The 127455-nt window shown below is 38.7% G+C and overlaps 11 protein-coding genes, 2 long non-coding RNA genes and 2 other non-coding genes across 20 annotated transcripts; 8 read left to right on the top strand and 7 right to left on the bottom strand.

Moving 5' to 3' along the window:
- Window positions 1-2482: 2482 nt before the first annotated feature.
- LOC116334478 (tetraspanin-5) lies at window positions 2483-13698 on the bottom strand. Its single transcript, XM_031757906.2, has 10 exons — window positions 13261-13698; window positions 10659-10709; window positions 8584-8730; window positions 8317-8487; window positions 8077-8202; window positions 6627-6674; window positions 5891-6007; window positions 5734-5795; window positions 4135-4183; window positions 2483-4048 (listed from the first exon to the last, which is right to left on the bottom strand). The coding sequence occupies exons 1-9, from the start codon at window positions 13342-13344 to the stop codon at window positions 4171-4173; spliced, it is 819 nt and encodes a 272-aa protein (XP_031613766.1). The 5' UTR covers window positions 13345-13698; the 3' UTR covers window positions 2483-4048; window positions 4135-4170.
- Window positions 13699-15914: 2216 nt separating this feature from the next.
- On the bottom strand, window positions 15915-31949 carry acer2 (alkaline ceramidase 2). Its single transcript, XM_031757912.2, has 6 exons — window positions 31539-31949; window positions 31030-31144; window positions 28159-28300; window positions 26870-27007; window positions 19269-19406; window positions 15915-18104 (listed from the first exon to the last, which is right to left on the bottom strand). Exons 1-6 carry the CDS (start codon window positions 31650-31652, stop codon window positions 17921-17923), a joined length of 831 nt encoding a protein of 276 aa, XP_031613772.1. The 5' UTR covers window positions 31653-31949; the 3' UTR covers window positions 15915-17920.
- A 2482-nt stretch (window positions 31950-34431) lies between these two features.
- rps6 (ribosomal protein S6) lies at window positions 34432-38867 on the top strand. The gene is made up of 6 exons (XM_031757915.2): window positions 34432-34517; window positions 35135-35266; window positions 35638-35848; window positions 36781-36927; window positions 38108-38265; window positions 38739-38867. Exons 1-6 carry the CDS (start codon window positions 34512-34514, stop codon window positions 38832-38834), a joined length of 750 nt encoding a protein of 249 aa, XP_031613775.1. The 5' UTR covers window positions 34432-34511; the 3' UTR covers window positions 38835-38867.
- A 1213-nt stretch (window positions 38868-40080) lies between these two features.
- Window positions 40081-41992, top strand: LOC120440793. The gene is made up of 3 exons (XR_005613514.1): window positions 40081-40443; window positions 40539-40789; window positions 40899-41992. It is a non-coding gene; the product is annotated as an uncharacterized LOC120440793 (long non-coding RNA).
- A 1527-nt stretch (window positions 41993-43519) lies between these two features.
- LOC116334493 (perilipin-2-like) lies at window positions 43520-46259 on the bottom strand. Of its 2 annotated transcripts, none has more exons than XM_031757924.2 (6): window positions 46098-46259; window positions 45722-45926; window positions 44739-44821; window positions 44428-44641; window positions 44158-44291; window positions 43520-43897 (listed from the first exon to the last, which is right to left on the bottom strand). In XM_031757924.2, the coding sequence occupies exons 1-6, from the start codon at window positions 46116-46118 to the stop codon at window positions 43625-43627; spliced, it is 930 nt and encodes a 309-aa protein (XP_031613784.1). In that variant the 5' UTR covers window positions 46119-46259; the 3' UTR covers window positions 43520-43624. The 2 variants fall into 2 exon arrangements, with proteins under 2 accessions (XP_031613784.1, XP_031613783.1); XM_031757923.2 differs by having other exon boundaries at window positions 43520-43900.
- A 244-nt stretch (window positions 46260-46503) lies between these two features.
- Window positions 46504-46585, bottom strand: trnas-cga. The gene has a single exon. It is a non-coding gene; the product is annotated as a tRNA-Ser (tRNA).
- A 330-nt stretch (window positions 46586-46915) lies between these two features.
- On the top strand, window positions 46916-59870 carry LOC116334490 (WD40 repeat-containing protein SMU1-like). The gene is made up of 12 exons (XM_039613155.1): window positions 46916-47651; window positions 48717-48927; window positions 49006-49158; window positions 49239-49355; window positions 50403-50525; window positions 51841-51960; window positions 52084-52200; window positions 52343-52470; window positions 53785-53911; window positions 54058-54219; window positions 55452-55601; window positions 56442-59870. The coding sequence occupies exons 1-12, from the start codon at window positions 47590-47592 to the stop codon at window positions 56538-56540; spliced, it is 1569 nt and encodes a 522-aa protein (XP_039469089.1). The 5' UTR covers window positions 46916-47589; the 3' UTR covers window positions 56541-59870.
- dnaja1 (DnaJ heat shock protein family (Hsp40) member A1) lies at window positions 58576-67571 on the bottom strand. Of its 2 annotated transcripts, none has more exons than XM_031757927.2 (9): window positions 67441-67571; window positions 65767-65913; window positions 65485-65674; window positions 63594-63698; window positions 63258-63485; window positions 63048-63162; window positions 62474-62589; window positions 61681-61781; window positions 58576-61455 (listed from the first exon to the last, which is right to left on the bottom strand). In XM_031757927.2, exons 2-9 carry the CDS (start codon window positions 65896-65898, stop codon window positions 61222-61224), a joined length of 1221 nt encoding a protein of 406 aa, XP_031613787.1. In that variant the 5' UTR covers window positions 65899-65913; window positions 67441-67571; the 3' UTR covers window positions 58576-61221. The 2 variants fall into 2 exon arrangements, with proteins under 2 accessions (XP_031613787.1, XP_031613786.1); XM_031757926.2 differs by having other exon boundaries at window positions 67417-67509.
- On the top strand, window positions 67419-71505 carry aptx (aprataxin). The gene is made up of 7 exons (XM_031757928.2): window positions 67419-67749; window positions 68642-68688; window positions 68809-69087; window positions 69181-69240; window positions 69354-69580; window positions 70782-70885; window positions 70994-71505. Exons 1-7 carry the CDS (start codon window positions 67422-67424, stop codon window positions 71146-71148), a joined length of 1200 nt encoding a protein of 399 aa, XP_031613788.1. The 5' UTR covers window positions 67419-67421; the 3' UTR covers window positions 71149-71505.
- Window positions 71506-73000: 1495 nt separating this feature from the next.
- trnai-aau lies at window positions 73001-73074 on the bottom strand. Its single transcript has one exon. It is a non-coding gene; the product is annotated as a tRNA-Ile (tRNA).
- An 811-nt stretch (window positions 73075-73885) lies between these two features.
- Window positions 73886-76847, bottom strand: scpp1 (secretory calcium-binding phosphoprotein 1). 2 transcript variants are annotated; one of them, XM_039613953.1, is made up of 9 exons: window positions 76664-76847; window positions 76342-76396; window positions 75946-75993; window positions 75326-75379; window positions 75184-75210; window positions 74983-75081; window positions 74775-74807; window positions 74627-74686; window positions 73886-74527 (listed from the first exon to the last, which is right to left on the bottom strand). In XM_039613953.1, exons 2-9 carry the CDS (start codon window positions 76393-76395, stop codon window positions 74105-74107), a joined length of 798 nt encoding a protein of 265 aa, XP_039469887.1. In that variant the 5' UTR covers window position 76396; window positions 76664-76847; the 3' UTR covers window positions 73886-74104. The 2 variants fall into 2 exon arrangements, with proteins under 2 accessions (XP_039469887.1, XP_039469886.1); XM_039613952.1 differs by having other exon boundaries at window positions 76659-76845.
- A 3247-nt stretch (window positions 76848-80094) lies between these two features.
- sparcl1 (SPARC-like 1) lies at window positions 80095-87298 on the top strand. Its single transcript, XM_031757905.2, has 11 exons — window positions 80095-80243; window positions 81278-81333; window positions 81462-81527; window positions 81630-82667; window positions 83613-83715; window positions 84320-84441; window positions 84922-85042; window positions 85144-85280; window positions 85368-85516; window positions 86260-86408; window positions 86668-87298. The coding sequence occupies exons 2-11, from the start codon at window positions 81280-81282 to the stop codon at window positions 86694-86696; spliced, it is 1968 nt and encodes a 655-aa protein (XP_031613765.1). The 5' UTR covers window positions 80095-80243; window positions 81278-81279; the 3' UTR covers window positions 86697-87298.
- A 2721-nt stretch (window positions 87299-90019) lies between these two features.
- Window positions 90020-91424, top strand: scpp9 (secretory calcium-binding phosphoprotein 9). Its single transcript, XM_039612952.1, has 8 exons — window positions 90020-90139; window positions 90226-90240; window positions 90333-90497; window positions 90590-90673; window positions 90755-90820; window positions 90894-90959; window positions 91046-91096; window positions 91210-91424. Exons 1-8 carry the CDS (start codon window positions 90095-90097, stop codon window positions 91267-91269), a joined length of 552 nt encoding a protein of 183 aa, XP_039468886.1. The 5' UTR covers window positions 90020-90094; the 3' UTR covers window positions 91270-91424.
- A 1318-nt stretch (window positions 91425-92742) lies between these two features.
- On the top strand, window positions 92743-95369 carry odam (odontogenic, ameloblast associated). Of its 3 annotated transcripts, none has more exons than XM_039613987.1 (10): window positions 92743-92842; window positions 92956-93021; window positions 93109-93144; window positions 93232-93279; window positions 93406-93654; window positions 93774-93830; window positions 93922-94044; window positions 94818-94847; window positions 94953-95036; window positions 95196-95369. In XM_039613987.1, exons 2-10 carry the CDS (start codon window positions 92962-92964, stop codon window positions 95229-95231), a joined length of 723 nt encoding a protein of 240 aa, XP_039469921.1. In that variant the 5' UTR covers window positions 92743-92842; window positions 92956-92961; the 3' UTR covers window positions 95232-95369. The 3 variants fall into 3 exon arrangements, with proteins under 3 accessions (XP_039469921.1, XP_039469922.1, XP_039469920.1); XM_039613988.1 differs by having other exon boundaries at window positions 92746-92842; window positions 93786-93830; window positions 94815-94847; XM_039613986.1 differs by having other exon boundaries at window positions 92749-92842; window positions 94815-94847.
- Window positions 95370-115041: 19672 nt separating this feature from the next.
- On the top strand, window positions 115042-116485 carry LOC116327241. Its single transcript, XR_004199991.2, has 4 exons — window positions 115042-115778; window positions 115890-115963; window positions 116122-116169; window positions 116306-116485. It is a non-coding gene; the product is annotated as an uncharacterized LOC116327241 (long non-coding RNA).
- The last annotated feature ends 10970 nt before the right edge of the window (window positions 116486-127455 follow it).

Below are 127455 nucleotides of genomic sequence, written 5' to 3' on the forward strand. Positions count from 1 at the left end.
TTGGTGGAGGTTTGCTTTCTCAGTGTGCTTCTTGGAAATCTGGATTTAAAAAAACAAGAAACAAACTCCAAACAATGCCATTAGATTGGCACTCATAATCAAAGTACAGAAGAGTGAACACGTTTGAGAGGAAAACTGATTACTATTACCTGATTAGTGGGCACGTGTCAACCTTTTTTTCTCTTTACAGCCTGAAAAGGATCAAAAATCACACTGAGGCAGATAACACCCAATATATGCCAAAGGTCAGTTCCTGATAACTCAGAAAACAGATACTGCATGCTGGTTATCTGCGATATGTTGATAGAAAAATAAGTGTATGTGTGTGTGGTTCTAATCTAATTAACACATGTACCATTGCTCTCACTAACTATTCTGAAGGCTAACTTCATTATTGAATACACACCTAATTTGAGCATTTGTAAAAGCTAAAATTTAATCATAAATAATTACTGAGTAGCACAACTGAGAACACATAATGTACTGGTTACCGCTGGCTAGTGAACAACAATGACAGCAGCTAAGCAACATTGCAGTGTATGTGCATATTTTATGACAGTTAAATCAAGTTACATCAAACAAGTTTTACAGGATCCAAGAATTTTATTTTTAAAAGCCATATCTCATAGTTAAACTTTATTTTTGAGATATTATCCAAAATCAAACTTTATATTGAATTTTAAATGGTATGTTGTTACCTCCATGTGTTGACTTAATGGATTACAGGACATAATCAATAGTTTCAACTACATGTTGAACTGAGTGAGCTAAAACACTGAAAGGATCTCTTCTACCATGAACTCAAATTTTCTTTAAGGTCATTTAAAAGATGACTACTTAACTGTTTAATTCCAGCAGAACCTGAAACATGTCATGCTGTGTTGTCATACTCACCAGCTACCTTATTAGGTACCCCTTTTCAGCTTCTTGTTAATACAAATGTCTAATCAGCCAATCACACGGCAGCTTTTAGGCATGTTGACATTGGTCAAGATGACCTGCTGAAGTTCAAACTGAGCATCAGAATGGGGAACCAAAAGTGAAATTTCTGGCACGACTTCACCTACTTCAAAGCTGTGTGAAAAAGATCAATATTCTAACGAGGCTGAAGCTACAGCAACACATTAATACTTTATGATGCATTTTTTAAGCTTCAACATCATCAGAATGGGGACAAAGAAGCAATTTAAGTGACTCTGAACGTGGCATGGTTGATGGTGTCAGACAGGCTGATCTGAGTATTTCAGAAACTGTTGATACACTGGAATTTCTCCACACAACCATCTCTGGGAGTTTACAGAGAACGGTCTGAAACAGAGAAAATGAGCAGCAGTTCTCTGCATGAAGATGCCTTGTTGGAGGAGAATCACCCAACTGCTTCTAGCTGATAGGAAGGTAACAGTAGCTCAAATAACCACTTGTTGCAACCAAGGTCTGCAGAAGAACATCTCTGAACACACAACCTTTTAAATCTTGAAGCAGCTACAGCAGCAGAAGACCACACCAGGTGCCACTCCTGTCAGCAAACATCAGAAAACTGAGGCTACAATTCACAGATTCACCAAAATTGAACAACAGATGACTTGAAAAGCAGTTTTGATTCGGATCAGAATTTCTTGACAAACGTTTGTCCTTTTAGTATCAGCTAAACATATGTTGTTGCTGACCATGTCTATCCCTTTATGACCACAGTGTTTCTATCTTCTGATGGCTGCTTCCAGCAGGATAACACACATTATCACAAAGCTCAGATCATCTCAAACTGGTTTGCTGAACATGACAATGAGTTCATTGTACTCAAACGGCCTCCATAGTCAACAGAGCTCAATCCGAAAAAGTACCTTTGGAAGGTGGTGGGACAGGAACTTTACATCATGTATACAGCTGACAAATCTGCATCAACTGTGTGATACTATCATGTTAATATGGACTAAAACCTCTGAGGACCTGAGCACCTTACTGATTCTGTGCCACAAAGAATTAAAGCAGCTGAAGGTCCAACCTGGTACAAGCAAGGTGTAACTAATAAAGTAACTGGTGAGTCATTTTCTTGACACAAGCCACAGCAGTGCTTTTCCTATTTTTTCTTTCCCACCCATATCAGGCTCACTTCTCTGCTAACATTATGACCTCAGTGAGGTAATAATCCTGTGGTTGTCAACCCCAGCATATGTTTTAATATCATTATTATTATTATTGCTTGAGTGTACCGCGCCTTTAGTCTCAGTATATGAAAAGCGTACGGAAATTAAACCTAAAACATGTGAAACTCACAGTTGGAGACCAGTTGGAGGGTTACAGTGAAAAAAAGGTCCAGCATAACATTTTGTTTTAAACACAAGATGGAGGTAGTGAGTTGTCAGTCACCCAGTCACACTGGAGTACAATTCCTCTGCAGCGCTACCATTAATTTTAGTCTGAGGTAAGTGTGGTATCAGTGTAACATATAATCCAGACAAAGTATACACAGAAATAGACAAAATAATACAAAGAACAACATTTATTCAGATGTATTTACATCTCATCACAATCCAGTCATTTACAAGAATCAGGAGTACATGTGAAAGAAAAGTGTGGTTATAATCGGGAGTATGTAGAAATTGCAAATATGGCACTAAGTGGTAAGTAGACAGATATCTGACACCATTTTGGCATTCTAACATTTTCTCAGTATAAGATTATACATTTGGTAGAAACCAGAAATACATTGATTAATATCATTTTGTCATCAACTGCAGAGGAAAAGTTCACAGGTTCACATTTCCTTTACATTAAATGGCGTTTTTTACTCTGTTAAGAGAAAACTTTGTGTTATTGTTTGATATCGCTGAATTTTAAAAAAAATGCTGATGACAGAGCTTGCGCGCTCTACTTTCAAGTACTTTGCGTCTGTAGATTAAATCATTTATTTCTACGTTCAATTAAGTGCCAACAAGCAGTAAAAAAAAGCTTATGCCTATTTTCCAGTGAACATTTCTGTATAAAGTCAGAAATTTAAAAAAAAAAAGAAAAGATCTAACAAATGAGGGTTTTCACGATTTCAACACACTGGCCACAACTAAAAGTAAAGGAAAATTAATGACGGTATGACAGAAAACTAATGGACAAAAAGATTATGTGCAAAGAAGATAACTACACTAAAAATGTCCCCAAACCCATTTTCAAGGTGACACTTATGAAGTACCATGGTTACATAAGCATTTCATGGAAAGTGCCCCCTCCAGTGGCTGCTGCTTGACCAGATAACAGTCTGTCATGACAAAAAGCCGAACAGCTGAAATGAGCTTCATTATCTTCTGTCCTCTGTGAAGATTAAAGTGCTTAAGGCTGAGTTTTGATTAGATGCCACATTGTTGGGTTTCTCTCAGTATATGTATTACATTATTTTGTCACTCTTTCCAAGAAAAGCAAGTTTACAAAGCCGAACACATCCATCACGTCTCTTCGTGACACTACACGGTGACTACATCCCCCATAAGTCAAACTGCAATCTGTAACAGTGTCCACATCTAAAGTTCGTTCTCTTAAGTAGACTCCATCAAACATTCAACAAAGTGCTAACCAGCCGATTCACTCGAAATTACTATTTTACAAATACTTTAAAATACTTAACACAGTTAGAAGCCGATGTCCTATCAGGAGACAAAAGGCATGCAGTGCATTTCCAGAATCACTTTTATCTTCGTACACACCCTTTACATGCAGCTGTTAAAAAACTGCAGCTGTGAGACATATAAAACCACAGACCATATTCTAAATGAAGCACTACCTCAGAGAAACGCCATCTCCGTTGTTTATCCGAGCAAAACACATTTCCTTCCTGGCTTCCTCAACACAGCCTTTACTGTAACTGTAGCTTATACTGAAATATTGCATTGTTTTTGTATGTATAGTAGTACATTTCAGAGGGGGAGTGCTTCATTTAAAATACAGCAACTCTAAAAATAATTCTAAATTTACTATTTACATATGAGCAAGACTCTTCATACTGCACATTTTAGCTGATTAAAGTACTTCCCTTCAACGCTGGCATCCGAGCTGCAGAGTCCTGTAAAAATTTAAAAAAATAAAATAATAAAAAACATCGGAGGGGATCGATAATTTATACTGCTATATTGACCTGAAAGCGCTTACCTTGTACATCTTGCCTTTGAAAACTGTCTGGAGGTCTTAGGTAAACAAACTGCACAAAAACAGGAAGCAGATATATGAATCGGAACAATAAAAACACCAAGACAATAAAAAGCACAAGCAAAATAAGCTTTGTTTGCAACACTAAGAAGCAGAGGGTTAGTTAATACCAGATGCTCATTTTGTGAATTATGATCCCATATAGAATGAAAGAAATAAACAAGATGGCGACAGTGAAAACGCTGACTAAATAGTCAACCTTCGAAACAGGAGTTTGCGAAGCAGCGGGTGATGGTGGTATCTAAAGGTTTGTGTGGGCTGCAGCACATTTTCAAGTTTCCAATTAAGTGGATGTTTTTTAAGTTTTAGAATAACTGGTGCAGCTCGTTTCCTTACATTACACTTGCCGTTAGCAATAACGATGTAATACAGATGAGGCTGTTTGTGATTCTTTTTGTTTTTAAGTTTAAGATGTTTGCAACAACCTTTAATTTTTTCATCAGGGCACCTTTCTAGCCTGATGGTGGTGCTTTGCAGAAAGTCCCTGAATAACCAAAGTTACCACAAAGCAACTCAGTATGTGACAATTCACACAGTAATCTCACTTAGAAGCAAAGAAATCAACCTGCTTGTGTTAAAACAGGCAATTACAACTTCAGGATTTCATTTGTGGACCTGGAATGTGTTTTCAAAACTTTGTTACATTTATTATTTTATTACATAATTATTTCATTCTGAACCATAATACACCCAAAGCCAACTCTACAGCTGCCATCTATTGATGATTATAAGTTATTGATGTGGCACACATACTTGACATGACACACATAATGCATTTTAGATTAAAATAATTCATGACAGCAGGAGTTATTCTGTTAAACCTTTTTTTAGTTCGAAAACATTTTCGGTGCATAACAATATGTAGTAAAAACGGATACGGAAAGCTTTTGCAAGGCTTGCTACAATTTGTGCGATTCATCTTTCCATATTTAGTGGTGACTAAATAAAATTTCGTTGCAGATACAAATTATTGTGACCACTGAGTTGCGTATGTTAAACATGACACATAAAAGCAAAGATACGCTACGATCATTATAGTCATACAACTGTCATTTTAAAGAGGACTAAAAAAAATTTCAATGATAATAAACAAAAGAATTATAGTTTAAAGCAAAATACTCTGTTGTGCTTTTTTTATTTTTAAGTGTTAATATAGTCCAAATTTGTAAATACCAATAGCTATAAAGCTTTTCAAATAATTAAAGCTATTGTGCAACTGTCCAATAATTTGTATGTTCTTCCATGTCAGGGTGTTGCAACTATAATCATGAGACTTATATTGTGACGGTTTACATACAAAAGTAATAACAGTGAAAAGGATATTTCATAATACAGAAGCAGGCCTGCCCATGGGGTCTTTATGGCTGTCTGAAGAGGTTTTTAGTGCTCTCTTAAATATGGAACCGCTAAATTTAACTCATGTAGGTTAATATGTTAAGTTGAATTACAAAATAAACCCCTACAAGCCGTGAACTGATTTACAAAAATTATGCACTCAGACACAAAATTTTACACGTCACCCTGATGACCCTTGCTACCTACCAACTCTCTCTCACAGCCTCGATGTCACTCACGAGATTTTGCGCTAAACAGATGCCAAAAATCTGAAAAAAACAAAAACAAAAAAGGAAAACAAATTGTTAGGTAATGGAAAAAATAATTACAAAAGCTCAGATGTTTAGGACAAACTGATCCCCACCTGCAGTAATGCAATCCCAATAAATATGCCTGCCACCACTGTCAGGTTATCTTGAAGCCACTTCTCAAACTGTGGTACGCAGCCTTTGATGTAGATGAATGACCTCTGGTCAGAGTCCTGTCAAAACAATTACAAGTCAAACCAATACAACAGCATGATAATCAAGTTCATCTGAAATATATTTGGTTTTATTCTGCTCCGCGACACTTAACAACACAGTTATTTTTAATAGCACATGATTCCCCTTTTCATTTTGCGGTTTCCCCTAAAGCCCTCCACAGCGAAATGCCTCTGATCCAGTGTTACGTAGTCGTTAACACACACTCGGCTCACTGTTTTCCTCCTCTGACTCTTGTTAAAACTGCTTCACTCTGGCTCACATTTAAAGCCAAGAAAACAAACAGAGCCTTTTTTCCTTACATTACGCTGGCCGCGCAGTAAGGCCAAAGCTAATGACGGGCGGGGGAGGGGATTTCAATTCCCATTGCATTGCTGCTGCATGAGTAATGCCACAAGGCCCAAAGTGTTGATGGAGAGCCAGCTGCTGTATTTTCACTAGTGAGGAGTTGAGAAACATACTGAAAGAGGAATATTGTGTCCAGGGTGGAGCAACTGATGACCTCATATAGCCATATAAACCTGTCTGAGGCAAAATAAGCTAGAGAAATTCATAGGTTCTACTCTTTTCTATTCCTCTAGTCTCGGTGATAAATTTAAGTTTCCGTTTGTAGCTCACCGGTTTTGCTCGGATGTCGTATCCACACTGAGTGTTAATGACATCCTCCTGTGAAGAGAAGATACACATGCATTTTTAGATTAGCTAGAGATTCTAGACTGGCCTTTACTGTGAAAAACAATAAAACATCCATACACATTAAAAACTGTAAAACTAGATGATCGTGAAGAAAACTCGCCAGTCCATGGTTATACAGTTACTGTGAAGATTTTTGCATATAAACCAAGGATTTGTTTATGTTTGCTTGCCTATTATATTCTACTTGTGAAGACTAAACGACTCCAAGTTTGGTGTGCAAGGATGCGTCTGCCTTTCTGGTCAGGTTAACCTTTAAAAGACTGTGTGGGACCACAGCTGCAGAAACTTGGACTACAGTAACATTTAACTCCCAGAAGTCAAATTTTGTTCTCTTAAACTTCTGAAAACAACAAATAAAAACTTTAGCGGGCAGATCATTAAGATAAAATGTGTAAAACACCGCTGACAAAGGGAAATGTTTGAGAGTAAACTCTGGTGGAAATCTTTTCCTTAATGGTCAGCCAAAATGAAAGGACTTTGCTGGGTCTGACGTCACAAACAGAGGGGGAAAAACGGATTGCTTAACAGAGGTTTCTGGTAAACCTTTGCCTTTTCCCTAGATCCACAGAGCAGAGGAAAAAGTCTAAAAGTCAAACTTCCGGCAGCACTTGTAGAAATGTAAAAAAACACTAAAAGCATTTCAGCTTTTGGACACCATTTTTTATGGCATTTAAAGATATTAACAAAAATATTTTTTAAAATTCACCTTTTATTTTAAATTAATACTTTTTGATGGAAAGCTAGCAGTAAAAAAACTTTCAACTGATTTGAAACTGGCTGATAAAGACCTGACCTGAAATATAACCACAAAAGACACCTGCTGCACAACCCAACAAACGCAATTAAAATTAAAAAACTGAAAGTGTTTTGATATGGTAGACACATTAAGAGCACACGGTGCCTTTGGAAAAAAACAACTTTTTTAAATCCAAGTGTTTCCTTTTTTTCCCCTTCTAGAGAATGACCTTGGTGGGACAGCGTGTCCTTGGATTGTCAAATAAAACCCTTCCTGAGTCTGTTTTGCTGAAGCAAAGTGCTGTCACTGCTGTGCACAGTAAGCAGCAGTTAAGAGTATTTTTCTGCCAAAAAATGCCTCAGTCTAGATTCCCACCCATCCGCTTTCAGACTCTGACTTGCCGTCAGGGCCTGATATGACTAAACACAGCGTCCTGAGCGTCCTGTTGGATGCGAGCCATCGTCGCTGATAGCGTCACCCCTTCTTCTGGAGGACACAGATAACGAGCTGTCTGTGACAAGAAAGCCCTTTACAACTTCCCCTCAAGTCTTGGAGTTTCAGCATGTTAAAAATTATTTTAAACTCTAACACAAGACACAAAATCACCCACAGACTTCTTGTGATAGAGAGACATACCGCTGGATCTTTGGTGCAGCAGGAAAAGGGCACTCCACATTTCTCACGACTCGGGTTTGAATCAGTACAGTTGAAGTAGATGTTCAAATTCCAGTCATCAGCTCCAAAAGCTCCACAACACTCCCACTACAATAACATATATCACACATACAAGGTCACACGAAAGTAAACAGATATCTCTAACACAAGGTAAAAATACTAGAAGGAAATCGGTGACACAAATAAAGAAACGTTGCTTACATATTCCTGGGTGAAGTCGATCAGGTTCTGCAGATCAATGTCGTCTCTGTAGGCCCGAATGTTGTTATTAATGAAAAAATTGAGCTGGTCCTTGATCCAGTCTTTGAAGACAAAAGCCAGGACTCCAGCAGTCAGCTCAAGAAAGAAAATGATGCCCAGGAACACGGAGAACTGTAAAACATGAGAATTTTCTGAATCTAATAACTGTTATGAAACCAAGAAATATAAAGAATTATAGATATCTGAGTAAGCCTCTAACAAACATACAAACTTGAGCAGGAAAGAGTTTTCCCGCAGCGCTCCGATGCAACCAGCAAACCCGAGAATGAACATCACACCACCCACCACAAGGAAGAGCCAGACAGGGTCAAAGCCCCCCAGGTCAGTGATGGATGAGATGTTGGACAGAACACCCTGGGAGCAAAGCACATGAGGTCAAAATCAACTGAAAAAACACTGAAATATCACCACGTTCCTAACACTATTCCTAAGTAAAGTAATAATTTTGTAACCATGTTTAAAACCCAAAATTCATAATGTACAATCTAAACCAATGTAAGCAGTTATTTAAAAGAATGTAATAATAAAACTGTCAATTGTTTTTGATTTTTGGGAACAAGCTAATTTACTCTTGCTCAGAGCCAGCGAATGTAAATATGTTTTACTTAGCTTAGCTTATCTTAGATTATCATAGCTTCCTGGATCTGTACAAAGCTAACCAACCTAACCTAACCTTTCTGCAGTGACGAAACAAACAAGCTCTAACATGTAAACCAGTGAACTATAGATATGCTATTACAGTTGTGTCAGAAGTTTACATGCACCCATCATTAGCATGAATTGGTAGTGTTGGTCTTTTATTGCTTTCTTTGAACTGCTCTTTTACCAGGGTAGAATGATTGTATAGCAAAGTCGAGGCCTATTAACTCGGTAGTAATCATGATTGACCACAACTAGATCACAACTTTATCAGCATAAAAATGATTTGTTTGACAGCACTCACTGAATTCTCCAATACAACAACGTAAAAATCGAAGGAATTTAAATTGGGTAGAACTCTTGAAGTCATTTCTAAACAACTTCGCATTTCAAGACTATCAATTCAAACAATTCTATGTAAGTATAAGTTATTTGAATGTGTCACCACATCCACAGGTTCCAGCTAAAGTCTGGAAGAAGATCCAAACTGTCACACTCGGATGAAAGGTAATTGGTTAGGATGTTCAAAAATTAAGGTTCAAGCCTGCTATGAACTGGAAACTGCTGAAACACCAGCATCACTGTCTACAGTCAAGCGAGTGTTTCATCACAGAAAGAAGCCCCTAGTCCAAAATCAACACTTTCAAGCTTGGCTGAAACAAGTCAACAGGGTAATGATCCCAAACACATCAAAACTGGTTTTATGATAGATAAAGCAGGCTAACATTAAGCTTCTGGAGTGGCCTTCCCAAAGCCCGACCTCAACCCTTTAGGTATTTATGGACTAAGCTTAAAATCCAGGTCCGTGCCAGGAGAAAAAAAAACCAATTTAAATGAACTTTACCAATTCTGCCAAGGTCAAATATTCAGCCAGAATTATGACAGAAGCTTGTTGATGGCTACTAAGGGACATTTGACCAGATATTATTAATATGTATATATTTGACCCTGCATGTATACTTTTGACCCTGTGTGGATTAGAGAAAATCCAAATAAAATTTAAACCTTTGCCATTAATTTTGTTTTCTGAAGATTAAAGCTAAATACTGTACAATAATTCTGTGCTGGAAAAAGAACACATTCAAGCCCGTGATGCGTGTATAAATACCTCTCACCACAGCTGTATGTAGATTTTCTTACCTCTAGATAGAGCCTGGCTAGCTGTTTCTTTGTTTTTGTCTAAAGCTAACAGTCTAATTTAACCTACACTTTTTTCACCATACATTTGACATTATATTAATCTTAAAGTTAATTAACTCATTATAATAATTTAGCAGTTAACAAATAATTAAATAATATTAGTTGTAGTCACGTATATAGGATGAAGGAACAATCAAGATCTTCAAATGTACTTTGGTGAAACTGCTCTCAGTAGACTGTCTGCTTTTTGCACTTTCAGTACACAATGAACAAATCTGTGAAATGCATCAGATCAATTCATAGCCCATTGTTCATGAGTCCCACAGGAAAGCACAGCATTCCTTTCTGATTCAGTAAAGCCACTGTGACCATTCTTTGCACACAGTCGAGTATAAACCACAACGGTATTCCGGGTTTATGGAATATTTGCAGATACCTGTAAGTGAAAAGCTTCACAGAAATAAGTCCTGCAACTTGTTATTACACATTATTACACGACTAACCTTTTCACTCCATGCCCACAAACCAATGGCAAGAAACGCCACTCCAAGGAACTGACAGAGGCGGAAAAGAGAGAAACAAGAGAACAGGATTATTTTGCTGTGACTGCGACATGTAGTCATCACACAGACGCACACTGACAGAAACCACAGAGAGATTTTCCTGGCAGTGGTCCATTACTAAATATTTCTCATCCCAGTCTGCAGGATCAGCAGGAGACTTCCACATTAGAAAGCATCTTTAAACAGCTTGACTGTACATAACTGTACGCCGCAGTGTAGGAGCAGTAATCGGGATTATTATTACTATGACAATATTATGATTTAATATTTTTTGGTATTTGGTGTTTACAAGACTTTTTAAATCTTTTGCTGATTACTTTAATATGTTTTTAATAAACACCTTATTTAATTGTCATATTTCCATGCCTTTTGTTACTTTCAAATTCACTTGCAATGAGTTTTGGTTTCTATTTGAAATAACTTTTTTACATCCTACTCAGCACAATGCACTTTTAAAAAAAAGCTTAGAGACAAACTCGGTAAAAAATATTTACACTTCAGTGTCTACTGTGATACATATTCACTGACAAACCATGACAAGAGAAACTTGAGAAAAACAGTACACTTTATAAGCCACTTTATTTGTGAGGATTTCAACAACAATCATTTTGTTGTTGGTCCAAAATGTTATCCAGGAACACCTTCAGTAATACAATAAAAACCCCACTAACCTACCAGGACTTTAACAAGCACTAAAATAAAGGTGAGAAAATTAGGTTTTTAAATAACTGCTTTTAACTGAAGTCTTTTGTTGAATTAGACCCATTTATTCACCAGATAGAAGCACTAAGGACTTTTTTTCAGATTAAAGATAATGAACTTTACAGACCATCTCAAGTATTTGTTTGTGAGACAGCTGTTAAGGCAGGGGCCAGTTGTTTGTGACATAAGTAGCTTCTACTGATGATTCCTGAATGGCACAAAGCTCAAAGGGGCCGATTGCTGTACAGTTGGCTGAGAGCTTTTCCACAGCCCAAAAGGCCTTTGTCTCTATCAGTCCACGATATGTGAAGAACCACTGTGCACACCAATGCCATTCATGGCTTAAGTAGCATGTGATGAATTTAGTGTAATTTTTAGCTTCTTTGTTTTATTTAATTTTTTTATGTCAGCAAGCAGAAGTCAAAATTGGGCCGAAAGTCCCACACTCCCACACTGCAATGACTTACCAGGACACTTGAATTGTTACTAATATCATCAGAGATGTTGTCAGCATCTGTGCTTTCCCCACAATAACAAAACAAAATCCCTGCTGTTAAAAAGGCCTTATATGGCCAACGGTGCATATCAGTAGGACTGCTGCAATTTACTGTATCAGACAAAAACAGACATCCCCATCTGGTTATTTAATCCATCCAAAGAACATGCCGTATATGATGCTGTGGAGCAAGCAGTTCATTTGTTGGCACCAAATATGATAATGAACAAATGTATCAGGCAGCACCGGGGCTCAGTGGTTAGCACTAATGCCTTGAGGCCGGACGGTCCTGGGTTCAAACGCAGGTATGGCCCTTCTGAGTGGTCTGTGCATGTTTTAGCCAGGAGCTCCTGTTATCCAAAAAGGTTAATGCTGCATAGCTCTGCCCGATACACCCTCAAAAACAAAATTCTTACTCTCAAAGTTTTCTTGAGCGTTTAGCATCACTACATTATGTGAAGTTTTATTCTACTATTTGGACCGAACTGTTACTGTTACTGTGACTGACAGTTAAAAAAATATGATAGAACAATCAGTGATGAGCATAATGTCCCTGCTGTCCCTTATTCGAACCAGGCCACACTATTTCATACATCACTTATAAGTTAGGCATTGTTTTCTGCGACCAGACCCCTAAATCCACTGATTATTCTGCTTACTTTAATGCAAGTACTGAAGAGGCAGCCAATATCAAACAATTAACACTTGGACTCACTGACAGCGTTTTTGCTTTAAATTAGCTAAAACAATGAATCGATCAAAACAGTCACTGGTTAAATCGATTAATCGCTGCGGTTCTACGAGAGCAATGCTCTGTTAATAACTTAACTAAGCAATAGTAAAGCCTACCCCACCTTCTCTCATCAACAACCTGTGAAAAAGCACCCATGCAGGTTATTGTTTCAAGCCAGGAACTGGCGGCCCACGGTGACTGTGGGTTTAAAAGACGGAATGTTTGTTTTTTTCCCTGCGGTTTCACTCACGCATAGAAAAGGTGACTGCTGTTTTCTCAACCTAAACATCACCACAAAAAAGAAGAAAAAAAAGCCCCAGCTGAAGGCTACGGTCACGTAAACACGCGATGATGCCGAGAGAGAGCTGCCCTCACTGATATGGAGGACACACGAAAACAAAGCGGGCTGATGGGTGACAGGGAGCAAGTGCACAGGAGCAAGAAAGAGAAAGTGGAAGCGAATCGAAACGCAGGAAAACACAAAACACCACAACAAACGCATACGCACACATAAATGCACCTCACAGCTACTGATTGGGAACAAAGACGTGTCAGCGTGTTAAACTGACGATGGCAGGCCTGAAGTCGCAAACAGCAGACGGGGGACTTACCCAGAATATAATGTTGAATCCGAAAATGAAATACTTGATGCAGCAGCTCACTTCGTGAGCCTTGAAATGCTTTCCTGACATCATCTGGATAGATTTTTTTTTTCTTCACCGCCTCTGCAACGAGCAGGAATCACATCTGCAGCTGTTCTATGTTTGGCAGCCGGGATCCTCTGGAAACACCCTTTAATTATTTTTTTACGGGCTCAACACATGCCGCCGTTTCTAGCGTATAATTATTAACACCATCCTTGATTTTTTGCGGATAAAAGTCGCAGATGAAGCCGTCGGGGAGCGTTCTTCTGTCGGCGACCCTCTACAGATCTCAGCTTTTACCTTGTGTGGATCCTCAGAGGTGTAACGCTGAAATAAATCACACTGAAGTCAACCAGATTAAAACCGACGGTCTCCTATCTGACCCGTAATCTAGACATGGCTGTTATTTGATTGCCGTGTCTGGGAACCAATGGTTTCCTTTAGTGATCTGAGAAGGCGGGACTTCCTCCATGAGAGGGTCTCTAGCCCCATTACAGTGGCAGATAGTACTGGTTACGAGGTGGTTAATCATTTATAGCGTAATTTATTACCCATTAACTAAATACGTGTATGATATACGACAGGAATACATAAGTAAACTTCATCACAGCCATTAGGCTATTAGGCAATAATAAGGCTATAAATAGTAATTCAAGTTGACGTGGAATAAATAATAATCCATCCATTTATGCAGTTTTTTGAGGCTGCAGGGTATTAAATCAATCACTAAGTCAAAGACTAATAAATATGGACATCTCAGCTGATGTTAAATATTAAAATTAATCTATTTTTGAGACAGGATTGAGTTGCTTCACAACACTTTATTACAGGTCGTTTTGTAATGCAAACTTCATGCTTTTACTAACAAGAACTGAAATTGACATTGTAAAGAGTATAATTACAATTGTAGTTACATAAAATATAAATTAGGGGTGTTTCATAGCCTTCCTTTAGTTACTTGAAGGTTTTTAATGAATATTTAAGATTTCATGTTTTTAACACCTTACCTCACAGTGTCTTTTCCAAAGACTTGTTTAGTCCTGATGAAGAAAGAACTCCAGAGAACACCCAAAATAAAGCAGGCTGGATCTCATGTTTCACTCTTGTGTTTAAATGTCAGCAAAGAAAAACAAAAAAAAGATCCAGTTTAATGAGACGCAAACTGCCTAGATGAGATGCTTCTTTATTGTTTATTTTAAAAACACACTGAAATTTTCTGCTTTCTTAGGCTTAATCTTTATAAGGTGGATGTGATGTTTATGCCTTTTGGAGGGTGTAATTGTCCCTGCTTTATATTTTATTTACAGTGTTCTTTTGAACTTGTTATTTTGCTGTTGTAAACATCAGTACCTTCTTAGAAATTACATTTAACTTTACAGTTGATCAGTGTGGCATACTGTTAAAATACGTTAGGCCTTTATTAAAATGTACATGTGGATTAGGGCAAATATGCATGGGGCCATGTGAAAAAATAAGCATCCTCATGATTCAGTAGCTTGTACAACCACCTGTAGCAGTAATAAATGTGACTTTATCAGTCTCTCACAGCATTGTGGAGGAATTGTGTCCCACTCTTCTTTACAGCGTTGCTTCAGTTCATGGAAACTTGCAGGTATCGACTTGTGCACCACTCACTTAAGGTCCCACCTCACTGTTACAGTCAGGCTCAGGTCTGGGCTTTGACTGGGCCATTGCAGTGCCTGGATTCTTTTCTTTTTCAGCTATTGTGTTATAGATTTGCTGCTGTGCTCAGGATCATTGTCCTGTTGCGTGGCACAATTTGGGCCAAGCTTTAACTAGCTAGTCTCCTCTATCCAAAGGAGAAGTCTTTCTCAGATGAAACTTGCAAAACCGTAAATCTAATCTTTAGATTTATGTTCAATCATCCAGGTAAGGAAATCCCAGAAAGCTGTTCATCTGAACATTTTGTTTTCAGCTGGAGAAATGTCTCATCACTCATCCAAGTGAATTCTTCAGTTTGAAGAAGACTTGAAGAAGTCACCTGGATTAGTGACAAAATGTTTCTTTCACAGAGAAAGGGACATCCAGATGAACAGAATCGGCATTCTTGAATTTGCAAACCTAAACCATTCTACCATATTATAGAGAAGAGGCAACCCTTTCAAACAATGCCAGACCCCTCCACCCCCTTTTTACTATAATTTAACATGCTAAATGAGCTTTTATAGAGGCGCTCGCAATTGTTAATTCATTTAATCAAGTGCATTTGATTAGCAGCAACTGGCTAATGTTGTTGAACAAGTAAGAATGCACTTAGTCGTTCACATGACTTTATATTGCCATGCATATTATTGGATTTGTCATTTAAAAAAGAAAATCTGTTCACATGTACTACTTTTGGTATGAAATTGAAGAAATATTTGATTAATTCAATAACAATTTTAATTTTTTTTATTCACTTGCATTGAAAAGTGACAGTTCTGTAGATTTATTCAATTAGATGTGGGAAAATTTCGCCCCCTAGTGACTATAATTGTGTTTTGCGTCACTGTGAGTCAGCCTGCTGAAAACCTACAAGAGTGGCAAAAGTGTAGAGTGAAACAAGCACTTCTGATAAAGTATTCATTCCAAGATAAACACGGAATAGACACAAACAGTCATTTGGGGGATTTATTGAGTTTTATTGCTTAAAATAATATATTAATTATCTAATCTATTACACATATTCATTTACAAAAAAAGGATCATTAATGAAAATAAATATTTCTGTGCAGTTCATTTGCACTGTCAAAGCAGGCAGAGAAATGCTGAGATCTATATACATGTAGGTTAATAAAAACACATTAAGTCATAGCCAAGACAACCTTCATGGTGCAGACAGAAAGAGGCTGCTGCTTTGAAATTCCTTGATCTGATACTAATTCACTGACTTACTTCGCAAGTATCATCACTCAACAAACCCACCATCATTGGTTCCCTGTATAATTTGCAGCACAGTTTTATGTACTCATTGCATTGTTCACATTTTCCATTGTCAGTTATCCCAAAAGGCTTCTCATGAAGATACATTAAAAATGTTTATCAACAAAGTTAGTAATAATGCAATATGAAAATTATTCACCTTCAGCTTTGGCTGCACTTCACGTAGAAAAATAGAAATGGTTTATAATAAGAAAATACATCATGTTGTTACAAAACTATTGCTTGGGAATATCATGTAAAACATGATTCATTTGACCTATCATGAGTCCACAAGTTATTTTGGCTGTTTGACTTCCCAGAGTCCTCTGCGGGAGGACAGGAGTAAAATGATATTAGTTAAAAGGCTAGAGGCAGATTTCAGGAACATGTCCAACAAAGTAAAACAGAAAAAAATGCTTTGGAGAGCTTTGTCTTTCAGGGATTTGGTCTGCAGCATTCAAAAGACATCCCTTTTGTATCCTACATGCATATTTTTTTTTCCTTTTTTGCTAAATAAAAAGTAAATTAAAGTTTTAGCTTTTGGTCGGAGGAATTAAAAAAATCATACCTCCAAAGACTACAACTGCTAGCAGATACCAGATGGTTTGCATCTTCTTTCCAAACGTTTTCTAAAACTGCAAAGCACAATCAACTTCATTCTCCTTTGGAATCCATTACATAGTGTTTAAGGCCAAACAAAGTTTGAAATAATAATATCCCTGAAGGGCAGTTGAGAAGTCTGGGTTGAAAGTAAAAACCTTCGTAATTAGAGGCTAAACATAAGCAAGCTAATTGTTTGATTAAATAAATGCAGATATTATATTTTAAAATGCTACGCGCACGTCACATTCAGATTTTTGGGTTTCTACATTGGGTGCCAATATTAAAAAGGTACCTGGTCATTCACTAATATATGAATGGTATTATTTTCTTGAGAGTATTATTGCCTATTAAATAAAGAAATATATACAGATATATATTAAACACTTTCCTCATTTAGTATTCTAAAAAAAGAAAAATTACAGTAGCATGCTTAAAGTAAAACTGAACAGATCTGTAGCAGAAATTTCCCATGTGTTTCTGACGTTTTTCATCAAAAAGCCTGTCAGCACGGGCGGGCAGGCGTACAGCACGAGGCTTTGCATAAATGACCTTCGTGTAACGCTTTAGTAACATTTTATGAACCAATAAAGCTTGCTGTTGATTTGCTGAGTGTATTAGGAACGTGATGCTTTAATGCACGAGGCATTAATCACAGTTAATAAATCCAGTGCTTTATTGTTTCTAAACATGGTTTCATGAGTGCACTCATGAGGTGTTATTTTTTTACTCTTGTAAAGGCAACATAAGTCTTTACAGTGAGGTTTTCTCAGTTACCAGAAACTGTAGAAAATCTTCTCTTTAAAGTATCAAATGCAAAATACTAATACTTACACTCTTAAGAGATTTTAATAACCTCTTATGCAAAGCCTGAGATAGGTTTGTAACACTGTAAAGGTTTCTTGGCTTTGATATTAAAGAGTAGTTGTGTGTCGTGTAAAACAACCTGTTGTTCTTTGACCGAGTTGCATAAACATGTGCCAAATGCAAAATCCTTTCGGTCAGCCAAAACGTGCATCATGTACATCCTCAAGTCGCAAGAGCACACGTTGATGCGAGATGAATCACAGATGGTGTGTCTCGGTGTGAAAGCATCAGCGTTGCTTTAAGTCACCTTTATAGTAGACTTATGGACGCAGAGTAGGGAAACATATGGCACACCAATGAAGGCCCATTTCTCACTGGGCCAGAACATGATGACGGGACCTCGCTCCGGTGCCTCGGTAGCAACATCAAAGTAGGCGAAGCAAACGCAACCCAAATAGGAAGCCAGACAGATGAGGATGTGCCTGTAAGAGCAAAATGATCATGAATAAGCCTAAGCTGTGAAATGATTTACAGGCACAGCTGTAAAAGTTTAACAGTGTCTTGTTTTCCCTAAAACAAATCTGGGGAAACCTGCAGTCAGCTGAGACTGAAGAAGTCACTTGGATGAGTGACAGTGGGGTTTCTCCCACTGAAAACACTATATCCAGATGAACAGAATCAACTTTTTGGGATTTGTCCAACTACTTCTACAGTCATGTGAGAAAAGAAAGTTTTCACAGGACTCTATGCAGTTTGAAGAATAAAAAATCAAAATAAGCAGACTTTCATAGGAATTAAGAGGGTAAGTAACAGTCAGGTTCTGCTAAACAATTGCACTTGATTAACTAATTACCAGTGTGAACACTTCTATGAAACCAGAAGTTTTGAAAGTTTGCTGGTCTAAAACATTCAGGTATTGGTTCTCACAATGACAGCCAATTCACCTGAGACCATGCAGAGAAATTGCAAAAAAACAAACAAAAAAACCAAACCCCAACAGCTACATCTCAGAACCACATTTAGCATGTCACATGTTAAAGTTTAAGACATTATAATAATAATAATGATAATAATAACAATAATAATTCCTCTCTGCATTTAACCCATTCACTCTGTGAAGCAGAAAGCCCCTTATCTCAAAAAAGACTATGACAGCATGCTGTGGCAGGACCATACCCACAAACCTCAATTAAATAAAGCAACACTGTAAAGAACGCAAGGCCAAATTTTCCCCACAATGATGTGAGAGGCTGATACAGTCATATGGAAAACAAGTTATTCAAGTTAATGCTGAAAGGTGGTTCTACAAATTTCTAATTCACATGACTTAATTTCTCAAATCCCTCTTTTCTGTTTAATTTACCTTCAGTCTATTGAAGCTACTGCCTAGTTGCCCCCACCCTCCTTCCTCCTCATATAAAACACATAAATCACCTGAAATGAAAACTGGTTGACATTTTGAAACAACACTGCTAATTTATTCATTTGTTTTAAGAAAAAAAAGTATACAGTGCAACTGTAACTGTAACAGTGTAAATAAAATTATTTTGCCTTTTAGTCTCACAGGATAAAATACACATTGTGAATAAATGACACCATTGACACCTTATACAGCACTGAGTTTTCAGAGTCGACTTTGAGCTTACCAAGCACAGTGTAGGTAGGGAAAGTTGACAGATGACCACACTTCGCAGAATATCCTGTCACTGATCCAGCAAAGCAGAGCCAGCGCCCACCAGATCCCTGAGATCAGGCCCAGCTTGAACACACGTGGGTTTTCACACCTGCGATGACACAGTGAAGAACAATGTGAGCTGTGAAAATACAAATGCACCCATCTTGATGATTTATTCAGCATATAAATAGAAACAGTTCAATTTGTTAAAATAGCAATAGATTTCCTAGAATTACAGATTAAACTGATTTTCTTGAAACAATCTGAAATTTTTAAAAATAAATGAAATTAATCATATATGTAAAGTATATTGCTGCTAAACCCACTTAGGCCACTTGTGGGCAGCATACCTATGCATCATTTATTCCTCTTCCTCTTTCACATCCAGACGACACAGACAAACATTAACATTTATTTGACAACATTTATTTTGAGGCACACGTTCGCATTTTTGTCTTAAAATAACTCCATTATCTAATATCTAGCTCGTCAGCTGCCAACTCTCCCAATGACATTCACTTACATAATCATTTAATCCACTATAAAAAATACTCATCATAGTGGAAATTTTCTCAGTTTTAGCAAACTAACATTAAAATATTGATCCTCACTTTCAGGTTTACATTTCTTTTTATGAAAAAAATATTTCTGAAAATCTTATTTCTTGCCGAAAGCATCTTAAGCCTCTGAGCCTCCTCATCATCATACGCGGTTGCTTCCAGGACTTACTGGCATTTTTGCCCAATTTTGGTGCTCTAAAAGTAGGAGGATTTTCAGCAATTTTAATGGCAACGATGATTTCTCCAGCTAGATTTATCTGCACAAATATCCTCATGGATACACCTCTGACCTAGAGAGATGTGCTAATCCAGAGTGCCACTGCCAAACTATTCTTAGTCTTGCCCTCCTTAGGCACACCAGTCAGAGCCAGGCCAAACACTGAGTGCAGAGACAGAGACGGGGACACAGAAGCCTGACTGTGACTAAACGGTGCTGACGATACAGGACTGGCAGTTTGTCACCTGCCCTTAAGTCAGTGCATTTGATGAAGTCAAACCATTTAAGAAGCCTCTGGCTTTGAGTCACCATTGTTTCAAGGTGACACGAATCCCTGGATGACACAGAACCTTTCCAGCTCAACAACATAACCTGATTGAGCTGAACGGCAAACATCACTGTCACGCAGAGGCTCAGGAATCTTTTTAAGCAGAGGTGAATGAGTTTACACTGACAGTGAAAGCAGAGATTAGATTAATTAGCAGTCAGTTGCGATCACACTGACTGATAAAGGCGGTCTGGTCTCTGGGAATGTGGGAGTCATTCAGGCGAAAAATCTCCGAAAGCTCTGACACCATTTGTCACTGACCTTCAGAGCCCAACCAAAACCATGTGAAGAACACTCAGACTTATTTTTATTTAAACAAAAAGACACTTTTCCTATTTAATTAATTTAATATAATTCGCACTATAATCATAAGACTGTGGAAATGTGGAATTTGGCCAGTAAGGAATACTAAGCTTGCCAGCATTGCATTATATGGACAAAAGTATTAGACCACACATCGTAACCTTTGAATTCAGGCATTTCATTCAGTCCCACTGTCATAGGTGCATAAAATCAAGCACCTGGCCATTCAATCTGCCTTTGCACTTTGTAAACATTGGTGAAAGAATGGTTTATTATAAAGAGCTCACAGAATTTCAGCATGAAACTGTAATAGGATGCCACCGGTGGATTAAATCAACTCAGTCACTGAGCACGCCGACGAGTGCTAGGGGACAGAGTGTAAAAAGTCGCAAATGCTCTGCTGACTCATTAACTGCAGAGCTCCAAACTTTCTCTGGCATTAACATCAGCACAAAAACTGCATGCTGGGAGCTTCATGGCCGAGCAATTCCTGTAGATGTAACATATCAGTGGACCCGTACATTTATCTGCATACTATATGTTCGGAAGTGGATGACTCTCTGGAAGCAGTGAGAAATGGTGCTGCATCTTTATTTTCTACATCTTTTATTTAAAAATAATAACAGCTGCAGAAATTGCAAAATTTACCCATCACACCAGAATTAAAGATTTCATATTTTAAAGTAAGTGTGCTGGTGAACTGAACTGGTAAACTGCCTCTATTACATAACTTGCCCAGAGAGAAGCAGGAAAAAAGGGTGTCACAGCTATGAAACCGCAACAGGAAGTACAAAAATAGATGGCCAGTGATGCATCTTCCCACTGGGAAGTGGGTCATTAAATTGTCATCAATACTGTAAAATACTGATTGTTCCAATTAATCATAGAATAGAACAAGAGTAGCAAAATCTCTTTATATTACAATTTAAGTGTCAAAGTGTTAAAAAAAATATATAAACTAATCAATAACTGGGAAGCTGTGAAGACAAGATATGTGAAAGCAAGAAAAGAAAGTTTAATATGGGGCTTATGCATTAAAAATGAACAGACCTCAAAACAGAAAGTCAATGAAACAAACTTTAAAAACAGATGTGAGCACTGCTGGCAAAGATAGAAAAAAATCCTTCCAATTCATTGAATCAAAACTGGGGAAAAATGATTATTTCTCCTTAGTTGCATGAATGTGTTCATAAAATGACCTTAGAACGGGAGTTTCTATCTGTATGTCTGCACGATTCAGTTAGCTACAGGAAGATCAGTAACCGACTAAAACTTAGAAGAAGCACAGATGGGCTAGTAATCAGGAAGTACAGGGGGAGACACAACACTGCTATTAGAGCCACTGTGACGTCCTTATAGACATTATGCTGTTCATAGTGCTTTAGCTGAACAACAAGCCTCTGAAAAAACAGACAGGCGTGCCCTTCAGACTTGGCAGATTAGAGATTATGACATGCAGTGCAAAAAAACAACAAAAACCAACAAAAACAAACCAACAACAACCTCTGTGGATAGCGTCATTTAAAAAAAAAAAAAAAAAAAAACTTGCTTGCTGTCTGGCAAGATAAAAAAAAACAAACAAAAACACAAGAAGAACTGTACTGAATGATGGGGAAAGCGCTTTCAAACAACATACATTCTTAACACAATCCCTTGACAAATAACTGAAATTAAAATGTTTATTTCTAATACTTGGTTGAAAACCCTTTGCTGGCAATGACAGCCTGAAGTCTTCAAACATTGGCAGATGCTGAGTTCCCTCCTTTATAATGCTCTGGCAGGCCTTTACTGCAGCGACTTTCAGTATCTGTTTGTTTGTGGGCCTTTCTGTCCGAAGTTTAGTCTTCAACAAGTGAAATGCATGCTCAACTGGGTTAAGATCAGGTGACTGACTTGGCTCTTCAAAAATATTCCACTTCTTTGCTTGAATAACCTTCTGGGTTGGTTTGGCTATATGTTTTGAGTCATTGGTCGGTGTTTCTGTATTATGAAACACCAACCAACCAGTTTAACTGCATTTAGCTGGATGCGTGTCAATTGCCTGCTTCTGTCTTGTGTCACATTGTCAATAAACACTAGTGTCCCAGTGCGGCTGGCAGCCATGCACACCAATGCCATCACACTGCCTCCGCTGTGTTTTACAGATGATGATGTATGCTTTGGATCATGAGCTGTTCCACGCCTTGTCCACACTTTTTTCTTGCCATCATTCTCACCACTCTATTCTCATCTTGGTTTCATCTGTCCGAAGAATGTTTTTCCAGAACTCTGCTGGCTTTTTAGATGATTTTTAGCAAAGTCCAATCTGGCCTTTCTGGGGGTGATGAGTGGCACAGTCACATAGTCTTCTCTGTATGCTATACTTGGATATCAAAAGGCTAATCTCCTGAAGGGTGTTGTTCACCTGGTTGGCTGTGGTGAAGGGGTTTCTCTTCACCATGGAAATGACTCTGTGATCATTCACCAATGTTCTACTATTGTAGTAATTTTTGGGATGTTTTTTTTTTCCTGTTTTTCCAGCTTAAGGATGGCTTGTTTCATCTGCATGGAGAGCTCCTTTGAACACAAAAGCCAAGGAGCTCTCCAATGTCTACTGTCTGGTCACAGCAAAATCTTCTAAATGAAAGAACTACACCTCAAATCAACTCCAGGAACTGCCCACACCTGTCGATGAAATTGAATCAATTGTCCAATTACTTCTGGCCCCTTTAAAAAAAAAAAGGCGGTTCATGTTGAGGAGGAGAAACTCCTAAACCCTTCATCCAATCTGAATGTGGATACACTCAAATGAAAGCTGTGAGTCGACACATTATGTCTATGTCAATTATATAACTGTACTTGGAATATGTTTCAGTAAACAGGTAAAAAAAATGTGACATTTTAATCATAAACGTGGAGCAATAATGCAACAGCAAGGAGCCGCTGTGAGTATCATCTCAAAGAAATTCCCAATAAACACTTTTTTGATAAAAAAAAAAAGAAGAAAAAAAAGAGTAAATATTGAACTGCTAACTTCATCATATGGACAGAACTATGCTCACTTCTGTTGTAAACATTATACATCAAGTCAGTTGGCCTGAAATATTTTACATAAGTTACTCTTATCGAGCCAACTCCCCTTTCCTGCCAGCAAATATATGTTGACAAAAACTTCCCCACATAGCCGGATATCTGGAAAACTGCGCCCATCAGCCAGGAGATTATAGAAGGATGTGAGATAAGATACATGACATTAGATTAGTGCTTCTGCTTTGAGAGAAAGTGCTGGGGGATCTGAGGAGTATAAATTGTGGGAGGCAAAGATATGTGACTCTCCTTGCACTCGACTGTACAAAACAGAGGTCTGTGGCATACGTGACACAAAGCTGGACAATAATTAAATTTATCACTCACGTTTCAGCAACTCCCATTCCTGTGGATCGTTTCAAAGCTGATGAACAGCTATTTTTTTCCCCTAAATATGGACCAAAATTTCTTGGTTGAACTTTGTTGAATCTTTGCCACAAATAAAATGGGTCTTTCTTGTAAATGAGACATTCAGTCTCAATGGGACTAAAGGTTAAATAAATAAAAATTAAACCTCTCTAGTACACGGCTGAGTCTCCACTGGAAAGAAAACGGTTATTAGAAACATATACCTAATACAGTGGCCATAAATAACACTGAAGCTTCAATATGTGGAGTCAAAACACCAGTGGGTGACTTCACTGTGCCTACATCCATCTTTTAACAGAAACAGGATGCTTTTATTTCCTTCCCCAATCATGTTACTATTTAACCTTATTATCTGTGATATGTTCCATGAGCTGTTTCACATACATCAAATTCATAATAAGATCTTAAAACTTACTATGACACTAACAACGTTCTCCATTTGCGTTGGTTTCACGCGTCACGCCCAGTGTACATTGCCCATACGTAACTTTGCAGTCACTAAACATTGTGTCCGTAATGGAATTTTCTTCTACACACCACTTTGAAAAAATGCTGCAGGCTAGTTATAATAATATTAAAGTATTCCAGGTTTGTAATTTTATATAGTTTTTATTTCAGAAACCCTCTGCATGCTCACAATTGACTCACAGAACATGTTGTTCTTGCTGGCCTGAAAGCTGACTTGGATTGAAACCAACAACTAAGTTTTCTGTCCTTTCTGAGGGCAAAAGTCCATCAGTCGGGGCAACAGGAACTCTCTCACACTTGGAACAACAAAAACAAGCAGTTTCAATGGATGACTGGCACTGGCAGTAATGTGAAGAATTACTAACAGGTTGAACAATAGATGACTTTTGGGGACTGATGGTGGTGAGTAAGGGTTGGGAAACGGAAGCAACGGAACATGCGTCCACGTTACTGTGACGGCTAGGAAGCATTAAGGATGCAAACACACAGAAAAACAGACTGAAAGGATTGTTGTGCTTTCAGGAACTTTCTTCCACATAATAAGTTTGGAACAGACATACCAGACAGTACAAAAAGGTGAAAGGTGGCATGTTAACAATGCACCGACTTCACTATTTGACTTCTGTTATTTAAACAGTTCAAGACTTAAAGAGGTGATAAAGCACATTGTTGATAAGTCAGGTTATCATACTTCCCATGCATCAACTCTGGAACACATTTCCCTGCCTATAAAGGCATAAATGAAACAAAGCCGGAGACTTCATAGAGGACTGTTGGTTTACATTATTTGGGGCTGATAAAAATTCATTCTTTGTGATTTATGCTACATCCTTTGATGCTGCAGTCGCTTCTTATTTACAGCCAATGTTATTTCCAGTTGGGCGCATGCCAGACGTTTCTGCCAAACAAACCTCTGTCAATACCCCTGATCTACAGCCATCCTGTGAGTCACTATAGAAGATGACAACATTTAGGTGGGTGCTAAGTAACGTGATCGCATAAAACCAAAACATATAAAACAATCCAAAGTTTCAGCACTGCTGGACTTTCTCACTTCTAAGTGAGACTCAATTATGTTGGTGAACGAGAACTACATCATTGACTTCACATGGTTTGCATTAACTTTCATGGAAAAAGAGTCTTCATCACCACAGAAAGCTGCCTTAGAGTCGAGCCACTCATATTTCTGTTAGTGAAAGTTACAGTTTTATTCTAACAGAGCAGGCTGTCAGAGGGGAACAATAACTGCCCAGTACAAGACGAATACAGTGCATCCCACAGGGAGTTACTTTTTCCGCAACGCAGAGCAGTTTTCAGCTTTAAACACACATATTTTAGAAAGCCTGTATAGTGAAATTTCACCTGTATAGTGAAATTCTATCAAGTGCAGCTGAATTAGTGCACTTGAAGCCACCCAAACAGAAGAGTTATCAGAATCAGAATACTTTAATAATCTCTAAGGAAATTCTGTTGGTTACGAGAAGAATAAAAGAATAATAACAATAAGAATAAAATACAAATAAAATAAAATACCTAACAAGCTGGAAGACAATCAGAGTGAGTAAATTTCGTGAGGTTTTGAGATTGAGACAGGATTTGAAAGTGGAAAGAGAGAGAGCAAAGGTTTCCACTTCCAGGGATTTGTTTTTGTGATACTATCCCCACTGAGCAAATGTGGCCCTTAGTGACAAAAAACACTGTCTTACCATGGTGTCCGTTGTGGCAGTGATCCTTTGTGTGTGAGTGCGTGTTTTTAAGTGTTTTTCAACTGGACGTGACTATTAAGGGTTAGATTTGACTGAGAATATACCTGTGACATTGCACACATAACTAGGCCCTCAGAAATACTCTGCTTTATCATCAGTGACACTCAGGAAGGCACCATAATTTGCTAAATAAACATCAAGCTGTGTTAAAGACCATAAACCCATTAGGAACATGTTTACTGAGGTCATAAATTGCGTGAGCAGTAAGATCATTTTCTCACAGACTTCTGCACAATTACACATCTTTTTATAAATCACCCAACAAAGTCAACACCTACTTCCTGTAAGAAAGAATGCGGATTTATATAAATAAACTTTTACTTTACTTACTTTAGGATCGTCTTCCCTCTTTTGATGCTCAGAGCATGTCCACATTTGATACATAGTCCATTTAGTTTACTCAGTGTGCCACTTCTGGCTCAGACCTACTCGGCTACTTACACTCATCTATGCTGTTTAAACAAACACACACACAGTCTTACGCTTCTGCCTTACCTTTTCAGCTCAGTAATGAGCAGCACGGTACATGGGATTCCCAGAGTCATGAGTGACAGTGAGTTGACAACAGGTTTCACAAAGGCCAGCCCCGTGGTGATCCCTGATAAGATGCCGATGACCACTTTGAATCTTGACCTAGATGGATTAATGAACAAAACAGACAGATATTGCTGCAATACACCATGAAAACAATTGTGAAATACAGAGGGAATGTTTGGATGACTCAGATGTGTTACAGAAATTATTATGACCCACTTAAGGTGCACATAACAAACACGCTCAGCTCTAATCAAAAGGCTGGGCAAAACAAGTCGCAGCTTGAAGTGAGAGCAAGCAGCCGTGACAGCTTGGTGACAATGCAAGGAGAAGTAAAGACATGTGATGCAGCTTTTACTGGTGTCAGCTATCTTAGAAAGGCCTATTATTAAACAGGAGTGTCACAGCAGCTGAGATATCATGTGACAACAGTGAGCTCTAATACAGTAATGTACTAAATGCACATGTTACATATTTGACCATGTGAAGAAAAAAAATGCTTGCCTTGCCTTGCACAGGACAAACCTACACTGTGTCTGCTTTAGTGTTTATTTTTAATTATTGCATTATAAGTATGTGTAACATAGCCACTACCATCAGATCCCACCAGCTGTGAATAATTCCAGTCAGAGCTAAACACTTTTCTTCTCAGCTGCTTGAATGATAATTAAGAGTTAAGAGCATGAAGGATAGGCCTCGGGCCTGATTACTGGTAGAGCTTCTGAATTAAGAAATCACTTAAACACAACCTGTCTAACAAAATGAAGTAGGCTAAATGATCTCAAAAGCAGTAGGACAAGAATCTAAAACACACCAGCAAGTTGTCTCAAACAACCCCAAAATGAAGGTTTTGGAATGGCCTAGTCAAAGTTTGCACCTTAAATCTGATTGAGTTGCTTTGACATGACCTTAAACCATGCTCCAAAATCTTTCAGTGTGGCTGAACTAAAACAATTCTGCAAAGAAGAGAGGGCCAAAATTCCTCCACAGTGATGTAAAAGACTGTAAATTTGTTTGATGATGGGAAACATTTTATTGTGCCAAATATGCAGTAAAAGAAAAAACAATTACGAAAGGGGTAAATACTTTTTCACTGGACTACATATCTACACATGAACATATTTTAAGCTTTTTTTTTTTTATAATAATACTAATAATAATGATAATAATAATAATAATAATAACAATAATAATAACAACAATAATAATAATAATAATAATAATAATAATAACAGTTGTTATCAACATACCGATCCCTCCTGAATATCCTGGGTAAATACCTCTTTGGAAACCACATGGCTATGGCACACATGAGCACCCATAATATGGCTAGCTCGTCCAGCATTTGGCCAAGAAAGCTGAGAGTCGCATGAAAATAAGTCGATCCAATACCTGGGAGAAGAAAGAGACGCAGAAGCACACCGATAGATGTTTAAGTTTTGTATTCAAAGGGCAGGATAAATGAGACAGTCTGTGTTTTGTTAGGTGCTCCCTCTCTCTTTTATAAAATCAGAACATAACTGAGAATAGCAAACGTAGAGTTAAAATGTTCCCCCTCTAAAACGACGAGTTCAAAACGATAATCGAAAAACAGAGCACAGTTGGAACGCCACAATCATCACACATCGAACAGGACCGGCTGTTATCTACGATGGAAACTTTGGAAGCTGTTTTCAAGCTGCTAAACATGAATGTGGGTTTCAAGTTATTGTGCAAATGTTTGCCAAATGTTTTATTACGAAAGGCAGCCATTGTGTTACAGTGATTGTAAAGGCCTCTTTTGTTGGCCTTTAATTTGCAAACAGTTATTTAGAAATGAAGCTTTGAAATGCTGCAGAGAGATGCAGCAGTCACTCTCCCCTCCTTGTTTATCATGGTAGAACAGACTTTTTAGTATCAGGTGCAACATTTCAGCAGACTTCTTATCAAATCCTGCTCCCACTCAGTTGTTACTAATCATGAAAACCTGTCATGGTTCTCAACCCAGGCATGAGAATGAGCCATTCAAGAAAAGACATAAAGAGGCAGCTACTTCATAATCAGTCAGGCAAAGAAAAAATGGCTAACTAAGGAGTGTTAGTTGGATATAACAGATATTTGAATAGAAGTGAAATGGTTAAAAAAGCAAAACTGGATCTTTTTTTTAAGACTGGTCCTTTTTTCTATTAAAACTAAAAGTAGAATCCAGCTTCTTTGTGACTTGACAGGATATGAATATGTTGCCTTCAGGTCAGTGAGGGGTGTAATTTCTTAATTTAAAGCCTTAATTTACACGTTTTTATTTTTGATCTGCTGCCAGATCAAAATATGGATGCAAAGTAGCCAAACTATATGTGCACACAGGCGAAATAAAAAGAAGCTGGATGTTGTTTTTGTACTAGAAACCATAGGCTTGCTTTTCTATTCGAGTCAAAGTTCACCACAACTGCTGAAACAGAGGAAGGGACATGAAACCATGTGACCCGCTGCTGGCACTGGCTTTGTTTTAAAAAGCCTTCAGAGTCAAAGAAAAGAAAATGGATGCAGTCCAAGATACACAGATAAGGATTTATGGTATGGACCAAGAATGTTCAACTGTCTGAGAGGCTCCAACAAAGCAAGGAGACTGTGTTTATTCCCCTTTACATTGGACCACACATGGACCACAGAGGAAAACACCCAGCTCAAGTTCTTTAAATCTGACCCATAGATCCTGCTACTCAGTCAGTTATGCAAATCTTGTTCAACTACTTTTTTTTTCCTGACACCAAGGTCACCGCCTTGGAACAGAGGTGGGGTCGCTCTCGGGTTATCTTTGCTGACAGGGCAACCCGAGCATCTGCAAAACAGCATCGATGGGAAAAGCCTCTCAATTGAACTGCCTACATGGAGAAGCACCATTAAAGGCCTAAATATTGAATGAGACATAATGAATTCAAAATCAATCTAAACAGAGGCCCCAACAGTGCCACTGCAGTACAAACGTATACAGATCACTCCTTTGGTCTAAAACCTGGAAACTAGTTCAAATTAAATGTCCATCGTAACTGCCTAGAGACCAAGTCGGCATACTTTAACCTTCTGGTTTGTACTAGTTAACAGTCCAAACCCCTCAGATACTTTGCTTACTCTCATGGAAAAATAAAGGAGAAAAAAATAATAATTTTTCTTTACTGTGAATAAAGTCCTACAGGAATACACTATTTTTTAAGTTGGTTTGTGTAAGGACTATTTACTCAGTCCCTTAACCCTTACTTACACATTCATTTAACCAGCTTTGACCAGTAAAAATACCTCAAATGGCCTTTTTTAGCTTCAAATTTGATCACTTTTGGCATGTGCACAATGACAGTAACGATGATCAACTCAGTTCAAATATATTTAGATGCATATGGCTGTTATGTTTCGTGGGTAAAACTTGACATGAGAGTGTGAGACATTAGATATTTTTCTCCATAAACAAACATTGTAAAACCTAAACCAAAAAAATTAATAAAAAAAAAACAAAAAAAACACTGTCTTCTCTCTGATACACAAAGTAAGGTTTAGTCATACATTTATTAATGCCAAATACTATATTTATGCTCTGAAGACAGTGAATATGAACAGTATGTTAGGGTTAACATCTTAACACTTAACCTAATGCAATCTGACGCAGCAGCCCAGTTATAAAGGCCTCCTTTATAAATTCTATAATGCTCCGTTTCTTTTTACAGTCATAGCAGTGTTAGTGGCGCTTATGTACTAGACTGAATTATGCTGATGTGGTTTTCTAGTGAGTCTCCTTATGTATGTAAAAAGTGCAGTGCACTACCTCTATCAACAAACCCACATATAAAGCCCAAAAATGACAAAAATCAAACAAGGAGCCCTGCAACAGATGGTCAGGTCCCCACGCAGATCTCAACATCTCAGAGTTAGTCTGAGATTAAAGGAAGAGACAGACTAAACAACAGAAAACTGGCAAATCTTCCCAAGATGCCTGACAAATGGTGATCTGAATGACATCTACTATATTTATTTATTTATTTAAAGCCTTCCTATCTGACGCTTGCTTTATGTACCACGTGTACAGATGAGAAATGAAAAATAAATAAATAAATAAAAAATGAAGGGTTAAGAGAGGTCAGCAGCCAACTTACCGACCACAACTAGCAGTATCCATATGAGGTAAATCCCACTGTTGAAATGTTTTGCATATTGGCGGAACAAGCACATTAATATCGGCGGCAAAACAAAAAACAAAATGTTGCTGATCTGAAATGATAAACAACAGAAAAGTCTTTGTCACTGATCCCGCAGCAAAGAGCCAGCAATGCCCGTCAAAAGTTGATCAGTGTGCGGGCCTCGGTGGCTGTTCAGAAACTGGCATGCAAAACCTGTAAACGGCTACTAACAATAAATATCATGATGCTGAAGCTGAAAAGCAGCCAGACTGCTCAGCTAAGCAGTCGTTAACCTGGGAAGTAAAGCAAAAGAGCCATTAAACTACAAAAGAAAGAAAGGAAAGGGGAGTAAAACAAAACAAGCAGTGCAACGGAGACAACAGCGAGAAGAGGAAATGCAGAAAGGCTATGACTGTAAACAAAACTGTAATATGTAAAACAGCGAGAACAACAACAATAAAAAGCCGCGAGTCCTCAAAACCGACCGTGTTGTAAAACTCAGCGATGCTGGGGTAAATAAGGTAATTGCCTTCACACCAGTCCACATCGGAGCTGCCAGCCTGCAACTGGTCCCAAAACATCACGTTAACGTTACTCATGTCTGGACTAGTTCTGTCGGATGGACAGCGCCGAGCAGACAGCACATAAAAACAACCGAGGAGGGGAAAGTCGCTATCCGTCGGCTCCCTGGCAGCACGCTAGATCCTAACGTCTGAGTCCTGGCACGTATCGGCCACCCGAGCCTGTGACACACTGGGGAAATCGTTATGGAGCTGCATTTTGAGCATGTCCTTCTTCCACAAAGCCTCCTGCTCGTCGTGACGCTCTGCCTCGACCACTGACAGCTGCTTGGTCTGCGACTCAAAGAGTGCTCGGCTGCAAGAGAATTCGCTCCCGCCTGCTTCCTTCTTCGGTCAAACGTAGGTCTTCTTCTTCTTCTTCAGTCAAGTTTAACGGCAGCTTGCATCCAAAACTGTTGCATTACTGCCATCTCCTGGCTGTTAATCGTCCGTCACTCCTGAATCCTTAGATCCTCTTGATGAGACCAGTATTTCTCAAAAAACGAAAAACCACCACTTTCCCTTCACCATGACTTAACTCATTAACCACTTGTTCAAACGTAAGTTCCCTTCCACCACTCATTTCACCCCACATCACCCTCCTGTGCCTTGCATACTTCCTACAACTAAGGAGTACATGCTCAACCGTCTCCATATCAGTGCACCCATCACACAACCCAGTCGGATGTTTACCTATCCTAAAAAGAGTACCATTTAAAAAGCAGTGGCCCGTTCGTATTCTACTAATAACAACCTCCTCTTGTCTCTTTAATCCGCTACTCCTCTTTGCTTCTATTGTGTGTTGTACCCTCTCCCTTTTGTGTCAGTATCCCATGCCATTTGCCAGAAGTTCTTACTTTCTGTCCAAACTATACTTTTCCCTTCAGATTTTGACAATGGTATCTGTACATCTATGTCGACTCTCAAACGTAGGTCAGGAAGGGAGAGCTTAGTTATGTTTGTCACGGTAATTTAAAAAAAAAAAAAAAGAGTGGTGGGGGGGTGCTGAGATACTTAAAGTTTGTATGTTCAAGTTAGCAGTAGTCAAAGAATACTGGTAATTTATATTTTCTAGCAGACTTTTATATAAAGTGAGCCACATGTTGCCCAGTGTTCAGCAGCTTTTTTCTTTCTTTTTCTTTTCTTTCTTTCTTTCTTTCTTTCTTTCTTTCTTTCTTGCTGTCTCTAAAACAGAATTACGGTTAATATCTCCAAATTTCGATTTTCTCGAGAATAATGAATAACAACAATAAATGTCTGCCTTTTTCCCTTCCATAAACTAATCGAGCTTTCTTTTTTTATATCACTTTCTTGAAAAAAGACTTAGTTGTAGCTGTTTTGTTTTTATCAGCAACAAGCTTCAACACAAAACTGAACTAAATCCACTGTTTTATTGTTCTTTAAAAGTAGACCCAAGTAAGAAAAACAAAAAGAAACTAAAAAATACAATAAAATAACTAGTGTCTTCATGATTTGCTATTTGTTTTTGTTTATTTTCTATATCAGTATGTTTTTTGTTTTGTGTAAATTTTATGTAATGTGCCTGGAAATTAGACGTTTTGCTAACATGTAATGTTTTCATCTACTAGTGTCCATTCATATGCGTTGTCCCTGTTAAATAAATAAAATAACAGAAAACTAACAAAAATGACATATCTGTTACTTACCGCCTTTGGTGTAAAAGGTGGGTTTGTAAGACTTTAAAACTGATCTAAATACAGTTACAAATCCAAAATGTATGTCCTTCCTCTTCACATTTTTTACATTTTAAAAAGCTATGAGTGGGACAGACTGAGTAAATTAGCAGGCCTTGTCCAACCTCTGTACAATATGTTTGACACTTCTGGTCTACTCTTTCCACTCAGTTTTGTGTGGGACAGCCCCGCTATTGTGCACACTCACATGGATTGATGCTGGTCGATACATGTGAAAGAAAGCTGTCTTTTACATTGTAGTGATAATATTTAGTTAAACTCACTATTCCAGAAATAGGAACAATTAACAGCTTTAATTTACCTTATTTTCTTGACTTCTTGACTTGCCTTTAGATTGCACCTCTTTAAAACACACACACATTTGTTGTATTAATTGATAATATCAAGTTTTCAGTAGAGGGTAAAAAAGGCCTGTCATCTCACAATAAAAACGGAGGAACTTTGTTCAGAAGCTGCATCTTCAGCTAACATAGCTGCATGGCTATTTTTTATCAGTGTTTTTCTAAGGGTGTTGTACAAGTGAGCAGTTAATTATGGTAGCCTTTATCAAACTGGCTAAGTGTTTTTCAAAGAGACGGTTTGTTTATTTTGAAGCTGATTAGGCCAGTATTCAAAGAAGGTATCTCCTGCCCAACTGGGATGGGAATTATCTTAACATCTCACCCCCTTATGCACTCTCTGGCACCCTCTGGCCGACGCATGCTCCGTGGCTCAATAATAATCCCCTCAATATGCAGATTTTTGTAAATCCACAATACGTCCACTGTCACAAGGATTAATACAGTTTGAAAAAATCTCAACGAAAGACACAGAATTTACAAAGAATACAATATTCATTAATCCTTGTGACAGACAGGCTCATAATATCATATATATTCATATATTCATATCTATATATCTCTCTCTATATAAATATAAATATATATCTATATATATCTATATACATATATATATATTCTTCTGTTAAATTAATTTATTTGATTAGGTAATGAACACGGTTAAACAACACTTAATAGTATAACATATATTCTTGTATAACATAAATTATTAGTATAACATTTTAATAACCCTAAATTTTTCAGCGAACCAGTTATCGCGATAGCATTTCAGGTCTATGTGAGACCACGAGGCGGATATCCGGTCTCTTTTCCGTGGCGGACCGTCGGAGGGTCGGTTTGGCAAAATGAAGGTATCGTATTTCTTTAACTGTGTTTCTCTTCGTGTTGTCGCTTTTTGTTAAATATTACGATATGATGATAGCTGACAATGTGAACTTTAAAGCGGGCTGGTTTAAAGCAGGAATGGTGGCTCGGCCGCTCAGGATGAGCTTTGATTATGATTATGAGAGCTAGCTGACGAGCCTGTTGGATAACGCTGTGGAAACATGGCCGCACTCTGAGCGAAATGTGGGTCCAGTTTAAGTCTAGTTTTACTCAAATGAAACGTTATTATACCTTTATGTCCTCTCCCCTGCACTGTGATAATGTTAGCCACTGATCCGGCTGTGTCAAAAGCTAAAGCCGGAGTTTTCTGAGCTTTGAACCGGCAGAGAAGCTAACAGGCCCCCGAGCCATCTTCTCACCCCCTGATTCAAACATTAGCTCACGTCAGACAAGCTTACGATGTCGGTAACCGCTGCTTCGCGTTAGCAATGTTGGTGGGTTTTTTGGGTTTTTTGCGGGGGGGGTTAACGACATCAAAATCATTGAACGCTTTAGCAGCTCATTTAGCAACATTCAAATGCACCTTGACTCGCGGTGACCTGTACGCACATCCAGTAACATGGTAATTGCGCCTCTTTTTCAGCTGAACATCTCATTTCCCGCTACTGGCTGCCAGAAGCTGTTTGAAGTTGATGATGAGCGAAAGCTGCGTACCTTCTATGAGAAGCGAATGGCCACTGAGGTGGCTGCTGACCCTCTGGGAGATGAGTGGAAGGTGAGTTTTTGTGTGATGTTTGGTAAATGTGTGGCGTGGCACACCAGCAGACCCTTTCTGACTGACCCATAGTCGTTAAGGGGGGACAGCGTGTTGCCAGAGGAACAGTGGAGCTGCTTTCAAATGCAACCAGCCCATATAACAATGGCTGATTGAAACAGCTTTGCTCCCTCAATTTTTAGCGCAGTTAACTTGGAATATGTTAGGCTAGATTATATGTGGGTGATTATGTGGAAAGAAAAGCTAGATATGACCCTGCCAAAAGTCTAGTTGTATTTGCTGCTGAGTAGTCAGTGAGAATTTGACCTTAATCGGCTTGGCATATTTGCTAGAAAGGATGTGAAGCAACACACTGCTCTATGCTTTTGCAGGGCTATGTAGTGCGCATCAGCGGAGGCAACGACAAGCAGGGTTTCCCCATGAAGCAAGGTGTGCTGACCACCGGTCGTGTGCGCCTGCTCCTCAGCAAGGGCCACTCCTGCTACCGTCCCCGCAGGACTGGTGAGCGCAAGCGCAAGTCTGTGCGTGGCTGCATCGTTGATGCCAACCTCAGCGTTCTCAATTTGGTCATCGTCAAGAAAGGTAATGTGCTTTATATGTCACATTATCTTGATTACCTCTTTGGAGTCACGTGTAAAGGATGCATGATGGCACGCCAGCAGACCCTTTTGGATTTTCCTGTATTCCTTAAGGGGGGACAGTGTGTGTTGCCAGAGTAACTGTGGAGCTGCTCACCAGATGCGACCAGTCCTAGTAACAGTGGATGGTTGAACTGCAATGCTCTCCCATTGTTTTAACTGGTGCCATAATAATATGGTAAAAATGAAACTAGTATTTTTAAAGGTTAGGAAGCTTGGAAAGAAAGCAACTTGACTTAAAGAGGTTTCTTGAAATGAAGAACTAGAAGCCTCTTGGATGAGAGGTGAAACATAAAGAAGTCCTGTCACTTCCTTTCCAAGCTCCTGAGATATAAGAGATATAGTATTGTAAGCTTTCTCCATTTGAGTCTCTTTAACTGTCCATAAGTTAACTTTTGGTTTGGTGTGATGCTCAGAAGACAAAAATAAACAAATGCATAAACTACAATGCTCATTTTAAAGTAACTCAATTGAGTGGGTTGTTTCTTCACCAATGCTACACTAAGCTTCATTAAATTTGGCTAGGAAGGTTTTCCATAATCTGACTGATGGGGTTTGCTGTCTCTGTTCTTCTGCGTTGGTGGACAAATCATTTGTAATTTATTTAGATAAAACCTCATATCTTCCTGTAACTGCTAAGACACTCAAGTCCTGGTACATGGTGGGAAAATAAGACTGACGTGTATACTTTGAGCATTTTATGCCTCAACACTGCCCGAACTGGTGAGGCTTTCTCTTCAGTTCACTGAAGAGTAAGCTCAGCCATTTGACACTTGTAGTATTTAGTACTGTTACAATCCTCTGTTGGTGCTAGGAATACTTTTAAGAATTCTTTAGACCTGATTGATTGATCATCCTTATCTTTGTAACTCACAGGTGAGAAGGACATTCCCGGGCTGACCGACAGCACTGTCCCTCGCCGCCTTGGTCCCAAGAGGGCCAGCAAGATCCGCAAGCTCTTCAACTTGTCCAAGGAGGATGATGTTAGGCAGTATGTTGTGAGGAGACCCCTGACTAAAGAAGGTAAGACACTTTTTCATTTTGAGAAATGTTTCCCTCCATGTGGAAACAAAATTATGATGTAAACTGCTGTCAGAAGCATGCCAGAGCAGCAGGTGGCACTATAACGCTGACTGTATATGTAAATGTTGACCAGTCTAATGATAGCATGGAGCACATGTTTAATGTTGCAAGTTTTCCAGAAAATCCAAACGACACATCTATATCTGCGATTACTGTAGCATTCAAAATAAACTAAAAGTGAGCTTAAGGTCCTACATAAATGTCTTTTGACTAAAATTGGTGGGAGTAGGGTTTAGCTGAGGTGGTCAGTACAATGCTTAATTTTCCGGGATGTAGGGAGGTGTAAGTGCTTTCTTTTCCAAGTTTGGCTCTTGTAGAGTTGGTTTAACTCTGGACAAACTCGACAGAGGTCCTTTTTAATTCTTTCCTTTTTTGAAGTGTAAGAGCAGGTAACAGTTACAAAAACAGGTCTTCGACGCTCGTCTGCCAGTGAGTGCATCTGTAGACGTTTTTTAGGACTGCATTATGTAAACACAACCTTAGTGAGATGAAGAAGATAGATGTGTTGTATGTAACAAGTGTGAGGCGGACTAAAACTGAGTTGTAGAAGTTTCTGCATGAATTCTGACCAGTGCATGTAAAGAAGTAATAAACATTTATTTCCTTGTTTAAGCATTTGTTTGTTCTGCAGTTTGTGTGATGTCTGTGCTTGTAAGATGTTTGTAGTAAAGCCAATTTAAACTCATCACTAAAGAGAGTGCCGTTAAATATAGTCGTGTTGATGAGCTCCCATGGTTACTCAAATTTGGGGTAAAGAGCTGGGATCAGGAACAAGCTGAAAAATGAATTTTATGATAATAAACTTGATTCAGCAGAAGTGAAGACTGCAGGTAACTCCCAGGTGTGCTGTGTTGAAAACATTCAGTTAGTGTGAATTGTGTTCTGCCTAGTAATGAGTCATCAGCAAGGCTTTGATTAATGCAGGGTGCCGGCATGCAGACAAATCAAAGTTACTGTTTTTTGTAGAATTGGAAAGTAAGGAATGTGCTTCCTTAGAGGTACTACAGTACGAGTTGTGTGTACAGACTTAGAAACTAGGTACATTAAGCTGCTTTCTCATTACCACATTTGACCTTGAACTGTGTCAGTACTGACTCTATCAATCCTCTCGCTTTGGTAGGTAAGAAGCCCAGAACTAAGGCTCCCAAGATCCAGAGACTGGTGACTCCTCGTGTGCTGCAGCACAAGCGCCGCCGCATCGCACTGAAGAGACAGCGCACCCAGAAGAACAAGGAGGAGGCCTCAGAGTACGCCAAGCTGCTGGCCAAGAGGATGAAGGTATGTGTTAATCTAGGCCTTTATTATCCTTAACCAGCATCAAAGATCACACGACTCTGCTTTTGTCGTGTGACTGCACACTAAAAAAATTTTCTAGTGGTTTAGATCAATGAAGATAATGTGACAAATAATTTCTGGCAGGTGCGATATTTCCACTAGTGTTGGAGCAGCTGTATTACATCAACTACATTGTGTCTAACAACATATTGTAATTAATTTCCTTAAATATACTTTAAGTTATGATTTAATCTTTATTCAGTTGAAATTTAAAGTATAGGATTGTGTGTTTTAGCAGTATAGTTTTGACTTGCCTTGCATGATTCAGCTGTAATGGCATTCAGCTTATGGTTAATTCAGATTATGGTTTGCCTCTGAAAAACATTCAAGGAGCAAATGATGGTGAAAGGTTAAAGAGACATAAAGTAGGACATGTGGCAACTGTTGGACTGACACGCATTTGTTCTTGTAAACAGGAGGCCAAGGAGAAGCGCCAGGAACAGATTGCCAAGAGGCGCCGCCTTTCTTCTCTGAGGGCATCCACATCCAAGTCAGAGTCCAGCCAGAAGTAAAATGGAGTCAAATAAAGTCATGTTTTGCTGAAACAGTGTTGTGCAGTTGTCATTTATTTTCTCTTCTAGATATCCGCCCATGAAGTAATGCATTAGATGATTTTTGTCAGCGCATGTGGATGCAACAAGAAACTTTAGTTAGTGGTGGACAATCTGGCCTGAAGAGTTTTAACTCTTGAGTTAGACTAAATGGAAGTCCAATGTATAAATATCTGCTTTGTTTTTTTCTGACTTAATGAGAGGTAGTCAGGGAAACTACACAGAAGTATTAACAAAAGTATATGAAAGTACTAAACAATTTAGAAAAGTAGAAACACTGGAGATCAAACACTAGGGGCCATCAAGGCTTACCTTGATTTAGCAAGATGTCAAGTGTGGGGAGAAGTTTACCATGCTGCTACTTCAACTTTTTCAAGTTTGATGAATGAACTTGGTCTACACGAAGCCTACAGTCGTGCATGATACAGCCACAGATCAGTGGTTGCTATTATGGAGTACTGCAATGGTATTTTTATTATTTTTATTTGGTGTGAGCAAATTCTGGTCCACACTCCAAGCCAGTTGATGGCTGTAATGCAACTGCTAAAACAAAAGAGGTAACCAATGAGAGGAAACGGTTCAAGAGAGAGAAAGTCCTAGGATCTGGTGTGGAAACCCACTCCCTGACGAGACTAACAGTTCTGAACGTGGTGGCTTTGGGCCTTGGATAGCAGGACAGAACTGGCTTCTGCCACTAGTTGCTTTGGAGGAAAATAAATCTTGTGTACCCCATTTTCAGTGTGAGTGTGGTGGTTTTCTGCTGGTCACTATTAGAACTTATTTATTGCATGGAAGCCATTTTGTGACCCCCCCCCCCACACACACACACACAGACGGTGACTAAGTCCAATTTACTCCTGACCCCATTGCCCCTGATGTGAACCTTGGTGCTCTGGTAATTCTGTCATTCAATAAATTTTTGTTTAATCTCTTTATTTGTTTTTTGGGCAAGTGAAGTTACAAAAATCTCTTCAGTCATATGCACTTTGGTAGACAGAAAAAAACCTTTGTAGACTGTTTGGAGTAATCTTTCCTAATGTGGGACTTTAATATTGAATTTTCCAAAGTGAATTTTCTGCCTACAGTTCTGTTTTGCAACTGAAAATATTATGGCAACACTGAGAAGACAAATCATTAACGGTGTATGGTCAGATACAGGTGATGGTGTGGCTGTCTTAGTTCTCTTTCGGTACCAGAACTTAAAAAAACTGACTCAGTTCTTGCCTGAGGTCCAGACCAGGAAGAACAAATATAATACTGAGCGAAAATGGAGATAAGCAGGCAGATAATATACCTTACGCAATCGTTGGAGAGTATTTGACAGTTTCGGTTCCCGACTGTGATACAACTACAACATTTCAATGGAAGCAAGTAGAGGAATCTACAAACCCATCTGGGTATGTGACAGTTTTTGTTTTTACTGCATTTCAACAGTTTAAAGAATTTGATGTAGTTTTAAAAGCTCACTAAGAATAAATTTAAGTAACAATGAGTAACTTGTTTCTTTGACAGGTGTTGTTCAACACACTCATGTGAAGATCTGCTGGCATCTTCCTGCCTACGGGCTCAGGTAAGACCCAGATCCATTCAAGCCAAAACTGACCTAAAATATCAGATAATTTGAGGACCTGAGAGTGGTGATTAAATGTCTCCTTTTATTTTTAGGTTGCAATGATGGAGTTCCTTGGGCTTCAGAGGGAAAATCTAATTCCATCAAACATCACTGCTGAAGATCTGAGAGTTTTTTTGGCGGAGAAAACCAAAGAGACACTCAGCACTGAGTTACTGTGACAAATCAAAGTCTGTGATGTGTGCAAATGCTGACAGGAAGCCCCTGTTTTGTTTTCATTTGAAGACTTTGGGAGTTTGAATTAGAAGATTTTGAAGAAGAAGAAGCCAAACCTCTTCTGAAACTGGTAAGACTAGAAAACTCACAAGACTTATAGTAATTTGGAGATTTATTTTTTCATTATGTTCACATAACCTCTAAACAAAACTGCACTGTAAATGTGTTTTCTGTTTCAGGTATGGGCAGTGAACATCATTAATAAAATGAGGGACAAAGTTTTAAGCCCAGATGTTCCTTAAATTTCCAGAGGCCATATCTCCTAAATTTAATTGACTCACATCTGACAGTTTATAACAGTCCAGCTACAGTGTTTTAATATTTCTGTGATGCTTTAAATAGATTTAAAAGCTAATTCTTACAACGTTACTCTATAGAACACCTAAACTCCTCCAATGGTGAAGGATTACATTGAAATCCTTAAAGAGAAGCAGTAGGAACCACAAAGCACCAAACTGCTCACTGCACAGGAAGTGGTGATAGACGTAGTTCCCTGCATCCTGCAGGGCTTCTGGGAGCTTCCTCCTCGTCCCCTCTTGAACATGGCCTCCCAGAGTTTGAGCATACTCCAAAAAGTGTCACCAAGGCCACTTTGGATCGAGTCTCCAAAACTCTCACAGCGATGGAAAGTCAGGCTGTCTTCTTCCGCTCCATCAGAGACAACATGGTCCAGAGCATCCCGACAAAAATCAGAGAGAAATATGCTTAAGAAATTCTACTTAACAACATTGCAAACTTTGCACCAGTGCTGCTCAAGAAAATTGCCGATGTAGCAAAGAACCACATATCTAAGATCCTAAAGCCCCCTTCAAGTCTGCCAATGTCAGATCTTCTTCCCAATGAAGAACTTCATGCTGAAAGTTCATCATTGTTTGATGTTCCTCACATTGAAGAACCTACATCTTAATGTCTGCAAATCCCTGATATTCAAGATACTGAACATCTCAAAAATTTACATAAGAAAAACTGTCTAATGACAAAAGAAAATTTAGAGCTAGAACACATCTGAATGAATATTGAAAGCTCAAATTAAATCACTGGAAGATTAGACATTTAAAATACATAATTCCAAACTTAAGGATGTCAAATGAATAAACAGAATATTTTCAGAATATCTGCTGTGTGTGTGTCAGTGCTGAATCTTCATTGATTGTGGGTAAAGTTTACACTGACACAGGCTAACTATGGTGGAGTGCTTCATACCCCACCCCCACTACAGACTGGCTGCAAACAGGGTGGAGGTGTGTAGGGGCTGGATTCAAATTAGGCTGTCTGCAACGCTGTCTTGTGTTTTAAGAAGCTGGATCAAAATAAGTAATGTTACAGCCGGTAATGTTTTGTTTCATGCTGGGTAGGAAAAGTTTAACCTCTTTAATGATTAAACTGGTTCATGTGTGGAATCGTCACTTACGATATGATGTAGACTTTATTAATCTCTCACTGGGGAAGATTTTTTTTTCCCTGTGCACATAAAGTTCAGTGGGACTGATAATACATACATACAGTCTGGATGAAGGACAGTAATGCTGAAGGAGCTGCTCCCAGCCTCTACAGTTTTATGCAGGGGGTGGGAGGTACTGTCCATAATGGACATGTGCTTGGCTAACATCCTCCTCTCACCCACCTCCTCCATGGGTGTAGGGGGAGAGCTGGCCCTCTTCACCCTCTATTAAAACCGCTTTTTGTCTCTCTCCTTGCTACCACCTGTCCAGCTGACACAAACAAAAGACTGAAGAAGCCATCACTGTTCTCCACACCCCAAAAGACCTGAGCCTGGCATGACTCATCACAGACTACTTCCTCTCCAGTCTCCATGGCGAGTAAATAAGCAGGCATGTAGCCTCTCTCTCTCTCTCGACAGGAAAGCGGTATAATCAGACACGCAGACCAGAGAAACAGCAAATGTGTAGCAGAGAGGGACAGAAAAAAAAAAAAAAACAATCAGCCAAATGCTGAGAAGTGTCAGTAAAGAACCAGGTCAGTCTGCAACAATATCATCGTTGTTCACGATCACTTTCAGTGTGTAGTTTATTTTAATTGATGCTTCCTATGGAGTCTAGTTTTATCCAGTGTATGTGAAGGAAAGTTTCAATACAGTAACTAACACTTTGCCCATCAGTAAAAGTTACACACTGCCAAACAGTCACATTTGCAGATTTTGGTGAACATCATCAGAACTACAAAGAACATGAAGCTTCAGTATATTTTGGGCAACTTCATCTTTTCCTTTTTTTTTTTTAAAATATAAATCTTGCACAAGAGAAAATACGTGAAGTGACAGCGAGTGTTATAACGGGCTAAAAATGGCTGGAATTTTCAGAAATGGGCAAAAAAAAAAAAAAAAAAAAAAAAAAAAAAAAAAAAAAAGTGGTGTGCCAATCTATGGATGCATCCCTACTGAAACCCACAGACTGTCACCAAACAGAGCAGCAGCAGAAATAACAGACTACATGAATATATTAAGACTATTGCGACCAACTGTGCAACCGTAATAACAAACTTCAGCTTCCTTTTATTCTTATTGTATTTATTCAGCAAGAAAGTTGGAAAGATTAGAAATATATCCAACTACCTCCCAGCATCTTTGCAAAATCAGTAGTTAGCTGGTTTGTATGAACAGTGCTCTGGGAGGATGTCCTCCAGTTAATTATGGTCTCAGTCTGCCCCATTAAGGTGCCTTAGTTTATAAGCACATTAAATGCCAAGAACAGAGTCATTTATAAGCTTAGCAACTGGAGAAGCTGCCACTAAGTGATTGTTTGCAGAGCAGCTATCCAACTAAAAGGACAAGATTAGAGTCTGTGAATCTTCAGATATTTATTTTAGACAAGATGACAAATTCAGCTCACATATCAAAAAGTTAAAGTACATGACATCAATGACGCACACATTGCTTAACGTTACATTAGCTTTCAAATCCAGACCTCTTGGTAGCCCTCCCCTTCTGGGCTACGCCCCTTTGAGGCACAGAGGTACGAAGATAACTTCTGCCTGGATTAGATTGCTTCTTCTGGGTTGGCAAGGAGTTTAAGTTGTACATCTGAATGATGAAGAAAAACCCAGAGAACGCCTGATTCTGCAGGTACTGAGGCAGCCGTTGGACTCTCCAGACCAGGGCCAGCCAGCTGGTCTGCAAGTTCTCAACCAGAGCCGAAGGCCCAGGTGAACTCCTCATTACCTGCTGAGTAAAGAACATAAATTTCAACAAGTTTGTACAGAGCCGCATCACAATAACAGTCCCCTCAAGGCACTTTATATTGTAAGGTAAAGGCCCTGCAATAACGGAGAGAAAAACCTAACAATCAGATGACCCCCCCTATGAGCAAGCACTTTGGAGACAGTGGGAAGTAAGAACATGCATGCAGAGGGGGAGGTACTAGGTTAATGTTTTATGTGTACTTTCTGTGCTAAACATATCAAGAACTGCTCACAGCACACCTGAACAGCTTGAATCTTGGACCCAGCTTCACGGTAGAGTCTTCTACACACTTTAGCGGTGAGTGAGCACAGTCGCTCAGGGTAACGGCCCCTGTGTGTGACCACTTCAAAACCTTCCATCAAGCGAGCTTCTTCTAGAGATTGAGGAAGAAAAGAAAGGAATCTAAATGGCAAAAACAAAACCCCCCCACACAAAAAAAACAAAAAAAAAACAACAAAAAAAAAACCCACACACACACACAGAACGCTAATGAATGAATTTTAGGTTACCTTGTTGCGTCGGGGGAAGCACTTGGTCCACCAGAGCCTCAGACAAGCTCAGAGCTGTGTCCAGTCCCACAGTTGTCACACCAACGACCCTCTTCAGAGGTGATCTGTTAATGCCATCATTCATCCTGCTCATCACCCAGTCAATGGTTCGATTGGCTGCAATGCTCATCCCAACCTGAATCTCATTCATTTTGTTTTTGGCAGGGATAACAATCTGAGCGAAGAAAATTAAATCACAACATAAAATATTTTATCTATTATTCCAGACTTTACAGGACTGTTGTGACTTAAACGAGGAAAGGAAATATTACCTGCTCTGTGGATGACAGAATTACAGAGAATGAAGCCTCCAGCCAGTCGAGACTCTTGCAGGCAACATCATTTGCAAAGGAAACTGAAACATACCCATGAATAGTGTTGGTGTTTATCCAAACAACAACTTTGACCTGAAGGTCAATAAAAAAAAAAAAAATAAATAAAAAAAAAAAAAAGTGTTTTCAATCTCATCATTATCCTGATGCTACAATGTGTCAGGTTCACTTAAATTTTATTTCGAACATACAAATAACTGAAATAACAAGAGAAAAAAAAAAGAAAAGCGAAAACAAAACATAAAAAAACATCAAGTTTCATGTCTACACAATGTGTGTGGTCAAACTTGTTCGACTGCTTGTAGACAAATACGTAATGAGCACAACATAGCAGCAAAACAATAAATTCAAGCATGTAGGCATTTCAGTACGATCGGCTGAAGTTCAAACCCAGAATAAAAGATGATTGAAATTATTTTCAATATGGCATGGTGGAAGTGCCTGATGGGCTGGTCTGAGTATTTCAGAAACTGCTGAACTACTGGGATTTTCCCCACACAACAGTGAATGAAAAAAAGAGACAACTCTGGATGAAAATGCCTTGTTAATGCCACAGGACAGTAACACAAATAACCACTTGTTACAATCAAAAAAAAAAAAAAAAAAATAACAGCAGAAGAGTATCTGACATACACCACCTTGGACCCTGAAGCAAATGGGCTATAGCAGTACTTAATAAAATGGCAGTGAGTGCGTTTTAAAACTTCTCCAACTCCAATCCCGAGTTTAGACAGCTCGTTGTGTGAGAACATCCGAATGAAAAGGTTTTTAAAATGTTCATAAAAACCCTTTGCATTGCAGAAGGATCTGGGTGGTTACACCAGTTTCTGTACAGATTAAGGTAGTTGAAAGCTGGAGAAAACCAGCTGATTTAATGTCATTTCCCACATCATTATGGAAGAGTCCTAACAGTAGCTACTTACTCTGGGGCTCCAGTTTAACGATAACAGGCGACGCTCTGTAACAGGCTGCTCTGCCTACAGCTGTCACGCTGCTCTCCAGCACTTCACACGCAGACTTCAGGCCGGGATGCCTGGATTTTGTGCCCGTGTACAAGACCGATAGTCTGGCAAAAGCCGCACGAACTACAGGCAGATTCACCAGCCTGGCAGCTGCACTGGGTGCTTTCTACAAAAAGAGACAGCAGAGAGTCGGAAAGCCAAGCTCGAAATCCAACCCACGGTGAAAGAAGTGCTTTCATTTCTTTCGCGTTTAAATGCCAAATGAGCATAAAAAAAAAACCATTTGGTGTTTAGGTAAAAGTATAAGACTAAGGGACTAGTCCTCGATTGTACTCACCTGGTTGTTGTTCACTGTCATGTTTTGTACACTTTGAGAAACAAGAACAAAAAAAATAAAATGTAAATCTTTCTCAGAAACTTCACATATTCATTGTAAAGGCTAAAACGAAATAAAGCAACCAGGGCAAAAACGTCCGCTCAAATAGCGTGGGAGAGTCAATTAGTGGCCCACCTGTTCTTAACTCTCCTCGTAATCACGCGTGATTTCATAGCAAGCATAAGAAGATCACAAATTAATCGTCTGCTTAATCACGATAGCTAAACTGGTTTAAGCTACATAAGTGTGAGAATCAACGGCACAGTTTTCAATTAATTTTTTACTGAGAATATTATAGCATTTATATTTCTTAAATGACCTTAAAGGGAACCGTTGCAATACTTCACCTACCCAGAGGAGGACGCGACGCTGTGAGCAGGATTTGAACCTGCGCGGGGAAACCCCATTGGATTTCGAGTCCAACGCCTTAACCACTCGGCCATCACAGCTGTATACATGTCGGCCATCTGAAGAAAAACAATGCCAGATGTGATAGACAACAGGCGTCAACAGTAGTCGTAGTCGCATGTTCATACCTAACTCTAATTATTAGCCAGTAATCATATTATCGAATTCATTTATTGCTTTAATTTCCTCACACAGGCCTGCTCTCAAAATAAGAGGGTGGAATAAAGGCCTAAATATTGACAACTGGCTCCCAATAATACGTGAATATGAGAAGAATTCAGTAGCCTATTTTTTCTTTACGTGTTAGCTGACACAGACGCTTGTTTGATAATCGAGCTCTGGGTGGTTATTAGTTTTCCCAATGCGCCGCAGAATTAATGAGGGTAAACACCCAATTATGGATTAACGAGGCTTTCCGGCGGGTTTGTTTCGCAGATCTGTGCAATGTGTGCCTATATGCCGAAAAGCAGGCTGTTTAAAATAAACGTTTAAGCAAAGCAAATGTCGCGGCTGATTTACACCCACTGCCAGGGAAAAGCTTTATAACCGTAGCGCCTAATTATAGGGAAGGCAAGTTAATCACCGCGTGTGCTCTACGGGGACTGGTACTGTAAAGACGCTCGTAATGCGCACTCAGGTCTGTGTGCGCATACCGATGAGCTGAGGACAAAAAGGCGGTTTCCGTTAGAGGACGGCCAGAGTGATGAAGAGTGATGTTTTGGCCCCCACAGAGGAGCACGCTCTGAGCCACGAGGTTCTGTCTGTGGTGGTGGTGCTGCTGCTGCTGTGGCTGCGGCAGACGCGTCTCCTGCACGCAACGTGCTCCGAAACCATCGTTTTTTTTTCAGTCACCCCCCACTCCTAGGGAGGGAGTGTGTGGGGTGTATCACAGGGTTTGGAAATGGTGCCTACCGCAAAAATAAATAAATAATAATAAAATAAAATAATGGGAGACACAGGAGAAGCACGTGGAGTGGGTGGTCCTCAGCACACGGCTTTCACGTGGCTTATAGAGGAGAGCTGAGCCGCCACAACAGTCAGTCCAATGCAGCAGCAGCAGGGAGACAACATCAGCATCAGCATGGCTGTGGAGATGGAGCCCGCGGAGTAAGTGCGCTCTTTGTTTGCCTTTGTTTGTGTGCACAAAAAAGTGATCGGACTGTACCACCTGTTTGACTTTAACAGAAAATAAGACGGTTTATCTGCTGTCATGCACTCATCGCTTATTAGGTGACATATTTTGGCGCCTGTGTATGGAATCGTTGCTTATTTCTCCTTTTAACTTGTAAAAATAAGCCGCGTAAACTGAGCCTTTAGAGTTTGTGTTAACTGCGCTGTTTTTGCTGTCCTGTCTGCCGTGAAACCTCCAGTAATTGATATCCAGTTTAATGCGACCAGTGTGGTTAATTTGACACGTGAGGCTGCTCAAATGTTTCTGGTCGTGCTGTGTGCGTGTGTGTGTGTGAGGGGGGGGGTTCGGACTGTTTTGCAGTCAGGGGCTGCTGCTTCCTCCACATCTGCCTGTTGATCTAAGATGCTCTCCACCCCCCTGGTAAAGGTGTGGGTGTGCTTTTTGTTGTTGTTGTTGGTGGTGGTGGAGGTGTTTAGTCATTCCTGTGGGGAGTACAGGAATAGACAACTACAGGAATGTCAAATTTTTGTGTTGCTTAAAGTGGAGTTAATTTAGTACAAAAGCACAGGCTCGTGGAATCAGTGGGTGAGGTTCGTTTAATCTGCAGGTGCCATCTAAAGGTGCCACCATAAAAATGAACGTCAAGCAATGAGGAAGATAAAAGGGGCACCTTGACTGTCAATTCAATAGATTTAAATACGTAATATACTAGGATGTTTATAATTAGATTTATTTGTATTCATTAGAACGGATTTGTTAGGTTTTGTAGCTTTGTTGTATATTGTATTATTTATTTTAGTTTACTTAGTTACTGTTCTTACTGTCTTGGAGCAACTGTGACCACACAGTTTCCTCTAGGATTGATCATGATTGTGGCTAGGACAGCGTTATGCCCAGCAGGTGGCTCTAAAGTGGAACAAAAGTCCACATGAGACAGCCCTTTTTGTGCTGCGACCTTTTCCTTTTAAGGTTGTGCCCACGTGTGGCACCATCCCTAATCAGATATTGTTTCTGTGAATGTTTGCCCTATGTCTCCGTAGTGTGATCCGCCTGATAATGCAGTACCTCAAGGAGAACAACCTCTACCGGACGCTGACCACATTACAAGAGGAAACCACCGTCTCCCTCAACACAGTGGAGAGCATTGAAAGCTTTATTGCAGATATAAACAAGGGCCACTGGGACTCTGTCCTGCTGGCTATTGAATCTCTCAAGTTGCCTGACAACATACTCATTGACCTTTATGAGCAGGTTAGTCTTTGGATGTTCAGCTAATGCTTTCCTTGGCTTTATTTGTTTATTTTTAATTGATCACATTCTCTTCAACAGGTTGTTATGGAGCTCATTGAAATGAGGGAGGTGGGCGCAGCTCGCTCACTCCTCAGGCAAACTGACCCGATGATCATGTTGAAGCAGACCCAGCCAGAAAGGTACGGCCACCTGGAGAACCTGCTAACCTGCTCCTACTTTGACCCTCGTGAGGTAAGAAAGCAAAGCGCTCGGACAGCTGCGTCAGAGAGCGCTTCATAGGTATAGCTAACATCCTTTAAATCCCACTGCAGGCGTACCCAAAAGGAAGCAGCAAGGAGAAGCGGCGCAGAGCCATAGCTGAGGCTCTGGTGAGGGAGGTCAGCGTGGTGCCCCCCTCCCGCCTCATAGGACTCCTGGAACAAGTCAGTGTAAGTGTACCGATCGATATCCTTCTGAAAAATTCATTCTAATTACAGGGAAAGTAGCACTTTTTAATCGATGGAGACAACACTGTGCGATAGTTTGTCAAAGATACCAAACAAATGACCTCAGTTTTATGTATTTTTTATACAACAGCATCACTTTAATTAGGGTTTCCTTAAGGCAACAAACACTTTTCTGCAGTCCTTCCATCTTTCCGACTGTCTTACACGAGCACAGAATTTAACTCCAGACAGTTTTGGTTAAATCCCAATAAAAAATAACAGTCACTGGGCTGTTTCCTTTCCAGGTGAAATGGATCACATGTACACTTTTGTGTCTTCTGATCAGGACTCTTAACAGAGTTCTTTCCGTGTAAAATACTTAAAAATGTATTAATGTTTTTATACCTCCAAATTCTGCACATTTAGTCAAAAAGTAACCGGTTTTTGAGAGATTTAAAGTTCAAAGGACGCAGGTAAGCTACAAAAACAACAACAAAAGAACAGTGCACCAGTCGTAAAACAAGAGCAAGACCCTCATTTGTATTTATATTTAACGTTTATTCTTTTGTTTTACATTTTCTTAAGCAGTTTCATCCCTGACATGTTAACAAGCTCAGTTATATTCTTTAATTTGAATGATTGATGTGGCAGCATAGTGAGTTTCTCAAAATTGAGTTTCTCAATTCTCAAAGACATACTGTACTGTACATCCTCCTGTGCAAGATGCTATTTTTGTTAGTGAGCTGTTACACAAGTGCTGCCAGCAACAGCAAAGTTCTGAATAGCCTCCATTTACTTTAAGTTACAACTTGTCTAATCCAGAAGGCTAATAACAGTCATATTAAAAATAAAGGAAAAAACAAGAAAGAAACTGGACTTGGACAATATTTCAAAGTGGGAAACTTGTGCTCTTGCTGCCAGAAGTTGCATTACATTATTGGACACAGCACGAAAATAAAAAAATAAAGTCGGTAGTTCTTCGTATTCTTGATTTTATTGAGATTTACACTGTTTTATTTTTTCTGCTGACTTTTTCCCACTGTGTTTCAGTCTATGAAACTACAGCAGTATACAGATCACCTCTCCCCTGATATGACCATTGATACATCTGCCAGCAAAGAGAAATATGTGGAGAAAGAGACCTTTCCAAACCAGCTGTACCGCCACATCAAGGTCTGTAATGGCGCTTGGAAAATGATTTTGTTTTCTAGCAGAGCACTCAAGTGACCAAATTTATTTTAACAACTAAATGATCCATTGGGGTGATTTATGACACTGTTACGTTTTATACAGGAGAACTTTTTTATGGCTCTTTTTGTGTTTATCATTCCGACACTGTTTCCTTTATGTGCAGATATTCTAACATGTTATAATATAATTAGTCACAATTTTCAGTCTTTTCTAGGCACAAATTATGGAAGCTGATTAGGGCCAATGGAAAAAAATATGTGATGTCATGGCTCTTTTTTTTAATTCTGAGGGGGGAAAAACTCATAATTCTGACTTTTTTCTCAAAATTCTAAAATCCCCTTCGCACCCAAATTCTGACTTTTAAAATTCAAAATAGACTTTCTTCTTATAATTTCAAATTGTTTTCAAAAACAGAATTCTTTTTTCAGAATACTGTCTGATTTTCCCAGAAATGTGACTTTTTTTCAGAATTCTAAAAGCCCCCCAAAACCCCTAATCATCTATACCAAAGGCATCACAGCTTCACCAGATCTTTATGCTTGGTTGGTTTAGAAGGGATGTACTACATGAAAGTGCACCTGCCTCTGCACGCTGCCAGTTGTTCATCCACACAAAGATCTCCACCAGCAATATATTATCTGGGCCACAAGCCTACAAACATTGTCCAAATATCCCTGAAAGAAGCAGGCTTACCTACTTGTCTACTCTGGCTACTCGGTTGTTAAACAACATGTACTAACTGAATTGGATCTTTCACTGCAAAACATTACAATATACTTATTAGAAATGGAGAATGAAAATAAAATTAACACCTATAATAAAAAAACAACCTCACAACAAGTGGTTGGAGAAGTAGGCAGAAAAAAGAATAATAGGACACATTTGTATGATTGAATATATCATAACTGTACAAATTTTTGTCCATCATTTGAAGGTTAAATAAGAGGTTGTTATTTCATTGGTTATTATCCCAATACACACACATACACTGCAAACTAATTACTTTGTACACCTGAAGGCACTTCAGCTAGTCTCTGGCTGTGCTCTCATCACTTCTATCCAGATGGAGCAGCCTGAGTTGCTCAGCCATGCTCATGCTCTGCCCAAGGTCATTAAGTGAGAATAGTCAGCCCACACAACAGCAGGCTATTGAAAAACTTTATGTCTCCCTGGAGTCTCCTAATATTAATTAGTGCCTTTTTTCTTTGTCTGCGTGTGAATCTCAGGCTGCAAATCAAACAGGAAAGCACGTGTGCTGCGAGCTGCGAGCGTTAATAAGCTTTTTCTGTGTGCGCAGTTTGGGCGGCGGTCGCACGTGGAATGTGCCCGTTTCTCACCCGACGGAAAGTATTTAATTACGGGTTCAGTAGACGGCTTTATTGAGGTCTGGAACTTCAACAGTGGAAAAATTAGCAAGGTGAATATATTTCAAATCAGGAAACTAAAAATACTGAGATGCATTAAACACATCACCTCCTACATACTGTGTAATACCACATTTTCCTAATTTTGTGTTTTCATTATTGAATGAATGAACCAGGATTTAAAGTATCAGGCCCAAGACAGCTTCATGATGATGGATGATGCTGTGCTGTGTATGTGCTTCAGTCAGGATACAGATCTACTGGCTACTGGAGCTCAGAATGGCAAAATAAAGGTTGGATGGATTCATATTTGTGTGTTAACTTTCCAAAGAAAATAAACAATCAATAACTGTATCCATACGATTTATGAATATATTGCTGACTTAATATATTTTTTGATTTTTCTTTTGAAATGTGTGTGTGTTGTTGGGGAAGGTGTGGAAGATCCAGAGCGGCTTGTGTATGCGTAGGTTTGAGCATGCTCACAACAAAGGCGTGGCTTGTTTGGGCTTTTCCAAAGACGGCAACCAGATCCTCAGTGCCTCCTTCGACCACACCATCAGGTGGGATTCGATGTTGTCATGTTTTCTGTGTAGTGAACACGCTGCAGACTGCAGCTATTCCTCTTGCACAACATAATGTAGAGAATTTGTGTGTGAGTGTGTTTATATTTGATTACATTATTAAAATAACTTACATGTAACATTAAAATTCTACGTTTCAATTTGCAGGGTTAACACTGACTGTATTCACATAAGTAATATATTCACATTTAAAAATATATTTGCATGTAGATTTTAAGTGGTTGATGTAAAGCCCTTCACACAAATAGCTTAAAATTGTACTAATTTGAAAAAGAAAAAGAAAATCTGCTTTCATTAAAAAAATTTTTTAGAGACACAACAAAAGCAAAGAGGAAACCATTTAAATTGAGAGCCTTGTGGCAAGAGTTGCCTCGTCTACCGTGGGAGGCAAGCGAGAGATCTGACTGCCCTCACACATGATTCACAAAAGTTTTGAAGGTGCACACATGGGCGTCAGTTCAGCAGGAGGAAAGCAGTGCTCTCTTTCTACATCCCACAGCTGATTAGCAAGAAACTGAAAAGTAGATTGGATATTTGGCAGTTTAAATCCTTTAATGCTTTCTAAACTGTCTGCTAGAGCACATTTTAAATTGTGCCTACAGTGACTCAGCATCTTTTCCACTTTAGCTACAAAATCCGTGTTTGGAAATCATACTTTTCCCGCAACAAGTCATAAAAAAACATGCTCAACTAAAAGTGCGAGATGCCAGTGAAAGGTGAAGGCAGTTCGTTACTGGCAGCAGTCGATGCCTGGCGTCACATGTTGTTCACATATATTGTGCACCTGTAAATACGCAGTGCCTACAAAGCACAAAGATGTCTTCCTTTCGCTCCCACCCTCACGCACGCACTGAATCCCCTTCACCGTTGTGGAGCTGAATGTTATTTCTGACTCCTGGGGGTGTGGGCTGAGCCTCTCCGCAGTGTTGGAAGCACATGTGCTGTGTGGGTGTAGCCGAGGAACCATGTGCTCAGGCACAAAGCTGCAACGTGTTCCTCTGCTTGAAATTCCACACGCGGGGTGGATTGTTTACAAATGATATATCGTCCTGCAGGACAGGAAGCGAATCAGTAGGCATTGGGCGTTTTGTCACGGTTTAAGTAAATCTGCACCCAGCCACACAGAGGAGCTAAAAATAGCACAGCAGCAGCTCAGTGGCACATTTCATCCGCTGTCGAGTAAAATCCCCTCTTTGAGTTGAAGAGGGGATTGTTAGAATGACTCAGCACTGCCCTTTTAATTCATTTCAGTGTCCTTTATCTCAATCAATTCCTCAACAATGTCATCTCCAGAGTCCACGAGCTGAGGTCAGGCAAGACGCTAAAGGAGTTAAATGGCCATTCATCATTCGTAAACGATGCGTTCTTCACTCAAGATGGATTTCACATCATCAGCGCCTCATCAGATGGCACTGTGAAGGTACAATTTGCATTAACAGCATGGAGCCACATTAGTCGACTCTACAAAGTCATTCAGATCTGTTCTGATTGGTGTCATTACACACGACAGCTGAGAAAGTGCTGAGCTACTCTAAAATCTGAGATTTTTCCTCGTGTATTGTTCAGATTTGGAACACAAAATCCTGTGAGTGCATCCACACTTTTAAATGTCTGTCGAGGACACCGGATGTCCCCGTCAACAACGTGATCCCTCTCCCCCAAAATCCAGAGCACTTTGTGGTTTGTAACCACTCCAACGCCGTGGTCGTCATGAGCATGCATGGCCAGGTGAGAGCAACTTACTCTTCTCATAGAATCTCATTTAACTCTAAAGAACGAGACTTTGCTATGCTTATCATTAATGCAATTACAGCTGCATTAAACAGTGTTATTATTACTGTTTCATCTACTAACTCATTTTCAATTAGTGACTATTAGATTATGACTAAAGGTGATGACTTATCAAGTTTGACTTACAGTACAAAAATTACATTACATACATTTTTGTAGCAGAATGACTACAATCATACACCAACTATAAAAAAAAAATCAGCTAATTAGATAATAAATAATCATTAGATAAAAAAATGACCATAAAAGGCTGATTGGGTATTGTCATCACCCCACCAGGAGGGCGGGCAGCGTGGATACCCAAGTTTGTGACTGTGATAAATCGAGAACAAAGTGATGTAAGACTTTCAAATTGAGACCATAGTTGTAACTACTCAAAATCTTGGATGAGTTCGAAGTGACCTCTGACCTCAAGGTCAAGTTTAGTCAAAACCTTTTGAATTCGATAACTTCAGAACAAGGTGACATAGGATTGTGAAATTGACATCATAGGTGTGTCTACTAGGATGCTGAGGGGAACCACTGGTGGCCAAGATGCTGCTCCTCTGTGGTCATAAACCTACATTCTCTCTAATGGCCAGTGTGGGGTGACTTATTCGGTCTCAGTAAACACTTTCCTAATCCGTTTATGATCTTCGTTAGCAGTTTTAAGTCTGCCTCGAATACATTTCATTTTGTAATTTGTGGTACTTTTAGCAGTAAAATATACTACAAAACAGCAGATGATAGCTTATACACTCAACTGAAGACTTCAGAAAAGTAGTTTACAACAAGTAACATCGCTAGTGGACAAATCCACCAGTCTATGACAGGAAGTGGAAGAAAAACTCTCTAGTCTTTGTCAAAATGTAACAAAACCTGCATAATAGCTCCTTAAAATGAATGAGCAAATCTGAATTAAAGGTAAAGTTTGACTGACTTCAGGATTTAGGTCCATGTAAAGAAAGGACAGTGGTATGTAATATTTGGAAAGAATGCACATTTTTGTGCATTTCCCCCCAAAACAATCCTCCCCAAACGGTTCCTTTACCTGAAAAGACAATGCATTTTCAAAGTTACTTACAGTGTATTATTTATCTCAACCTTTTGTTCTTGTTTTAGATTCACACTTGAATATATTTGTGGAAGCTTAACATCTCTCTCTCTCTCTCTCTCTCTCATCTCCTCAGACTGTGAAGACCTTCAGCTCAGACAGGAAAGGAGCAGACTTTGTGTGTTGCACCCTGTCACCCCGCGGGGAGTGGATTTACTGTGTGGGGGAGGACTTAGTGCTCTACTGCTTCAGCTATACAACAGGAAGGCTGGAGAAAACGCTGACTGTAAGCTCTGCTGCTAATATTCACTTATTATTAAAACTGTTTATGCATCTTATTAAAATTTGGGCTGCTAGTGTTTTTTGTCTACACTCTAATAAGCTTCCATGTTAGGTTACAAAAAAGTGGATTTGGCAGCTTGAAACTTTTATTTACTTACTGTCCAAAACACGCTGTAAGAAAATGAGCTTTACTGCATACTGTCAGCTGTTGGTCTCAACCAGTTATCACTGTTATTTCAGTGTTTCTACTGTGACCTCCTAAAACAGTTTATCACCGTAAAATATAGCTGCACATCTTTGCCAGTGCATCTTGTTGCAAGTTGTTAACAATTATTTTTTGCCTTTCTTGAGGTGTTACTAGCATTCAGCTCTGTTGCATATTACTTACTCTTCTTACTGCACATTTAGAGAAATGGATTTTCACAACTAGTCTAAAGGTGAACGCTGGCCAGATGTAATAAATCGCCATGTTGGCTAAACTTTAAAGGTGTTCCTAGGCACTCCACTAGAGGAAAAAACCCATTACACATCCATATCAATCACAGTCTAAACACAAAATCTTTCCTTAATACACAAAATCTCTGTTAGTTTCCAACCAGGCTTGGCACACTGATGTCTAGAAATCACCTAGTAATGTGTAAAATTACCCATCTGTAGCATCAAAGTGACATTATATTACTGTAAATAATTTCCATGATCTTTGCAGCAGTTTTTTTTTTTTACAGTGTTGTTATTGTTTAGCCATGTCACTGCTGCTGAGTAACAATAACAGGGTATGAGGTGGGTGGGAGCGACTAATGGGTGATGGAGAATGTGTGCTGATCTGTCTTCGCTGCACCCACAGGTTCACGAGAAAGACGTAATTGGCATCACTCACCACCCACATGAGAATCTGATTGCCACGTACAGTGAAGACGGTCTGCTGAGGCTATGGAAGCCTTAAAGTGTCACCTTCATTATATTGTGGAGGACCTACACAGCTGTTGACATGGTGTATTAAAATCTATTTGTGCCATGAAAATGCTTTGAAAACACAATCAATGAATATGAAAAACCATCTTTAAATTATAAATAAACTTACCAATCAAAGTTTTTCCCCCCACTTTAAAGGATTATGTATGTTGGTTTCTTTTTTTTTTAATTCCTTGTGGAAAATTTAAGGTAAGAATGCTAATATTCATGTTTTTTTTAAGTCAGCAAATTCTCGACAAAAAATTAATTTAAAGCTGCACTTTAAACATGTTTTTTCCTTCCATATTTTTGATTTATTTATTTATGGAGTAATTTATTTGTAATTCATTACCATTTGCAATGCTGTTTAGGTCCTCCATACCCTATACCTTCTTCCTCATGAATCCAACTTCACCAGTTTGAATCCCCATTTTCATCTCTTCTGTCTTTATTAGACATGAAAATGCATGATGGTGAACTGTTGTGAAAATAGTTATAATAGAAATCGCCTCTTGTTTGGGCATAAACAAACAATATCAGGTATATGATTGATTTGCTTTGGTTTATAATAATGTTTTTTTATTCTTAATTTTTAGATTTGATCCAAATAACGATTCTGATGTCATGATTTATTTGTTCTCTGCGTTCCCTGCATGCTACCTCAGTGCACTGCCTACATATGTCTCTACAGTAATTTTTGTAGTCCTTTAAAATATGCATGATGACTGATAACCCTGTACAGAGCTCCAGTGACACATTTTGTATTCTGTGCATAAACAACAAATGTATTTTACACATTTATTGTCTTGTGTCTGATGTTCCTGTGCATAGATAGGGTATGTATACCTGCAACAGACTCCCTCTAGTGGTAACTGTTCGTACTACCTGGTACTGTCGTCATTTATCACTGTGAGATATTGTTTAGCGACTGAATTCTTTATTTTTGGTATATTCATTATGCTGTACATAACATCTCCAACCACATGACAAATGATAATAAAATTCAAAATCTGGTGTTCGTGTTATTTTATAATAACTCACTTTAGTGCTAAATTTGTTCCTGACGTGGCAATGAATCCAAGTATTGCATCTGCAACATTTTTTTTAAAAAAAAAGGACAATCAATTTGAATCGTTTTCTGCTCAGCACTAATAAGTTTCCAGATGTAGAAGAGGATTGGTTGTAGAACCTGACAGGTTTGTAAGTTGCATTCCAGAGTGTGACATGTCATGTTCTTGTAGTTAAAATTGTTGCAAAAGTGATGAAAAAAAAATCTCAAAGCCCAAAAGAATGTCATCCATTTTTTTCCCTGTGTAATTATACAGTCATGGTAAAAAAAAAGAAAAAAAAATACATTCTCTTTCAGTCCTGTTTTACATATCAAAACATTAAAAAAAAAAAATCATCCGTTTCCCAGCAGATTCCAACATTATTTAACTACAAATGATGAACAACATACTGGTACAGGACCTTACAGTCAACAAGTCAACCATGAACTCCTCTGTATATCAACGTTTTCTAGATTCAAATGTGAAGATATCTGTATGACAGCTCAAACTTGCCCCAGATTACTTCATGCAACAGGACAATGATCCCAAACACAGCAGCAAATCTACAACAGGAGGGATAAAAACCTGAGCCTGATTGAGACAGCTGTGCATAAACAAATGAGCCAAAGCTGCTACATGTGGTTGTACAAACTACTGAATCATGGGGTATACCTCATCTTCCACACACCACTTTGGTGTTTTATCTTAGTTTTTGTTAAATAATTGAAGTTTGTATGTAACTAATTTCAGAACCTGCTAAGGACCAGGAATTCTTTTTTTAAAATATACCCTCATATCTAAAATCCTAGAAGTGGAAAAAAAGGGCGTGCTATCACGACTGTATCTGATGTATGGTGACTGTAGATTAAAGCCCAGCAAAAAAAAAGAAAGACTTTATATTAATTTCCACCCAACTGAATAATCACTAGAGTGTGAGATGTAGAGAGAGAGGAAAAAAAAAATACTTTGAGTCAGTGGTTTAGATTGTATTAGGGTGTCTGAATTTTAATATCTAGGTATAAAAATCCAGTTTAATGAAAAACAGTAGAGACAGATTTTCTAAAAGATATCAAGCACGGTTACACAGAAACTTAGAAAGACCATTAAATCACATTTATTTAGAAAACATGAGCACAAACAAGTAGACCACTGGTCCAAACATGCATCAAGTTCATTTAAAACCTTGGCAACATTTACTTGAATTACTCTTTGCATTGAAATCCCCTTACATTACGAGGACTCAAATTCACATCTGCGTTCAAAAACTACTTACATTATTTAAGGAGGCCCTCGCTTATGTGAGCATGACTGTTTTACAACATCCAAGGCAAACACCATTGAGAAAAAAGAAAGAAAAATAAAACTGCATTATCAACTAACTTCAAGTTATGAGAAGGCTTTCAAACAGGCAGACAGTTTAATGAGGTATTAAGTTTGCAGATTTATTTATTTTAAAAGCCCATCCATAAACTCCCATTACTCATTTGGCTTTTACAAGGTTGACGAGGAATATTGAAAAATATTAATATCTGGTTTGATTTGTCATTAAAACTCCTGATTTTGGAGTCTTAACACTTTGTCTTCTAATGATTTTAAACCCACAAAGTAAAATAAAACAAAAAAAAACAAAACAGGCAGACATTAGAAACCTTTGCAAGTACAATGTTGCCACAACCATGCCACTGTTTCCCCAAGAAAAATCATACCTATTCAAAATAGCCCTGGTTATGCTTTGTTTTATAAAATGAAAACAGATAGGAAAACAAATGTCAGGGAACACACATGGGTAAGAAAGAGACGGACAAAAAGGAAGTTATTCTCTTCTTTCCACAGAAAGAAATGTCTCTAAAATGTCTCAGCCATAGGCAAAGCACTCAAATAGTTCTGTTACTGTCACAATGACTGAATGCAGGAGTCGTTATGCACTCCCAGCTCCTGAGAAACTTAAGACTTAATCCACAGACAGCTTTTTCTGACCCAATCAGAGCAGGCTGGACCATTCAGGATGAGCATTTCAGGAAGAGGGTGAACTGTGGCGTTGCGGCAATGTGGAGCGGGGCGGGGAAGAATATGTTTTGTTTTTATTATTAGCATGTAAACCTATTCTAGTTAAAGAAAAAGAATTATGAAATGTAAATGAGTATAACAAGAATTATAAATAGCCTCTCAAAATATAAGGTGATTGCACATACCTTTGCACACACGCTCACACTTGCACTATACTAGACGTGCGCGGCATCGTCACAGACAACTGACTGCAGCTCAGAAAAAACGCTAAACTCAAACATTAGTTGAAAATTAAGTGGCTTGAACTTCACGTTTCCCTGTCTTAATCATGATTACACTCATTTCAAACTTCTCCTGTCACGTTTTTTCATAGAAGGTCTGAAAAAATAGCCCTTCAAAGGGTACAACAGCTTTAATATTTTAAATCAAGTTTCCAAGCTCCTCCACCACCACCTGGTCCTCGTGAGCCCCTTTCACACACGCATGCCTGAGCTGTATAAATCAGCACTCCGATCGCTTTTTCATTAACTCTTTCCCCCATAAAGACGAAATCTGATGACCTCACCTGTTCCCTTAAAAACGAGTTTTGACATCTCACTGTATATAAATTAAGACGTGGTTTTACAAGGATTAAAACAGTTTCCTGTTTTTCTGAAGTGTTGCTGTGATTCTGTACTGTAACCAGGCCTGAAATGTGACCACTCTTCACAAAAGAACTTCAAGGGTTACTCCTAGTAGGCTTTAAGGGGTAAAGAGTTAAAGTTACAGCAGCAAACTCACTAGGTCAGGAAATATGTGCATTTGGCTGACTGCATGCAGTCACAACAGAGAGACACCCACACTATTACGAGCGTGCATGTCTCTGTTGTAGCTCTGTGGGCTGATCAGCTCACTATAGAACACAAAACACCAGCTCAGTTGCTAAACTGCTCAGAGAGAAAATTAAATTCAGAGAGAGAATTCAACTTTGCTAGGGTCAATACTGACAATGCACGCCCCCGTAAAAACAAAGACTTTTACAAATAAAGCTGATATCGTGCACATACCGTGGCGCTCTCTGTCACAGTCACGGGGATGTCTGAATGAAGGCATAAGGAACATTGTCTGAAAGACACAATGCTGTTACTTTAACAGACTGATTCAGACAGATTCAGCCCTGTTACAAGTTTCATGTCTGAAAGAGCTACAGACACCAAAAATGGATGAGTCTTCGAAAAGTGGTTTTCAATGCCTGATTTAACAACTGTCTCTCTCTACATATTGGCATCGGTTTTAGTGTAACTGCACAAAAAGCAGGTGGTCACTGTTCTTCTTTTCCCTGAATCCTCTGTTATACCAGCCCCTCGTCTTTAATCACAGTGTGAATGAGAGAAGAAAAAAAAAAAAAAAAAGGTCCCAGATGACGAGGAATTCCACTGAACTGCGTCTAAGTTCAAGTCCTGCAATTTTAACATTCACAGGGCACTGGGAAACAGTTTTATGAATCAACTTCAAACAAGCTAAAGAGACTAATTGGAAAATAAAGTTAGAAGTGCACAGATTAAAAAAAAACACAAAGGTGCTTTGCATTGGAGATGAGGATCTGAGCTTCTGGAATAGACAAAGGCCAGCTGTTGCTTAAGACGTCTGGCACTGAACACCACCAGTGGTGGCGTAGTCATCTTCGTCCATGTAGTAGCACTCATTTCTGTATCTTCTCCTGTTCTCAAAGTCACAGTCCTCCAGGTCAGCATAGATGTAGAGGTCATCGTCCATACTGTCTGGCTGCTCTGCATCCATCTTTTCTGGGAGATAGCGCTCCAGCTCCTTCAGCTTATGTTCGGGGAGGAAATTAGCTTTTGGGAACACCACCTAATGAAACATCCGTAAATAGACTCAGTTACGGTGCCACAATAGACCATATGGGCATATTATAATGCAGAAAAATGCTAACAATTTTATTGACATTGATGTTTGTAAATATGACCCTCATTGGGTGCTTTGCTTATTTGTTTGTAATATAGTCATAAATATATAAAAGACAAAGACATAAAAATCCCCCCACCAACAAACAATAGATGCCAACGAGATTCTTACCGAGAAGTGAATAATGAGACGCCCCTTCTCAAACGGCCTGCGATACATGGGCATCCCTTCATTCAGGACACACTTAGTGTCTCCAGGTCTGATCAACTCCCCTGTGATTTAAAAAAACCCACAAACAAATATATAAATCTTCAGTCATTAAAACACAGGAGACAGGATAAAACCAGGCAATGATTTATTTCTCCATTTTCAATCAAAATAAATAAAAGAATGAGTTTGTAGTTTATTTCAACTATTGTACAGTAGAGGTCCAGTGGTCTTGACAAGGTGGCCTAGTTTCACGCCTAGTTTCACTGTGAAGTACAAGCCACACGAAATGTGGCTTGCTTGATTGCTGATAATAAAATTAGGTTCATTACAAATTATCTCAAGCTAAAAAAAAAAGAATCATCACTGTTTATTTAAATTTGTCAAATAAAAGGGTTTTAACTGTTCTGGAAAAGGAGGGCATCACAATGACACAACACATCTAAAACATGGTTCACATCTCACAGAGAGATCTTTCAAAGATCAGCTGGATTTTATCTTGAAGAGCGCTATGACAGTTTCTAAATTCAATATTGAAGGGTAGCGTGAGATACTAGTATTATTCATTGAATGCATTTTTTAATAATATATTCATTTCATCTAAAGCAGGATGATAAAAAAAACAAACAAAAAAACAAAAAACAAAAATAGACCTGAACCTCCTGATGTTACTTCATTATAAATAAGAATATTTTCATACACTAATGTGACTGCCAATCAAAGCATCTCCTGAAAAGCATTTCCCAGTTTGATTTACCTGGATGTGATGTGATGAGGAGAGTTCTGCTGTCCAGTGTCTGAATGGGCTTCTTGAAACCACATAAAGCCTCAACCAGCTGCAACTCCATGGACATGATGAGGTCCTCTCCTTTCCTGGTTAGACAAAAGTGAAGACCAAAAAAAAAACAAAACAAAACAAAAAAAAACAGGAAGTCAAACATTAGCCTGCAGCATGGACATGGAAATTACTTTCATTTTTATTGCACAAAAGGACGAGAGGGTGATGGTAAAGCGCAAACTGTGTCCAGGGCAGAAACAGCTGTATCATGCTGCTAACACAACTCTTTGCATCGGTGTGGAGACACCTGTTGTTCAGGAGAACACTGATACTGATACATTCTGTCCATAAAAAGCTGCACAGAGCCCAACACTCACCAAAAACAAGTCTCACTATGGTTGTACAGTGATCAAATAGCCCCGTAACATTAGTCAAGTTCAAATTTTTAAAATGGTAGAAAATAAAAAGTGAGAATTAGTGTGTCTACTTTGGTTTATTGTCAACTTTAACATTCAAAACAACAAAAAGACAGTTAAGACCGGCTTCTTTTTACCTGGTAAACTGTCCATGGTCTCGCTGATCTAATACAATGATGATGTCGCCTGGCTCGAGTCCCGGCTCCTGGTCTCCCTCTCCATGTAAAACAATTTTCTGGCCATCTCTCATTCCTGTGCAAATGTCACCAGGTAACATATGTACAGGTTTAGTTTCTTCCTTGTTTGCCCACCAAACAGATGCAAACAAAGTTTTATATTTCCCTCACCTTTGTCAATGTGGACCTCCAAGATCTTCTTCTGTCGTAGGATCTTCCGGCCTCCGCATGCTTTGCAGCGGTCCTTCTGGCTGATTCTTTTTCCTTGTCCTTGGCAGCTGTGGCACACTGTGGACATCTGCTGTACCATACCCGGAAGTAACTGATGTACGCGGACTTGCATCCCTGTACCATGACAAGACATGCACACCTGTACCGCTCCTTTACGACCTCCACGACCTGCCAAGTGAAAAATGCAGGAGAAACCATTTGGTTAGATAACTTGCACCAGATTGATGTGACGCACATCTCACAAACATCTAAGCAACTTTTTTAAGAGAAACGTACCTTCACATCTGTCACAAATGGTATTCTTTTGGACAGCAAGTTTTCTTGTTGCTCCATTATAAAGCTCTTCTAGCGTCACTGTAATCTGATGAACAATATTCTTCCCTGGGGGCAATATTGCACAGTTAGTTATATCACAGATTTTAGCAGCAAGTCTGAGAGGTCTCCCAGAGATACCACTAAAATAAGCTTTCATTTCGCTGTTTTTGCTTTATATGTGACATTTGAAATGCAGTATTAAGTAGGAAAAAAATTTCAAAACTCACGCATTCACACTCTACCCTTGAAGAGTGAGACATTTTTTCTGAAAGCATTTCTCAAAGTCTCTTTGACAAATGTAATTCTTGTCTGAGACAAATCTGCAAATCTTCTGCAGTAAAGACATCACTATTCAAGCTGATATGAAATGGGAAAACCTCTTGGTCACACTGTGATTTAAGAAATCTAGTACATTTCATATGGTTATGTATATCTGATCTGGTCTTTGTAGTTTTTCTTTATCCATCCATCCGCTTTCCCTTTTCAGAGTCATGGGGGGCACTGGAGCCTATCCCAGCTGTCTTAGGGCGAGGCAGGGCACACACTGGACAGGTCACCAGTCTGTCGCAAGGCTAACACATAGCCCTTTTTCTGTCCAGTTTACTAGACTGTTGATACTTTTTTGATAATCTGTCACTCTCCTCTATTAAACCCGCAAACACCTGTCAGCACAAAATCTTTAAAGTTATTTGTTTAAGTTAAAGAGATTTAAGAGAAAGACGCCCCTACTACCATTTCCTCTGTAAAACTTTAACAAAAACAGAAGAATGTTAACTTTGCAAAGTATGGTCCCATTTAGAGCACAACAGAGCATAAATCAGGCATGCTTTTAGAGCATGTGTACCCGTGACTAACAAGTCTCTTACCATATGAGCATGAACTGTCACGCTTTTAAAGACTGTTCTACTTTATCTCAGCTAAAACTATGAGTGCTGACAATCTTTGTTTCCGTGGCCTTCTCTGGCTCTGCCAACTACACAAGTCTGTAAAAAAAAAATAATAATTACACAAGTCTGCAAAAAATTTCTGGCAAATTTTTTAGGGTGCTGAATCCTAAAATGATCTCCATTTCCCTCCATCATGTACACTCTTTTGGAAAACATGAGGAGTTCACATAAAAAAAGCACAACAGTGATGAAAAAAAATCAATTAAAAATGTTTTAATAGAACTGAGATTCCTTACCTTTTGACATGAACAAAATAACCTCCCCACCCCCCACTTACCCCCCTCACTACCTCGCATTTTCTTTTTGTATTTCTCTTGGGTCTCGCTCTTAGAAATATTAATGAATGTAAGAAATCGTTAATTAGATATGGTTTTTTTGACTCAAGTATAGGATACCAGATTTAAGTTTAAAAAGGGAAATTGTATGCTTAATTACACTGAAAACAGTTTTCCAAGAAAATCTGACGAGATGGAATTTTAAAAATATTTTCCCGATTTCGGTGAGTAAAAATCTATAAGAAACAATCAAAAAGTCCTGTGCAGTTTTTTGGTTGCAGACCTGTGTTATCTGTATCATGACTGACCTCTAGTGGTAACCCTTGTAACAAAAACAAAAACAAAAAAACCCTCTACATCACAATAACAACTGTTTTTAGTCAGTTTGATGTTAAAAAAAAATATAAATAAAAATAAATTTTTGGGGGGGTGGAGGGGTGGGGGTAGGGTGGTATTAAAGATCACACAGCACAAAGCCATGGTAAGATTTAACAGATTCAAACTCTTTGTGTCTGAGTTTAGAACCAGTTTTCTTTCATATGGCATGGAATCAGAGAACATATTTAACACAGGCAAACTAAACAGCTTTACATATTATTTCACAGCCATATTCTCTCAACATTCACCTACCTTTTCGTTCTCTGTGCATCCGACTGCCTCCACCAAAAAACAAATCAAAGATATCCATGGGCGATGCAAAGCCCCCACCACCTCCACCGCCAGTTCCTCCTTCTTTTATAGCCTTTTCACCTCCCCGGTCATAAATCTCTCTCTTCTTTGGATCTGACAAAATCTCATAGGCCTGTGAGATCTGCTTGAACTTGAAGAAAAGAAAAAAGAGAAGTAAGACAGTGTCAGAAGACATGTGTGTCTCACCTGTTGATTTAATGAGAGTAAGAAAATAGTAGATACCTTTTCTCCTTCTGTGGGATTTTTATCGGGGTGATATTTCAAAGCCAGTTTGCGATAGGCCTTTTTCAGCTCATCTGGAGTTGCGCTGGGTGGCACACCCAAAGTGTCGTAAAAACCTGTTTCTTTGACCATGTTTGCGTTGAGAAACTGAAATAAATAAAATCAAATATTCAGTTACAGTTTTGTTTGTAAAAACCTCTAAACTCCATCAGCCAGAATGCTAATCAAATAATTTTGATAACTGTAAAATATACACAGTGTCTTCATGTAGCCCTCAAGTTATATGGCTATGTTTATCTTTCAACATTGTGTATAAAAATAGCACCAAAAAGTAACTGGTTTTAGGTGTGACAGGATCTGATTGCGTCTCTTACTATTCATCAGCCTTTAAACTTCTTGGTGCACCACAAAGTTCAGACCAATTGTACAGTACTGCTACAAATACTGCATTAAGCTAAACTTAGAAGTTTAGTAATTTACATACTACTTAGTATATTTGAAATAAGTTCATAAATGTTCAGCTCCTGGTGAATCTGAGCTGAGCTGGGCTGAGATCTTGTGACCACAGAGGACACGGCATGTGTCAAACATAAAGCTTGTGGGCCACAATCAGCCCAGCAAAGACTCCAATCTAGCCCACCGGAGAGCATTGAAAAATGTGCAAACAGACGTTAATTTTTGGACTTCTAATTGTATTTTCATTAGTTTATGGCCATTTATAGTACAGCAGAGTAGTAAGTAAAGAACTTAAACGTTCCTGTTTTTTCACTATCTAATACTCAGGGACAATTTCTCTTAAAAAAATAATTACCAGACACTCAATGAATTACCAGAAACTTTTATGTTAATTTGACACATTTCTTTCTTTAAGCCTAAAGAGTCCTGCCGACAGATTTATTTCAGTACAGCAGCATTTTTATTATTTCACTTTCACCGATCTGGCCCACTCAAGATCAAATCACAATGTGAATCGAGTCTCGCATCCCTGCTCTAAAGGGTGAAGTAGATCCAAACTACACCAGCAACTTATTCCTTAATATCATAACAGAGTCACTAAATCCCTTCCCTGGGGGGGATTCACAGAATTAGCTACCAGTTACCAGCACCACACAAATACAGCCTCAATCCAGCCCTTTTAAAAACAGTCAGATAATTAGCAAATCCTACATAAGACACCTTTTCCATTGTAAAAAGGAGCACAGACCAGAAGTGCCTTCGCTTTGTGTCTAGCGTTGAGTAACCTGCCATATTTGTTTTAGAGGCGATAGCAAAACTTGGCGACTCAACTATTTGTAATCTTTTATTTGTGTGAAGGTTGCAATCACAGTATATTTGGACAAGATGTTTGTATCCAGTTGGTTTCAGAGGTTTTTATAAGTCAATAAAAACAACTCGCAGTGTTGTCAAACGCCTTTTCAGACATCTCTAGTTACTTGAGTTTTACATAATCCGGTGGTTAAATGTATGCTGATACATGAGGGGCACAAACTGGGGCTGCTCGGGCCCTACGAGGCTATTTGAGCTACTTAGCCCGGCTAAGGAAAAAAAAAAAAAGGTTAGCTTTGTTGTTTTCTCGACCTTAACACAGACCAAAAAATACAAGACACTCGTGATAAACACCGTGTGTACAGATAATTACTGTTTTCCAACCTTATATGAAGACAATGATGTTACCTCACAACCTCCGCTCACAGCGACTCTTCCAGAAGGTTCTTCTAACCCGCCTCTATCGTAAACGAAAGTCGCGTCCGGTGACGTTTATTTCCTGCGACGATGCATCCAGTCATCCAAACAAGCGTGAACTGTTGGAAAAAGAAACCCTGGTTGCGAGGCCGAAGACAAACGATGATAAAATGCCACTTTGCTGGCTTATCAGCGAGGAGGGAAATCATAAACCCATCCAGCTCCCTCATTTACAGACTGTTGTGTTGGGGCGAGGGCCAGAAACAACCATCAAAGACAAAAAATGCTCTCGGCAGCAAGGTAACAGCATCTCAGTCTAAAACACTAGCTTCGTTAACAATTAGATCAACTATTGAAATAATGATTTTTTTAATCAAAATAAAAAAGAAAGATTAAAAAAAGTTTAATAGCTACCACAGAGATTACATTAAGGTATATATATACAGATTATTCCTCACAATGAATCACAGACTGCTTTATTAAGGATGATAGCTGATGCTGAAAAATTTAGCTGTTGCCAATCAGGTGCTTTTCAGATGCTTTTTGCACTCATAATTCCATCAATTTTGATAAGATCTCCAGCAACACTGACTGAAACACAGACAGAGGCTCCAGTGTGTTTCACATATGCCTGTAGACATTTACTGTTGTGGTCCTCCTGACCTCCTTCTTACATATTAACAACAAATTGAACCAAAATGTTTACATTTGGATTTAACACTTTATAAAATCTGTTGCCCCTGATTTTCATTCCAGTTCAGAACCTGAACTGAAACCCTTTCTCCCCATTTCCCTTCTTTCTATCTTGACTGTAACCCCTCCAGTGAGACCATTTCTGATGAGGCTTTGATTAACCGTAGATGAATCAACTGAAGGGCCAAATGCATTTCTGTAATATTGAGGTTTAGGCGCTTTTTTCTTACTGAGCAGACAAAACCAAAACCATACATTAACCTATACCTATACACTACAAACAGCGTATCTGCATCACATCCATGGGTGTATTAGAATCACCACTTAACTTGACATGTATATATTTAGACTGTGAGAGGAAGCTGGAGGACCCAGACGAAACCCAAACCCATTTACAGCATTTTTAATTGACTGTCTAAACTATTATAAATTTCCCAAAGATTTTATCATTAAAATGTGGAAAGTGTGACCTGTGCAAATGTTATCCTTTTCCAACCAGTGGAGCTGAAAGCAGAATGCAACAAAGGTTATGTCAAAGTCAAACAGGTAAGATACTTACACATTCATATTTTGAATATCTATAAAGAGGTTCAACTTTTTCCATCTTCCACTTCTTAATATATAATCTTACAATCTGTCTTTTATATCCCCCTTTTCATTCCAAAGCTGGGCTTAAACCCCACTTCTGTAGACTCCGTGGTGGTCGGTAAAGACAGTGAGGTCAAAATAAAGCCTGGACAGCGCCTTCATATTGTCAATCAGCTTTACCCCTACACTGTACAGTTCAAAGAGGATCCCACTGGCAGCCAAAGTGGAACAAAAAGGCAGCGAGAGTCCACTACAGAGGACCGAGAGAGCCAGAGGGACGCTCAGAGTGTGAAAGCAGCCAAACAAACAGAAAGGATCTCAGTGTCAGTCAGTCACGCTGATTCCCCAAAAACAAATGTAAGGAAAAAAAAATGTTTGGATTGTTTTCATGTATTGAGTTTGAATGAATACATTATCCAGAAGAAACATGTTCTCTAATATCTGTTGCAGGAAAATGCTGGACACTGGAGCCAAGGCCTTAAGACATCAATGCAAGACCCCAACATGCAGGTAGCCGTTCTATAAAAGCGATTCATGGTGTGATGTTTACTGTTATAGAACTGAATTATTTACTGTATTGAATTCTGAGTCTCTAATATCCAATTTTTAACTTTTTTAACTAGGTGTACAAGGATGATAAAGTGGTCGTCATTAAAGATAAATACCCCAAAGCTCGCCACCACTGGCTTGTGCTCCCGTGGCAGTCAATTCCCAGCCTGAAGGCTTTGCGCACTGAGCACTGTGATCTGGTGAAACACATGCAGAAAGTCGCTGACCAGATGATTCAGCAACACCCAGATTGTAGTTCGGTGCAGTTCCGCACGGGATACCACGCCATCCCAAGCATGAGGTGAAAATTTAGACTATATGAAATGATTTTGTGAACTTGAACTAAAAATATGGAGGTAATATGCTTAGACTTAGTCCTTTTACTACAATTTGACTGATGAGTCTTTAAAGGGGTTGTGTTTATTGAGACTGCTATAACAGACAATTTAAAACAACAAAAAAAACATGTAGTTTTACATCAGTTAGAATAAGAATAGTAATAATAATGATAATAATTAATGGTTTTTATATAGAATTTTTCAAAATCTACTTTAAAAAGTCCTTCAGAGATCACCAAATAAAATAAAGACTGAATGAAATAAAGAAGTACATTAAGATAGATAGATAAATAAATTGTAGAGAGAAATTCAGGAAATGAAAGACAGTTCAAAGTAAATTAAAACTCAAAGTAAACATCTTTTTTTTTGTTTTTGTTTTTTTTGTTTACCAGTTACACACTGAGCTGCAGTTAATGTGGTTATCAAAGTCAAAGAAGCTCTGAAGTTAATGAGTTTAAGAGGTTAGAGTTAGGGATTTTTATTCAGACACAAAACCTTATGAAATCAGTCACATAGTCTTTAAAAGCTAAAAACAAAAGTGTCAGAAGAATAAATCTCAGAAGCAATTTTGAAAGGATATCCTAACTTTCTGGGAATAAAGATTAATTAAAAAAATATGCAGACTCTAAGCTTAAAGTAAGTACATTTCATGTTACGGTTAGTTTAACTGAACCTTAATTACTCATCATTTCTGCATTGAACGTTTACTTTTATGTCTGTTTTTTATGTTTTCATTTTGAAAGGCTCTGATTTTTCAAATTTGCGTTTTTAATGTTTTATCCCGTTTTTCTGATCTGGCTTTAATTTTTCATATAAAACACTTCAAATACACATAAAACATCTTTAAAACCATTCAAAGGAAATGTGATGCAGGTAATATTTGTATTTAAAAAAGAAATCTAATAAATTGTGGTGTGGTCCCAATGTCTGACACATAAACAACGATTGTTACCTTAGAATAACTACTACATACTGTGTAAGCGTCTAGATTCTTCTCACATTAATTTAGAATAAAAGCGCCACAAAACTTGGAGCACAGAAGCTGTTTTAGACATCTGCTGCCATCTTGTGGCTACAATTTGAAATGTAAATGCTTCAGACTTTACTTTCTAATCTTAAACACATCTTTAATGTGTCTTTGAAATATTCAATTCTCCCTTTAAGCCATGTTCACCTCCACGTGATCAGCCAAGACTTTGACTCGCCTTGTTTAAAGAACAAAAAGCACTGGAACTCGTTTACAACAGATTACTTCATCGAGTCTAAGGGTGAGAACAGTTCTAGTTTATTTTTAACACCTGCTTAGAAATAATTTGGCTTTAAAGCAAATCATTTATGCCGTGGACTCAAAACACTTTGTGTTTTTCTTCCTGCAGATGTCATTCAGATGCTTGAAACTGATGGAAAGGTCACCGTGAAAGAAGGCACCAGTGAATTGTTGAAGCTACCTCTCCGCTGCCACGTGTGTCACAAAGAGCTTCTCACTATACCGGCACTGAAGGAACACCTGAAGTCTCATTTTTCTAGATAACAATGTGACTATAACTCATCCTCGTGCTTTGGGTTTTCATTGATCACATATCTCATGTTAACCTTTTTTTTCTTTTAAAAGTTCAGATTCATTCTTTTGTACAATGTTAAGTTCTTGTAGGTTCCATAATTATTGGCCTGAATACAAATTCCAAAGGTCTTCAATGTTTGTTGCTTTTTCAGCTTTTTCGGGTTTTCCAGTTTAAGAGGAAATTCAGTGTCAAGCTACAAAACGTTCAAGGTAAATGCCATCTGTTTATGCCATTGTAAATGCCATTGTTGTTTGGATTTCATTTTGTGTTAATACCATTTCAAACACGTTAAAATATTTTGCAATAAATATTTTCTAAGAACTAAATACTGCCTCTATTTTTGCAATTAAAGTTGCATCCTTTAAGTCCTGCAGTGCATCAAGTTTAGACTGATTTTTTTAATGAAGTTTACAGAAAACGAAGGAAGCTGTTGATGTATTGCACTGTGAATGTATTAACTCGCTTTCGGAGCCGGCACAGCTGCCGCATAAATCAACATTTGTTTAAAAAAGTTTAAAATACAACTTTAGAACTTACACAGTTTTTTTTTATATAAGGAAAAATAGCTTGCTGGAAAAACTGCACTGCTTTGATGTGTTGAAATAGTAGCAGACAGTCAAATAACACGTTGGTATTTGGGAGAACTTGGTGTACTTTCTCTTTGCTGCTATTACAGTACTCCTTTAGCAAATAACAGATGAAGCTTGCTCAGCCACCTAATACTACTAATACCACCTAATACTGCTAATACCTACATCTCCCCTCTGTAACCACATAATTTCCATAGGGATTTATTAAGTATTCTGATTTTCATTCTAATTATGTGATTGAGAAATCTGTCTAAACCATTACCAGAACACAGCCTCTTTACACCTGCACACTCGCAGTATCTCAAGTCACACAAGCCATTTGCATATCCTCCTTCACTACATTCAAGAACCTCTTCTGTGGCCTTCCTTCTTTTTCTCCTGCCTTGAAGCTCCATATTCAACATGCTTTGTACAATATATTTCCCTCCTTTGTATAGATCCAGACCATCTTATCCCTGATTCTCTAACTTGGTCTCCCAACTGCTCGACCTGAGCTGTCCATCTGATGATCATTTCTAATCCCGTCCATCCTGGTCCAATGGAAATCTCAGCATCTTCAGCTCCACCTCTTGTCTTTTTTCCCCCAAACCACACATCATAGCAGGTCTCACTACCATCTTATAAAATTTGTAATAAAACTGTCTGCCAGAAAATCCAAAAGAGCTTTTTGCCTCACAGTTTATTTTAAATTATGCTGTAGCATGGCCGGTTAGCTCAGTAAATTATGGAAAACCAGGTGTACGATGATATTGAATCAGACAGTTATGGTGACATGGTCATTAAACAGATTCTTGGTGAGGAGAACATATTTAGACCATAAATATGGATGAATTGTCTCCTGGAAATTGTCAGACTTAGTTTGCTGGTGGACAATGTGAATCATCTGGACATTTTCTTGAGTCTTCACTATGCTTTGTGACTGATTCTGTGCAGTATATCAAATTTTATGTTGTATTTGTTTTTCCTGGGGTATATTCTGATTGTATACTGTTTTGCCCTTTTCCTCAAGAAAGATTATAAAAAGTAATTTGCATTAGTACACAATACAACATGAAGATTTGCTGCCATCTAGTGGGGACTTTTCATATAGGCCGCGAGTTTTCGGGATTTGTCTAATGACGAACTACTTCTGCACACGATATTTAGTATTTATAGGGAGATATCGTTATCAACCATTACAACAGAAGTGTAAAAAGAAATATATATATATTAAAAAAAAAAAAAGCTACTGTGGCCCGTACGGGGATCGAACCCGCGACCTTGGCGTTATTAGCACCACGCTCTAACCAACTGAGCTAACCGGCCATGTTGGCAAACGAGAAACTACCATTTATATAGAGAGTCATATAGAGAGTCACGTCATACTTTCACATTTGACTACAAGGCAAGTATTGCTACTTGTATTGCAGTAGTAGTCTTGCAGTAGTGCTCTGTCTTTGCTAATGATCCGATACCAATAACAATGCTTTTAACCTGTAAAGGGAGCTTATGTAGGGGAGAGCAGTGCCTCGTGATTTAGGCTGTGAGATTAGCTTAATCATCAGGGGAACATATTTTAATGACCTCTAAATGATCTCTAAAGTATTAATAAAATAGACGTGATAGTAAACACAAAAAGGTTCACATTTTTCCTAGTGCATATTTGAGGTATATGTTTTTCATTTCCAAAAGAAATGAAAACGTAAAACAAAACGTAATTCAGTGGGTCTACACCCTGAAGAGGATCGAAAGAATGTTAATCCTACTGTTCTAGTATTGATCTGACACCAGGGTTGTTATCATACGATCGATATTTGGGTCGATTTGCCCACCTCTAATATGCAGGACTGCGTTTTGCTTAAAAATTCATTATTATAGAAGTGGACACAGGTTAAAATTTTTATTCTTTATTTATTCACCTGTCCCGCTACTGTTTTTCAGTAGCTAATTGTAACTTTAAAAGCTACATATTGTAAAATACTACTTTGCAAGGCAGTTATTATATGTACTTTACTATAATTTTCTAAATATTTTAAAAAGTATAGAGTACAGTAATATGTATTGGCCTGTTATAAATTGCATGATTGATAAATCCTTGATTAAGATGGTATGCATCAACACACCACAACCCCCCAAATCCATGATTATATTATTTATTTATTATTATAAAAACAAAGTAAACACTTAGGATAATATCACCTCGACAATTTTCACACAAAAATCAGCTGCATGTAGCATTATGTCATTTTAAACATAAAGCAATCTATATAACAAAATCTATCATCCTGAAGTGTTCAGGCTAGTCATAGTGTTAAAGTTCATAAAGGGAAATGAGAGGCTGCACAAGAGCATGTCATCATCTTCGCAGCATTAACTCCCTGTCATCCTCATCTGGCACCATCAGATTATCCACCGAGAAATGAGCATCATCTCCTACACTCTGGAAGAAACGTTCCTCACTTTCGCAGCTCTGAGTGCCGTTCACACAGTCCCTGGCTTTCACTTGTTTCAGCTCGGTGCTGTCCCTGGCATTGCTGTCCTCTGTACTCATGCTGGCATCACTGCTGTCGCTGCTGTCTTTGGTCTCATTGCTCTCGTTGCTCTCACTGCTCTCGCTGCTGGAACTGTCATTGCTGTCATTGCTGTCACTGGTGGCAGTTGTGGTTTCTATGCTGTCACTGCTGTCTGTGGGGTTGACCAGCAGGTTTGTGTTGGACAGCTCATTGCTGTCCTCTGCACTAAGGGCTTTCGCTGTATTTGTAAACACTCGTACCCAGCTCTAAAGCGGAGAATAAAGAGAGCACTGTGTTAGCTAACGGTAACCTCTTCTTAAGCAGGTTTAACAAAATAATTTGATAATGTAAAAGATTTACCGCACCTTTCTGACATTCTCTTCACTGCCCATGCTATCATCTTTGGTCTCGGGCATGGAGTCCATCTGTGGAAGAGAGGTGAAGAAAACCTCAGTGTAATTCTGTACTACACTTAATACAGTAAGTAAAAGAAGTGATTTTACTTCATCTTACCTCATCTGACTGACTGTCACTCTCTTCTGAAGTCTGTTTGTGGAAAAGAAACCCATTTTGGGATGCAACAATATCAGTTTTATTCCAGGTTTATTCATTAGTATCATCTGATATTCAAGATTACACCCAGAAATCTTAACAAATCGGAAATAGCAACCTTGTTGAAACATAACAGTAAAGCATTACACAGATTGCATATAGGACCCACCGTGTCCTCTGATGTGTCCTCTGATGTGTCCTCTGAAGTGTCCTCTGATGTGTCCTCCGATGTGTTCTCTGTGGATTCTAATGATTCTGACTCTGAGCTCTGTATAAAAAAAGAGACATTTTCAGTAAACAGACAAATGATTTTGGTCTGTGTATTAAAATAAAGGTCTTCTGAAAAAATTTCAGAAGCAAAATAACTCACCTGATTTGAGGTGTTTTCCTCGGGGCTCTGCAACACAGACAGGAACAAAGATGCACGTGGGTGAAAATTAGCAATCAAATGTGATGGAAAGAGTCAGGAAAAATAACCATTTACTCATTACTGAAATAAATGTACACATTACCTGAAGCTCTGAGGTGTCATTTTCAGACGATTGTGAAACAGACACACTTTCAGTCTGGAAAAACAAAACAAAGTAAGGGTGGAGAAGAATGTATTTTAATTATATGCTAAAACTGCAGCATCAACAATCATCATTCATTTAAGATTTCATTCATGTCAACCCTTGCTTGGGTAAGCTATTACTGCCTGAATGGGTGCAGACATAAAGTATAGTAAACAATAGTTTCTGAAATGGGAATCATCTTGAGGTCTGGAGAAACTTCCAGTACCCACGCCCATTGTTAGCTTTTTCTGCTGACTGTGTTCGAGGAATTCAGCTTTACTTCAGGCAGACTGTATAATTTAGTAGTTTATGTATAGTTCCTGAAATACACTCAAATGTATAGAAGCTCAAATGTATTAAAAGAAAATCATTGCCAAAATTTAAACTTACTAATTCAAACATCTGAAAAAACTTGAATTTTTAAATTATTAAGTTAAACTTTAAATTATTGGTGGAATTATTTACTTTCTTTTTTTTCTCTCTTTCCCAGTAGCAGAAACAAGGTCCATACAAATGTGATTTGGAATTTGGAAAAAAATTATTAAAAAAATTATTTGTGATTTGAAAATGCTACTTACTGAGTTTGATGCAACCTCGCTTGATACTGAAACGACAGTGTGTAAAATCTGTCAGAATGGAAATGGAAAACATGGTTATTTAAAGGACAACACTTTTTTAAATTATTATTTCTAAAAATACACATAGTTATGACATGCCTTAGATGCATGTTACCTTATTATTTTACTAATAGCAAGTATTATTAAGCTTATTTGTACCTAGTATTATTTATTTTTATGTTTTAACTGTGTCCTTGAACCTCAGTAATTCTTTCAAATAAACAAAAATACACAGCATGCTAGACGGGAGGATATTTTGTCTATCTGAAAGTTATGTAAAAAAAATTATGGTGAAAAAATATTTCAAATTTTAGACCGCTTTAATAATTTATTGTTGTTTTCTGCTTTCATACTCACCGGGTTGGAAAAAACTGTTCCAATCAGGCAAAATGTTATGATGGGAACCTTCATTCTGTTAAAAAAAAGTATCTAATTATTATTCTCATTAAGTTCAGTTCAGTTTAAGAGTAACTACTATGGTGCATTAACAAAAAAAACCTCCCCCCAAAATAGGGTCACATCAATTTACACTTGGGTTTAAGCTTCTAGATGTTAAGTTACTACAAACCAAAGTGACAATTCAAAACTTTCAAAGGTGTTATCACTAAAGTAAGAATTGTGATCAAAAGTAATAATAATAATAATAATAATAATAATAATGCATAATTGTTTACCTTACTTCAGTTGGTTTCAGAGGTAATGTAAAAAGATGCAGCTGGTGCTCCTCGTTCAGTCTATAAGGAAAATCCGGAGTCTGTCCTGAACCTCGAATGGAAGCTGGTAGTTGAAGTAAAAGCACGATGCGTGGATATGCTGGAGGGAACTCCAAGGACTACTGTATATAAGTATTCTCATTTAAGGTGATTGCATCACTTCCTTCCGGACGTGTCTTTTTTGTCGTCATGCGAAGGTGTATTTGTTCCGGAGAGGGAGTTCAGAAAACACACAGTGGCGTGATGATGATTGTACACACACATACACATACACACATACTGTGCGCTCTTTTATTCAGTCACCAAATTTCCTACACCCCCTCTCACGTCTTTAGTGAAATATAATTTAGGTAACTAAACTATAGGGTTTGTGGCCTGTTAAAAAAATAAACTCACCCACTCAGAGAGGAAAAGAGGGCTAGACAGTTTCATGCTTGTTTCCGGTGAAACTTTTTTTTCCTTTTCCCCTCCTTCCCTTTCTATTTGGAATTTTGTTATTGTCAGATGATGGATTACATGGAACAGGTCATAAGTAGTACAAGTGCAAGGGGCATAAAGTTTTCAATATAAAGTTGGATTAAATTGAGAAAATTAAACACTGCCTTTCGTAATACTTGTGGCAACATCACATAACTGGATTAACACACGCCCACACATATACACGCACACTGTGACAAAGTACAATATTAATTCAGTCTATTAAAACAAAAACAAACCATATTTTGCCTTCACTGCTAAACGATGTTATTGGAAATTGTGTTTTTGGAACATTAAGCATGTACAGTATGTACAAATAAAGGCTTCTATATATTTCCATCCTGTGGCATATAATCGCTTCCTGGATATACTTATATGGCCAGGCCCAAAAAAAGCTTAGAGAATTCCTTGTTTAACCTCACTTTGGATTTCAGCTAAGCAAAAGAAACCTGTAATTAGACTGAATGTTCACCAGTCCAGCGCTATCCACCAAAACCACAGGGGAGGAGTGGAGGAGAAGATGATTGATGCTTGTTGTGATACGCAGACAGTCAACAGTGTCTGCACGTTCACCCTAACGTTACTTAAGGTTTAATGATGTAATTATCTTTGTCAGCCAGGCATTTGATGCATCTGTGGTATTAATATTCTTACTGAAACTAGGCATTTGTAAGACTGTTAATGTAGAGGTAGTACACCAGCGTGACCCTTGAGATTGCGTGCAGTGTAATAATTTTCTTCTATTTTGCTTTTTTTTACCTAAATATGTTTGAATTGGTTGCTAATTATGGGGAAACAGTGGAGTAATGCAAGATAGTGATGAATAGTGAAATATGATTTTACAAAAAACAGCATCATGATATCATGATGTTGATGCTACATTGTGCATGTTTTACTCAGCTTGTATAAAATAAGATGACATCTTTCCATAAACGCCTCGTGGAACTGACTGATTGATTTACAACATTTTGTAATAGAAATCAAAGCTTGTGCTTCCCAGCTTTGATGAACAGTGTAACAAAGTAATGTATTTTTTCACTGAAGAGGCTTGTGTTTAAAGCTGGTGTGTTGATTCTTTGAATATCAATTAATTAAAACTGCAGTTTTTGAGCGATTTTGTCATGTCCTTGCTACTTTCATCATTTACCCTCATCATACTGCAGTTTCTTAGCCTCTTTAAGAGTACAGACTTTAGTTTTTGTGACATCTAGTGGCCAAAATTATGTATTGTTTCTGTCCTAAAACAATGTGGTCATGTTGGTTTGGACTGGGTTCATTCTGCCATAAACAACCTGCTCATAGTACTTTTCAAATTTTCACAAACAACAGTAACCAGAAATTATGTTCATTATGAGGCTTATCCATCCATTATCATGGGTACATTTTTGTTATACTTACACTTCTTTGTTAAATAATCCAGTTATTTCCACAGCATACCCCAAAGAGTGCAAAATCCATTCAGTAGAAAGCTTAATGAGTACTTCAATGATTGTTGAACTATTTAAATGAAAGTAAACATTTGATTCATTATTTTGTCAGGTGTGCTATACAAAAAAAAACCAAACAAAAAAACAATGTGTCACTGAAGAAATACTACACATCTAAACAAGCATGTTTTTTTATTGCAGGGGTGGGAGACTCCAGGCCTTGAGGGCCGGTGTCCTGCAGGTTTTAGATCTCACCCTGGGTCAACACACCTGAATCAAATGATTTGTTCATTACCAGGCCTCTGGAGAACTTCAAGACATGTAGAGCAGGTAATTTAGCCATTTAATTCAGCTGTGTTGGATCCAGGACACATCTAAAACTTGCACCGGCCCTTGAGGCCCTGAGTTCCCCACCCCTGGTTTATTGAGTCTATTCATACGAAATTTGAGGTTTTCTGTCTAACTCATATGGAAATCTGAAGTTTGAGTTTGATAATGGGTTTTCTGTTGGCTGATGTCATCAAGGATGAATACAGCTGACAAACAAAGTAACATAAGTGACAGGACACACTAGTAGAAACATAGAAGAAGTAGTAGAAAATTATTTTCTCTCAGTTTTCCCTAATATAAAACCCTTCTCTCAGGATCAGCATTATGGTAAGCCCTGTACTGGTGCTTCTCTTCAGCAGACGATAAACTCTTTGCAAAAACAGACTTTGTACAATTCTAAAAAGCTGTTTTAGTCAATTTTTGGTTTGACCTTCTTTAGTCCTCAACAGGGCCTGAACTCTCTTAGACAAGCTTTCTTGTCATTTTGTCAAGCAGTCTTCGGGAATAGTACTCCAGGCTTCTTGAAGAAGAAGCCTGGAGTACTATGATGTTGGCTGCCTTTTGTTCTGCTCTCTGTCAGGATGAGCTAACACTGCTTCAATAATGTTGAGGTCTGGGATCTGAGGAGGACAATCCACATGTTCAGTGTTCTACAGTGTGTTTTTGTATACAGATATGCTTTTACTGCAGCAGTGTTTTTGGGATCATTTGCTGAAAAATGAACCAGATGGTACTGGATAGTAGGTCGAAATCTGACAGCACTTTTCTGTGCTTGTAATTGGATTAATTAGATTAATCCCCAACACCACTGGCTGAAATGCTGCCCAAACCATAACAGAGCCTCCGTAGTGTTTAACAGATGGCTGTAGACTCTGTTGTCCCTCTCTCCTGAACTCCTCTATACATGCATGCAAATTAAAGAGCTTATCTTCAGTAACAAAAATTAAACCTGTCAAAATCTGTTATGAACCCTGGAGTGTTCTTTTTAAAATTTATTGTCATTTTTTGGGAAACAGACACACTGCATATTTTTTGAAGTTGATCGCCCAACAGAAGCTCAGTGTGGGAGTGGGATCCCTTTGTCTGCCTCTCTCTTTATCTCTGTTGCCCAAAGGCCCTCCCAAAGTTAGCAGTGGCATCCTAAACCCTGAAAAAAACTGTATGTGTGTCTCTGTGTGTGTGTTGCATGCTTGGTTTGTGTGGACAGAGTGTGCACTGTCTTGAATACAAAAGGACATCTTCACAGGCTCAGCATAGGCACGCTCTGCTGTTTGTGCGGGATACTCATTTTTCTTGCGACTGCCAGCCTCAGGTAAAATTCTAATTCCCGAGACACACAGAGTTTCATTTCTCATTTATTTAACTTTTATTTATGCTCAATGTCTCCTTTACAAGACAGACCTGTTTCAGACACACATATTACAATTACAGCAATAAAATAAACAATACAATAGCTAAAATTAATAGTGCTTTGCAACTCCATTTATATATAGCAAAACAGTGATGTGCGTTTGACATTCATCTTGTTCAGTTACTGCGTTTAAACTGTGTGTGGCAACTGCTGGCTTGATTACTTAGGGCCACAGCTTTATGCTGGTGAGCTTTTGAAGGCGATGCTTTGTTATTTTTGTAGAAAGTGGTAGCACTAGTTAATATACACTCCATATTTGGAAGTACTAATTTGTTGCATTTTAATTTAGAGAAATATCATATCTAAATGTTTTTATAATGTCTATAAATTTTTATTAAAGATGTAGCAATCATGTAATAGAGTAGTTATAGTAGTGTCTGATAACTTAAATTATTCAAAGTATAAAGACTAATTTATCACTTTGGTGTGTACACCCTCTCTCGCCTGCATTACATTCAGGTCTGAGAGCTGTGCTGAGAACTATTTTACCAGACAGACCCAGTAATGTCTGTGTCGTTGGGCTCCAGAGACACAAAAAGTTTGTGGACTTAGTCAAATTTTTCCAGTCTGGTAGCTTCTGGTGTTTACTTTAGCTCTGAATGTGACTTTTGAGAGCGAGGCGCATATCAGAGGCCTGTAACCTTGGCGATAGTGGAGGCTGGGCCTACAGCTCTGCTCGTCATGAATGTGCTGGCAGCATACAGATGCATTCAGTTGTTTCCACTTTGAAAGATGTGCCAAGTTCACATCTTTGTTGTGGAAATGGAGAAGCCAGAGTAGAATGTATTGATAGCTCATGAACAGCTTTTTAGCCTTTAGTGTAATAATTTTCTCAAATATTCAATTCTGTGGTGGTTTCAAAATCTAAAAACTTACATGTTATCCATTTTTAGACAGTTTATCCAAGGTTTAAATGATTAACTTTGATCTTACAGGTATGAGGGCCTGCTTAGTATTCCTTTGCTTACTGGCAGCAACATTTGCTCTGTCTGTGAGTAGCAAAGTTATTCTTCTTCTTAAATTGATGAGCAAAAATGATCAAATACAGAACTTGTCAAAAACATAATATGATAATGTGTGCACCACACAATAAAGAGAGATCTTTCTCATTATCTTCAGGTGAAAAGTAAACCTCATGGAAAGCATCATGGTTTGCATAAGAGTTTGCACACAGCCAAAGAAAAGGTACAGTAGCATCTTCTTCATCTAGAGTTTTAAATTCTAATACTAAATATATTGTGTAATTTTATACATTCAGTAAATATGTTTCCTTTTCTCCTGATTAAGGATGCTATCACAGAGGAAGCCAATAAGCCAAAGATCTTACCCACTTTAGTAACATTTGAGGCCAGCAGCCAGGAGCAGGAAGACGAAGAACTGAGTTCCGAAGACAACGCTAACAAGGACGATGGAGAGAGGGCTGAAAAGCGAGAGAAAAGCAGTGCAGTTCTGTTGAGTGAAGAAGAACTGGTAGACCTCCTGACGAAAGAGGCTGAAGAGGAAGATGAAGCTGAAGTAAGAGAGCTGGAGGAGGAAGAAGTAGAGCCTGACAAACGCAAGGTTGAGTCTAGTGAAGTTGTTGAGGTCACTGAGGATCAGGAGAAGTTGGATGAGAATTCAGAGACAAAGAAACATTTGCTGGATGGGGAAGAAGTGAAGGAAGACAGTGTGGAAGATGTGATAGAGGAGAAGGTCCAGAAGATGGCCCATTCAGAAAGGAAGGAAGAGCCTACTGAAGCACTGCTAGAGGAAGATGGCAGCACAGAATCAGTGATTCCAGTCGATCTGGACTATGCTGCTGATAGTAGCCTCCTACAACCTCTACAGACTGCATTGGCTAATGACAAAACCCACTCAGATGACACCAAGCCTACTTCAAAAACGGACATCAGACAGAAAGAAACCAGTGGGAAAGAAATGGCCAATATTGCTGATGACTATGAACAAGGCATGCAAAACACAGAGGCAGCACACAGCGAGGAGGTGTCTGATCAGACAGAGGACGAAGATTTCTCAGACCAAGACGTAAGCGCCAAGAAAGAACCTGAAGCAAATGTGGACCATCCAGAGCCAAAGGGCGATGCAGAGCTTGAATTGAGGGCCACTCTATCTGGAAAGGAGGAAGAGAGGAGTAAGAATGTGGGTGGAAGTCACACTAAGGGGAAAACGAGGAAGCAAAAGAAAAACCAAAGGTCAAGGAAGCACTCTCCGGACAGGGAGGAAACACAACCCGGACAAGAAGAGGGCCGACAGGATCCTGAGTCTGAGAGCAGCAGCACTGACAATACAGACCAAAAGACAAAGAGGAGAAGGGCAGGAAAATGGGTAATGCTTATATTACCTATATTTTCTTTCTTTACAGTAGATTATCATTATTATTATTTTGGCCTTTTAGGCATCATTGGATAAAGACAGTATAGAAAGACAGGAAAGCAGGGAGAGAGAAAGAGAGGAAGACAAGTTTAGACTCAAACCCGGGCCTACTGCTCTCCAGCTATATGGCATATGGTCACCTGCTCACCCACTGAGCTAAACCAGCACCCTGCTTATCATTATTTTAAACTTACAAAGGTTAAGATAACTTATAATCTCTTGCCTTTAGTCATGAATACACAAAGAGTTACTGGGCAATCTCAGTGACCCTCAGTTATAAAAAATGATTCTGCTGATTATATTGGTTTTGCAGGCCACAATTTTCCTGTTTTTTCTTAGTCTCACCACTCCGCGGTACTTCTTTTCCACCAACTCAGTGCTATTGCTTCTGTGGAACCAGTTCCGTCTTGGTGCCATTTTAAAAACAGCCCACAGCTAAACAATTTTAAGAACTGATAGTTAAAATTAATTATTGAGTGTAAGTTGGGGTAATTTCCTTGGTAAGGAGGTAACAAAGGACAGTGGTTAAAGGAGATGTGTCTCCCTGTAACCAGGCTTTTTTTTTTTTATTTGTGAAACTGACCCAGCTAATTAGCCTGCTAGAGATCAGTGCAGTGCAAGTGCAAAAGAAGATTTCACTTGCAAGTTTAAAACTTTTAAAGGTCTCTGCAAGTTTACTGCTGACCTTTGACAACATTAGCAACATTTAGCAGCACTAATCAGCCCAAAGTTTACAAAAACATCTGATATTGCAGTTTTCATTGGGACAACTTGACCTTTATTTTTCCTCTTTACCTTGACGTTATTAACAATATTATTATTAGAAGTAGGAGGAGGAGGAGAAGGATTTTATACATGCATGATGTTGCCTTTACGTGTGTTTTTGTACTTTCCCAGGGTCCTTTAGTTGGTGTAAATCCGGTGCAGATAAGAGCTGCAGCCGATCTGTACCCAAGGTCCAGGCCCTCTCTTGGCATACATCTCCCAGAAACCCCTACTGGTTGGTTTTTTTTTTCTGTTGATCGTTTCTGTTGAAGGCGTCCTCCTCAGCCTTCTGTGACATGATTACTGGTAGGAATTAACAACATCTCTAATTTAACAAAAGACAGAAATAAATGTAAATAATACAGGCTGGTGAAAGGCTTCACTTCAAGGAAGTTTAAGTTTTTCTTTAATTTAACGGAGTCACTCACATAACATGTTATTCTTACAGTATAGAACTGCTGGGTGTCTGGTCAGCAGCAGCAGCATTCACCATATACTGACTAATACACCATCAGAATAGTCTCACATGGGGAATTTGCTGACTGAATCATTTTGCTCAAACTTCCGCATGAATAGTGCCTCTCTGCTTCACAGTCACTACCAAAACACAGCTCTGCAGGCTTAAGAGTGAATAAGAGAGATCAAGTTGAATTTAATCGCTATACCAACTCTATACTAAAGGAATGTAGAGGATGATGTGGGATTATTGTAGCGTACTGGGTTCTATTGCAAGTAAAACTTTAAAACAAGCTACGAAAATAAATTATTTATATCACTGTTTCTAGAAATCAGCTGAATTATTGGTCAGAGATCCGATTAGTGTCTGGTTTTTCTTCCAGATCCATGTGAAAACTTCCGTTGCAAACGTGGAAAAACATGCAAACTTGATGCAGACAATAAGCCAGGGTGTGTGTGTCAAGAACCGTCAGAGTGTCCTCCCAGTGTGAATGAATTTGACTATGTAAGTATGTTGATGCCTACAAAAGAAATGTCATATTTACTGATTGTTATTCATTTATATTCATACATTTTATGTGATGCTCTGTGGTTGTGACACACTTGTCTGCAGCAGCCTTGTGAAGCTTTCAGATTGTTTAGTGAGGAGAAAAAGGAAAAAGTACAGATGTTATTGTGGGAGATGGTATTTTGACTTAATTGAAAGACAAAGCAGAGAACACTTTTCTTTTGTTATTATCTCTAACTACCCTGCCTGTTATGGTGAGCCAGCAGGTTTTCTTTTCATATTATTTGACCCTTGTTGTGAGAAGGTCAAAGGTCTGATAGCAGGCTGAAGGTGAGCTCTAAACCACAATTTTGGAATTTTATCTTTGTATTGTGTCTTCATGTCCTCACAAGTCCTGCCTGCATAAACTCTTCGAGGACAGTGGCTAAAAGTTGATCTTCTCTCTTCATTTATTTAAACACTTTTGTTTTTGTTTAGGTTTGTGGGACAGACAACAAAACATATGACACATCATGTGAACTCTTTGCTACTAAATGCAACTTGGAGGGCACTAAGAAAGGACACAGACTACACCTAGACTACACTGGGCCATGCAAATGTGAGACTGTATTTAAACATTGTACAAACTGTATCATTTAGTATGGTGAAGAAAGAACTAATTAAAACATCTGGTGCTTTTTTCTGTCCTCTCTGTCTCAGTGATACCTCCGTGTGTGGACACCGAGCTGGTGCAATTTCCTTTACGAATGAGAGATTGGCTCAAAAACGTGCTGCTCCAGCTCTACGAACATGACTCCATAACTCCTGGCTTCCTCACTCCTAAACAGCGTTTCAGAGTAAGGCTTACTACACAAACAGGTCTTTACAAATACTGTATTTAAGTGACTGAAACCAGTTAAAGTGTGGTCTCATGTATTCTTCAGGTGAAGAAAATCTTCGAGAGTGAGAGGCGCCTTCATGCAGGCGATCACTCTGTTGAGCTTCTTGCACAGGACTTTGAGAAGAACTACAACATGTACATCTACCCAGTACACTGGCAGTTTGCTCAGCTGGACCAGCACCCGTCTGATAGGTACATTTTTATACACTGTTTTTGTTTATAGTATCCTCTAAAAAACAAAAGCTAGCTAGATAGGGGAGTTATTGGTTATAGAACAATATGGAAAGATATATGTCATAGATGACTGACAGGCTGTAAAAAACACAGCCTTAATCACACAGTTATAAGAAGATGCTTCTTTTGGCTGCTCCTTTTTTCACACGGGGTCCCCCACAGCAGATAGCTCCACTCGATTTGGGAGCTTTTTCCACCAGATACCCTTCCTGTTTCAACACCAAAGGGCATTTGCTCCTCTTCCTGGTCTCTAACCAGAGACCTTGCACATGTCAGGTGAAAGTGTAAACCAATACGCTATGGATACACTGTTGACGAAAGTATATTATAAATAATAATTGAATAGGCGACAATAACTGTAACAAGTAAACAAAGGAAAATCAAAATTAGCACCTTTCTAGATAAGAATCGCAGTGCTTCACAAGAACAATCAACAAATAAAAACACAACTATTAAAACACATTAATAATATCTACTAGTTAAATGCAAGCTTATTTAAAAGTTTCACGCACAGATCTCAAATGCAGTGGTGTCCTTTAGTTTTCAGTCCAGAACAAACACCCACAAACGGGTTATGGTCTAAAGGCTTCAATGACCTGTAACAACAATAACAATAACTAGTATGTCAGGAAAACACTTACTCAGTCATCATGCACACTCTGTTTGCTCACAAGGATCAAAAACTGTTTTTTTCTCCATAGGTTTTTGTCCCACTCAGAGCTGGCCCCTCTCAGGGTCCCTCTGGTGCCAATGGAGCACTGCACCTCTCGCTTCTTCCAGGAGTGCGATGCTGACAAAGACAAACTGGTATCGTTTAAGGAGTGGATCACCTGTTTTGGTATCAGGAATGGTGAGAGGTTCATCGTTTCTTATATTTGTGTGAAACCTTCCCATAAATGATGTAGTACGTTTATGGTCAAGGCCATTATAATCGCATAGATAGTAGAGGTTTCAAAAATGTGATGCTCCAATCTGAATATATCTTCCAAGATTTAAGATGAAGACCCAGCATGTTGCTATAAAATATGTTCAGAATTTGATGTTTTCTGGTACTGTTAGTTGATAATTTAGATGCAAACTCTAACTTTTTGTAACTTGTCTCTCTGCAGAGGACATGGATGCCAACCTGCTTTTCTGAGCTTCGGTTTGTTCCTCATCTACTACATAAGCTTGCAAAAGCTGCTCCAGCGTTGTAGCTTGAATATCTGGCTGCTGAAGTTTTGTCTAATCAAAATGATACAGTACACGCTCTGACAAGTACAGATGAAACAAACCCATGTTACCTCCCGCTATAAACAAAGCTTTGTGTAAGGCTAAGCATGGACATTTAAATCACTGATCTGTAATTTAGACTGAGCTGCTAGAACCGTCTATTAGAAGAAAGAAGTAGTTATTTTTTTGCTGGCTGTGTTCAAAATCTTTATTATAATGCATTCCAAACTGTTAGAAGAAACACTGTACAGTACACAGTGCCAGGTAGTACCACACTTATCACTTTTTAAAATCACAACGGTGTAGTAGACAATCGCAGATTCCTGTTTGATACTAGCAAATGTAAAATAGCACCTGTATTGGCTAACTTAGTAGCAAATGTATACATGTTTGTCTTCTGATATTATGTTTCCTTACAGTGCTAACTAAAGGCTAAGACAGCAAAGAAATTCACAACTTCAGAATATTTCAGTAAACTCTGTTGCTTATTGATGTTTGTGTTGAAATAAAGTCTCCTACAAAATATCATTTCATGTTCTGATATCTTTTCTTCATTCCTTTTTTTGTGTGTGTGTTTGTGTTACTTCATGAGATGAATAGCTCTGCAACAATGGTTTTAAGAATGCAAGTCACTGGTAGTTGATTTTGGTTTGCCGCTTGATCCTAAATAATGGCCTGCTGTAAGGCGACAAAGCAAAAATAGCCTGCTGCTTGGTCATGATGATTACGGCACCTCGTTTTTATGAGATAAAGCATTCTGATTGGACCTTTTCTGGTGATCGCCGAGTCTGACGCCTTCTATATAAGTAAAGAAAGAAGCGGCGCTTCACCTGCTGATCGTCTGCTGCATGCACCAAGCTAAGCTAAAACATGTACTGCATGCTGTGGGTTATCTTTCAGAGCCTGGCTCTCGTGGTGGAGAGTGGTGTGTCTTCAGGGAGTGCTGAGGCACTTGCCAATAGGGGAGTGAACAACAATGGAGGACCAGGAGCTGCTAACGGTGCGAACGCTGGGGCTCAAAATGGGGTTCCACTGACTGGTCAGCCCTTTGTGGCACAAGTAGTCCAAGTTGGTAATACTTTGTTTATCCAGCCACTTGGGAATCCTGTAGGTCAGGCTCCACCACAGCAACTAATTCCCGTTGCAGTTCTCCCACAAGGTGGAGCTTTTCTCATGGGCAAGGCAGGAGGAGCCGCCATGAATCTGCAAGGGCCAGGGACTCAGCAAGCTGGAGGTGGGCTGTTTGTGGTGCTGCCACAGAGAAACATCGGCGGAGGGCCTCAGAGTGTCGTGTTGACCCCTGGCCAAGTGCAGCTGATGTCAGCAGTCGGGCAAAATAACCCACAACCCTTGGGCGGTGTTGTTGGTGCTGCAAATCCGAGCGGCAAGCTGAGGTTTCGACGGTCAGTCGCAGCTCGCCTCAGGAGGACGCAGCCTCCGGTGATGAAGACTACGGCAGCTGAAGATGAGGAAGAATGCTCTGGGGTAGATACTGAGGAGAAGCAAGTGGAATGAGACGAAGCATTTCTCACAGATTCATCGCTAAATACTGATTGTGGCTCTCCTTAATACCTGTTGACACTTTACTGTTGTAGATCACTGTAACTAATGACCAATAAATGATTAAACTCCCATTGCACAAAAAAAATCTGTCAAATCTGTCTTGAACAAAACACTGAATAAAGGGCCATGGGTGTGCCTCCATCTGATGGCTGTTATTTTTGTATAAGAGGTTGATAAAAATATACACAGCCTTCTGTTTACAATACACGGCTTCAAGCTACTTCCAGATGGTCTCACTTGAACATTTGAAAACCATAAATCCGTCACATCAACATGAAATTCCTGGTACAGCTTGTTTCCTTTTGGAAAAAACAAGTAGCAGTGACATAAAAAAGTAAAATAAAATATATCAGATGAACAATTGCATTTGCACTAAAAAGCTGAAAACTGAAAAAAATAGTTTCTTAATTGTAACTGCATGACAGTGTGTAATTAGCTCCAGACCAAACTTCCACAGGGGGTGTTTACCTGGTCTGCTGTCAGCTGCAGAGTCAGCAAAAGGAAAAACATTCCCAGACTGCCTTGGTATATGACAAAGTAACCATCCACCCACACAGTAATGTATGAAATGGCTCTGAACATGTGCTCATGAAACAAGCTATAGGCTTTCTGTTTTCATTTTCTTTTTAAATTCCAGAATTTTATTACTGATTAACTGATTTCCTGAGGGTCACTGTGAGTGAGTGAGTGTGTTGGTGACTGTTACAAAGTCGTCACAAATTACAGTAAGGCACCCAGCCATGTCTGAGGCACTTATTTTAACTTTTAATTATAAAACAGCAGCAGGCAACATGCCATTTATACCTCTAGACATGAATCAAATCACCAGATGCCGTTTATACTCGGGTGTTTTCATCAAGTCACAAACATCTTCTCATAAACAGTCTGCAGCTTGACACAGTAAAGGTGAAATGTTCGATTAAATTTAACACTATAACGTATTCTATTAGATACGTGTGTTTCCGATACCTCTATATTATCAGCGTGATTTAAAAAAACAAACCTGAACCCCCTATATTGTATTTCTTTTTTTTTTGAATAAACAAACTGCGACCAACAAATTGCACAAAAATGCTGGACGCAAATTAAAACTCATTGATATTAAATTGATATTTTATTTCTTTCAAAATAAAAAGAGGTTCACTAAACACTCTAGTTTAAGAAACAATTAAAATTTTCTGGCAATTATGTCATTCTTCAGGCTTTACGTGGTTAAGCATGCACACTGCACGCACACACAAACATACACACGCACATATTTTTTACAGTGTGATCTACAAAAGCTCTTGATGACTGTGATGTCAGTTGTTTGCCTCTTGTAACCACAACCCACAACATTAACGACGTCCATGCTGGTTTTAAGTCAGAAGCTTCCAGAAGCCTCTAGAAACCCTTCCCGCGACAATGAATCACTGCGTTATTTTTTTGTGGTCACTCAGCTCTGTCAAGAACAATGTCAGCGTGTGAACTGGCTGAAGTTTCTCTGAAAACAGGGACTTTGCTGCATTACATTTCTTTAAATCTTGTATTGTGGAGAAACCATAGATGCCATATTACAACTTCCCATGACACGCAACGCAGGTGACAAATATAGCATGTGAATAAGGCAGTGTTCTTCTCTCTAATTGGCTCATAATAATCTCTTTGACTGATAAAAGGCGTCTTTGAAACAGAGAGTTACTGCTTTCAGGTCAAACAACAGTTGAAGCCAGAGCGAAAACGTACAAGGTTTGTGTGTTTTTACACGATTCAAGGTGCAAAATGAAGCTTCTTCTCTTCGCAGCATTTGTAGCAACCCTCAGCTATGTGAGTAGTCAATCTATCCATCCATCTATCCATCTATCTATGTATATATCATACTAATGTGTATATCTTGTCTAAATTTATTTCAGGTCAACGCAGGCAAGGTAAGATACAGTCAGACTATGGATGCATACATACTTTGCACAATAATCGAAATTAGGCCACAGGCAATAAGTCTTTTTCCTGCTCCATGCAGACTGCAAGGCTGCTGGCAGCTATGAATGCAGGGATGTTGAATGGAGGACTCTTAAATGGAGGACTCTTAAATGGAGCAAACCCCGGGATGCTGGTTGGTGGTCTGAATCCACCCATTGTAGCTGGCGGTGGAGCAGGCGTTATTGGGCAGCCCCAGTTTGCTCAGGTCAGTCCACTGGATTTGACTTTGAGCCATAAGTAACTTTTCACAGATATTTTGCAATAAATCTAAATACCACTGATTTTTCCCTCTCACAGTTTGTTCCTCGAGTTCCTGCTTTTGTCGTTCCAGCTCAGGTCGGCAATGTGTACCCTTTCCCTGCTGTCCCTGCAGTCAATGCGGTTAGTGAGGCACTTACTGTTGTGGTGTTAACAACACAAATTGTTGCAGGTTTAAGAGCATCATCTGTCTTGCTTCTTTAGTACCAGGTTCCTTTCATGGGAGTACCCCAAATGGCACCAATGAATGCTCCTCAGCAACCTGCAATGGTAATCAACCTTTCCCTCCAGTGTATCAGTGGTTATTGTTTGCAGAAATATTACATTTGCTGTTTTTGTTTAGGGGAACCCTGCCGGTGCTGCTCCACAGCAGCTTCCAGTTCAGCCTGATCCACTTGGAAGATTCAGGGTAGGAAACAATGAATCTTTAGTCTCATAGGCTGTGCAATATGAATGAAAACTACACTGGCTAAATGTTGCTCTATGACTCCACAGCGCCAGATTATGAAAGCCGAAAACACAGTGAAGAGTACTTTGGATACTCAGGTGAGACTGCGTAAAATAAAAAATAAAAGCAATTTTAAAAAAATTACTAACAGTTTGTAAACATCATGTTCTGCTAGAAAAATGATTTTTTTTGTCTCTTATTAATTCCTCAGATTCCTTCTTCTGCTCCTTCTGCATCACCAACAGCAGTGCCTTGCAACAAGGATAATTAAGCTGACACCATTACTGTAACATTAGCTTTGAATTGAATCTACAAGAAATATTGAATATTATAACATTAAAAGTTAACTCCTATGATTATTCATAAATTGATGAATTTTGTTACAGTGTGTTCGCTTTCTAATAAAAGTAATCATACTCTAAATAAAATCTGTCTTGTATGAGTTTTACAGCATACACCATCAGTCATACAGTGGATCTGTGCTGCCATCTAAAGGACATATATGATAATAGTTTCATAAAACTACAACTCATGCTAGATAGTTAAGAGGACATCCATAAAATGTCATCAAAAATAAAATAAAAAAGATCAAAATAACAAAAATGACTACCAACCCACTTGCCATTGATTCCATTGATAAAGATAATACAGATATACTGATGTCAAGGAGAATTAGTGAACACACATATTACAGCAAACATGATGCAGTTCTGAAGTTCTTTCAAACAGCTCCTCCTACAGCCTTTCAGCATATACAGACATACAGAGGCAATTATGTCTCTGCACTATCAGCAAATTCCCAGAACTTACAACACAACATGTGCTGGTGCAGCATAAAAAAGCATCTGAGTTAGTTACTGACATGGTGTACATAAAACTAATGAGGAGTCAGTTCAAGCAAGCTGCCTCACTTTCAGGATTGTGCGAGTTGGTTAACAGTCAATCTGGTGTGGCCAAATGAATAAAACTGAGCCATTTAAGCCATGTAAGTGGATTGGGTTGCATTTATATCACGCTTTAATATAATACTTTACAAAACAAGTGATATTCACACCCACTTTTATTCTGCGCACACACAGAAATGGGTCCATGAGGGGAAATTTGGGGTTCTGAATCTTTAACATGTGGGGCTGCACCAGGCATATTTGAAAACTACTTCAACTGTAATAAAATGTTAGTGAGTACAACGACATAAAAGAATGGTTGTATCAAAAAAATAGGCTGCACTAATGGTTGGTGTAGGCAAAACATGTTGAACATAACGCCAAGTACACTCAACCATTAGTACAAATGATTCACCAATTAGATGCCAAGATCAGACTGAGTGTGATGTGACAAATGTCTGAATATGTGCTCAAACTTTCTGCTTTTCTTTTTTTTCTCATGACATGCAAAAATTCCTTTTGGAATTATAATAATTACACACTGCACTGTTACACTTTACAGAAGCTTTTCTTATTTTAAGAGATCACAGAAACAAAGTGCAGAATGTACACAGTACACCTGGATGCTACAGTGATGACCTCAACATGCAGCTCTGGTGATTTTGTAATTTCTGTATTAGCATGAAGTTTTAAACTGAGATTATTTTGGCCTCTTTTTAACAACTTGAAACAGAACATGTCATGGTATTTAGAGACATGACTTACACCTAATTACACACTTACCTGCTCTGTGTTGCAAGTGTCTGAGTCTGTTGCCATGAGAAATGTCTGTCACACTAACCGCATATTGTTTGGATGGGTTGGTGGTGGACTATATCAGCTCAGAGGGGAGGAATTTAAACATGATGCGGAGAAGGTCGGGAGGCAGACACAGAAAGAGGACACAGAACCAGAGAAACGGTAACATGAGCTTTTGGTGCATGTCGTTTTGTGAACATTGTCTTTGTGAAATGTATGTGGTTGTATGATCCTCAGCAAACTGCTTTCACTGAGCTTGTCTGTACACACTGCAGGACATCATGAAACTGCACACTGCTCTACTGCTGATTTGTCTGTTTAGGACAAGCTTTGCTCTGCCAGTAAGTTATAGCTTTATAGTTTATCTACATAAAGTGCCGTGTTAAACATCACATTTAATGTTTTGACAATGGTTTCTTTGACAACAGGTCCAGATTGGAATTATTGCGAGCAATAGCAATGAGGTAATGAGCTTCTAAAACCGTTCTATGTGTTTGGCAGTCAAAGAAACAACATTAGTCATTCCAGTTCTGCTCTTCTTGTATATTCAGATCCTGAGACTGAATGCATTAGCTCTTGCAGCTATGGGACAAGCGCAGGTACATGCCATGCTTTTGAGATGCCAATAACCGTGCAGCTATTTGTTGCCTTCTTTAGTAAAATGTTAAAATATCTGCATTTAAAAATCTCATTGACATTGACATGAGCAGACGCTCTTTCTGCAGGGCTCTTCAATATTGCCCCAGTTTGTGCTGCAGCAGCAGCAGCCTGAGGTGCTGCTCACCCCACAGGTGGTGAACTTAAACCCTCAAGTGGCAGGTCCTTTCGGTCCCCAGGGACCCCAACTGCTTGTCCCCAACCAGGGCAACCAACTTACACGTTTGCTTTTCCCCAATGGTCAACAAGAACAGCTTGGACCCCCACAGGACCCCAACAATCCTAATGTTCCTCAGCAGGCACAAAACCCTATGCAGGTAGAATATGGCAGGCTAAAAACACATTCCTGTTTTTATCATTGATTTGTGATGTGATTGGATGTGCTGAAACTCATTTTCTGTCTACAAATTAGGAATTAACCATTAACTTTTTTCAGATGTTTCCACAGTTTCAGTATCCATCTTACAGATTTCCTCAGTTTCATAGGCCTCAGGTATGAAATCAAACATCCTGCCCTCTTTGCAAGAGTTAATACATTTATTTACATGCTCAGTGGAGATTTAAATTGTTTCTGTCATCCACAGGGTTTCCCTTACTTTGTACCAGGTTATGGCTATCCCCAGCAGAGGAATAATCCAGGGCTGCAGCCCAACAACGGCCAGCAGAACCTGGAAAGAACGACACAGAGACCACAGCTCCCTCTGCAGGTCAGACATGATAAATACAAGCTGGAGTATCCCTGATATATTACTAAAAAAATATAAAATTGAAATCAAGGCACCCCTCTTATCATACTGACTGTTTTCTCTGTAAAGGGCATGCACATATTAGGGGTGTACAACTATTGCAGTGTGTACTTGGACTTACATTGTTCTAATGTTTCTACACTTGCTATAAGCATCTTAGGAAAAACTGGACCAACATTTTTGCCTGATATAAGACCAAACACATCCTCTCACTCTATTGACTTGTATTCAGCAAAAACAGCCACTAAACAAACCAAAATGATGGAAAATGCTGTACCAAGCATCTGTACTACTTTGAAGTTTAAGACCTTCTACAGACAACGATGACTCAAAGGCAAGACTTGATGATAATAACATAGCTGCAGATGAATCATGACTGTGTGGGTACATTAGCTGTAATGCAATGACTGCTGTCTGGCATACTGACCACACTGTCCGTCTGTCTTAGCAGATAACTGCTGAATTCATGCCAGCACAGTGGCACATCAGCACTTCAGTGCTGAGTGACAACTCACACATGTAGTTATTTATCAGTGCGGCTTATGTAAGTTTATTTTGTTCAGGGCAGAGCTCATTTCCTGCTACTTTTATGCAAATGATGCATATAATTCACTGACAGTTTATCGGGTATTTAAAAAAATAATGCTGCTACTTAATTACTGTTTATGGCATGTTCTGCTATGACTTCTGAAGTTTGTAATCTAATGTTTATGCTTATTATCTAATTTCAGCAGGCCTCCAAGCCAAAGCCACAGACAGAAGATGTGAGTGTTCTCTGTTATTTATTTCTCCTAAATTAAACATTAGAATTTCAAAAAAAGACAACATTTTGTTTAATTGCTTCATGTTTGTACTTTGCTCTGTGACAGACATGGCCACTGGGGCCAAAGAAAGAGTCTGCTACAGTTCCTCCTGATCCTCGTGGTGATGCAACTGGTCCTGGGGTTGATGAGGTATGATTTTTATACAAGTACAGACCCTTTAAAGGCTTCCACATACACAAGTTTTAATGCACATTGCATATTCATAGAGTCCTTCATTGATGTCATTTGGGAAATCTGATTTTCAGTAATAATGATTTTCAGTAATATACCTTTTTCTAATTTCTCTAGGGCCAGGTTAACTTCCCATTCCTGTTTGAGCCTTAGATGTCAAAGCTACAAGATCATTAGGCAAAAAATGAGCAACCCTGTATTCGGCCACAGCCTGACTGAAACTTGCAGACATTCTACTGTTTTTTTCCATTGCTTTCATACCATGTTAAATAAAGACATTTGTCAAATAAATTTGTGTCAGAAAGTTCATTGCTGTACACAGAAATAAAAGCTTGAATTGCAGGACTAATTTTCTGAATATATATATATATATATATATATATATATATATATATATATATATATATATATATGTATAAACAACCCATTATCACTTTTGAGACTATATGAAGGTTAACAATCAAACTTTTTTGTGAGGAAAATGCAAAACAAGCAACATAGTTAATATTAGTCAGTAAATTCTGACCAGGTTCTGGTCTAAGGTCTAAGATAGCAAAATTGTTTGATAAACTGCACATGGCAACAGAAAGCCTTGGTGAATGGCTGCATGAGAACAAGAGAACTGTTCATTTCTAATTCAGTGAAATACCATCAATCCATTTCACCATGGCTTATCTAAATAGGACCATTATGGGGTGTAAAGAAAGGTGTGACTGCAAGACAGTGAAGTGCCGCGGTTTACCGCTCATTACATCTGAGACGCATCATCTAGCCTTTTAGGTACAAAATGAATAAAGAGTACTATCACAGAGGGCTTTTGTGCTTTTGCTAATAGTGAATAGTCTGTATTCTCTATCAAATATATAAAAATCTAAGTCTGATTAATATGTTTTTGATAAAATGTTTCTAACGCCTGACCTCCTACTGTGTGTGTGTGTGTGTGTGTGTGTGTGTGTGTGTGTGTGTGTGTGTGTGTGTGTGTGTGTGTGTGTGTGTGTGTGTGTGTGTGTGTGTGTGTGTGTGTTTTTTTTTTTTTTTCTGGGCTGGGCTGTTTGAACCAGTAGGGAATGCAAACATGGTACACAGCCCGGATCTTGTCTGAGGCTATTAGTCAAAATGACTAAGGAAAATAACTGATTTTAAAATGTAGAATTTAAAAAAAAAAAAAAAAAAAAGCTATTGTCATGGCTGAGTAGTCAATGTGTTGTGGTGTGGACCCAATAGCAGAACGCACAGGAGGCAAAACTGAAGTGTAACAAAAAAAAGAGCAGTTTATTTGGGCTGGTAGAGAAAAAAACAAACGCAAACGCGAACAGAGACAAAGAATAAACGATAAGCTAAACTGGGAACAGTTAGAACTAGACACGAAAACTATGACACGAACAGAAACAGAAACCTGAACAGGAGCATGCAAAAATAGAGACGTGAGGAAACCATAACAGGAGCATGAAAAACCTGAGACCTGAAGTGACATGAAAACCTATAGCCATGAGACGAGATAAACAAATGACCCCAACACTGAACAAAAGGAGACAGAGGACCTAAATACACAGAAGGGTAATGAGGGAAGTGGAACACCTGGAGAACACAGCTGACACAAATGAACATGATGCCACAGGGGAAGCAAAACTAAATACACTGAACATGGAAATACAAAACTGTCAAAATAAAACAGAAAACATAATGAGACAAAGACTGCGACAACACAAGCTTGACAATGGGACATGGAAAAAACGCAGATATGAAACACATGACAGACTGGGGAGACGGAAAGGAACACAAGGAGAGGAACATGGGAAAAGATAAGCGGGACGAGGCACGGCCATAACTAAAAGTCATACATTGAGGACAAGACAGACTTATACAGGAAACTGGAAATGACACCTAAACAAGAAAGCATGGGTGATAACATTAACTAGATTATAACCTAACTAAGACATACAGTTGTAGCTGTCACTGCTGGGGCAGCAGTCGTGTGGTGAAGTGAAGGAGAACCCAAGTTGCAGACAGCGGCGGTGATGCGAGTGAGTTTATTTACAGTGAACAATAAATAACAAAGGCGAGGGCAGAACTAAACAAACCTAAACTGGGGAAAACTAATAATAAACAAAACCCGAAACCATAACTCACAAAGTCACATGCAGTTGAAAACATAGGGAGGTTACACAGGGGATGAAGAGCTGGGAAAGGCGAGAAGAATGTGGAGCGGAGCAACGCGGAGATGACCAAATAACACAGACGAACCGACGATGAACACAGGTAGCCAGACACTATATATACACACACAGAGGAACACAAAATGGCAAACCGGAGGGAGGCACAGCTGATCCTAATTACACAGACGAGACAGGGAGCGCACAAAACTGAACACAGTGAAGTCACACATGGATCTACAAAGTAAAACAGGAAGTATACATTGACGAAACAAAGAACACGAAACTGACCGGGAGCATAAACTATAACCAAAGAACTTGTCAGGATCCTGGGTCTCCTGACGCAGTGTTTTTAGTTCTTTGTGATTTTTGTATTTTGTACTTGTGTGATTTATTCTATGGTTTCTAGTTTTGATCCCTTGCCCTTCATGTTTCTCTGTGCCCCCTTTGTTCTGTGTAAGTCTGTGTTTCTTGGTCTGTGTCTTTGCATGTTTTGAGTTTCTTGTGTTTTCTGTCACTCTGTATTGTGAATTATGTTCTCATGGTTGGTCTTTTGTTACTCCCTCCAGTCTAGTTTCTTGTGTTCCATGCTTAGTATTCAGTGTTGGGGAGTAACGGAATACATGTACCGCCGTTACGTATTTAGAATACAAAATATGAGTAACTGTATTCTGTTACAGTTACCGTTTAAAAAGGTGGTATTCAGAATACAGTTACTTTGTTGAAATAAATGGATTACACCGCGGTACTTCCCTGTTTCATATTGTCGTGGGTCAGGACTGTTTGGCTTTGTGCGACAGCTACGTAATGTTGTTCCAGGCGGCAGCGCTACGGTTGCCATGGTTACAGGGTGACGCTCTCTCTCTGCGTGATTCCTGGGTGAGAGAGCGCTTTTTTGTTGTTGTTGTTGTGCTAAGCTAAAAGGCAGAATGCTACAGGCATGGCCCTAAAGAATGTAGCATCATGGGCAGTGTAGTCCGTGCTGCAGGGAGAATGGACTACCATACACGTTATGTGTCTGTGAGCGAGGGAGGGAGAGAAAGGAAAAGTCCGAGCTGTCACGGAGCAAAAATGGGAGCTGGAAGCATGTAAATATAATAATAACCACTGCAGCCAAGAAGAGTGCCTGACGAGCCCATTTGTAAGTAAGCTATTAAGACTCAACTGTACACTGTGTTTGTGTTTTCCTCCGGAAAAAATAAGTTCCGTTGGAGCAGTCTTTCAACGCCTTTCTCTGTCTCTGGCAAGCAAAGTTGACCCAGACAACAAAGTAAAGCTAGTTTTCGGCTACCAGGCCGACACGGAACCCACCGTATTAGCCAGAGGTCCCTTTACTACGGTTCGGAGCCGCGGACCTTCAGTAACAGTAATAAATCACAGCAATAGTACATTCACGTAGTTGTAAACAGCATGATAATATATTAAGTAATCCAAAGTATTCAGAATACGTTACTCTCATTGAGTAACGTAACGGAATACGTTACAGAATACATTTTGGGGCATGTATTCAGTATTCTGTAGTGGAATACATTTTAAAAGTAACCTTCCCAACACTGTTAGTATTTAACTCTTTGTATTTTGGTTCTTAAAGTCCTCTGCTTTATGGTTTATGTCTCTGTTTCTTAGTTGCTGTCTCCACCGTGTCAAGTTCGCGTCTCTGTGTTATACTTCCTGTTTTACTTTGAAGGTCTGTGTCTTATGTGAATGTGTTCTGCTTTGCTTCCTTGTCTCGTCAGTTCTGATTTCTCCCAGCTGTGGCCTCCTTCTGTGTCTCATTCCCCTCGTTACTTCCCAGTGTATTTAAACCCTGTGTTTCTCTGAGTCACTGTTGCTACAACATCCAAAGGGAAGTGGGGGAAATGAGAAGTACAGGACGAAACAGAAGAGAGGAGACGATTATATCTCGACTGAGATTTGGACACACTGGCTTAAATAGCACATTATTTTTAATAGGTAAACACTGTACAGGGGAGTGTGACTGCAGTAGGGAACAGGAAACAATAGAAGATGTTTTATTGCATTGTCAGAAGTATGACATGGAGAGGAGACAGCTGATCAAAAAGCTGGATGATATGAAAGTGAAGTTGGACTTGTTTGATTTATTTCGCGTGAGCTCTTTGAGTGAAAGTTATCAGGCTGTATTTTGGTTTTTAAGACAGACCCATTTGTTCGGAAGAATTTGAATGTTTTCTTTTCTTTTAATTAATTAATTAATTTGTTTAATTACTTATTTTTTTCTGTCATTTCGGTCCACACTCCACACCAGTTGGTGGCGGTAATGCACCATTTTGCTGTTTGCCAACCGCCAATAAACCCTATAAAGAAGAAGAGTCACTGTCGCGTTGTCCCTCATGCTGTGTGGATCTCCCTGTGTTTCCGGTAAGTTAGGTTGTCATTTCCCAGTTTAGTTTGCTTTGTATGCTTGTTTTCCTGTTACCAGCAAATAAAGCTGTGGTTTTGAGTTCATCCCTTGAGTCTGAGAGTCCTGCATTTTGAGTCCTCATCTCCTGCCTGCCACACAGCACATCCTGACAGAACTAGAACATCCAACCCCAAATATATAGTCAGAATACCCCAGAACATAAGATAATACTAATAATAATAAACAAAATGCTGGGTCAACGACCCAGGACCATGACAATAGCTAATATATTGTGATTGATAAACACAGAGGTTTGAAGAGAAAAAGTGTGGAAAAGTATTCTTTTAAATGAGTTCAAAAGAAATTGTTTTTAAATGGATGTTCATGTGATAATGAGACAATTGAATGAAACCTCAAGGAAAATTTATTCATATGTGACTAAACATTCATATGTGATGGAATTACTGATAAGTTGTGTTAAAGTACAACAGGCAGGGTAGACATCCAAAGTATAGTGGCAGTAAGAATTGGGTGAGTCCCCTCACCCATCGGCTTCATCCAAGCTCTGCACTGCCTACTGGGTAATACTCATATTATCAGAGACTGGACTTTTTAAACAAAGAGCCGATCCAGATTTCCTGTATTGGTTGCTGGTTCCACAGACTGACAGATGTAGCCCTTCTGTGGGCTACGTGTGGTCTTTTTTCACCATACTGTTGTTGAATCAGACAGAAGTATTTTCTTCTTCTCTCAATAAGACTATTAAAATAAAAAACAGGTAGCTGTGAAAAGATATGTACACTCTGGTCATGAAGATGGCCATAGTCAGCAGCAACGCTCAGCTGGTACTAAAGCATGGCATGAAATTATCCCCCACTCCATTACAAATCTACCAGCAGCATGAACTGTTGATAAAAGGTAGGATGGATCCATGCTTTCAAGCTGCTTACACCAACTTATCCCACAGCAGAAATCAACACTAATCAAACCAGATAATTTTCCATTGTTCAGTGTTGTTGGACCGTAGATTTCCAGTCCTTAGCTGAAAGGAGCAGCACCTGCTGTGGTCTTCTGCTGCTGTAACCCATCTGTTTTAAGGTTGGATGTGATGCTCTTCTGCATACCTTGGTTGTAATGATTGGTTATTTGACCAATCATTTGACCAATTATATTGATTTTCTATCAACTTTAAGCAGTCTGTCCTTTCTCCAGTCTTTGGACCATTAAACACCAGAGATAACTGTGTGGGAAAATCCCAGTCTCTCATGAGTCTCTAAACTACTAAGACCAGCCTGTCTGGTACTAATGAATCTGCATATATGATATTACACTTCTTTCCAATTCTGATGCGCTGTTTGAACTTCAGCAGAAATATTATATCATACTAAAACCAAACTGTCAATAGAAAATTGTACTGGTAGTCAGTATAAGCTTTTAATGATATGTTTGCATATGATAGAATACTGTATGTTGACCTTTTGATGACTTAGACTGTTGTCCACTACAAGACTGTTTTATAAATTCTTTCTCACAGCGATAATAGCTGAACAAGCAGGAAAGAGGAGAGCTGGACACTTTTATCTGCGCTCACTAAACAAGAAGAGGGGCCGCGTCCTTCTGAATCTCACAACACACACACATACACCTGAACCGCTCTTATCTTCACTCCCTACACACTAACATTCTTCTTCCTATGAATAGACATATTCACTGTTGTATTGCTTTGTATATAAATAAAGACCAGAGCGGTAACAGAGCGCGCATTCACAGGGCCCCCACTCTGGTGTGAGCGTTCTGTGATCGCCCTTGTATACAAGTAAATGCTGCAGCGTCTGTGTGTTTCTACCCTTAGACTCTTAGCTGAAGAAGTGTCTTTAGAATAAATCTCTTGACAATTATTTTGGTCCTTCGAGAGCCGGATCAGAAATATCAGAACTGTTATCTGTGACTCTGTTCCAGGATCTGGCACACTGTTTCCTGATGCCGTGGAGCCAGCACCGAAGACTGTGCACAGCCCTTTTAGACGAGGAGGACCCGGGACGTTTGAGTCCGGGCTGATCTGGTCCACGGCGGCGGGATTCAGTCTGATGATCCGAACCACCAGTGAGACGTCTGAGGGTGAGAAACACTATTTTGATATATAAAACCGCCGAGAAGGTTTTCAGAAATGCGCAAAATAGGTTTGCTGTAGCTGGAATTACTTCATGAAATGTGCAAAATAGGTTAGCTGTAGCCGCAATTATTTCGAGAAACGCGTAAGATAGGTTAGAAGTAGCCGTAATTACTTTGTGAAAAATAAAATAGGGTTAGGATTCGCCGCAAGGAACCGAATTAGACCTAGGTTTTAGAGGTAGCCGTAATTACTTCGTAACAAATTGTAAAAGCGCGCAAATGTCTATGTGTGTGTATGTGTCTGGAAGTAAGTTGATTTTACAGCACAACACACTGCTGAACTACTTCTATTTTTGTTTTTTACTGAGGCTCAAGTTCTGGTGACAAAGGAGAACGGTTGGGTTTCATCTCGTAAAACTGATACCGCTTCATTTTTTAGAAGTGAAGTCGAAGGCCGTATCAGTAAACCACTCTGAAGTCAAGCGTGCCAGTGACGGCCCAGCAAAATCTTTGAACATGGAGAATAAACAAGCAAAATTAACACCTGATGAGGAATGTTTAGAAAAACAACAAACCGGAGCAGGAGTAATCCAAAAGAAAGGGAGAGGAATGCACAGGGCAGGAGCAGGGGGTAGAGGCAGGCCTAGACACACATCAAGCAGTGGTTTTAGTACTACATGCTGGAAGTGTGGAAAAGAGGGACATTTTGTACGTGACTGTAAGACACAGAGAAGCAGTTCAGACTAGGAAGAACATAATAATCCCTCATCAAGTAAAAGATTAGAGATCAAAGTTTAAAAAGGGCTGGATACAGACCCAACTGAATACATATAAACACAAGAGTAATAAAGTGGAATAAACAAAAGGTTAAATTAAATTAGAGCTTATCTCTACTGTATTCAAACTAATAATAGGAAGGATAACAACCTGTCAGTTGGTATTAACAATGAAACAACGACCATGCCCAGAGTGAATAGAATGAATGAAAGCAGACAATTCACACGAAAACATATTAAATAAAACAGAGAGATGCATAAGGTATGTTAAGGCTGTGTCATTGTTCAGCCAAGGAAAAGGGAATTGTCTCCAGCTTGGGAGGGGGTGAAACTGCAGATCACCCCCAGCCCCTGGTGGATACAAAATAAAATATAAATAAAATATTGTAATATATTATTTCTGTTATATAAAAAAAGATAATAACATTAATAATGAAATAATATTAATATGAAGAGGCACCTCAGTCAGTTATGATGTGAGGTGGATAATTGTTAGAAGTAGTCTGCATCAAGCTTAAGGTTGCTCAAATTCAGTACAATGACATATGAGATGGAGAAAATAAAGAAAATATCTAAACTAATTAAGTGCATAGAGGCACTTGACCTGCTTGAAAACCTGTCATCCTAGATAAGACATTGCTGAACTATAGAGCACACCTATACTAACAACTAATAAGCTTTTTACTCATAAAACTCAGAGCAACAAAATTGACTCAAACACTGGTTATTAACTTCTAAAAATTAAAGTCACTTTCCACTTTTTGCCACTTTTCTGAAAATCCATCAAATAAAAATCAAACTGTAATCTGCTAAAAAAAGAGGAAAGGCTAAAACAAAAACAACTTCCTTTGTGCCTTTTGAAGATCAGTTCATTTTCTGCTCACTGAACTGTTGACAGAAAGAGAAATTTGAAGCTTTTCGTTGTAAATGTTTGGAGACTTCCAGCATCCATCTGTCCACACAGACTGTGCTGTTTGACTTGCTAAGTTAAGTTAGCTGGTGGCTGCTGCAGAGTCCACTGCAGATAAACAGCTTAAAGTTAGACAAACTTTTAAGGTGGGCAGGAAACTGAGAAAGCTCTAGAGTAAGATGGCCGACGCGTCAAACAGTATGTGGTAGTAATGACGACCTCTGTAAAGCTGTTTTGTGTATGTTTTTTTTGTTTTTTGTTTTTTGTTTTTTTCCTATTGTACAATGTACCAAAATACATCGCAGAACTTAAGCAGACCCACCAAAAATGTACAATTATAGGTGATGAGGAACAAAGCAGCCATCAATCAAAGAAGAAAGGAAAGGCACAGTAAAAGAAGTCTCCAGCAGCATACAATTATCTTAATGTCCTTCCTTATAAAGTAAGATATAACTAAATTAAAAAGAAAGGAACAAAAAAAATAGTAATAATACTAAAAGAAAACGAAAAAAAAGGAAAACGTACAGTCTACGCACATACAGTCTATCTACATTAGCTTAGAAGCAGCATCAAAAAATCAAGTAAGGTGTGAGCTTTATTAACATTACATTTGTCTAATGAAGCCTTCAATAAAGAGACTTCATTTTTAAAAGCAGCAAAGATTGGAGTAATTTTCAAGAAGCGACATTTATGAATGAAGAATTTTGCGACTATAAATAGGTTGTTAATCCCAAATTCTATTTTCTTATTTTCTGTTTGTAGGCCAACTCTAATTACTTGAAAGGTTAGAGAAGGGCAGTCAATATTTTTAGAGGTTAACCAGTACTGGAAACCATCCCAAAAAGATCTGGTGCTTTCACATGAGTAGAAAAGGTGCTCTGTAGTCTCAATATCAGTGTTGCAAAATGTGCATGTGTTCGTATCTATATTGAATTTCTTGTGAAGATAATCCTTGGACGGGTATATGGCATTTAACACTTTAAAGTGAATTTCTTTAGCTTTTGGCGGAATTGGAAAGGAAAGATACTTGGTCAAAAACCTAAAATTATAATCTTTAAACAAATATTTTCTTGTTAATTGAGAAGGAAAAAGTTGCTTGGTTAGAATTGTCCTTAAAAATTTGTTATTGCAAGTCTTTCCTTTAAATTGACGATCATCAATAAATAAGGATGGTTCACGGATTATAAAGGAAGAATAGGTTAAACTGGCTTTAGTCATCTGAATCATTGCAGGGGGAATGGCTTTCACAACTTTAATGAATTTACTTTGAGTACATACTAAGCCATAATTATCAATAAATTTATTATACGATAATACATTGCCGTCATTGTCTAAAAGGTGTAGAACGGTCCAAATTCCGTGATCCATCCAATCCTTATAAAAGAAGGATTTTCTTTTTATCAATATACATCGGTTGTTCCAGATCGAATTTGTATGTGGAGAAAAATTGTGCTTGTAAATCATTTTCCAGTACTGGAGAACCTGTTTATGAAAATTGGATAATTTAATTGGTAATTTGGAGATTTCAAAATCACACTTTAAGAGAAATTCAATGCCACCAAGCTTCTCAAAGATTACTTTAGGGAAGTAAAACCAAATATTATTTGAGTTATTTATGAAAGACTGCAACCATTTAAGTTTGATGGAACCATCCAATGCTTCAAAATCAATCACATTCAATCCGCCTTCTTCTAAAGACTTCACTACATCATTCTTCCTAATATAATGTTGCTTATTTCTCCAAATGTAATTAAAGTTAATTTGATTTATATTCTTGATTAGTCTATTGGAAACATATAAACATTGAGATGGATAAATCAGTCGCGAAATACCTTCTGTTTTGGTAAGTAGGACACGTCCAAAGATGGAAAGGTCTCTTTGTAACCAGCTGATTAGGATCTTTTTAGATTTTTGGGTAATATGCTCAAGATTTAAGTTTTCTCTATTATTTATATTCTTTGAGATTATAATACCCAAATATTTAATTTCAGTTTTTACAGCTATGTTAAGAGAGATGCTGGGTTTACCATCATGAATAGTTAATATTTCACATTTTCTAATATTCAGGTACAAACCAGAGGACTTTGAAAATAGTGAAATTTCATTTAGTGCGAAAGGAACCTGTAACATGTTCTTTAAAAACAGTGTAGTATCATCTGCTAGCTGACTTATAATCAGTGGGGCTCCCATCAAGTTCAGTGGTTGAATATTTGGATTGTGTTTTATGAAAATAGCCAAAAGTTCTGTTACGATAATGAAAAGTAGCGGAGAAGCTGGACACCCCTGACGGATTCCTCGACTAATGTTAAATCATTTAGATGTTCCAAAAGGTAAAGAAATAGAACTATTGATATCGGAGTATAACAAAGAAATTAAATCTATGAATTTTTTACCAAAACCAAAATACTGTAAAGCTTTAAAAATAAAAAGATGCTCGACCGTATCAAATGCTTTATAGAAGTCTAAAAAAAGAATCACACCATCATCTTCAATTAAGTGATTATAGTCCAATAAATCCAAAACTAATCTAATATTATTGTGGATAGAACGATTCTTAAGGAACCCAGATTGTGTTTCACTAATAATCTGATCTAAACCGTCCTTTAATCTATTTGCAATAACATGAGCAAGAATTTTATAATCTGTATTCAATAGAGTAATTGGACGTAAATTATCGATTAATCTTTTATCTTTACCAGGTTTGGGAATAAGGGAGATAAGACCCTGTTTCATTGTCGTTGCTAATGATTCATTGCTAATGATTTCCCTAGTTTTGAAGAAAAATTCTTTTACTTCTTTCCAGAAGAATTTATAGAAGATGGCAGTCAAGCCGTCCTGACCAGGAGCTTTGTTCATTTTCAGTTTGTTTAAGGCTTGATCTAAGTCATCCATTAATATGTCAGAATCACAAATTTCTCTAAATACAGAATCAATTTTTGGAATATAAGGTTCAATCTGATTAAAAAAGGCAATTGAGTCAGTAGTTAAATATTTAGATGAGTATAAATTTGAATAGAACATATGTATTTCTTCTGCTATAGTCTTATGGTTTGTGCATTCTTCCTCATTTACAATTAAGGTATTAATAGATTTCTTCTCTTGCCTCCGTTTCTCCAGATTGTAGAAATATGAAGTACTCTTTTCACCTTCTTCTATCCATTTTGCACGAGCCCTAATGTATGCTCCATGAGCCTTTTTCTTGTATAGATCATCTAATTGAGCCTGTAAAGACAAAAGAGATTTCTTCTCCGCCTCTGACATAAACTGTCTATTACAATAGTTATTTATATTGTAAAGTAATTTACTTTCATACTCTTTTTGTTGTTTACTTCCCATTTTACTAAACGTAATTGAAAATTCTCTAACTTTAAACTTAAAAAATTCCCATCTGTTTGTGTAAGTACCAATTGTTCCATCATTGTAAATTTTATGGATGAGAGCTTTAATCATCTTAACATACCCATCATCAATTAACAGATCTGCATTAAATTTCCAGTAATCTTTTTTAAATTGTGTTTTATTTTCAGAGTTAAGTTTAAGAGTAATAGTACTGTGATCTGTCAGTGGGGCTGCTGAGATAGACACATGTGAAACATATCTATACAGTATAGACGAGCCCAACCAGAGATCTATTCTGGACATATTATTACCATTTGGTTTAATCCAAGAGAATTGAGTGACTCCAGGGTTTTTCTCTCTCCATATGTCACTTAAATTGTTTGAATTAATGAAATTTGATAAAGTTGGATTCCACTGATTAATACCATATCTAGGAGGGTTTCTATCCTGCCATTCGTTTGGAACAAGATTAAAGTCACCACCTAATAATACATGGTCTAACAACTAATAAGCTAAACCCTGTATAAACCCTGTATTCAACAGCTAAAGCTACACAATTGAGAAGCTGAATTAAATATGAGGTCACTGCTAAGCTGATGAGCAGGTTACACTTTTTTTTTTTTTTTTTTTTTTTTTTTTTTTACAGCAGGAGCTGCAGGAGAGCTCTAACATGCAGCTGTCTGTGAGCTCAGTTTTTTCCCCTCACACTTCTGATTTGTCTTTGGCAGCAGCCTTTTTGCATCCTGACTTATGTGTGTAAAGCGTTCATGCCATCAGCAACTTGTTTTGTTTTGTTTTGTTGGTTTGGAAAATGAATAAATTTGTGATCACACTTGTGGATCACAGTGACACATAATGATTAGGCATATGATTTACTAATGCAGATGTAATAAGTTTATTCTAAAATTCAAGGAAAACAAACAAGAACAACATCTTCAGTTGTGTCTTGTTGTTGTTCTTTGTGTAGTGAGCTGAGGTTTTTTTTTTGTTTTGTTTGTATTTTTGTTTGCTTTTTGAAATGTTGCTTGAGTGATGAGTACTGTAACTTCTGAAGTAGCTCTCACCATGCGTCCTTGATGATGATAAGTCCAGAGCCAGCTGAGAGCTGGGTTGTTTGTTTTGTTTTAGGTGACAAGGCAGAAAAATTAGAACTTAGTTTCTTGTTTTAAAAAAACAAAAAAAGAAAAAAAAAGAAAAAGGGAGGTTTTGTGTTTCTCAACCAAGAACAACTACAATTTCATTTTCTGTTTTTGAGAAAGGAGAATTTAAAATAATGATAATAATAATAATAATAATAATAATAATAATAATAATGATAATAATAATAATAATAATAAAACAAGCAAAGAGTGATGTTTTGTTTAAGTGGTGAAGAAAGCTGATACTGCAACATACCGTCTGCGAGCAATAAATGAAATCATCTTATTTATCTTTAAATAAACTCCAATTATGGAGACCTGAAGTCACATGCTTAGGGCACACCCTCTCAGGTGAAGGCAGAAAGCTACTAAACAAAGAAAAGAAGCTATACAAAATGCGCCACAGCCACAAAACTAAGCATTCACATTCTTTCTGACTCTTTGTGAGCCTGAGTTATGACCTTGGCTCCCTGTTTTTCTGCTTCCACCAAGGGTGGGGGTGACGCTCCCATGATATGTGCTCTGTTCTCCTTACTATCACAAAGAGGCCCCTACTCTCTGAATACAATATTCTCTTCATAACTCAGCAGTATGAAATGTCATGAAACAGTGTAACTCACTCACAGTAAATCAGCAGTATAGGATAATACAAACCTATCTAATAAATCTAATGATTTTCACATTCTTTTAACTCAGAAGTATGATGCAAACTAAAATTACATACTGATTACACAAGAAGTATGATGTGGCCTACAGCAGTATCATGATTCACTCATTTTGATTACAGGTATAATGTAATATATGACAGCATAATAATCTCACAACTGCTACAAGCACATTTGCCTGTCTTAACACACGCGAGTGAAAGGCAACTGTTAAGAAAATGCTCTTTTGGGTGAGAAAGGCCCAGAGGCCCTGCATGCAAGCGTACTAACACACATACATGCAATGAAGAACAGCTTACACTATAGCACACACTATACATGCGCCTGCATGTCTCATTGGTGTTAAAACAGGGAAAACTTAATAGTTTTGTTATCAAATGCTGAATTTATCCACTGCTGACATTTAACTCTCCAGCTTGCAGGACAATAGGTGAAACGTTTGTGAAAATAGAAAAGAAAAAGAAAAAAAATAAAATAAAAGAGAGAGTCTGGTATGACCAAGCAGTAATCAGACAAATTTAGTTGGTAATACAACAAATTGTGAGATGTTTTCTGCTGATTGAACAACACAAGTGATTACTGACGATGTTCTTAGAATTTAAATATCTACCTGTGTTGTCCTGTCAACTTGGTGGGTTATGAGTTGATTATATTGTGAGGAAAAACAAAAAAAAGGGGGAGAGAAGGCTGACACAGGGCCTGGCCCGGTGTTTCTCCCCTCTCTGAATGACACAGCCAAAACAACATCATTTTCCTGTTCGACTGTTTTTTGTTTTGTTTTTGTTTTTTCTCTTTATGCTTGATTACAGGCTGCTTTGCCGGCCCTGAAAGCCGAAGGTGACCTGGACTCCTGCTCTCCCCTCTACCATCTTTGACGTGACCCTGACCAAATGTTGCAGCAGCTGGACCCATAACAACAATCTGAAAATGTCAACAGTGCTACAGGAAAGCGATCTCATGCAGCAGAGACGGAGAGCATTAAATCCAAGGCCCGTTTCACTACACGGGGGAGATTTCCAGACAGCTTCAGCTGACAGAGCTGTGACGAGACGCCCATTAAGCCCGAATGAAAAGTAAGGCCGAGCAAAAGAATGCTGACCTTGATATCTCTGCATTAACACTGTGCAGGACAGTGATGGACCAACACGGATGATCGGGCAGCAGAAGAAAGGTCGTGCCAGAGACAGGAGGAGCAACTGAGGTCAAAAGGCACCTCAGAATGGACAAAACACAGAAGAAGATGCAGGTTTCACCTGCGGTGAGCATGGACACTGGAGAAAAGGAGGAGGGCAGGACCCCAGGGCACGCTTCAGGCCGTGGTTTACCCAAAACACCAGAACAGGAAAGTGATAAACACACCAACATACACATCTACACACACACCAGACAATGTACACTCATCAAACATGACTGATGCCCTGAACGCCTTGAGACAGATCCAGCAGGCCCAAAATCAGGACTATGTAACTAATACAAGTTACTGGTTTTCTTGGCTTTACACTGGCTCCTGGCTACAGCTGCTAAAAAGACTACTACTGCCTTTTCACTGTGCAATACTTTTTGTTAATAACCAACGGTGCAATAGACTTCAATACTTGAAATACTTGAAATACTTGCAATTCCTTTGTATTCTTATTCTTATTTATTCTATTTATCCCTTTTTGTATTTTTACTTTTATTTTGTGTTTTTGTAACATGTATCCTGCCATGTTTAAAGCTCATGATTAACCGCATAATTGTTTCCACTGTTGCTGCATACATAGCCGTAACAAATGATGATGATGATGACCCCGACCTGTTGGAGCATGAAGACTTTGTGTGATTAATGATGACGTGACAGAAAATGTACAACAAGATGTTACATACTGATATCTCACTTCAAAGTTATACTGACAACAGGAGGGAATGTCAATAGAAAGTTGTACTGGTAGTCAGTATAAGCTTTTAATGATATAAGTTTGCATATGATAGTATGCAAACTATCATATGTATGTATGTATGTTGACCTTTTGATGACTTAGACTGTTGTCCACTACAAGACTGTTTTATAAATTCTTTCTCACAGCGATAATAGCTGAACAAGCAGGAAAGAGGAGAGCTGGACACTTTTATCTGCGCTCACTAAACAAGAAGAGGGGCCGCGTCCTTCTGAATCTCACAACACACACACATACACCTGAACCACTCTTATCTTCACTCCCTACGCACTAACATTCTTCTTCCTATGAATAGACATATTCACTGTTGTATTGCTTTGTATATAAATAAAGACCAGAGCGGTAACAGAGCGCGCATTCACAGGGCCCCCACTCTGGTGTGAGCGTTCTGTGATCGCCCTTGTATACAAGTAAATGCTGCAGCGTCTGTGTGTTTCTACCTTTAGACTCTTAGCTGAAGAAGTGTCTTTAGAATAAATCTCTTGACACAAACTAAAAACTAAAACCAGATATGATTTTCTTTAGTAAAACTAATTGAAAAAAAATTGTAAACTTAAAAAACCCCCCCAAAATATAGAGGGGAATATCCTCAGTTTTAGTGTTGGTAAAAATAATTATTGAGAGATGTGCTTATTGAGACTCTGGATGTCTATAATACTATGAAACATTAGATAACTGCTTTCAAAAAGTTGTGTCTTATCGTAATACCTGTACTAATATTCCTCAATCTTTGATTCCTAAACAATAAAAACTAAAAAAAAAATAAAATAAACTTTTAAAAGTGAAAATAATAAAAAGAAACTAATTAGAAAATACAAAACTATAATAATTCTGTTTAGCAGATCATTTTGACCATGCATACATTCCACCAATTCACTGTATTGCTGCCATGCGATTGGCAGATTTGATATTTACCTAATAAAGTGGCTGGTGAGTGTAAAAATGAAAAAGATGCACATCAGAAGCAAAGTAAGTGAAATCAAGCAAGAACTAATATAATGAATACAATTTAATAAACTGTTACAATCTTTGGCATATCCACAGCAACATTAATGATGTAATATATTCTTTAATATTGAGCACAAGCAGCAGCTCAATAAAGACATGAGAACAAGCAAAGTAAAATAAATTTATTTTTTAGTCGGTCTCATGATATAATGTGTTGATACTTGTATCAGACATATTGAGAAACATATTTCTTAACCATTCTAACAGTCGCTCTTGAAGTAAAACAATAATTGCTATTTTTAATGACTTGCCATTGTCTTCTCGGTGGTTTTGGTCACAATTACAGTTTGACAAGGTGTTTGCTAATCCCTAAGTAGGTTTATTGTGTAAACTTGACTGAATAGCTTGAGTCATAACAACAGTTCATTTCCTGAAACACAAGAAGTCAGACATTTAGAAACCTGATTTGTAATCTTTCCATTACGTTAATATTTCAGTCTAAGAAAATGTATTAATCTGATGGAGGTGATAAAAGAAGTGCAACATATTCACATGATAAAGTTAATGATGATATTTTAGAAAAAAACAACAAGAACAACTTAATTCCAGTCATAATGAATGACCTTTAATATTCTACACACGTCATGTTCTCAACAAATAAAGACAAAAATTATTGTCTCATAAGCAATAGTTATCATATTTCAGTTTAATTTCATAATTTGCTTAGGGATTAAAAAGTATTCTTATTCGGATTGTTTACCATTCATTTATTTTTTCATTTACATACTGAACAAGTAGATTTTAATTCACAGCATACCTTTTTAAACATGCTTGAGTCCATACTGTACCGCTCTAATTTCAAACAACCTCTGAATATAGTTTGGCAGTAGATTACTCTGTGCTTTTCTTCATTTTTAATGCTATGTTCAGCACAAAAATGTGCAATTTTAGGGTGAGCTATTTAATTACTGTCTGACAGTTTGGCTGCTAATAATCTGATACAGTTATAATTCATATATCATGTGTTTGGGGGGTTTAAAAAAAATTTTTTTTTCTGTCTGGGTGCTGACAGGATCATTATGTGGTTTGTCTCTAATCATTAGTCACACCTTGTGGAGGTGGAACATTTCTTAACAAAGGTGCTCTGGTAGGTGTATATAAGAAGAGCTCAACTTTCCGAGTATCACTACAACAACTTCTTTCACTCTGAGACAGACTGCTGCAGCTTTGAAGACTAGACGTAATTACATCAGTCTTTATTCTAAATTTTTTTTTTGCTAGGATAGGATTAGTTGTGGAATTTGGATTGTTTAGTTAACTTACAATAATTTTTCAATTTGATTAAAGTCTTTATTCTGATTTTTGTTTCAACAGGTACGAACACTGAAACCATGCTGAAGGTAGCATTTGTGCTTGGATGCCTCCTGAGCCTCACTCTGACTCAACCTGTAAGTCTGACATTATCGTGTATTATTACGTATCTATTGGCACTTAGGCATTCAGACACCATTACTAGTACTTTAATACAGTAAAATGAAGGCCATATTGAACTTGATCATTTTCTACAGATGGGTATGGCGCGCAAAAGACTTGTGCGCTCAAGCTCCGAATCTAACTCTGGATCAGGGGTGAGTGCTTTTTTATTTTCTGCTGTTACAAAAATTCTTGATTCTACTATGTAAACACTGATGACAAATGATTTTTGATGCACAATTAAGAGTACAATTAAGAGTACTGTGATTTGAATTACATTGTGGATTATTACTTTCTGATTTACCAAACCTTCTAAATATATAAGTTTTTAGTTTTTCAGATGTAACGTTTCCCTGCATTTGATAGTAAATATTTTTATTTGTGGTTTGCAGGAAGCCAATCAACAGTTAAACAATCAACAGCTGCAGCTACTCATACAATTACTACTTGCCAGCTTAGCAACAACAACCACTACTACAGCTGCAACCACCGCAACAGCTGCAACCACCCCTGCTCCGGCTACAATGTCAGGTTAAAAACTGACATTTAGCTATTGAATGAAAGTCAGCATGCAGTGAAACTGTCAATTTGTGATATTTTAATGAGAATACATAGTAGTGTCTACTAAATAAAATTTATGAATAGAAAATGTGTGTTTTTCTGTTTGTAAGAAATACAAGTACCTCAGCTTACCATTATATTCCCCTTTCAATACAGAGTTTACATCACACTATATGTAATTAAAGCAGCTATTTAGGTGTTTACTAACGAACACTGTTGATCTAAAATAGAGTTTAAATTATGGTACATCAAGAATATTACATAATAAACTTAAGTTTTCTCAAATGTAGTAGATTGTGCTTCCGAGGTCGGTACCATTAACATGAAAGCTACATTCCTGGTGGGGTTTTTCCGGTGGGAACATTCATTGTCAAACAGTTAAGCAACGGAGGGTCAGGGGGCCAAGTTAGGACATAAAATGATAGCCCGTCAGTATGGCTCATTATTTAAGACCATTTATATACAAGTAAGAGTTTAAGATTAAGATTTCAGATTCCGATAAGAATTTCAAATCACCTATATGGAAACCAGTCTGGAGTGGTGGAAATTAAGATGAGATGTTTAACCAGATAAACTGGAAGAGATGGAAAGATAAAGGTCTACGCTTCCCTGCTGCCCGTGCGATCAAAGTTTAGATAAGAAGAAGAAAATGGCTGCATGATTTATTATTTTGTTATTTTAGATTTTAACTTTTATTGAAGTGGTTGCCATAAATTTTCGGACAGCGTGCATCATTCATAATGCAAAGAACAATGTGCCAGACGTTTCAGTCGCAGTTTATTCATTTTTTAGATGTTAATTTGTCATATTTTCGTAATAAATGAGCGTCTTTTATAGTAACATGACTTCATATTATATTTAAAGGGAACCCCGGCTATTAACACATGTTTGCGCTAAAATATGCACTGTCCTTTCAATAACATATATGTGGTATTAAAATACACCAAATGTTTCCCTTTTAAGCACATTTTATAGAAAACTGATTTACCAGTAGGCCACCATTGTTATTTACTTCTCAATGCACTCTGGGTAGTGACGTCATACGGTTGCACCGCATCGAGTTCACAGTTAGCACTGGAAATGAGTTCTGTTCAACCTTTCCAGTTTGAACCAGAGCAATCCGAGAGAGAGGATGAAAATAGTCAACCAGTAATTAGTTTAGATGAAGATGAAAACAATCCGTCACACGAGGACGCGAGAGTGAGGGAAAACTTCTGGTGTCTATGCGGCTACTGCTTGCCAATGCAATGCATATTACCGCTGTAATGTAGGTGTCCACCCTATAGTGTTTGCAAGCTGGTAAACAGATGGAAATACCTCGCTATGATTACAAATCAGGAGTTTTAGTGGCTTAAGCAGTTAATTTTTGCTTTGCTTTGTTTTATTTGTTGCTTCAAGCCCTGTGTACAGGAGCTGCATGCAAAAAGATCTTTTGTTAAAAGGGTTGGCGTAATAAGCAAATGCTTCAGCCAATACCTTTTGATTAGCCTTGTCTTGTGCTTTCTTGCTTTGTGGTAATCTTTATTCTGTATTCACTGAGATATTTGAATGCTAATCAATAAATCAATAAAAAATAAAAAATAAATAATAAATAAAACAGACAACACCCAGTCTGACATCCTTTTTTTTTTTTTTTTTTTAAATGAGTTGCTGTTATAGCACAAAGGTATAGATATAAAGTTTATGTAATAGATAAGAAGACAAAAATAAATTAAAAGAACATCAAGAGCAGGTCCTGGTTTATGGAATCCGCTCGCTATTGTTATCGCTCTTTTAATCTCTCTCGTAATTTCTCTCTCTCTCTCTCACTGCCGTCACTTCCAAAATTTTCAGGGGTTCCTAAACAACCAAATATCACGTCAATATCACATATCATGTCCTTAGAAAATGCAGTTTTTTACAGTTTCTTCACACACTGAACGTGACGATAGTATTCAGATCAAAGTATCCCGCTTTTTGTTTTTTAATCAAAACTCTGGTTTTAGTGGCCTATCAGTAAAATTTTAAAGCTGGCACATAATTTGAAATCGGAACTTTCAACAACAACGGAATTGAAATGGAGACTCAGCATTGCTACAGCTTGTTGCTATTTAAGTGTGCTGTAGCAAAAGGATTTAATCAGGTGTGTCCTTAAATATTGCCTATTAGTGTTTCCTCTTATATTAAGATCTGAATGTTTTCTAAGAATTACAATTTCCCAGCAGTTACGCAAATGAGATTAAATCATCACTTGCAACTGTGTATAAAAAGCTCCGCTGTCAGTACTGCATTATCACAATCATCCACATCTCTGAGACAGTCTGCTGAAGTTGTGAAGACCTGATGGTAACATTTCTCATCAATCTTTTATTGCTTCTGTGTTTTCAGTGTAATGTTGGTGGAATGGTTATTTTGCTGATGGTTTTGACCACATCTCATCAGAATTATTGTTAACAGGTGAAATAACTGAAACCATGATCAAGGTTGTGTTTCTGCTTGGATGCCTGCTGAGCCTTGCTCTGGCAAATCCTGTAAGTGTAATATGACTGTAGACTGTACTAGTGATGTCATCTGTAATATATGAATATATCTTGCACTGTGTGTGTGTAACTGTGTAACCAGAGGCTGTATCAGTGCTCCTATCTTGTCATATCCTATACAACACATTTGCATGTTTGTTTTTAAACAGAATGACTCAGCACACGAGCGCGATGCACGTTCTTCATCTGGGTAGGGGGTGAGTCTCATGTTTGTCTTTCTACGTTTGAACATTAGACACACTTTGCCCTCTAATATTTACATATCTCTAAGAAGTTATTCACCAGAGAATGCATTATCACATGTAATAATATATATTACTGATTCTCTTGCAGACTATTGGGACCCTAAATCGTCTTACCCTGCTTTTACCTCTTCTACAGAATCCAACACTTCTGCAGAATTCAACACTCCTTGCAGCTATTCTTGCTGCTATACGATAAGCTGCTTCTTAACCAACAGCTATTACACCACAAAGGATGAATTGAAAATGAACAAACAATGAATAAAAACCTATGTTGAATACCATTGTGAATTTCATAATTTATTCACGCAGATTGAATTGCACTGGGATTTAAAAAAATATATATTTACAGGATTATTGAGTGACTCGGTCTTACAAAGAGTTAAAAAAAAAGATTATTCTTGTTAATATGAATAAAACCTCCTTGTTCATTGCAGTTTCTCCCAAATCAACCAGATCAATCAACAGAGTATGCATTATCACAGAATATGTAGCATATTAATAGATACCTATGTTTCTTATAAACCAAACTGTAGAGAAAAGATTAAGGCTTGCCTGGACAGGTAGGCAATGAGGCGCAGGCCACAGACTGCATCGGGTGGGTTTAAGCACTGGGGGGGAGGGTGGACACTCCAACTCGAGAGAGAGTGTCCTTTCACCCAGTTTAAGCAAAAGTCAACAATCCCCTAGCCGACACAGGTGACCTTGAGGAAGTAGGAGGATAGCGTTGTTCCTGCTTCGGCCTTGGTCTTGGCTTCCAGCTGGCGAGGGGGGACTGCACAACACCACAATATTGCTACAGTCCACTTCATTCTGTAAGATAGTATGCAGTATGCTGATACTACACTGCTTTTCTATACTATATATATTATATACTATACTATATATTAGGACACAGTTTAGGACACTGACGTAGCATAGTCTCTGTTATAGTACGCACACTGTTCACTGTTATAGTATATTCAGAGCACTACGCTTCCACTACTGTAAATATATTAATAGTACTCTGTCGATCTGTTTACCACACCTCGATATATCTGTATACATGTAGCACATTTGTATATTTTTTCATAGTACATCTGTACATCTGTGCTTGCCTGACTACCATAGGACTCAGATTCTTTAGTTGTTCTGCCCCAAGACTTTGAAATGCACTTCCACCAGATCTCCAGACCACAAACTGTTTCACCACTTTTAAGTCACATCTCAAAATTGCATACACCTGATTCTGTCTTAGTCCATTTTTACGTTGCTCAGCTTTTATACTTGCTTTTATACTTTCATGCTTTTTTTCTCTCTTATTTACCTTATGTCTAAATTTTATTTTGCCATGTTTTATTATATTGTATTGTTTGTTATTGTTCTCGTGCTATTGTAAGGTGACCATGAGGGTCTTAAAGGCGCCTATAAAATGTATTATTATTATTATTATTATTATTATTATAATTATTATTATTATTAATATATCTTCCCATCTGTATAGCAATTTAGAACATCTGTATGCTACACAGATCATCTGTATATCTGTACATATGCTTATATCAGTACATCAGTATATTTGTTCTCTGTATAGCAATATAAACATCTGTATACTTATTTGTACATAATCTGTTCATAACTATTCCCACCTTTTATACTACCCTTAGATGTATATATCTGTACATTTGTCCATGCAAATTGTATTTTGTTACCCTGTATTTACACATATTCAGTGACAATAAAGTTTGAATCCTATCCTATCCTACCCTATATTATAGTGATTATAGTGATACTCCTTCCTTTTTGGGGGAGAACAAGGTGTTGGAAAGCGTCTTAGGCTTGTGCATAGTTCTAGGCGTTCCAGGATCCATGTAAGGCATTGAGTCAAAGGCTCCTCTTGTGTTTCTTTCAATTCCTTTCTGGGCTCTACTCATACAGATTAGTAACTGGTAGCTGATCCTGTTAGATTTGTATTGTTGATTGTCATTTATGCTTAGAAATATCTACTCATATATGCTTAGAGTTTTATAATCAATGTCATGTTGGTAGAAGTTTGATCCTTAGTAGTCTGTGGAGACTCTGTGTGCCTCCCAGAGCACTCTGGCATGCACACACAACTTAAGGTCAGGAGAGAGGTTATATCTGCTCTTACTGATTTATGGTATAGGAGAACACCTACTCTGTATCTGGTTAAGTATAAGAGCCTTTTGTTTAGATGGACCACTAGACTCCTGGCACCAGCTTTGGGGAGCCTTCACAGGTTCACATCTTGACCACACACACACACACACACACACACACACACACAGCATACAGACTGGTACCTTTGTTCACGTGTATGCCTGTGTATGTATACGTCATATGTTAATGAACCTATGTATATTCATGTAACCTCAATAAAAGAGCAGTGTTACGTGGGAGCGGATGAGAGCGACTGGGGTCAAGCGAAGGAACGGCGCTTGATAAAGAACTTTGCCTACTCGTGTTTTGCTTTGCTGTGTAGTTAAATTGTCTTGAACGTTCCAGCAAATAGGTTTAAGCTACAAACCTATCAGATCCCTCAGTCCCTTCCCCAGAATATATATTTATATCATGTATAAATATTTTTATATATTCATTCAGTATTCATGATTTGTTTTGGACGCTACGTCCAGATGAACAGATTCAACTTTTGGAGACATGATTTGTTTGCATCCTCATTTATGTATGGGATACACATTAGGATTTATAGTATTTCGTTGGAGTAGTACACCACTTTGAACAGCTAAAGGTACAGGTGATAAGACAAATACACTCCAATTATAAATTTACACAATTTATTATCAAAACATTAGAATTTCAAATCAAAAGTTGGAGGAAAGCCACAGTTCTCCTTATTTTGCTGACATCCAGCACTTTGGCTCACGTTTCTTCTTCTGCACCTTTCTGGGCATCTCCTTATTTGGAAATGAGCCTTCTGCTTGCAACCTCCCATTACCAAGGCAACCATCTGTTGTCCTCTGGTTAGGCCTGTAGAGTTACAGAAGGGGCTCGAGTGCATACAATAAAAGCAGATTTATTATTGAGGCCACACTCCTGTGAGGAGGTTGTGAAGAAGTGTTATGTCTGTTAGTATCAGAGTGAATCCAGAACTATTCTACAATACACTGTTTGTGTCATGTCTGTGTGTAGGCAGGCAGGAAGAGAGGGCCCAAAATGCAGGACTCACGGAGGCAGAAGAAACTCAAAATACACAGCTTTATTGCTGGGAAGAAGCAGAACAGGGCAAAACACTAAACTGGGAGAACAGAATAACTAGACAGGTTGGCAGGCTGGCAAACGGAACAGACAGAGGAAGCGAGGGTGAACAGATGTTAACGACGTGACACCGAGTAGGGGAAGACAGACACTAAATACAAGAGGTGAACGGAGCGAAGAGGAAACAGCTGGGAGACACGGCTGACGCTGATTACACTGACGAGACAGGGAGAGCACAAAGCTGAAGGCACTGACATAGGACACAGACCTACAAAATAAAACAGGAAGCACACGACAGACAGAGACAGACGCAGACTCATAAGCAGGCATAATGACATCATGGACAGACAGGGGGGACATGGAAGGAGGGACCAGGACAGGCACAGAACAGAACCCTAACAACAATGGCGAATAATAATGAAATACCTAATCAGAATAACAAAAGCATAAAGAAACACAAAACACTGAGTCAACAGGCTCAGGACCACGACAGTTTGCAGTAAAAGGCAAAACAAAAACATGATGCTAATTAAAAGACATTAGCCTTAAAGATAAAGATAATAAAGATAAATCCCAACATTCTACATTACAACATAAAAAGAGTTAATTAACCTCAATTTTAACACATAAATATTTCACATATACTATGAGCTACTTGTGAGGCTTGAGTCTGTATTTTACACACACATGCATCTTATTTTTTATAATCTTTGACTCGTGCTAATGCAACATTTTTGTCAAACTCCTTGAATTAAGCTGAAAATCTGGACTTCACTCACATTTTGATTGTTTGATTTAAAAAATCACTGTGATTGCGCCTTGTGGGAACATTATGTCTGCAGGCTCTTCATATTTTTCTAAAATTGTAGTTTCTTCTTCTTCGTAAACAAGTTGCTCATCTGCTGGTTCAATAATCAATGTGGTGGACTAAATGGTGGTAATGCCACCATATTTATGTGAACACACCTAGATCAGGGAACAGCGACCCCACTCCCCCGGGGTTTGTTTACACCTGCCAACCCTGTAAATCTGGCCATGGTGGAGGACTTCTGGTAATCTACCGCGAAAATTGGAAAGTCTCGCCGCTGTTTGTGCCTCTTTTTAGTTCTTTTGAATCCGTTGCCTGTCAACTCCCAGGCCCTGCTCCAACTGTGATAGCTGTCATCTATCGCCCTCCTAAGTCTAATTCTGTTTTTATAAGTGACTTCGCCGATCTTCTGACTCACCTGGCTACTGTTTCCCCATAATACATAATACTCCTGGGTTACTTTAACATTCATATGGACAACAGTGATCATCCTCTTACCAATGACTTTTTTATCTTGTCTTGATAGCTTTGGTTTTAAACAGTATATAAACTTGGTCCTACTCATACTAACCTATACCTTGGACCTAGTTTGCTGCTCTGGACTTACTCCTTCCAACTGCAAAGCTGATGAACTACCAATTTCTGACCATTTGATTCTCTCTTTCAATATCAAAATAACACTTTCTATAACCAAAAATCCTCGCTCCATCTCTTGAGAAAATTAACCCTGATACCCTTTCTACTGCCTTCTCTGATTGTTTGCATATTAATAACCTGCTCACCCTAGAGGATTTGGTTTCATATTGTAACCACAGTCTCAATGATATTTTAAACTCTGTTGCTCCACTAAAAAACAGATCTGTATCATTTTCCCACTCAGCACCCCGGTTTACATCTGAATTTAGGCGTCTGAAAGCACAAGGTCGACAGCTTGAACGTCTCTATAAGAAAACTGGTCTCTCTGTCCACAAGGAAATGTTTAATAATCATGTTTTGCATTATAAGGAATGTATCAGTCAAACTAAATCTGCATACTACTTTACCATTATTTGTTCAAACAAAGATTCCCCTAAGATACTATTTTCACTGTTTAACTCCTCTTTTAGAGCACCAGATCCTCTCCCTGCTTACCTTTACTCATCTTCCTTTTGCGACTCTCTAATGTTATTTTTATCTGAGAAAATCCACAAAATCCACCAAGTCCTGGCCTCTGAAGTTGCCTGTAGTTGTCCCTCTGTAATTCCTCTCCAGAGATGGGCGCGTTACTGTAATCTGATTACTTTTTTCAAGTAACGAGTAAGGGATTACTATTGCAAAAACGGTAATTAGATTACCGTTACTTTCACGTAGGAACGCTGCGTTACTGCGTTACTAAAACCGTGATTTTTTGCGAGAACGTCTCATGACAGTGACGTGGCGAGTGCGACGTTTCGTGACAACAGCTGTCTGCAGATCATAATATATCGAGTGCGGGACAGAGTGTAGCATGCAGCGTTTAAAGCGTGGAAGTACTGACCTTATTTTGAGTTTGATTCCATAAAAGTGACAAAAACATTAGTGTCCGTTGTGCGTGGAAAGAAAACTTCTTTTACAGTGAAAAAACCCTAAACTTCCAAGCAAGCACCGAGTGTACTACGACGTAATGTGAAATTCACAGAGAAACTCGCTGATTCTTCCACTGACCGCTGCAGCACACCTGCACCAGGGTAAACCTCCGCCTACCCCAGTCCTGCTTTACAGGTGAAAATAGAGCAACAGGACCGCTAGTCTTTGATTTTATTTATTTTCTGCTGTGTTTTACTTGCATCTATTTGAAAGAGTGAGTGTAAACACAAAAAAATATTTTATTTTATGTGCTGGAATGTGCAGAAAATAGGTTTAAATGTTAAACAAATTTCTTCCAGTCAGAGAATGTTGCATATAATTTAATTTTTGCTTGATGCATAAAGTTAAAAGATTAAAACTAATAAAACAAGTTTTAAAAAGAGACTTTTCCATTTGATTACATTTTGTATGATGAATTATGCAGAAAAAGTAGAATTGGGCTGAAAGATCTATCGCTTTATCACCTATTCAGGTTGTAAATCGTGTTTTTAAAAAGTAACTAAGTAACTAAGTAATTAATTACTTTTGAAAATAAGTAATCAGTAAAGTAACGGGATTACTTTTTGGGGGAAGTAATCAGTAATTAGTAACTGATTACTTTTTTCAAGTAACTTGACCAACACTGTTCCTCTCCCATCACACTGTAAGTCGAAATCTTCTACTTGTCAGTTAGACCCCATTCCTATAGTTTTGGTCAAAGCCTGTCTACCCTCTCTGCTTCCCCTCATATCTGCTATCATCTACTCCTCACTTACCACTGGAACTGTTCCTGCTCCCTTCAAAGTTGTGGTAATCACCCCAATACTGAAAAACAAAAAAATAAATCATGCTTAGATACCAATAACCTTGATAAATCTCCAATTTACCATTTCTATCAAAAATTCTTGAAAAGATAGTTGCCACAGAACTCCACTCACACTTAACTAATATTAATCTGTATGAACAGTTCCAGTCTGGTTCTCGCCCCTTCCATAGCATTGAAACTGCGCTAATAAAAATAATCAATAGTCTTCTCATGGCTGCTGACTCTGGTTTACTCTCCATTCTTATTCTTCTCAATCTCACGGCCGCTTTTGATACTATTTCTCACTCAATTCCCTAGAGTAGGCTAGCCTCGATCAGTCTCTCCCATATCCCACTAGCCTGGTTTAAATCACACTTGTCTGATCGCACTCAGTTTATTCGACTTAAATCCTTCACTTCTCAGCCCTTTCCTCTGGTCGCAGGTGTGCACCAGGGATCTGTCCTGGGGCCCCTTCTTTTCATTATCTACCTTCTACATTTTTCATAAATACAAATAACAATATTCAGTTTCACTGTTATGCTGATGATACCCAGCTTTATTTGTCCACTAAACCTGATTCTGCTCTCCCCCCGTCCTCTCTCACCCTCTGTTTAGCCAAACTAAATTCATGGTTCTCTTCCAATTTTCTCAAACTCAATAGTAACAAATCTGAGCTTCTCCTGGTAGGCACTAAACAAACACTATCCAGAACTAGTAGCTTTTCTATTACAATCAATAACTCGCCGGCCTCCGTTTCCCCAATGTGTGAAAAGTCTGGGTGTCATCCTTGATAGTACTCTATCTTTTAACTCACACATAAATAACATCACTCGGTCTGCATATTTCCAATCTCCGTAACATTAACCGTCTTAATCGCAACTCTCTTCTTTTTGGTCTTAATCAAAAATCTATCCATAAGCTTCAACGTGTCCAGAACTCTGCTGCCCATATTATCACCAGGACACCTTCTACGCACCACATCACCCCTGCCCTGCAGCAGCTTCACTGGCTTCCAGTTAAATACCGCATCAATTTCAAGGTATGTGTACTTTTGTACACATTCAAAGCTATCCATCATCTCTTGCCTTCATACCTCTCTGACCTGGTTCAAATCACCATTCCTTCTCGGTGTCTCAGATCCTCCTCCTCTCTTTCTCTTTCTGTCCCTTTCCCCCGGCTAGCCACCATGGGGCGCAGGGCTTTCTGCTGCTCTGCCCCCGTCTTTGGAACTCCCTTCCTCCTGAGATAAGAAACATCACTTCCCTCCCTCTTTTTAAGTCCAGACTCAAAACTCACCTGTTCACAATAGCCTATTCCACATAAACTTTTCCATCCTGCTACTTTAATTTATTTAATTTATCTGCTCTATCCTTATTATTTTGTAAATTGTTATGTTTGTTGTTGTTATTGCTTGTGGACAGTGTTGTTGAGTTTTTTGAAAGGCGCTATTATTATTATTAATTACCCCTGGTTAATGTAAAGCTTACCAGATACTAGTGGTGCAACGGATCACAGTTGATCCGTAATCCGAACCGATCCCACTCCATGGTTCGGCACACACGTGATCTGAAGATTCCAAAAAGAAGAAAAAAAAAGTATGTGTATGGTGTGCGTGGTCAGTCTGTCAAGCGATAGTTATGGTCAGCGCTAGGGGTCCAAGTGGAGGACCAGAGGAGTTTGCAGTATTTAAGCAGCCCTTTGCTGCCCAATCCGACCAGGCTAAAGCTATTACAAAAGCTACTGGGGTGTTTAGCTGCAGACGGGAGGCCCTATTCCATTGTGCAAAACAAGGGTTTAAACTATGATGAACGTGCTTGAGCCCCGCTATGATATCCCGTTAGCGCCATCCACTTTAGTGGCAAGATCGTTCCAAGCATGTATGAGCAGGAAAAGTTTAAAGTTATGGCTGAACTGTCCCAGGCATCTTCTGTTGCCCAACTACAAATGGGTAGACCTCCAAAGACACGGAAAGCTACGTGACCATGACAGCTCATTATATCACAGCGTAGTGCGATATAATGAGCAGTATGTATTATTGTAGGGTCTACTGTGGGGATCAGGGAAGTATTTTACTGCTGTTGTTCGTGATCATCATCATTGCCATTGCATTGATGACATGGTCTGCAGTGTTGATGTTGCATTCAGATGTTTAGGCATATTGGCACCCAATTAGCCTTTATTACAGGTGCAGTTATAACCACTTTAAACTGTTGAGTTGAATCTATAATCTTAAATGCTTTTGAATGCTTTTTATAATCTTAAATGCTTATATGCAGATATGAAAGGCTCACCTCTGTGTATAGCTCATGCCAAAGTCCTGACAGGAAACGCATGCTCTTGCAGAGCGTGCTTGTGAAAGTGAAACTAGAAGCAGAGTCTAAGCGTAAGTTATTTTGAGGAGCTGTTTGGATGATGCTATTTGAATAACCAGGTTATTCATTTATATCTTTTGATTAAGCTTTTAGTAGTGGTTCTTGATTAAAACGTTTATTCAACATATTACAAGGTCGAGACACACACACACACACACTGTAGGTAGACTCATTTATAGGTGAAAGTTTAATCATATTTTGCTTGTGACTGCAAAATTGTGCCTGCATGAGTGACAGTTTGTTGCAGAACTGCTGCTACTGTTCCAGACGATAAGCGAGCGTCCGGCAGCGACAGGAAGCACCTGCCGTGGAGACGAGGCGATGTTCTTTTTTAACTGTGTCACAAGTTGTCAACAGAACATTTGTGGTTTTGAAACTGATGCATGTGATGACGTATGAGGGGGCGTCAGAAAACCTACCCTGATGTTATAAAACCATTCCTGTGTAGTTTTGGGGCAGAGATCTACAGCTGATGTTGTGCAGTGTACATCTCCCCACGTGTGTTCATTAAAATCATCGTTTGACTCCACCCGGCCGGATCAGTGTTGTTATTTGGAATTCCTCCTGTATCCCTCCTTAATATTTGAACCCTAACACTACCTTACAGTATAAAGCGCCTTGAGGCGATTGTTGTTGTGATTTGACGCTTTATAAATAAAATTGAATTGAGTTGAGTGGTAGATACAAAGCCCTATATTGTACCATAATTTGTTTTTATATAATTGCGTTAATGAGTCTTCAGTTGAATGTTTTTAACAGGCAAACAATACTTCAATAAGTAAATAAGTAAATGTTAAATTTTTTTCTTTTTTTGCTGATCCGAAAATTGATTCAATCCGTGACTTAAAACCGTGATCCGATCCAAACCATGAGATTTTCGATCCGTTGCACCACTACCAGATACCAGATATTTCCAGTTATATTAGCACCTGCTCCAGCATTGTGGAGTACCCCACAGACGCCTCACACACACTTCACCCTGCTGCCTTCTGGAAAGAGGTACCAGAGCATCTGAGCCCTCACTGCCAGATTATGGAACAGTTTTTTCCCCTAAGCCGTCAGACTCTTGAACACTCAGTGAGTGGAATGACACACAGATACACACCTTCATACACGTCACTACCAAGCACTTATCTGCAGTATCTCACACTCACACACACACACCTACAGACACCAAGTTACTTTTGAACAATACTCAGTTTTTTTTCCCATTGCACTGTCTTTTGTCAATACCACCCTGATCTGTCTAGTGTTGCACTGTCTTGTCTTTTTTTTTTTTTTTTTTTGCAATTTTTGCACATTGCACTTTACGTAGTCCTGTGTTTGTCCATTATATTTCATATGTAGCACCAGGGTCTTGCTGGATTTTATTTTAAACCATTATTTCTCAACACCCAGACAGAGTTTAAGCAGGTAAACAAAAGCAGGTAACAAGAAACACCGGAGCTCAAGAAAGCAGCCCAAACACAGGTCAGTTCAGGGGGCCGGCCATGAAGACAGTAACAACAGGGAAACAGTTCAGGGGGCCGACCCGGAGGTCGCTGGCACAAGAGTTCATAAGTCAAACGGTCGGGGGGCCGACCAGGTGGGTGGCACAGGTGACAGAGCTGGTCTGGAGGCCGGCCGTGCGGAAAGCAACAGCGGCGGCACAGGTGACAGAGCTGGTCTGGAGGCCGGCCGTGCGGAAAGCAACGGCGGCGGCACAGGTGAAAGGGATCCGGGGGCCGGCCGTGCGGAAGGCAACGGCGGCGACTCAGGTGAAAGGGATCCGGGGGCCGGCCATGCGGAAGGCAACGGCGGCGACAGGTGAAAGGGATCCGGGGGCCGGCCGTGCGGAAGGCAACGGCGGTGACTCAGGTGAAAGGGATCCGGGGGCCGGCCGTGCGGAAGGCAACGGCGGTGACTCAGGTGAAAGGGATCCGGGGGCCGGCCGTGTGGAAGGCAACGGCGGCGACTCAGGCGGAGGCGGTCTGGGGGCCGCCCACGACGGCGATGACGTCCGGCTAGAGGCCCAGAAAGTGGCCGACGATGCCGAGGTGCTGGACGTACCTTGGACGGGGGTGTAACAACCGCTGGGCCAGGCGAGGAGGCCGAAGGCTCGGAGGCTGCAGCTGGCGTGGAGGCCGGAGACGAGGGCACTGCAGGCGGCGGCGTGGAGGCCGGAGATGGCTGAACGGGCCCCTCGGACCCTCCAGCGGAGACAGGTGGCTGAACGGGCCCCTCGGACCCTCCAGCGGAGACAGGTGGCTGAACGGGCCCCTCGGACCCTCCAGCGGAGACAGGTGGCTGAACGGGCCCCTCGGACCCTCCAGCGGAGCTGACCCGAAGACTGAACTGCTACGGGGAGCTGAGCTACGGGAGACACGGGGAGCTGAGCTACTAATGGTAGTGAAGTAGATGACTGCACGGGAGGCTGAACTGAGAGCGTCTGTGCTGGCACAGGTGGCTGAACTGAT

The sequence above is a fragment of the Oreochromis aureus genome, linkage group 6 (assembly GCF_013358895.1).
Source record: "Oreochromis aureus strain Israel breed Guangdong linkage group 6, ZZ_aureus, whole genome shotgun sequence".
NCBI classification, from domain to species: Eukaryota; Metazoa; Chordata; class Actinopteri; order Cichliformes; family Cichlidae; genus Oreochromis; species Oreochromis aureus.

Excerpts from the sequence above, each read along its gene's own strand:
- LOC116334478 (XM_031757906.2), bottom strand. The coding sequence starts at position 13,344 with ATGATGTCAGGAAAGCATTTCAAGGCTCACGAAGTGAGCTGCTGCATC. Across the intron at positions 10,710-13,260 it reads GATTCAACATTATATTCTGG|TTCCTTGGAGTGGCGTTTCT; the intron begins GTAAGTCCCCCG and ends CGCCTCTGTCAG. Across the intron at positions 6,008-6,626 it reads ACGACATCCGAGCAAAACCG|GACTCTGACCAGAGGTCATT; the intron begins GTGAGCTACAAA and ends TTGTTTTGACAG.
- acer2 (XM_031757912.2), bottom strand. The coding sequence starts at position 31,652 with ATGAGTAACGTTAACGTGATGTTTTGGGACCAGTTGCAGGCTGGCAGC. Across the intron at positions 28,301-31,029 it reads GATACTGCTAGTTGTGGTCG|GTATTGGATCGACTTATTTT; the intron begins GTAAGTTGGCTG and ends TTCTTCTCCCAG. Across the intron at positions 19,407-26,869 it reads CTCATTACTGAGCTGAAAAG|GTGTGAAAACCCACGTGTGT; the intron begins GTAAGGCAGAAG and ends GTGTCATCGCAG.
- rps6 (XM_031757915.2), top strand. Across the intron at positions 35,849-36,780 it reads TTTGGTCATCGTCAAGAAAG|GTGAGAAGGACATTCCCGGG; the intron begins GTAATGTGCTTT and ends TGTAACTCACAG. Across the intron at positions 36,928-38,107 it reads GAGACCCCTGACTAAAGAAG|GTAAGAAGCCCAGAACTAAG; the intron begins GTAAGACACTTT and ends TCGCTTTGGTAG.
- LOC116334493 (XM_031757923.2), bottom strand. The coding sequence starts at position 46,118 with ATGACAGTGAACAACAACCAG. Across the intron at positions 44,822-45,721 it reads CGTTAAACTGGAGCCCCAGA|TTTCCTTTGCAAATGATGTT; the intron begins GTAAGTAGCTAC and ends GGTATGTTTCAG. Across the intron at positions 44,292-44,427 it reads GCTTCCCCCGACGCAACAAG|AAGAAGCTCGCTTGATGGAA; the intron begins GTAACCTAAAAT and ends CTCAATCTCTAG.
- LOC116334490 (XM_039613155.1), top strand. The coding sequence starts at position 47,590 with ATGCAGCAGCAGCAGGGAGACAACATCAGCATCAGCATGGCTGTGGAG. Across the intron at positions 49,356-50,402 it reads GACTCCTGGAACAAGTCAGT|TCTATGAAACTACAGCAGTA; the intron begins GTAAGTGTACCG and ends ACTGTGTTTCAG. Across the intron at positions 50,526-51,840 it reads AGCTGTACCGCCACATCAAG|TTTGGGCGGCGGTCGCACGT; the intron begins GTCTGTAATGGC and ends CTGTGTGCGCAG.
- dnaja1 (XM_031757927.2), bottom strand. The coding sequence starts at position 65,898 with ATGGTCAAAGAAACAGGTTTTTACGACACTTTGGGTGTGCCACCCAGC. Across the intron at positions 63,699-65,484 it reads GATGCACAGAGAACGAAAAG|GGAAGAATATTGTTCATCAG; the intron begins GTAGGTGAATGT and ends TATTGCCCCCAG. Across the intron at positions 61,456-61,680 it reads GTCTCATTATTCACTTCTCG|GTGGTGTTCCCAAAAGCTAA; the intron begins GTAAGAATCTCG and ends ATGTTTCATTAG.
- aptx (XM_031757928.2), top strand. The coding sequence starts at position 67,422 with ATGAAGACAATGATGTTACCTCACAACCTCCGCTCACAGCGACTCTTC. Across the intron at positions 68,689-68,808 it reads GTTATGTCAAAGTCAAACAG|CTGGGCTTAAACCCCACTTC; the intron begins GTAAGATACTTA and ends TTCATTCCAAAG. Across the intron at positions 69,581-70,781 it reads CACGCCATCCCAAGCATGAG|CCATGTTCACCTCCACGTGA; the intron begins GTGAAAATTTAG and ends TCTCCCTTTAAG.
- scpp1 (XM_039613953.1), bottom strand. The coding sequence starts at position 76,395 with ATGAAGGTTCCCATCATAACATTTTGCCTGATTGGAACAGTTTTTTCC. Across the intron at positions 74,808-74,982 it reads AGGACACATCAGAGGACACG|ACTTCAGAAGAGAGTGACAG; the intron begins GTGGGTCCTATA and ends TTCCACAAACAG. Across the intron at positions 74,687-74,774 it reads GTGACAGTCAGTCAGATGAG|ATGGACTCCATGCCCGAGAC; the intron begins GTAAGATGAAGT and ends TCTCTTCCACAG.
- sparcl1 (XM_031757905.2), top strand. The coding sequence starts at position 81,280 with ATGAGGGCCTGCTTAGTATTCCTTTGCTTACTGGCAGCAACATTTGCT. Across the intron at positions 81,334-81,461 it reads CAGCAACATTTGCTCTGTCT|GTGAAAAGTAAACCTCATGG; the intron begins GTGAGTAGCAAA and ends CATTATCTTCAG. Across the intron at positions 81,528-81,629 it reads TGCACACAGCCAAAGAAAAG|GATGCTATCACAGAGGAAGC; the intron begins GTACAGTAGCAT and ends CTCCTGATTAAG.
- scpp9 (XM_039612952.1), top strand. The coding sequence starts at position 90,095 with ATGAAGCTTCTTCTCTTCGCAGCATTTGTAGCAACCCTCAGCTAT. Across the intron at positions 90,498-90,589 it reads GGCAGCCCCAGTTTGCTCAG|TTTGTTCCTCGAGTTCCTGC; the intron begins GTCAGTCCACTG and ends TCCCTCTCACAG. Across the intron at positions 91,097-91,209 it reads AGAGTACTTTGGATACTCAG|ATTCCTTCTTCTGCTCCTTC; the intron begins GTGAGACTGCGT and ends TTAATTCCTCAG.
- odam (XM_039613986.1), top strand. The coding sequence starts at position 92,962 with ATGAAACTGCACACTGCTCTACTGCTGATTTGTCTGTTTAGGACAAGC. Across the intron at positions 94,045-94,814 it reads GACCACAGCTCCCTCTGCAG|CAGGCCTCCAAGCCAAAGCC; the intron begins GTCAGACATGAT and ends ATCTAATTTCAG. Across the intron at positions 94,848-94,952 it reads CAAAGCCACAGACAGAAGAT|ACATGGCCACTGGGGCCAAA; the intron begins GTGAGTGTTCTC and ends GCTCTGTGACAG.